The sequence below is a fragment of the Rhinoraja longicauda genome, chromosome 1, assembly GCF_053455715.1.
Source record: "Rhinoraja longicauda isolate Sanriku21f chromosome 1, sRhiLon1.1, whole genome shotgun sequence".
Lineage (NCBI taxonomy): Eukaryota > Metazoa > Chordata > Chondrichthyes > Rajiformes > Arhynchobatidae > Rhinoraja > Rhinoraja longicauda.
In genome coordinates this window covers 108,817,475-108,951,073 of record NC_135953.1, presented here as the reverse complement: position 1 = coordinate 108,951,073, position 133,599 = coordinate 108,817,475, and the positions used below count along the sequence as shown (strand labels likewise).

The following is a 133,599-nucleotide window of genomic DNA, read 5'->3' as shown; positions in this document are numbered from 1 at the left end:
AGAAATCCTAAAGGGTGGAATATAGAGCCGACCACGGACAAGATGCCACATCTAGTGCATGGTCGTTCCTTTGCAACAATTCTGAACTTGAACACATCTGTTTCAACGCACCAGTGCTCTTTCCATTGGCAGATTGTCTATGTCCAAGTGCAACTCCTTGATCTCATTGGTTCTATTTTCTTGAGGAATGGATACCAATACAACATGGCCGTTGCTGATCCATTTTGACAGCATGAATCCTCCCATTTGGCAGATTGCAGTCGGGTCCTTTACCATCTGAACGGCTTCTTCCATAGATTTTAATCATCTTTACTGTGTCACCTCTGCTGGAAAGTGAGCTTTTTTTATCTTCAGCAGCTTTCCTTAATGCAAAGCATGCACAACTTGGTGATGACACGGCTCCAAAAAGATGTACCTTCATCCGGTATTCAACAAGATATTGCTGCACATCACCATCGGGCCACCACAGAAATCGCAGGAAGTCAACATGCTTTTCTGAAACCTTGACCTGATGAAACATTGCTTTGATGTCAGTCATCAAAGCAACCGTTTTTTGTCTGAATCTGATGAGAGCTCCAATGAGTGAGTTGGTTAGGTCTGGACCCTAGAGCAGTTGGCAGTTGTGATGTTCCTTTGAAGACTGCACCACAGTCAAAGCCCACCCTTAAAGTTCCTTTCTTTGAGTGATACACCCCGTGGTGAGGGATGTATCAGAGTTCTCCATCACTTCGATTCAGCTGGTCCACTGGTACCCTTTCAGCATAACCATTGTCAATCATTTCTGTGAGGAAAGTTGTATATTCATTGAAAAACTTCTAATTCTTGCCAAACTTGCGTTTCTGGCTCTGGATGTGCCGCTCAATAATGCAACGGTTATTTGGCATGCTAGTGTTTTCTTGCTTGGAAGGTAAGTCAAGACAATAGTGTCCATCTGTCATCCTTGCTGAGCGATTCATAATGTCCAAGAACTTTACTTCTTTTTCTGGACATTTCTTCTGTTTCCTTGCTGGTTCTTTCACTGAAGTCGTGATTGTATTGTTTGACCAGTAGCTTCTCTAGGTTTGCAATGGATATTCAATTGACATCAGCAGCATGGCAGCCATTTACATTCCTGCTCTCATGGACTCTTCTCAGGGGACCATAAATGACCCATCCCAATATGGTTTTCACAACGCATGGTCCATCCCCTTGGCTGTTGACCAGCTCCCAAGGATCCAATACCTTAGAAGCATTTGTCCCGATGAGTAGGTCAATGCAAGGGTCTATTTCAGGAATCTTATGCTTCAAGTAAGGGCATTGTATCAGGTCTTGTCTGGGAATGTTTAGCTGAGAAACAGGCATGGTCTTGTGTGTGAACACATCCAATAGTTGAATAAAATCGTTTTTGTCCAGACTCGGTATTTCCAAACCTGAGATAAGACGACTGGTCACGGGCTTCACTTGGTTCATGGTATGCAAGAGAATTTTAGTCTTTGGTCCTGCAATGTTCAGCCTTCTCATCAAGCTTTCTGTGCAGAAGGTAGATGAACTTCCATGATCCAAAAATGCGTATGTTTGCAACACTGTCTCCCCCTTGTGGCTCTTCACTTGTACTGGTACAATGGAGAAGATGTGGGTTTCATCACCGGTCCCAATATGCCCACACATTTGAGATGAGAGAACAGTATCACTCGCATTTGGCTTGTCATTCTGTTCTGTATGTTCTGGTTTCTTTTCTTTGTCCTTTTGATCAATGTTAAGTATTTCAGGATGATTTTGGTTGCACACATCACAAGCCAAACGGCTCACGCAGTCTTTGCTCGTGTGATCTATTTTCAAACATCCAAAACAGATTCCCTACTCCTTTAAGAAGTCTATCCTTTCTTTTTGCTCTTTTTTCTTGATCTGCCAACACAAATGTGTGACAAATGTGTGGCCACTTTTGTTACAGAACAAACACGAACCTTGTGGTTTGGCGGTAGGTACGTCGGCTTTCATTTCCTCTGTTGTCAGATTTTCTTGCACCTATGCTTCTACAGGTTTTGCAATTGTTGCAAAACTGCTTCCTCTTAGTCTCCTGATCTTTTCAAGGAAGAATTCTAAGCCTTTCAATTGTTCTGCTAGTCTCTTCTGTTCTTTCTTTCTTCTCAGTTGTTTTTTTTATTTTCAACTGTCTTCTCTTCTGTTCTTCTTCCTCAATCTCATGCTGGTCTTTCAGGGTGGCAACCCATTTCATGACAGCAGATAATGTTGAAGTTGCACATGATGAAGAAAAACCTTTTTCCTTTAAAGAATCCTTTCCGATATCGCCATCTTGTGGCTGAACATCAGATCGAATCACAGACATACTTGTATGTTGCTATTGTGGCGCGTCGAGAGAGGCCCGAAATAAAGGCAAGGAGCCGGGTATTTTGGGGGCGTTATGGTTTATTACACGGTTATCAGACGGGTCGAGTCTGCCGGAATGGCTTTGCGCCCAAAACCTTGTCCTTATATATGTAGTACCGGACCGCCCCCCTGGACTGGTCCATTTCCGTGCCGAGGGGTCGATAGTGGTATGGCCCGACCCTTGGGAGCCGCCACACTATCCCTTTAAGACATTGATGTAAAGTCCATGCGCCCGCCGAGGGCCCGGGTGTCTGCAAAGGAGGCGTCGGTAAGCTGCAGGCGAATGTCGGCCGGCAGCAGGTGCAGGTAAGTATACTCAAACATCAGGCACGGTCTGTGCCCGTCGAGCAACGCGACCATCTCCTTCAGGAGGCTAGATGGGCGCCGGTCACCGAGGCCTGGCATGTGGAGGAGCCTTTCGGCCCGCTCCATTCGGGTTAGCCCGTAGGTTTGGAGCAGCAGCTCCTTCAGGGCTGTATACTTATCGTGGGCCGGTGGGTCCTGGAGGAACTCCGTGACCTCTTCGGCCGTGTCCTGGTCAAGGGCTCCCACCAGGTGGAAGAAACGGGTGTCATCCGATGTGATGCCACGCAGCTGGAACTGGGCCTCCGCTTGGTAAAACCAAACGCGAGCCCGGGTGGTCCAGAAAGTCGGGAGCTTGATGCCTACCGCGTCGACAGCTGCGGCCTGGTCGGCCTGCGAGCCGGACGGACGGTCGGCTTTCGATCTTTTGTCCATCCTACTGTGAATGGACCGTCGAGGTCACCAATGTGGCGCGTCGAGAGAGGCCCGAAATAAAGGCAAGAAGCCGGGTATTTTGGGGGCGTTATGGTTTATTACACGGTTATCAGACGGGTCGAGTCCGCCGGAATGGCTTCGCGCTCAAAACCTTGTCCTTATATATGTAGTACCGGACCCCCCCCCTGGACTGGTCCATTTCCGTGCCGAGGGGTTGGTAGTCGTATGGCCCGACCCTTGGGAGCCGCCACACTATCCCTTAAAGACATTGATGTAAAGTCGAATCTTGCACATGAATTCAAAACAACTTGATATCTTGCGATGCTCGAGGTCACTTCTTTATTCTCAGCTTTCCAATTACAGCAGCCGTTTTCCAATACAGTCCAGTACCAACTTGGGATCCAGTACCAACCTGATTTTCCCAGTCTACCTGCATGTTGAAATCTCCCATAACCACCGCAGCATTACCTTTCTGACATGCCAATTTTAACTCTTGATTCAACTTGCACCTTATATCCAGGCTACTGTTTGGGGGCCTGTAGCTAACTCCCATTAGGGTCTTATTATCCTTACAATTCCTCAGTTCTATCCATACTGACTCTACATCTCCTGATTCTATGTCGCCCCTCACAAGGGACTGAATTTCATTCCTTACCAACAGAGTTACCCCACCCCCTCTGCTCACCTGTCTGTCTTTTCGATGGGACATGTACCCCTGAATATTCAGTTCCCTGCCCTGGACCTCTTGCAGCCATGGCTCTGTAATTCCCACAGCGTCATACTTACCAATATCTAACTGAGCCTCAAGCTCATCCACTTTATTTTTTATACTTTGCGTATTCATATACAACATTTTAACACGTACTTGAGTGTCATCTGCAAACTCAGTAATGCTAAATCATTGATATAAACCACAAACACCAATGAGTTCAGCACTACTCCCTGAGGCGCAGCATTCATTAGTCACAATGATCACTTAAATTCAATAGTAGAGAGGATGTGTTTTTATTTCACTCTTCACAATCCGAGATCTTTACAAAACACTTCATAGCCAATGCAGAAGTGATAATTTCCTTTAAACATCTGTCACAATTATTCCTCCAGGAGTAATTTTGATCATTATTTGGCAGGTGGGAGATTTATGGGAACACATTATCTGCATGTTTCACACTTCTAGAATGAAAAATTAAATATTAGATCGGCAGCCAATCCAGTTAATGTCACTTGTTATCCCTCCTGGATTGTATTTCACGGTATCTTTTTTTAATGAAGTCATTTTAAAATTTCTACCAGTTGAATTGAATATTTATTTAAAAAGAAACACCTCTTTGCCATCTGTCTCAAGTAAATAGACCATACCCAAGTATCAGTATTACTGATTGAGGGATTATTAGTGAGCACAATTCTAAAATTCATTGTGAACTGAATTATTTACGCCATTTAAAAAGGTAACATTTTCACATGGATTCAAATAGACAAAGAAAGATGAGTGTGAGTAATTTGAAGTGATTATCATGACCAGAACAGATGAACATCACAAAAACTGTCAACTATTTAGTAATAAAGACACAAAGTTCTAGAGTAACTCAGCAGGTACATAAATTTGTGTCAATAATCAATGGCAACGAAAGTGTTTTTTAAGTTAGGTTAGCAAATACATTTTATTTTTGAATGCTGTCTTTTCCCATTTTCAAGACTGATTGGATTTTATTTCTATCCTTAGCAAGGAAAGCCTTTTTTCCCCACAAACATCCCCATCTCTGATGCCCTAGTGTGAAACACCTCATCCCGGGCGCAGCTCTACTAAAGCTGACTCCCACAGCTATCTGGACTACACTTCTTCCCACCCTGTCTCTCCCCTACTCCCAAACTCCCAATTCCTCCGTCTATACCGCATCTGCGCCCCGGATGAGGTGTTTCACACCAGGGCATCATAGATGTCCTCATTCTTCAGGAAACAGGGCTTCCCCTCTTCCATTATAGATGAGGCTCTCACTAGGGCCTCCTCTATATCCCGCAATTCCGCTCTTTCTCCCCCTCCCCCCATTCGTAACAAGGACAGAATCCCCCTTGTCCTTACCTTCCACCCCATCAGACAGCGTATCCAACAAATCATCCTCCAACATTTCCATCACCTCCAACGGGACCCCACTACTGGCCACATCTTCCCATCTCCACCCCTTTCTGCATTCCGCAGAGACCGTTCCCTCTGAAACTCCCTGGTCCATTCGTCCCTTCCTCCCCAAACTACCCCCTCCCCAGGCATTTCCCCCTGCAACCGCAGGAGATGCAACACATGTCTCTTTACCTCCCCCCTCGACTCCATCCAAGGACCCAAGCAGTCTTTGCAGGTGAGGCAGAGGTTCACCTGCACCTCCTCTAACCTCATCTATCGTATCCGCTGCTCTAGATGTCAACTTCTCTACATCGGCGAGACCAAACGCAGGCTCGGCGATCGTTTCACTCAACACCTTTGCTCAGCCCGCCTTAACCAACCTGATCTGCTGGTGGCTGAGCACTTCAACTCCCCCTCCCACTCCCAGTCTGACATTTCAGTCATGGGCCTCCTCCAGTGCCATAGTGAAGCCCACCGGAAGTTGGAGGAACAGCACTTCATATTTCGCCTGGGCAGCCAACAGCCAAGCAGTATGAACATTGACTTCTCCAACTTTAGATAGTTCCTCTGTCCCTCTCTTCCCCCCTTCCCAGTTTTTCCACTGTCATCTTGTCTCCACCTACATCCTTTCTTTGTCCCGCCCCCCTGACATCAGTCTGAAGAAGGGTCTCGACACGAAACATCACCCATTCCCTCTCTCCTAGATGCTGCCTGACCTGCTGAATTACTCCAGCATTTTGTGATACTTCTTTTTTCATTTATCCTCTATTTTACAGCTCTTTAGTTTCAGAATGAATTTTTCATTCTTGGGGTAAGAGAATGCGAACAACTTTGATGTCCAGGTGTTTCACCCAAAGGTCATTGCTTCAGTGGATATTCAAACATATTTAAAGTGACCCAGCTGACACTCGCATTCACACCACTACCTGCGGATGAGGTCAGCTAATTCTGCCCACACCACTTACCACAACTGCTCCTCACACCATAAATCTGTCTGGCTCTTTTATTGCCATCACTCAATTTGCTTAAAGGTAACTTATCCTGGTTTATCATGCCCACCTGTCAACTACAACTATTTTCTGGTTAAACCTCAGGTTTATAGTGAGTAAGCCTCGGTTAAAGCCTCACCTTTAAACATAGGTTCAAGGTGAAGGGGAAAAGATTTAATAGGTATCTGAGGGGTAACCTTTTCACACAAAGGGTGGTGGGTGTATCGTACAAGCTGCCGGTTGAGGTAGTTGAGGTTGGGACTATCCCAACGTTTAAGAAACAGTTAGACAGATACATGGTTAGGACAGGTTTGGAGGGATATGGACCAAGCGCAGGCAGGTGAGACTAGTGTTGTTGGGACATGTTGGTCGGTGGGCTGAAGGGCCTGTTTCCACACTGTATCACTCTATGACTCTAGGTTTGTCCTTCAAGGAATGCACTGCTGCCTTCTGAGATTGTGCCAATGGACTGGGTTCTCCATCAGTCCATGTCTCTGCCGATTTTTAAGCTTCAGAGGTTCCAACACTTCTGCTGTTTCCTCCTCCAAGAGGGACTATTTAATTGCATCCATCTTTGAACTTGTTTACCGACGACTCTCCCATTGCCCACTCTTCCATTGGGAATTTTTCATCTGTTCTATTCCCGCTGATTCCTATCCTGATAATGCTCATTATTCCAAAGCCTTTTATTGAACTAGATTCGTCAATCAACATCCGTGTTCCTTTACCTGTTTTTTCTGGTCTGATCCCAAGAATTTACCAGTCACTACTCTTAGCCTTTTGCTTTTCTCTCACAGCCCTTCAAATAGCATATTTGATGCATGTGTGAATTAGTAACACCAGCCATTATTCATCTTTCACTCTCTCTGCTCCTTATCTGATACCTTTTACATTCTTTTCACCTCTAGCTTTTATCATTTATTCCACCCATCTACTAATCAAACCCCTCTCCAAATGAGGGTCCCGATGCAAACATCACTTGTCTATTCCCTCCCCAGATGCTGCCTAACCTGCTGAGTTCCTTTGACAGTTTGAGTTGCTCAAGATTCTAGCATCCGCAGTTTCATTCTCCACAATTTATCTTTATTGGCAAACAGTTGACTTTATGAAAAAGTATTGTTCCGAAACATTCTCCGTCATTATCTCTTGAACAGTCACAAACTCACTCACCCACTGCACCTTGACTATATTTCAATGACACTTCAAAATGGACTTTATCTGCATCATAGCAGATTTCAGATTTTAATTTCGGATTCTCTCCACTGTCCTTTATTTGCAATTGGGATTTGATTCTCCTGTTCTTTGCTATGGCAATGAAATTGAGGTAGTGCGTTCACTTCTAATTTCCCTGCTTGCCAAAGCTTACCTATAATTTAAACCCTTATCCACCCCTTTGATACCATCAGATTCAACTATTTTACTGTTATCCTAATTGGGCTTTCATATTTTATGAACTTCTGCTTCTTGTTGCCTCCCCCATCTTGTCAATAAGACCGTTTACATCCTGTTCTTTCCCACCATGGTAAGTTTCTCCAGCTCTGCGTCCCTCTGAGAATTCTGTCTTTATTAATTCTTCATTATCAATGGTCCCATCAGTTGTATGATGGCATTCCTTCATTCTCAGCGTCACACCTGTTTTGTTTTTCCCACCCATATTTAAGTGGTCAAAAGGAGAGTTGTTACCAGCTTCTGAAATTTGCCCCTTTGTCAGTATCTTTCTCCAAAGTATCATTCGATATATTCATGTTTTTACAGACAGATGATTCTGCCTTGGAAGTGACTTCTTTGACTTGAGGGAGATATGATGTCAGGAATGTTGTCCTGCTAAAAATATGAACCATTCCAGGTTATATTTATAAGGAAAAAAATCAGAATCATGTACAATGGAAGAAAGTACCTGCTGAATGAAGCTGCCAGTCCCAGAATGCCATGTTATTTATTTGGTTTCCTTTCCGCCACCCACACTTTGTATCTGCAAATATATATATTTTTATTTTAACTATTAATAGCTTTTAGAAAACGACCTTTGTGGTTTTGCTGTACCCACAGAGACACCCTTTGCTTCTATTCCAAGAAACCACCATGCATTCAAAATTTAGAGCCATTTTCCCCAACGATCTGAGTCTGGGAGTGAAGAGGCGTTGTAAAAACTAACAAAAACACAAACTCTCTCACGGCCTGACATTTGCAACATGGCTCTGTTATTGAAGCTGATGATTGCTGGCCTGTGTGACCCATGATCTAATTTGTGTGATGGAGGACTGGGGGTAGGCATTAGGAAGAGGTGATGGTAGTTTGTGATGGCTTCAATCTTTCAATGCACTTAATGGCAGAAATTATTAAAATTACTGTTAACAGCTTAGATAACACTCTATGTGCATTGTAAATTAACTTAAAAGCCACACAGCCATTGCCAGGTCAAATTACAAACAGAAGATCTGTAAGATGTTCTTTCGTAAGCCTATGTGAACATAGCACTTGGGAGCTCAATTACGAGAGCTCAATTGGAGTTCAGACTAAGTATTACACTGCCATCTTGTGGTATGTAATTCAAAGCACTGCAGAGGAAATCCTATTCCTTGACAAGCAGATGAGTATTATTTTAAAAAATGTTTAATTTGTTTCCCTCGCAACTGGTAGAGCTGCTGCCTCAAAGCGCCGGTGACATGGATTTGTTCCTGACCTTGGGTGCTGCCTGTATGGAGTTTGCATGTTTTCCGTGACTTCATGGGTTTATTCCAGGTGTGCCAGATTCTTCTTGCGTCCAAAAGACCTGCTGATTTGTGGGTTAATTGGCTATAAATTGCCTGGAGCGTGTAGGAAGTGGAAGCGAAAGTGGGATAATGTAGAACCACAGTGAACAGGTGATCAATGGTCTGCATGGACTAAGTGGGCCAAAGGGCCTGTTTCCTTTCTGTATTCTTTGAGCAAAATCTGTCCAAATATATCATGTCATATCATATATATACAGCCGGAAACAGGCGTGCAGACGCAGCAGCCCCACACTCTCCCGATTTTTCGAGTGTTTTTAATGTTTTATCAAGTTCGTCATGTTTGTCACTTCAACAACTCTGGACAGTCAGCAGGAGACAGTATAGTCGTGAGTTCTTGCTGGACAAGAAAACAACATCATCAACACTGGACGCTATGCTTGCAGAGGAACTTAGCGGCCTCAGAATACTCTGCCTGACCTCGACCTTGGCCTCGAGTGCTGCCCCCCGGCTGGAAAGGAGACACCGCAGGCGGTGTGAGAGGAAGCAGAAGAGGGGTAAGCGCGGAGGCATCCGGGCTAGGCTAGCGGCTAGCCCACACAGACCGGCTATTCCGAGCATGCTAATGGCTAATGTACGCTCACTGGACAATAAAATGGACACTATAAGACTTCTCCGGTCGACCCAGCGTGAGGTGAGGGAATGCTGTGTTTACGTTTTTACGGAAACATGGCTTAATGACAACATCCCGGACTCCGCTGTTCAGCTCGACCGGCTAACATGCTACCGATCGGACAGAGCTACGGTTAGCAGGGGGAAGACTCGCGGCGGCGGTGTGATTGTTTACATCAGTGATGCTTGGTGTCGGGACGCTGTGTTGGTCTACAAACACTGTTCACCGCTGGTGGAGTTTATGGTTGTGAAGTGCCGGCCTTTCTACCTCCCGAGGGAGCTAACAGCTATCCTGTTAGTCGCTGTTTACATCCCTCCCAGTTCCAACAACAAGGACAGAGAGGAGGCACTCTGCGAACTGTACCGGGCCATCTCTGAGCAGCAGACAGCACACCCAGATGGCTTTCTCATCGTAGCTGGGGACTTCAACCATGCTAACCTAAAAACTGTCATGCCCAAAGTATACCAGCATGTTGATTTCCCAACACGAGAAAACAACACCTTGGACCTTGTCTACACGACCATCAAAGGAGCATACAAGGCTTCCCCCCTCCCCCACATCGGCCTCTCTGATCACCTCACCGTTCTGCTGAAACCGGCATACAGACCCCGGGTGAAAGTCACCAAACCGGTTTCAAAAGAGGTACGTGTGTGGTCAGAGGACAGCACAGCTGCACTCCAAAACTGCTTTGAGACTACAGACTGGGACATGTTCAAGCAGGCAGCAACATACAACAACACAACCAACATTCAGGAATACACAGAGACAGTTACAGGCTACATCACCAAATGCATTGACGATGTGACCCACACCAGAGCCATCACCATCCGGGCTAACCAGAAGCCATGGCTGACAGGGGAGGTCCATGGGCTGCTGAGGGTCCGCAACGCTGCCTTCAGAGAGGGCAATCCAGCCGGTCTCAGAGCAGCCAGGGCCAACCTTTCCAGTGGCATCAGGAAAGCCAAACAACACTACACCCGGCGCATCACAGCCCACTTCAGTGACAGCAGAGACACACGGAGCCTGTGGAAGGGTATTAGGACTATCACGGACTACAAACCCTTACCACAGACCTGTGACAGTGACACCTCTCTCTTGAACGACCTCAACGGCTTCTTCGCACGCTTTGAAGCACAGAGCAACACACCTGCGCAGAAAACAACTCCCCCCCCCAACGACCAGGCTATTTGTCTGTCTCCAGGCAGTGTGAGGAGCACACTGTTAAGGATTAACACCCGGAAAGCTTCTGGACCTGACAACATTCCTGGTCGTGTGCTAAAAGACTGCGCAGCTGAGCTCACAGATGTCCTCACAGACATCTTCAACATCTCCCTGAGCCAGGCTGTTGTTCCCTTGTGCTTCAAAGAAACCACCATCATACCTGTGCCCAAGAAGTCTTCTCCATCCTGCTTCAACGACTACCGCCCTGTAGCGCTGACTTCAACCATCATGAAGTGCTTCGAGAGGCTGGTCATGATGCAGATCAGATCCAACCTCCCCCCCTCCCTGGACCTGTTTCAGTTTGCATATCGAGCTAAGCGGTCCACTGAGGATGCCATCTCCTCTGCTCTACACCCAGCCTTCACCCACTTGGACACTAAAAACTCATATGTTAGGATGCTGTTCATAGACTTTAGCTCAGCATTTAACACCATCATCCCCCAGCAGCTGGTTTGTAAACTAACAAATCTGGGCCTCAGCCCCCTTCTCTGCAACTGGCTGCTGGACTTCCTCACTGCCAGACCCCAGTCCGTACGGGTCGGCAGCAACACATCGGACACCATCACGCTGAGTACGGGTGCCCCACAAGGATGTGTGCTAAGCCCCCTGCTCTTCACCTTGCTGACCCACGACTGCACACCCACCTACAGCTCCAACCACTTCGTCAAGTTTGCGGATGACACAACAGTGGTGGGTCTCATCAGCAACAACGACGAGACCCACTACAGGAAGGAGGTGGACCAGCTGGCCGCGTGGTGCACAGACAACAATCTCTTCCTGAATGTGGAGAAAACAAAGGAGATTGTTGTCGACTTCAGGAGAACGCACACCCAACACCCCCACCCATTGACCATCAATGGTGCTGCTGTGGAGCAGGTGAGCAGCACCAAATTTCTGGGGGTGAACATCACCGAGGATCTCTCCTGGAGCAACAACATCACGTCCATCGCCAAGAAAGCCCAGCAGCGCCTCTACTTCCTCCGCAAACTGAAGAGAGCGGGAGCCCCCACACCCATCATGTACACTTTTTACCGAGGTGCCATCGAGAGCATCCTCAGCAGCTGCATCACTGTGTGGTTCGGAAGCTGCACAGCCTCCAGCCGTAAGACCCTGCAGCGCATAGTGAACACTGCTGAGAGGATCACTGGCGCCTCACTCCCAACACTCCTGGTCCTTTACACCACCCGCCTCACCCGCAAAGCATTGAGCATTGTGGGTGACCCCTCCCACCCGTCCAACAGCCTCTTCACCCTCCTGCCTTCAGGGAGAAGGTTTCGCAGCCTGAGGTCAAGCACCACCCGACTAAAGAACAGTTTTTTCCACCAGGCTGTCAGGATGCTGAACTCTCTCCCCTCCCTTCCTCCTCTCTCCCCTGCCCCTATGGGACCTGGACTTTAACACCCCACACACACGCACATCCAGCACCAGACACTTTTTTAAAAAAAAATTTGAAGTGACTATATTTTATATTTTATATTTTATGTTGATTGTTGTTTGCTGTGCCTTTTGTTTTATGCACTTTGTTCCTCGGGATTGTGGGAAACGGTATTTCGATTTTCTGTCTGTGTAAACTGGCTGAGGATTGACAATAAAATTGACTTTGACTTTGACTTTGACTTGACTTTTCGGCCCACCAAGTCCGTGCCGCCCAGTGATCCCCGTACATTAACACTACCCTACACCCACTAGGGACAATTTTTACATTTACCCAGCCAATTAACCTACATACCTGTACGTCTTTGGAGTGTGGGAGGAAACCGAAGATCTCGGAGAAAACCCACGCAGGTCATGGGGAGAACGTACAAACTCCTTACAGTGCAGCACCCGTAGTCAGGATCGAACCTGAGTCTCCGGCGCTGCATTCGCTGTAATGCAGCAACTCTACCGCTGCGCTACCGTGCCGCCCTAATTCTATGGCTTTGGGTGTCCAATTTGAGCTAATCAATGAAGCAGTTAATAAGTTAGGAAAATCAAATGTTACTTCAAAAACATTTGCTGGTTACTCGACAGGTCAGGTAGCATCTCAGGAGAATGTGGATATTTCATGTTTTGGGTGGGGACCCATCTTCAGATTGCTTGTGATGGTGGGGGAGAAGAAGCTGGAAGAAAGGAGGGAGATTATAAAACTATTGCAAAAATACCTCTTAATTCAAGTGAAACATGATTATTTATTGATCATGTTACTTTTTTATTACAAGTCTCTGGAAGGGTCCCGACCTGAAATGTTGGCTGTACATTCCCTCCACACATACTGCCTGACCCATTGAGTTCCTCCAGCATTTAGTGTCAAGATTCCAGTATCTGCAATCCACGAATGAATCTGCTGAATGTTTGCTGAACTCACTCAAAGATGATCAATTTTTCAAGGGAAGACAATCAAAATTCTACACAATTTTCTTGGTGCATTCTCACCAAACCACTAAGTAAGTGTTGTTAGACATGTTTATCCCCGATTGCAAACCTTTTTGTAAAAGGCCAATATTTAATTTGTTGTGTCTGCATCTGGGCTTATAGAAACCTTTGTCCAAACACACAGGTCCTCTTGAATAGAAACATTACCCAATGTCTGTTTTTAACAAAATGATGGCACAAGAGACTGCAATTGCTGGAATAATAATTCCTGAGTTATTCCACAATGCTGAGTTCCTCCAGCTGTTGTTTGTTTTAAAATAAAATGCATTGCTTGTTTGTGCACCAGAGGATACCTTTGTCACACAATATTGCATTTTAATTTTCTTGCCCACTTATGCAGCTTGTTTACCCTCTGAATCACTTTACATGCCCCCCCCCCCCCCCAGTATTTGCTGTCCTAGGAATGGCAAGATGGATTTTTTGCATCATTGAGACTAATACAATTGGAAAAAGACTTGATTATCCACAGGGGAGACCAATGCAGCTTCATGGGACCCACCATTAGTATTTCCTCCACCCATGTCCCTCTGAAGCAGAAGCATATCCAGGGTATGCTTGCGCAGATAAATTCTATTTGCAGGCCTGCAAATAACCAACAAATCTTTCTCCCCCATGGAGATACAAAAAGCTGGAGTAACTCAGCGGCGCAGGCAGCATCTCTGGAGAAAAGGAATGGATGACGTTTCAGGTGGAGACCCATCTTCAGCCTGAGGAAAGGGAAACAAGAGATGCTGCCTGACCTGCTGCTTTACTCCATCTTTTTGTGTCCATCTTTGGTTTAAACCAGCATCTGTAGTTCCTTCCTAAAATATATGTTTTTCCCTTTTGACAATCTCTTCCATTTTAGTTGCAGTAGGTTCTGACATTATGTGATGGGAAACTCCAAGAAAGTTGGGACTTTTATCTTAATTACAGACAGAAACACAGTTTTACACTGTTTGGGGTCTATCTCCATAATCTAAGCTCATGGTTAGGAAACAAATAGTGTGATGTAACATTCTACCCACGATGTGCCGGAAAACCTATTCAAATTGCTGGGGAGAGTATGTAATTTTAACCTAGAATTTCTTGTACCATGTTTGCAATGTGGCCAGAATAAAACACATATCAAACATTTCAGTAAACAGCTTTATTGAAGACATAAGAACTGAGTAAAGGAAGGTGAAGGTTTTTGGTAACAGCTTTAATACTGCATTTTAATACAGAGCCTATACACTTTTGGTACAGATGTTTCACAAGTTGAGATAATTAAACACTCATATCAAAGTAGATATCGAAATGAAACTTGATTAATAATAACCACCAAACAACTCCCATTGATCATGTAAGGCTTATGCAAATTCACAATATTTCAATTTAATACCAACTCCAGAGGCACTAAGCTTTATTTCTCAGGACCCTGGCAAGTTTCTTCACTTCTCAAAATGCACAATTCAACATTTTACTAAAAATGCACCATGTGTTTACCCACTCCAGTTTAAACCCATGAATATTACATTACGCCAGGAGTTATACAGCCACAGTGAGGGGGGTCATAGTCAGGCAGTTCAAAGTAGAAACTGATTACTCAATGAATAACTTAAGATCCATGATGAAAAAAAAATCAATTCTAGGTGTTGCATTTGACCATTTTGGGTTATTGTGAAGGGTCATGATCTGTTGCACTTGCTGAGAAACATTGTATACAATGGCTTTTAACTATGAATAATTTAAAACGATAGGTCGGTCTCTTAAAACAAATGCCAACAATATTCACAACAAAAGTACACTTTCATTACTGAAATGCATTAAAGAGCACTTTGATTAAAAAACTTGTTACTTCAAGTTCATTTTTACGAATTTGAGAATTTGTCATCCAATGTTTCCCTCAAATTGCACTGAATGCAGTGTCCAAGTCCTCATACAAGAAATATCATTCTCTTACTGTAAAATGTATTATTTGCTAACCCCATTACTTACAACCACCAGAATTAAAAGGTGTGGTAACAAAAGCAAAGTAGATTGTTTTATTGGGCTACTTAGCAGCTTCCGTAATCCAGAAACCATTACCTAGCATCTGTAGTTCCTTGTTTCTCCTAATGACTTCCCATTCTAGTTTAACTTTAACTCTTCCCCTCTTAATTGTACAACATGCTTTTCACAAATTGACTATCAATTGCTGATTAAGGAACCATGTGTAATGAAAAGCTAAAGTTCCCATTTGACTTCTGGTTTTATATTTAGAAACTGTACTAGATGAAGGATGGGACTAGTGCAGCTGGGATATTATTGGGCCGAAAGGCCTCTTTCCACACTAGCAGTCTATGACCAAGTGTCTTAACAACCTATTCCTGTCTGTTTTTAAAATTTCATTTAATCTTTTCAACATTTTATAATTGTTTACATAAGTTCTAAAAATTGTGATATTTGGTACCCAATGCACCAATCCGCACTCCAAGTGTCACTATTCCAATGCTCAATGAGATTAGTTTAGTGATAGGCTGGAACCAGGCCCTTCAGCCCACTGAGTCCATGCCAACCAGCCATCCCTGCACACTAACACTATCCTACACAAACGAGGGACAATTTACAATGATACCAAGCCAATTTGCCTACAAACCTGTATGTATTTGGAGTGGGGGAGGAAAACAAAGATCACAAAGAAAACCCACGCAGGTCATGGGGAGAATGTGCAAACTCCACACAGACAAGGACCCGCAGTGAGAATCGAACCTGGGTCTCTGACCAGTAAGGCATCAACTCTATCAGAGAGTGATCAGCCATGATCGCATTGAATGGCGGTGCTGGCTCGAAGGGCTGAATGGCCTACTCCTGCGTCTATTGTCTATTGTCTATTGCTGCGCTACCATGCTGGTAATAAGTAGCATCTTTTTGCACTACATTATACCTTTTAGTCAGATGTAAATAAAACAAGGTAGCATGAACTCAGAAGTCTGATAGGAAGTTTTTCCTCTCAAGAGTGATTAAAATACTCGTACAAATAAGATCCAATTAATAATTCTACAAAACCAAGCTGGCAGTAAACGAACAGTTTGTCAGACCACCAAATTATAAACTCCATTACAAAAGGCACAATCATGGTGAAGTTTCAGTCATTAGAGAATTAAAGTGCTATACCATCAACAAACCAATTTCTTGTCGATAACCTCTTCCCTTTGCTAACGATCATCTCTACCACCTACACTATTTTACATTGGCCTCTGAATCTGAAATTAACTAAACACCAAAACATAAGGTATGCAATGAGTCAACATTGCTGGCGATGAAAGTTACACAGTGAAATTCAAAGGATTTTTTTTACAACATTTCTTGTGCCGGTTACAGGCATGCACAAGATCATTATTCTGCCCCAAGTATAACACCATCACAGTGAATGTGTGGGGTGAACCAGAACATCACAGCTCATTTAAACTTCCGTATTTGATATATTTAAAAACAACTCAATCTACATATCCCAACAGTGATGAAATTAAATTTATGGGATTCAAGGTTTATAATGTTCTCTCAAATTAATCTTATAAAATAAATTTATAAGTCACCATCAGGTGTTTCGAGTAATGCAACACCACAGTTCAACCATACTTTTTAAAGTCTTCGACTAAAAATGTAGCAGTGATTAATAAAATTTGCAGATTTAAATATTCTTTGAATCTAGTGATCTCAAAATCATTGAAGTTCAGTTTCAGATGCAAAAAGTGATCTTTCAATGATAGTTAATCAAAAAAAAAAGAAAATGTGATTGAAGCTTTCCTCTGCATTTTACAATTAGGTGGCAGGACTGTGACAATATTTAATCTCAACTCAAAGTTCATTCATACAAAGGCAAAACCTGGGCAAGGCTAAAATATCATGAGCGAGGCTTCTTTTTACAATTATTTTTTCAAAGTACATTTCACCAATTCATGGTGCTGCAGCATTTACATCAAGTACATGATTCATCGTTTAGCATTAGCTTTTGTTTACCAACTCGGTACATAAGGGTTAATAGAGGCCTACTTGAAGGAATGCTTTATTGGTTAACACAGTTTTGAGTACCTTGTGAAAAATCATCAGCATTTAAGCAACTGTCTTATAATCTACCATTTAGTTAGCAAATGTGGACCAGGCTGAAAGCGTACCCAACACCCACATGTCTGTTTACGATCAAATGAAACCCAGAAAACCAGTGGTCACGCTTCCTTTCAAACATAAGCAGAATGGCTTGGTCCAGGTTACATAGGCGCACACTTCCACGTCCTTGGGTGTTCTCCATTCTACTCACTGGGTTCAGGCCCAGGTTTTGTTCCAAATAATATCGTGCAGTGTACCTCTTAGGAGAGAGAAGCAGTGCATCCAGCGATAGATTGAAAAGCAGAACCTATAGTTATACAGCACACAAGGCTGGATGAAAGAAAAAGTTGAAAGCAAATTTGAAAGCCTGCTTCATTGTGCCTCTCCAGTCATGTTCAATTTTAACCTGCCTTTCTGTTGCTGGTATTAACTTTGACATGCAGTTGAGACATCTGATGGCTTTCAGTTCAAAGACTGGCCATTTACTCCCCAACTTGCCCTCCAAAATAGTACTGAACTCTACCACATATCCTTGCACCAAGTTCAGCAGAACGCTCTTGAACTCATTACTGGCTCTCAGTACAATGTCTTTGGTTGCATCATCTTCTGGCGACTCATTTCCATGTGAATTAAATGGCATGCCAACAGTTATTTCAAATTTATAACGACAAAATCTTTTAAGGTGGCAGGTGTGCTTGCTGAGGACTTTGAGACGACAAAGATCATCCTCCACCAGTGACACATTTTTAGGATCACATGTTGGGTATGGCTCACCATATAAGCATCTCATCCAATCACCCATGACGTACGGGAGCATATTTATCGCCGACTCTGCACTGTTTTCAATCTCTACAATGCGGACATACTTGAACCGTCCAGTCCATGTGACCCGATGCCCCTCAAGATGGCCACAGAGCATTTGAACCTTGGCCATGTTGGACTCTTTCCAAGCACGAGGCCCACAAGCAAGGCTGTACTGCTGCCAAGTCAGGGTGGAATTATACACTTTCATTCCTTCCGATCTGTACACATATACCCAGCAGAACATCATTATTGCGGTGAGCCAAACCAGGATGAGTTTGACAATTGAGCTCCTTGTCAGGGTCTTGACTAGTCCTAATACGGTGCCAGTTGATTTTGTGAACATGTGGAGGACAATGGGAATAATGCACAAAACGAGGGTGACTATTATCTTGATCAGCTCCATGGAAATAAACCATTTTATTACCTGGATCACAAACATTAATGCGATTCCTAACAACAGGATGGGCAGGGCAAAGAGAAACAGGAAGTAGCCAACTGATGCCCGAATAAGACCTATTCCTGTGGATATCTTTAGTAAGTCTACTGCTAGTTCACACCACATAAAGCAGACAAGGTAAGGAACCAAGTAGCAGTAAGTACCTTTAAAGTTCCTCAATTGTGCCATTCTGAAGAACATATAGAACAAGAAACAGTACAAGAGACTGGGGAGGCCTATATTCAACACAAAGTTATTACCTATCGAGAAGGATGCAAAATCTTTCCCAAGAACCTTCAGATAGTACCAGCTATCAGGAAGAGTTCGAAAGAACCCCAATACTGACCACATAGCTTCTGTAATGAGTGCCCATCGTGTATATGGCTCTGCACATGAACTCAGGCTCATGTAAGATGTTATCATGAAGAATATTGCAATGACTGACAGCTCTGAGCAAGGAATCCATTCTTTGTCTGCTACGGGAAAGGAGAGAATCACAAAAAACACAGAGAGCATGAAATGTATGTGTGGTTCCAAGTGAGACCAACTAAAGTTCACCTCAGCCTGCTCCACATCTAGATCTGGCTCAAAGCGGAGCAACAGGTCAGTCATTGTCTTGAAACTGTCCCATGCCTTACTATCTTGAAAGACTTTCAAAGTGCAGATCACCATGGAAATGAAGGAAAGGTAAAAGATGATTAGAGGGATGACAAAAGCAAAAAAGTTAATTGTCAAGTTGCTGATTATGAAAAAAAAGATGAGGGCATTCACATGGTGGAGTGGAATAATTGTCTGTAGCCAATGCATTCCAGCTTTGGAGGCTATTTCAATTAGATGTTCTTTTATTTCCATCAGGACATGAAGTGGGTATTTCACGATCTGCAGATGACAGAAATTATTTTCATTATATTAAACTTGAATGCAATTACCAAAAAAAAGCTTGCCAATCAAACTTTCACATAGAGTTAATGAAAGCAGATATTAATTACAACAAGTCAAATTAATGGCACCATTGACAGATAATACAGTAAGCCGCAAATAGAACTGGAACCCATCGATGCAAATTTAAAATGTGGTCAATACAATGCACCCGTGAAATGCATTAAATCTCCATGCATTTATAAAATGTATGCAAATACTAACATTTAAAACAAATTGGTATATTTAAACCATTCACTGCTACTAATATTGAACAGAACCATTACTATTTTTTTCCCTCTTATAAAACCATAATTTTGATAGCTTAACAACTATTTTAATATGATTGCTTTTTGTAACAAAATCTAGGACATTGTAAAATGTCCAATTATGAATTTTACTTCCATTCTGAAATGCTGTTTGATTAAAATAAATCTATAGAATAAACTAGCCACATTCATAATTTTACCTTCTGCCGCAAAGGCATGTCTTCAAGTAGTTTCCCTTCAATAATGTCATCGTCATCCTGGGATAATAAGTTCGATGGGATAATGCCCGTGGTATATTTCTTTGTCAAGTCAATAAAATCTTCTACCTTCATGTCCTTGTTGCCTGAAATAGCAGGATCAATCTTGGTTAATGAATCAGAAATGCATCTAAAATGCTCCAGCAATGCAGAGTGGTAGGTTTGAAGCAAGTCCATGAACAGTGACGAATGGAACACACTGAGCTACTTGGTTTGCACTGATCACTGTGGCCAAGTACAAAGTGAACCTTACTCATGGCTTAAGCGTGTGGTTAGATCTCATCAAATTTGAATGAATGCAGTGGACATGTAAAATGCTCATTTAAATGCCCCAACACCTGTCATTTACTTTCCAAGTTATAACATATTTGTATTATTACAACTTTGCCACTTGAAAATCAGCCAGTGAAGTTTTGCAATTGTCCACAGTGGCAGTCTCTCACATCAACATTAACAGAATCAATATTGGCATGCATGTTTAGTTGAAAGGCTTCAATAGTGCCTTATTTGTCACATATGCAACTACACAGTGAAATGCCTTTTGCATATATTACAAATGCTGGAGCCACAAATGTTGGCACCTTTATTCAATTTTGGCTCCTTTACGCCAAAATAGGTCCATTATTTTATCTTAATTGGACTCCTTACATGAAGCTGTGGGTGGGTGGGTGCAGGAGGGTATTTACATAACTTGGGTTTGAATCTATTGCAGTCTTATAAACCCAGGCATAAAAAATAGTCAAATTTGTACCTTTGAGTTAATGGTGCCCTGACATATTAACAAACTAAAAAAAGAAACAAAGCGCTGAAGTAACTCAGCGGGTCAGGCATCATCTTTGGAGGACATGGATAGGCGATATTTCAGGATGGGACCCTTTTTTTCATCCCCCTACTGCAATCAGTCTGAAGAAGGGTCCTGATCCGAAACATCATCAACACATGTTCTCCAGACGTTCTGCCTTACCCGCTGAGTTACTCCAGCACTTTCTGTAAACCAGCATCTGTAGCTCCTTGCGTCTGTTTTAATAAACTCTAGTGCCCTAAATAGGCACAGGTAAATCTAATAAGGCACCTCAGATGTGTTTCAAACATTGCAAAGCATGTGTACCAACACAAGTGTCATTCTAAGCTGTAACACTGATATGGGGTGTTTGCAAGGTAGTATAATTTCTTTCTGATGCTTGAAACAATTCAGTTTGAGAATCGTTGAACATTGAGCTTTACTACATGGTAAGTTAGCACATGCTACATTTTCCATTAGTTTTTCAATGTTTCCACCTATGTGGGTTTCCATTGAAGCTTTAAGTTATTGGTGCCAATGTTTTTTCATATAACAAAGTAAACATCCACAAGTTATGTTGGGTGCAGTGAATAATCTAAAAATAACTATTTACTATTCACAAGCAATCTTTTTCATAAGTTATAGAAACATAAAAAATAGGTGTGAAGGCGTAGGCCATTCAGCCCTTCAGGCCAGCACTGTTATTCAATATGATCATTGCTGATCATCCAAAATCAGTACCCTGTTCCTGCTTTTTCCCCATATCCCGTGATTCCGTTATCCATAAGAGCTATATCTAACTCTCTCATGAAAACATCCAGGGAATTGGCCTGCACTGCCTTCTGTGGCAGAGAATTCCACAGATTCACAACTCTCTTGGTAAAAAATCTTTTGCTCATCTTAGTCCTAAATGGCCTACCTCTTATTCTTAAACTGTGACCGCTGTTTCTGGACTCCCCCAACATCGGGATTTTTTTTCCTGCATCCAGCCCGTCCAATTCCTTAAGAATCTATAAGATCCCATCTCATCCTTCTAAATTTCAGGGAATACAAGTCCAGTCCATCCATTCTTTCATCATATGTCAATCAAATTATTTTATAAACTCATGAAAAATGTTGTATAAACCATGGAAAATTCTGGTGAAGATTTGGTTTTACCATTCCTGGGTATTTCATAGGATGATATTGTACTGCTGAGGTAATGTTACTTCAACCAATGTGGAAAATGAGTTTAATAATGAAATTGTTTTTTAAAAAAAATAATGCATTACACAGAATGTTAAGGTTGTATTACAAAACAGAAGTAACTGGTAGATGATGCCCTTACTTTGAAAGCTGACCAGTCGTTCAAGCACTCGTCTCTCCTTTTGCAGCACTTTTGGGACAGGTCCTGGTTCAACCTTGTTCTCTGCATTATTACAAAGCAAATAAAATTAATTTATTATAGTCTGTCATCTTTTCTAGGTTGGACTAGGCACATCTGACATGATCCAGCCACCATTATTCGCTTTTATCCTACCTTCAGCATTGATCTGGCTGACATTTTCCAGGAGTTCAGAAACAGCCACCTGTTTCTTTCTGGTAGGATTAAGCTTCCCATACATAACATAGGTACCTCTTCGTACAATCCGCTCAAACTCGCTTTCATTCACAAGCTGTCCGACCTCTTGCTCATTTTCGGAAGTGATGCCTTCAGAGGGAGAAAAAACATTTAATCAATGGAAACCAACCATCTCATCTTGTACCAACCACATTTTCTTCATAAAGCTCATAAGACAGGAACTCCCATGTACAAAACCATGCTGACTATCCCCAATCAGCCCCTGCCTGTCCAAAAGCATACATATTGTTCAGAATCCTCTGTAGCAGCTTGCCTTAGAGAGTTAGACTATTGGCAAAATAGAAAAGAATTTGGAGAATTGATGATATGAAATAAGGTGACAGCAGATATCTGCATTGGAGTTCAATATAGAAAGGGGGTTGGGAGAAAGTGTGAGGGAGGGAGGAGGAAGATGGGAGGTTAGAATAATCAGGGAAGTGGTATGAGCAAGTCCCCAGGTCCTGATAGACTTCAAACTGGATCTTAACAGAAGTGATTAATGACACAGCTGATGCCTCAGGTTTAATTTTCCAAATTTCCCTAGATTTATGAAAGGTGCCTTGAGATTGGAAAATAAAATGCAAATCCTTTATTAAAAAAGAAAAAGTATTTCACAGCTCTCCATCCTTGTTATCCACTCATGTACATCCATGCCACATGTACATCCGTGTATGAAGTTGTGCCATCCCGACTCTTTCAAACAAGCCGAGGAACCAAATATATTGCCATATCAGAACGGTCCACAGTTTTCAGACCATTTGTATGCTGTGGCTTCCTGATGTGCACGGTTCCAATTGTACCTAGAGGCGTACGTTTTGTGGTTTTTGCATTGTTATCCACTTTGTTGTGCCCTTATTGATTGTAGATAACAAGGCCTTAATGTACTGACTAGTTATCTTAATGTTTTCAATGAGAAAAGGAGAATATTTACTTGTTTTATCCTGGTATCTGGTCTCCAGCATAGAACCATTTGTAATCTGATTAGCAAGAAGCAATTTACTACTTTCAATTAAGAAAACTTACCTTTCCTTTCTGTGTGACAACTTTTCAGGAGTTTTACAGCTTCTTTCTTGCCCTGTTTGGAAGCTTGGATCAACCATTCTACTGCTGTACAGTTATTCAATTCTTCATCCCTTTCATCAGCTAGCTTCAGATAATATTTGCCCATCTACTTGTAACAGAGAAATCAGTCTGAAAACCTGACATTCGTGATTTAAGAAATACAGATCAGATGGGCTGTATATGTAAACATAAAATGATCAAGTTTTGGCTTTTTAAATGGAGGCAGCATGTCAAATTAAGGGTGCAAGATTTGTTGGATCAAAATTTGTTTAATATTAATCTGATGTTGGTAATTTTATTACTTGCCTCAAGATACACTGCCTCGAGATACTTGCCTCAAGATACACAAGGTGCAAAGGGAATTTTTCACCCAAACAAATGGCAGCATATACTTGTGCTAGATTGAGAGGTTGATAACATGTTCAATTCTAACATTTGTGCAGCTTTCTAGGGGCAAGTGGGCAGGATAAAAAATGGGAAAACTGTTGATAGTACACTATTATGTTTTCAGATTAACCCATGTGAATTGCAAATTATTATTCTATTTTATATTTTATTTTACCATGCACATTGCCTCCTTTCACAAAACAGGAACAGCTGTAATATTCCTTTGGAGTGTGTTGGCATTCAGGAAGCAGATCACTGCAGTGTTACGTTACACTGATTTGCTTAGAGATATTTCTAGATTGCTGTGCTGCTTTGGGCATTTGCTTTCGTGAACATCTATCCCTTTACTGGAATAAAGGTACTTTGAAGTTTGCTGATGACACTAAATTAGAAAAACTCAGATCTAGAGAGTCCACAAAATGGTTACTCGAAAAAAAAATAATTCCATTAAGACAATTCAGTTTGGACCCAAGAAAAAACAGAAATATTTGGAAAGAGAACATTTGTCCAAAGACTAGAGTATTGCTTGGTACCAACAATATCATTCAACAATACCACCATCCAACAACATGAAAATTAAATTCTCTAATTTTAGATTAAACTCCCCCCATAACCCCCCCCCCTCCCTGTGCCCCACATGGGTGCACACTCATCTCTCTCACTGTTCCCCATTCCCTTCTATCTATATCCCTTCCTCAAGCTTCACATTTCACTCGTCGCACCCTTTTGATCTCTCGCCTTTGCCCACCTGTCAAACCCTTCTCCCCTCTATCCACCCATCACTTGCCTCACATCTAGCTTCCTCAGACTTAGCTTTCAGTAAGGACTCAGTACCGTTCTCTGAGATTTAATGCATAAAAATTCTGTTTTCAGAAGAAAGTGTGGCAGAATAACAGAATCACATGAGAATGAAGAGTCATAACTCAATTGTATGTTGGTCCACTTGAAAGATAGATAGCTCTTGGATATGGGCTATAGCTGTTTACAGTGATAGCAATTAACATTGCAAAAGCAAAAACTGCCAACCAAAAATTAAGTTCAGAAGAATGAATTATATGAGTAGAAATGGGTAAAAATGTGCCATTTCATCTTCTCTGGTCTTCCTTAACTAGATTAAGATGATTTACAGAGCTCAAGTTATTCCAAACAATGAATTAACTGAATAACCGGTTAATCTATCACCAAGAATAGCTTGGTCGCACCAAGTGACAAACTGCCCTGACTTAGAATCATATCACCATTCCTTTTCCATCGTTGATTCCACATCCTGTAACACCACTCAACAGCATTGTGGAATTAACGTCAACTGAAGAACTTCAGTGCTTTTCCGAGTGCCATTAGGAATGGACAATAAGTGCTTGTCTTGCCAGAGATGGTAATGTGCTGAAAGGCGCTTGATGAATTATTTACATTAGAAAAATAAAATGAAAATGCGGGAGATACTCAAATTCTGGCAACATCATTGCAGAGAGAAACAAAGTTAAGATTTCAGATCAATGGACTTACTTCAGCAATGGAAAAATGAGGGGAAGTAAAAAGATATTTAAGTTGCAGAGGAGGAACAGTGGCAGCTAAAACAAAGGGAATATCTAGGGGGAAGATAGATAAAGGCAAGGCAGTAGATGTCTATATGGACGTTAGTAAGGCATTTGACAAGGACTTGCATAACAGCTGGCACAGAAGGCTAAGACACACAGGATCCAAGATAGACAATAGATGCAGGAGTAGGCCATTCAGCCCTTCGAGCCAGCACCGCCATTCAATGCGATCATGGCTGATCACTCTCAATCAGTACCCCGTTCCTGCCTTCTCCCCATACCCCCTCACTCCGCTATCCTTAAGAGCTCTATCCAGCTCTCTCTTGAAAGCATCCAACGAACTGGCCTCCACTGCCTTCTGAGGCAGAGAATTCCACACCTTCACCACTCTCTGAGTGGGCTGTCTAATTGGATCCTGCTGTGGTCTTAAACAATTTTGCCTTGTTATATGAAATATCTGACCAACCTCTGTGTCATTTGAAAACTTATATATCATGTCTCCTACATTCACATCCAGATCATTAATATCCCAAGCAAAAGTGCCTCAGCAGCAATCCAGAGGTTTTGGGAAGAGTTCGTTTTCCCTGAGAAGTCATCTGGGTGACGACCTGATAGAGGGTTATAAAATTATAAAACAGAGTTGGGATAGTTGGTCAGAATCTTTTTCCCCCGGTGGAAGGGATGACAAAAACATGAGGCCACAGAGTTAAGATGGGGGAAAGAATTTTAAAGAGTACGAGAGGAATGCTAATATCTGGAACTCACTGCCAGAGGAGATAGTGGAATCAGATATAATCACGACATTTGTGACACATTCAGACAGGCACTTGAATTGGGCAAGGCGTAGAATAGAACTAATGCAAGCAAATTGGATTGGTAGAAATGGGCAAAAAGGTCAGCATGGATGCGGTTGGCCGAAGGGCCCATTTCTGTAATGTACAAATCTATGGCTATGGGCATGGGTGGTCACTCATCACATCAAATCTCTTCTTTACCTTCTCTCCCTTACTCTTCATCTATCAGACACTTCCAATAATTTTGCACTGTTAAGGTAAACCTGCTATTGTTCAGTTACACCAAAATCAAGATTGAACGCCCAAGTAATCAAATCAAAAATACCAAATTGAATGATTATTTAAAACGCGACTGAACCATGAAGCTCATGTTCACCTTGGAAAGAGCAGGGCACTACAGATATCTCAGAACTGGGAATAAAATTCCTCATTGGAATTAACTGTTGCTCAAAACATAAATTTCAACCTCCCAAGGCCGTCATCTCAATATCAATTGCTCGAGGTCTTACCAATTCAACAAACAAGGAATTTCCTTCAAATACAACTTTTGCCTGTTTGATTCTTAGGCCATCTACATTCTCATTTTGTTATAAAATGCTCTTTCAAATTATGTCTACTATGTTGAATAATAATTTTGTGATACTGAGAATAGAACAAATGAGAAAGGAAGTGCCATATTCTATCTCTACAAGGAAAGCAAGAAAGCCAAGAATAACATATATACAATAGCAGCTGAGCAATGCAATACAATCAGATTATGGTTCTAGTAAAATATTGTGCTGAAAAGGAACGTTGTGGCATGTGAGCCAAATTTTAAGAAATTAAACCAAGTTCAAAATTGATCTATAAAACAGACACAATGCACCTGACAATTTGTGTGCGTGGTTATGGAGTGGAGTTGGACTTGATGACAATGATGAAAAGTGAACCATGCACATCGAGAGTGTAGATGGCAAATCTCACGGATATCCCACAACAGAATTCTTAAACATTTGATTCCTTCCTATCAATTTCTTGTGTAAAATATGCCGAGATTATTTAAACATTATATCAATATTTACCGAGTACAGATAGTTCTATATTTCCAAAACATAAATTGGCTATACAGCGAATGATGAATTAGGGAGCACCATTAGTATTTAGTTTTAGTTTAGTTTTAGAGATATCGCGTGTGTAGGAGCCATTTTGCAGTTATTAGTTATTTTTGCTTATTGATATCATTACCTTGTATTCTGCTGTAGTTTGGACACTATAGAGTTAATGCAATGCTTACATAGGGGCTGGGCGGAGTACGGGCAGTTGGGTACGTGCTGGCAGAGTGTGTGAGCTGGGAGGTGGTGACAGAGGGTCAGCTAGAAGCTCCGCCAAAAGATTTATCAGCCATGATGTAATCGCCTGTAAGTTTTATTAACAAGAAGATTAATACAAACTGTGTCGGTTACATCTGGCAATTCGTAACGATCGCATAGACTGTGGTAAGATATGGAATTTTACCTAGCAATTAATAACCAGTCGATGACAAGAGATATGCCAATATGTTTATTGCACCTTCAAATAAAGAAGACTAACTATTAAACGTCAAGGAGGATTTCTGTTATTATTGTTTGAGTCGTTGCGCTTATCGCTATGCTTGGGAGCTAATTGAGATAGACGAGAAGCTGGCCGCTACAGCGTGGAAACAGGCCCTTCGGCCCACCGGGTCCGCGCTGACCAGCGATCGCCACATATTAACACTATCTTGCTTACACGAGGGACAATTTTTACATTTACCAAGACAATTAACCTACACACCTGTCAGTCTTTGGAGTATGGGAGGAAACCAAAGATCTCGGAGAAAACCCACACAGTCACGGGGAGAACGTACAAACTCCGTACAGACAGCACCTGTAGTCGGGGTCGAACCCGGATCTCCAGCACTGCAAGTACTGCAAGACAGCAACTCTACCGCTGCGTCACCCATGCACGCAATACGCGGGCTGATTGGTTATTTGGAGATTTTGATTGGGAACAAGAGAACCTCTTTATATTTTGTGCCCTATGCTGTTTAATCCTAGACAGCTTTGTTTCTGCTTGTCAATTTCCTACGTGACTTTTAAGTGGTTCTCACTGCTACTTTAATCACTGGTGGCCATTGAAGTTGACAAGCAATCGCTTCTATTGACACCAGTGCAACAATACTCTGTTAAATAATGTAACACACAGCTTTCAGTATTTTTAGTTTATGGTATCAAAATAAACTTATGGGTATTAAAAAGAACGGTTTTTGAAAATTATACAGGAAAAATAGCTTATTTAATAAATTATTTTCAGCCTGAAATTCTCTAGCCCCTAACCCTCAATCCTGTTGACACAATTGTGTTTTTAACATGATTTTCTATAACACAAAGTTTCTTCGGAACACAAACTTTGCCTTATAACAGAACAACCTCTGCATTTGAATCACCAAATTTCTTTGCGAAATGTTCTAATTGTACCTCAGTCAGTGCCGTTGCATCACCATCTCTGGCTTTCTGTTTTTGTTCCTCTATTGATATCTCTTGTTCCTCATTTAGCGGTTGCACTGAAAAATTGGAGCAGACCAAAAGAAATCCATTAGTTTCTTAAATCATCTTTGCCTTTCTTTGGTGCAGTCTAACATAATTTCACTTACTTATTGCTAAAGTTAAGTAAATGCTAAAGTAAAATAAATGTTAAACAAACATACCATATTATAGAGCTCAGGATTTTGTAGGCATTTGAAAAATTAAGAAAATAGTGATATATTCTGCCACTACACAAGGCATCTGTTGAATTAGATGACACCAGCGGATTCTCGTAGGGTCAGCAGTGAATGAGGACAACCGAATAAATATTTTCCCTTTAAAGTTTAGTTAGCCTGATAAACTTTCTTGCCAGGCCTATTGAATCATTTTATAATTATACTGATAGTGTATTTCAAGAAAACCTATTTTATTTTATTGTCAAAAAATGAAGAAAAGCAGGCAAAAAACACAAGCAGACTAAAAATCTATAATCTGGGGCAGGCAGAGGAAATGACAAGCTGGCTGCAAGACAGGGTAAGTGGTTAAAAATAGTCACCTGAAGATCACGACAGGATCCACTTATGACATACAGAAAACATTTCACCTCAGGGATTGGAAGTGCAATTTAAAATTTTGCAAATTTGTGGTTACTACAGAGAACCAAGCCAACATATATTAATATGAATGTCTATTTAATTAGTAAATGAACTTCAAAATAGACAAGCAATACAATACAATATATCTTTATTGTCATTGTACAGGAGTACAACGAGATTGGGAATGCTCCTTCCATACGATGCAATAAATGAATGAGCTAATCAGTACAAATTTATACAACCCAGTGAAACAAAATTAGAAACAGTTTAAAAACAGTATAAAGTTCAAGTAGGTATGTGCCAGATCACTGTGCGATGTGACCATCCGACTCAGCAGGACCGGTTCATAACAGCTATGGCCCTGGGGATGAAGCTGTTCCTGAGCCTGGAGGTGCGGGCGTAGAAGGCCTTGTAGCGTCTGCCCGATGGTAGAATTTCGAACAGACTGTTGCAGGGGTGTGAGGAGTCTTTGTGACTCCTGGTGACTTTTCTGAGGCATCGTGTGTTGTAGATGCCCTCCAAGGCTGGTAGCTGTGTTCAGATAGTCTTCTGAGCTCGATGGACTACCCGCTGAAGAGCTCTCCTCTCTGCCTCCGTGCAGCTGCGATACCACACAGGGTTGCCATGTGTTAGGATGCTCTCTATGGTGCAGCGGTAGACGGTCATCAGCAGTTGTTGGGGTGGACCAGACTTTTTCAGTGTTCTCAGGTAGAACAGTCATTGCTGTGCCATCTTGACCAGCGCAACAGTGTTAGTGGACCATGTGAGATCCTCTGAAATGTGAGTGCCCAGAAACTTGAAGCTGGACACTCTCTCCACACTGTCCCCATTGATAAAGATCGGTGCGTATTGGTAGTATCTTTTGGGTAAAGAATAAAACCAGAGTTTTCCCTTGGAAAGTAAGTGTTTAAGTGGAGAAAATAATATTTCGTAATATGGGTGCATGGGTAAACAAATCGGGAAGGTGCTAACATAATCATCTTAGGCAATCCCTGAACATAGAGGATGAGTTGTTCATCTCTGGCTTTGTGGCTTATGAGATGACTGAGGAGACCAATGTGGGAACCACACAGACTCTTCCACTGGAAAGAATATTGAGCTTATAGTGCAGGAGATAACACATGACTGGCTGGCAAGCAAACAGAAAATGGCAACGTCCCATAAGTTTTAGTGATCTCGTACAGGCTGCACATTTGCCAAAATATTTAAAAAAAGATAAGTGTATTTTGAATCAGCCTCATGCAATTGCGCAATATATACAGCTGCAGTTGGAAGTGCTTGCAAAAGTCAAGTGCAACTCTCTCTTACCACATAAGTCCATAAGATCCAACAATAATAATTATATATAATTGCTACACAGAATCAAAAGTCAAGAGTGTGGAAACAAGGAACATCAGATGCTGGATTACAAAACTAGACAAAATGCCGGGGTAACTCAGCACGTCAGGTAGCAACTCTGGAAATCATGGATAGGTGATATTTTGGGTCAGGACCCTTCTTCAGTGCCAACCCGAAATGTTCTCCAGAGAATCTGAGTTACTCCAGCACTGTCTTTCCATTGTACATTAGTAGAAGTTCGATAGAGTCTTCAGTGACATGCTGAATCTCCTCAAATTTAAGGAAGTAGAGACATTGGTGAGTTTTCTTTGTAATTGCATCAATATGCTGGACCCAGATCAGATCTTCAGAGATGTACACGTCCACGAACACAAAGCTGTTGACTCTCTCAATGAAGACAGGTCCATGGTACCTCAATCAACAATCAACTCCATGATCTTGCTGATGTTCCGAGAAGGATTACATTTAATAACTAGGAACTGCAGATGCTGGTTTATACCAAAGTTAGACACAAAATGCTGGAATAACTCAGCAGGTCAGGCAGCATCTCCAGAGAAAATGGATCGGTGATGTTTCGGGTCGGGACCCTTCTTCAGACTGATGCTGGGGATGGGGGAGATAATCGAGAAGGGGCCGGAAAAATCACGGCCAGCAACAGATTACCTCAATCTGCCCTGTCTGGGAACCCCTTCACCCGGGATCATCTGTTCCTGGGCTTGATTAGTCCAGCCTCTTCTCACTTTCAGTTTGTTCCCCGCTCCCCTTTGCAATCAGTCTGAAGAAGGGGTCCTGACCCGATATGTCACATATCCATTTTCTCCAGATACTGCCTGACCCACTGAGTTACTCCCAACATTTTGTGTCTATCTTCGAGAGAAAGATTGTTTGTTCTGGCACCAATCCACCAGATTACCAGTCTTGATGCTGTACTCAGACCAATCATCATCTATTATTTGTGCAACAGCAACAGAATCATTGGCAAATTTGAAGATGGCATTGAAGCAGTGTCTGGCTACACGGCCATGGTTTTATGAAATAGAGCAGGGACTGAGTGTGCAGCCTTGAGGTGCCTGTGCTGATGGTCAGTGAGGTGGTCGTGTCATTCGTACACAAGTCCTGTACTCAAGGCCTGCTGACAAGGAAGTCGAGGATCCAGTTGCATAAAGAGGAGCCAGATCCCCCAAGATTGAAAGGGAATATAATGTTGAATGCTGAACTATAGTCGATGAACAACAGCCTGACTTACCCATTCTTAGTGTCAGTGACCCAGCACAAAATGAAAATCCAGCACAATGAAACCCTAACAGCATTAAAGCCATCCACTGTCGATCTGTTGTGATGGTAGGTGACTTGAATTGTGTCTATATCATTACTACAGCAGGACTTGATTTGTATCATAACCCATTCTTATTGTACCTCTCAAAGTGCTTCATCACATGTTAGACCAACCCAGTACCCCCTCCCTCCCTGTGCTTAAACCCCTCTGTCATTGGATCACCATCTTCCTGGCAAACAGGAAGCAGTATGCGAGGCTGGGGAAGCACATCTTGGACCCGTAGACCCTCAGCATAGGAGTACCACAAGGCTACGTACTCTCCCCTCTCCTTTACTCTCTCTACACCAACGACTGCACCTCCACAGATTCCTCTGTCAAGCTTCTCAAGTTTGCGGATGACACTACCCTGATTGGACTGTTCCAGGATGGGGAGGAATCTGCTTGCAGACAGGAAGTGGCACAGCTGGCATCCTGGTGCCTTTGCAACAACCTGGAGCTCAATGCTCTTAAGTCAGTGGAATTGAATGTAGACTTTAGGAGAGCTCCCCCTCCCATCCCCCCCACTCACCATCAACAACACCACAATCACATCTGTGGAGTCATTTAAGTTCCTTGGAACCATCATCTCCAGGGACCTTAAATGGGGAGCCACCATCGACTCCACGGTCAAAAAGGCCCAACAGAGGATGTACTTCCTGCGGCAGCTGATAACACACACTCTGCCACAGGTAATGATGGTCCAATTCTATACTGCTATCATTGAGTCCATCCTCACCTTCTCCATCATGGTCTGGTTTGGCTCAGCCACCAAGCATGAAATCCGGAAGCTGCAGCGCATCGTTCGATCAGCCGAGAAGGTTGTTGGCTGCAACCTTCACCCCATTGACGAACCGTACACTGCAAGGCCCAGGATGCGAGCAGGCAAGATCATCTCTGACCCCTCTCACCCTGGCCACAAACTCTTTGAAGCACCCCTCTGGAAGGCGACTCTGGACTGTCAAAGCAGCCACAGCCAGACATGAAAACAGCTTTTTTTCCACGTGCAGTAGCTCTGCTCAACAACCAAAAGTCTGTAGCCTCTTTTTGCTCTGGTATTTTATTTAATTCTTCACATGTGTAAATTATAATGTTTTCTTCTAAATTGTTTTCTGTATGTCATGTTGTCACTTGCGAGCAAAGCAAGTGACAACACGAGGCAAATTCCTTGTATGTATATATACTTGGCTAATAAAATGTATTCAATTCAATTCAATCACAACAAACACGTGCTATCAGTTGGGCGTTTGTGGAGGCATGTCATCTTCTCTTCTTGGGCACCAGTGTTATGGTTGTCCTTTTAAAACAAGTAAGGACCTTGGACCTGTAGTAGTGAAAGTTGAAGATTCAACCGCGAAAACTCCAGCCTCTGGGTCAGCACAGGTTTGAAGATCAAAGGCCAGATATATCAAAAGGGCCTTACACTTTCCAAGGCTCATCCTCATGAAGGAACAGATAATATTCTCATTCTCTTGCATGCGAGGTGGTGAGCAGTCAAGTCGATCCAGCAGACAAAATGTGTAGGAAGGAAATGCAGATGCTGGTTTAAACCGAAGATGGACACAAAATGCTGGAGAAAATCAGTGGGACTGGCAGCATCTCTGGAGAGAAGGAATGGGACCCGAAACGTCACCCATTCCTTCTCTCCAGAGCTGCTGCCTGTCCCGCTGATTTACTCCAGCATTTTGTGTCTAAGTAGATTCAGCATAGCTCAAATGGAAACGATGAGATTCAAGTGGACAAATTGTGATTCGTTTCGCTGCTGATGTGTCATGCCATTGGAATCTCCACAAAACATGAGCAGAGACAAATACTGTAAAGGCATGCAGCAGTTTAGTCTGGGCCTTGCCAAGAACTGATCTGCAGCCACCTTGATCTCTGCAGAACTTAACAAGCAAATTAATATTACAAAAATCCAAACTTACAAGATTAGAAAGCAAATATGTTTAAAGAATCATCAATAAGTTGAACAGGGTAATTAGTGGGAAGATGCAGTTTGAGTGGGATATGCAGCAATGACTAAGGCTTTGTTCTTAGTGGCTCATTAATAAACCAAGTGACTGGAAATGTTTGGCAATTTTTGTTTGACTGTTCAAATGTCCTTAACCCTGCAAAGCAGTTCTTCACTCTGATCAGGTTTGAAATTGTTTACCCCCACCCAACTATTTTCTCGTCACCATTCATCCAAAATCCGTGGTTACCCTTAATTCATTTGATGGAAAGCACTGCTGCATGCCAATTAATGTCAGTAAACATTTATACAATAGAATCTGATTACAGAACAGGAACAGGCTCATCGATCCACAATGTCTGCCAAACATGATGCCAAGTTAAACTCCCCTCTGCCTGAATATGGTCCATTATCCCTCCTTATACATGTGCCCATCTAAAAGCCTCTTAAATACCACCATCATATCAGCTTCCACCACCATCTGCAGCAGTGTGTTCCAGAGGCCCACCACTCTCTGTGTAAATACCTTTAATCATCTCCTTTAAAAACTTTCCCCCTCTGACCTTAAAGTAATGCACTCAGTATTTGAAAGTTCCATCATGTGAAAAAAATGTTCTGATATCTACCCTATCTATGCCTCTCATAATTTTATACATTTTTTATTCCTTTGAAACCATTGGGGCATTTTTTGATGATGTAACATTTTTCACAATCTATGAGAAATGTTGGTCTGTCTCAAATCATCAGCGTCTTACTTTTCCAGAGTTATTTCACATTTTCTGATATGTATCATTGAAAGGGGACAGGGGAGACGAGGGTGAAACGCCCAGTGCAAATTACAACTGCACATCTGCAAGGTATAATAAATAACCCTTTTAATTTCTCAGTTGTTCTGAGGAAGTGCCACTAACTCAAACCTTGTTATTGTTTCTCCTTCTCACGATACCGATATACTGGATGGGTTCTACCAACATTTGTTTTTGTTTCAGAATTCAGTACCTGCAGTTTTGTTGTCCTTTTAACTCTTTGACTGACTCATGTGTCAAAAGACATTTAGGCACACATATAGATAGGGGGCTGAGGGTCACGGGTCAAATGCAAACAAATGGAACATCACAGAGACAAGGTGAGCCAAAGTGTGCTGTACTATGATTTACTCCGACTCTGATTTACTCTGAATATATTGTTTTCTCAAATGAATAATACAAAATGTAACTAATCAATAAAACAAGTATTAACAACATTTGAAAAAAAGCTTTAAATTCGTTCATTAAATGTCCAGATTATTTAGTGCTTAAATTGAAAATGCTGCATAAAATTTGTCTTTAAAAAGTTTAAAGAACACCACACCTTTCTCATGTCAAGGTCTTTCCTACCCATAAACAATAAAGATTTGTCAAGCAAACATTGCTTCTATGATTAATAAACAGAAAATATTCTGGTTGTGCAGAAGAATATGTTGCACTTGCTATGACTAATGATGATACGGACTAATCACATGCACAGATTTCTCTCCGGCCAACTGTTGACCAAGCAGTTAGTGATAGGTAGGGTGCAAATACTGACCACCCTCTGCTGCCGCTTGCGGAAGGTTCACAGGCTCCTCTGACCCATCCCGGTGAACGTCTTCGGCAGTGGCATTGAGCTGTGACTTGCCGTGCAGCGGGCCTACCGGCTGCTCGGGCTCCATCGCTGAAAGAGCCGCCGCCCAGGGCTGCAACTGCTGCTGCAGTCGGTCTGATCCTGATCTCGGACCTAGACCCAGCCCCGGACCGCGCGCCGCCGACCCGCAGTCAGCGACGTCACCACGGCCCGCCCCCGCCCACAGCTCCAGCCAATCAGCGGGAGAGATCTGCCAGCCCCTTCTCACGGTGGGAGAGGGTGACTGAGATTCTTCATCAGGGCCGCGCCATCACGTGTGTGTTTGTGTCTTTAAAGTCAGGAGCTGACAACGCTATGATAGTGGGTGCGCCACGTTTAATGTCAGACGACGGCGTCAGTCAGTGGGGCGGCCGGGGTTCATGCGGATGAGGGGCAATGCCGTCGCCTTGCGTCAGGTTGCCAGCTGGCGCGCATGCTCCGACCTGCAGCTCCCCCCCCCCCCCCCCCCGCCCCGCCCCCGCCTCTGTGCGCTCCCGAGCATTGGGCGCCCACGATCATTGCGCGCTCCCGCTCCCCCGCCTCTGCGTGCTCCCGATCATTGCGCGCTCTCGCCCCCACCTCTGCGCGCTCCCGCTCATTGCGCGCTCCCGCTCATTGCGCGCTCCCGCCTATGCGCGCTCCCGACCATTGCGCGCTCCCGATCATTGATCGCCCCCGCCCCGCGCGTTCCCGCTCCCAGCCCACTGCGCGCTCCCGGCCTCGGCCTCCCTCTGCGCGCTCCCGGCCTCCGCCTCCCTCTGCGCGCTGCGCCAACATGGAGCTGGAGGCGAGTGGCGGCAGCGGCGGCTCCGTCACCCGCGTCTCGCAGGCGCCATCCCGGGCCGATTTCACGGTGTCTCCCTTAGCGGCGCAGCTGTGCAGGAAAGCGGCGGCGGCTGTCAGGACGGGCCCGGGTCCCGGCGCCAGGGCAGCGAGAGGCCGAGGCGCTGCTGTGTCGGCCTACAGCCGCAGCGCTGCCGCCGGGGACGCGGCCTCCTTCATGGAGACCGTACCGGTCACCGTCTCCCTGGAGAACGTGGACGGTCAGCACAGGTACAGCACAGGCATCGTTGACGGCCACCGTGTAGATGTCGTGTCTTTGCTGGTGTTCTTGTTCCATAGTGGCCTCCTCCCGTTCCCTGTACTCTCGGCAGATCTTCCTGTTCCTTGAGTGCAGGATCCATCTCATTTATCACCAAGGCATGGGCCTGCGTGAATTGCTAAGTACCGGGGTCAATTTCTGCTCAAGGAAGTTGAGCTCAGGGATCTGACTGGCATCCTGATGGACTGCTGCAAGGTTGGAGGTTGACAGCTCACACTGTTCTTATCCACTCTCGCAGGTGGGCATGAAATGTTACAATATCAATATTATAAAGAGAAGGGGTGGCCAATTTTATGATTTATGTTTAGGTTTAATATCCAATTATTTTAGTTCTCGGCCTGAAATGGTGCTCTGCTATGATAGCTTGAGAACAAAGTCATTTTCATTTCACTATCCTGAATGACACCTGGCAGATAGGTGATGGCCTGTGCAAAGACCAAGATGGCAGGTGCACCATGGAATAGGAAAACACCTTGATATGTTTGTTATCATGAGTGGGGTAATCTGATGTCTAGGTATAGTACTTTGGTATACAGAGATATCTCATGACATGCCAACCCACTAAATTAAGTAACCAACATTATTTACCAACATCTACTACAGAGACAGACGATGGACTGACATCTACTACAAACCCACTGACACCCATAGCTATCCAGATTACACTTCTTCCAACCCTGCTTCCTGTAAAGACTCTATGCCCTACCAATTCCTCCGTCTACGTCGCATATCCGCTCAGGATGAGGTTTTCCATACCAGGGCATCGGAGATGTACTCGTTCTTTTGGAAACGGGGTTCCCATCTTCCATTATAGATGAGGCTGTGGGATCAACTGAAAATTCTTTTGCTCGACGCCGAGGTACATAGCCAAAAGTTCTCACCCGAACAGACTGTACCTCATTTGAGTGGGTGATAATTTTGCCAAAAAGAATGCCAGAGGTTCCTACCTGCCATTGACTCGCTGCTCCACGATGGCTCCCACGGCATAGACAGAGGCATCAGTGGTGTGTGAAAATAAGGCATTGGGTCTCTGATGGACCAGCATAGTTACGTCGGCGAGAGTCCTCATAGCGGCGCTGAAGGCTTGCACTGCATCCTCGGGTAAACACAACGGTTTCTTTGGAGATGATTTGTCCGAACCTTTGAGTAAGTTGGTCAAGGTTAATAGGAAACCTGCGCCATTTGGTAAAAAGCGGCGGTAGAAATTCATCATCCACAAAAATCGCCGTAATTGGTTTAACGAATTTGGCACTGGTAGTTTCGGATTTCCTGCATGTTTGCTTCGCCGGGCAGGATGCCGTTCTCCATCACGCGATGCCCGAGGAAAGTGAGTTCGCGAGCGCCAAACACGCATTTGTTCATGTTAATGACAATGCCATATTCGTCGAGCCGCTGGAACAGTAATCTGATGTGTTTCTTGTGTTCGTCTTCGCTGGAACTCGCTACCAATGCGTCGTCGATGTATGTGTAGACAAAATCGAGGCCAGAGAGTACGTAGTCTATGAAACGCTGGAACGATTGTGCTGCGTTCCGTAAACCAAACGGCATCCGTAGAAATCCAAATGTCCCGAGCGGAGTGACCACGGCTGTCTTGGGAATATCGGCAGGCTCGACCGGAATTTGATAATACGCGCGCACGAGATCGGTGCTTGCGAATACCCGCTTACCCTGTAGGCTTGCAGAGAAATCCTGCAAATATGGGATGCTATATCGATCTGGAATAGTGGCATTGTTTAGTCACTGCAGGGTCGCCAATCTCCGGGAGACTTCTTCGGGACAATGTGGTGATACCCAGCAGCTCTTAGACCTGCGGATGATCCCGAGCTCCAACATATGGTCAAATTCGGCCTTTGCAACTTGGAGGTGATCTACGGGTAACCTGCGCGCTCTTGCCGAAACTGGACGGCCGCGGGTCTGAATATGATGCGTGACAGAGTGTTTGATATCGTTGTGTCGGTAAGACTGAGTTATTAGTCGTGGAAACTGTTTAAGTAACTCCTGATATGGGGCAGTGCTGGATTGGAGGCTGGTAAGGTGAGAGATAGTCATTGCCGGAGAGCAGATGCAGTTCACCTGTGCGTGGCATGTGCAGTAATCGCTTAAGCGGCGATTTTAAAAATCCACCAGCAAAGAGAAGTGTGAAAGAAAATCCGCTCCGATAATGGATTTTGATACGTCGGCGATTGTGAAAATCCAGCGAAGCGTTCTCCGAGGACCTTAGATCGAGCGTGGGAGGAACGACCGATACCTCGGCGCCGGAGTCAATGAGATATGACACACCCGAAAGGCGGTCGCTGAGAAAAAGGCGGTGGCTAGTTTGCCCACAGGCAGCCGTAGCCTCTACTGCCGGGCCTCGTTGTTTCCGACTCCCAAGGTTTGCATTGAACCTGAAACGGGGATAGTTCGGCTGGGCTGTCAAAGCCTCGACTTGCGCAGTGAGCGCTGCAATTTGCTGTTCCCGTTGTGCATTTTCCGGCTTTACTGTTGTTGCATTAACCACAGTCACCTGCAACGCAGTGGTTGTCTCCATGACAGTGTCGGCCTGTTTTGCGAGCTTGTCAATGCTGACAAGATTGAAACATACCTATCAGGTGCCCCTGCACCAGAGTAGGCATGCAGCGGAGAAACCTCTGTTTCCAGACATCGGCGTCAATCTTTTTGTCTCCCGCCAGCCAGCGCCATCTCCGCAGCATTTGTGTATACAGTATTACAGTATAGCAAAGGGGATTACAGAGGCATGAGGCAGGAGCTGGCCAAAATTGACTGGAAGGAGGCCCTAGCAGGGAAGACGGTAGAACAGCAATGGCAGGTATTCCTGGGAATAATGCAGAGGTTGCAGGATCAATTTATTCCAAAGAGGTGGAAAGACTCTAAGGGGAGTAAGAGACACCTGTGGCTGACAAGGGAAGTCAGGGACAGCATAAAAATTAAGGAGAGGAAGTATAACATAGCAAAGAAGAGTGGGAAGACAGAGGATTGGGACTCTTTTAAAGAGCAACAAAAGTTAACTAAAAAGGCAATACGGGGAGAAAAGATGAGGTACGAGGGTAAACTAGCCAATAATATAAAGGAGGATAGCAAAAGTTTTTTTAGGTACGTGAAGAGGAAAAAAATAGTCAAGGCAAATGTGGGTCCCTTGAAGACAGAAGCAGGGGAATTTATTATGGGGAACAAAGAAATGGCAGACGAGTTAAACCGTTACTTTGGATCTGTCTTCACTGAGGAAGATACACACAATCTCCCAAATGTTCTAGGGGCCGGAGAACCTAGGGTGATGGAGGAACTGAAGGAAATCCACATTAGGCAGGAAATGGTTTTGGGTAGACTGATGGGACTGAAGGCTGATAAATCCCCAGGGCCTGATGGTCTGCATCCCAGAGTACTTAAGGAGGTGGCTCTAGAAATAGTGGAAGCATTGGAGATCATTTTTCAATGTTCTATAGATTCAGGATCAGTTCCTGTGGATTGGAGGATAGCAAATGTTATCCCACTTTTTAAGAAAGGAGGGAGAGAGAAAACGGGTAATTATAGACCAGTTAGTCTGACATCAGTGGTGGGGAAGATGCTGGAGTCAATTATAAAAGACGAAATTGCTGAGCATTTGGATAGCAGTAACGGGATCATTCCGAGTCAGCATGGATTTACGAAGGGGAAATCATGCTTGACAAATCTACTGGAATTTTTTGAGGATGTAACTAGGAAAATTGACAAGGGAGAGTCAGTAGATGTGGTGTACCTCGACTTTCAGAAAGCCTTCGACAAGGTCCCACATAGGAGATTAGTGGGCAAAATTAGGGCACATGGTATTGGGGGTAGGGTACTGACATGGATAGAAAATTGGTTGACAGACAGAAAGCAAAGAGTGGGGATAAATGGGTCCCTTTCGGAATGGCAGGCAGTGACCAGTGGGGTACCGCAAGGTTCGGTGCTGGGACCCCAGCTATTTACGATATACATTAATGACTTAGACGAAGGGATTAAAAGTACCATTAGCAAATTTGCAGATGATACTAAGTTGGGGGGTAGTGTGAATTGTGAGGAAGATGCAATAAGGCTGCAGGGTGACTTGGACAGGTTGTGTGAGTGGGCGGGTACATGGCAGATGCAGTTTAATGTAGATAAGTGTGAGGTTATTCACTTTGGAAGTAAGAATAGAAAGGCAGATTATTATCTGAATGGTGTCAAGTTAGGAGGAGGGGGAGTTCAACGAGATCTGGGTGTCCTAGTGCATCAGTCAATGAAAGGAAGCATGCAGGTACAGCAGGCAGTGAAGAAAGCCAATGGAATGTTGGCCTTCGTAACAAGAGGAGTTGAGTATAGGAGCAAAGAGGTCCTTCTACAGTTGTACCGGGCCCTGGTGAGACCGCACCTGGAGTACTGTGTGCAGTTTTGGTCTCCAAATTTGAGGAAGGATATTCTTGCTATGGAGGGCGTGCAGCGTAGGTTCACTAGGTTAATTCCCGGAATGGCGGGACTGTCGTATGTTGAAAGGCTGGAGCGATTGGGCTTGTATACACTGGAATTTAGAAGGATGAGGGGGGATCTTATTGAAACATATAAGATAATTAGGGGATTGGACACATTAGAGGCAGATAACATGTTCCCAATGTTGGGGGAGTCCAGAACAAGGGGCCACAGTTTAAGAATAAGGGGTAGGCCATTTAGAACGGAGATGAGGAAGAACTTTTTCAGTCAGAGGGTGGTGAAGGTGTGGAATTCTCTGCCTCAGAAGGCAGTGGAGGCCAGTTCGTTGGATGCTTTCAAGAGAGAGCTGGATAGAGCTCTTAAGGATAGCGGAGTGAGGGGGTATGGGGAGAAGGCAGGAACGGGGTACTGATTGAGAGTGATCAGCTATGATCGCATTGAATGGCGGTGCTGGCTCGAAGGGCTGAATGGCCTACTCCTGCACCTATTGTCTATTGTCTATTGTGATGGCCGAAATGCGGGCTTGCTTCGCGGGCTGCGTTCGCTCCAAGATAGCGTATTTAAGCACGTCGTATGACGTCATTTCTTCAGGATTAAGAGCCTCCTGGAGCACGGCTTCTACTTCACCTGTGATCTGCTCCGGAAGACGTGCTGCTAGGGATCCGAATTTTGTCCGTTGGCTTGTGACCTTGAGGGAGTGAAATCGAGCTTCTAGTATAGAAAACCACTCTTGAAAGAGTTAATGGCTATTAACTTTGCATGATGGGATGCTTGGCCATTGCCTGCAAACCTGTTTGTATGCTTGTGGAACTTCTATATTGTTGAAGGTGAAGGAATGCTAATTGCGCATAAGGATGTGTCTGGTAGCTGAAACTTACAATCCCTGGAAACCACAGGAATAATAAAATGGTAGAATGAATGAACAGGATGAGCCTGAACTTTGGGTCCTGAATAGCTGATGTTTGCAAAATTGCACCAGACTACAATTCTTAAAGTCTCCAGAGCAGTGCATCCTGTTATCCCTAGGAAAGATGTCCGAGAAAGACGATGGACAAAGCTCTCGTTAAGAATTGGATGTGGTTAACTGTTGACTATTTGTGGGAGTGTGAAAACAGGACCTTCTGTGGTATGATAAGGGTCCTTACCTTCGACTAATGACTTATTGTGTAAAATAGTTTATGACTTTAGGGTGACAAGTATATTGTGTTCTAATACAATGTGATTGATTTGAAGGAAATGTTGAGTTAAACATTTTTGCTGCAAATTCTGTATAAAAATGCTGCGAAAATGCTGTATCTTTGAGTGGAAGCAAGGGGAGTGCTGAGTATGGTCTTACACCCTAAGCACTGGTCCCCCCCACTCCCGTCTGACGATAATTAAAGCTATGCTTGGTTTACCTTTAACTGTTTATGTTGTTGTCCGTTTTAAGAAACGAACTTTAACACTCTCTGGCATTGGTTGTAATAAACGTTAGGACGTCGAGTTTTCCTTCGTCGACTGACACAATGTCCCTCCTATCGTCATACATTTCGTGAGTAAGTAAGGTTGCATGTAGCAACGGGGTCACCAATTAGGGATCAACTGAATCCCACGACAGAAAGCAAAGAACAAACGACACTTAGCCGAGCCAGACACCTTGTGTCCCATTTATTCCAGAAGCCTCTTTTACCTACATTCTCACCAATCATAACTCGTGTGCAGATAAGGCCAATTTGTGCGTCTGACGTTGTTATTGATCTCTTGTGGCTGGACCTTCTCGTGAGGCTGCTGGCAAGTCACCAGCGGTGACAGGCTGTATGCAAAACCAACGCTCTCACTAGGGTCTCCTGGATATCCCGCAGATCCGCTCTTGCTCCCCCTCCCCGCATTCGTAACAAGGACAGAGTCCCCCTTATCCTAACCTTCCACCCCATCAGCCTTCACAGACAGCTTATAATCCTCCAACATTTTGGCCACCTCCAACAGGATGCCACTACTGGCCGCATTTTCCCATCTCCACTCCTTTCTGCTTTCCGCAGAGACCGTATCTCTCCGCAACTCCCTGGTCAACTCGTCACTTCACACCCAAACAACCCCCTCCCAGGTACTTTCCCCTGCAATCGCAGGAGATGCAACACCTGTCCCTTTACCTCCCCCCTTGACTCCATCCAAGGACCCTGACAGTCTTTTCAGGTGAGGCACTTGCACCTCCTCCAACCTCATCTACTGCATCCGCTGTTCCAGGTGTCAACTCCCATATATCGGCGACACCAATCACAGGCTTGGTGATCGTTTCGCTGATCACCTCCGCTCAGTCCACCTTAACCTACTTGATCTCCCGGTTGCTCAGCACTTTAACTCCCCCTCCCATTCCCAATCTGACCTTTCTGTCCCGGGCCTCCTGCATTGTCAGAGTGAGGCCCAGCACAAATTAGAGGAACAGCACCTCATATTTCGCTTGGGTAACTTACACCCCAGCAGTATGAACATTGACTTCTCTAACTTCAAATAACCCTTGATTTCCATCTCTCTCCATCCTGTCCCCCTTCCCAGTTCTCCCACCAGTCTTATTGTCTCCGACTACATTCTATCTCTGTCTGGCCCACTCCCCTGACATCAGTCTGAAGAAGGGTCTCGATCTGAAACTCCTTCTCTCCAGGGATGCTGCCTGTCCCACTGAGTTACTCCAGCATTTTGTGTCTGTCTACAGAATGTTTTAGTTTGGTTTGAGAGTTGGAGTTGGACTTGGCATCATGTACAGAACAGCAATTGTGGGCCAAAGGACCTATCCCTGTGCTGCATTGTACATCAAATTTTAGAAGGGCTCACCATCCCCATCCCCTGCCTGAAATAACTCATTGAGTCTGAAGAAGAGTCTCAACCCGAAACATCACCCATTCCTTCTCTCCAGAGATTCTGCCTGTCCCGCTGAATTACTCCAACATTTTGTGTCAACCAACAATATTCATGTTCGCCAGAGATGCTGCCTGACCTGCTGACTTACTCCACCTCTTTGTGTCCTTTTCTGCAGTCATCACTGAATACAACTCAACCTGAAACATGTAGATGCAACCAAGGAGTTGTCTACTCTGGCTTTCATTATGAGAACAACCAATAATCTGTTTCACTTGGGACATGAGCACACAAAATCAGGACAATTGACCTAGGGATCGGCACCTGTTAGGTTATGAAATTGTCTGAGCGACAAGCTGTATTACCTGGGCTGTGACAATGAACAACAGCTCTTGGGTGGACGATCACCTTATAAGCTCTATTAACTCAATTAACGGCGCCAAAATATGATCAGGAACTTTGATGGAAGAAAATTATTGTTTACGGTCTGTCTTCCCCACAAAAGAGAGCCCTTCGGACAACATAATTATAATCTTTAATCCTGACTTTGGTGTGTATGTGATATAATTGAACCTGTCTTTCAGGTTGAGATTTAATTGTGCAAGCCAGTCTTTGTCACTTAGAATCAGTTTGGCATATTCACTTTAATTAGTAGTCACTGTGAACTTGTCATAACATGCCAAGGATTGTGTTTACCCGCACACTTAAAACATTTTCTGAATGAGTATTAAGACTGATAATGCTCATTTTTTGAGGAAAGTGGCTGAATTGCTACTATCCCCATAAAGTCACGACTTTGCACATGGAAAATCATATACATGGCTTTGTGTTTAAGGTGAAAGGGGGGAAATTTAAAAGGGATCTGAGGGACAACGTTTTCATGTGGAGTGTCGTTGATAATGAAACATGTTGCCGGAGGAAGTTATAGAAGTGGGTACAATTACAACATTTAAAAGACACTGGGCCAGATGCATGGATAGAAAAGATTTGGAGGGAAATGGGTCAGTCACAGGCAAGTGTGACTCAATTGGTTTGGCAACTTCATTGGCGTGGAGAGTTGGGCCAATGGGCCTGTGTGTGCTATATAGCTCTATGATTCCAATGGACCAATCTGCAAATGTACCAATCTGTATTACTAATAACTTTATTAATTAGTTTTGAACTTAAAATTGTTCTGCACTATGGATGCTTGTACTTAAATACTATGAAATTTGACAGCAGCTATAATAATATTAAGATTTGCACTTTCTGTCTAAAGGTAAACCCTTTATCTCTGTGTTAAGTCTTGGGTAAGAAAAAAGTGCCTGTATTTGTTTCCTTTTGTTTAGACGTGCAGGTTATTGCTATTTTTTGTTTCTGCAGTGAGTAGCATTTAAATTCTTAAAAAGAACAACTGTATTCCAGCATTTCCTTTAATAATAATAATAATAATAATATAATAATATTCATTTATTGTCATTGCAACGAGTACAACGAAATTAAAAAATAGCCAATCCTGACGGTGCGTACAAACATATATGCAATAAATGCAAAAACACATAAATACATAAATACAATTAAATACAATTATATTAAGTACAAGATTTTTTAACGGTGTTGCCTAGTGCAAAGGTAGTGTTCAGTTCTCGTATGGCCCTGGGGTAAAAACTGTTCTTAAGTCTGCCATTGTTTTTATTGGATATGATTGCTGGCATATCTTAAATGCTGCCTTGTGCCACTTAGTCAATCATTGCCATCCCAGTTTCTGCATTTGTCCCTTGGAGGTCACCATTACGTTTGTGACTTGCAAAGAACTGGATTCTTGGTGTGTTGGTCTGCATCTTCAAGAAGCCACAGTATGGCAAGCCAAATCAAATGTGAGTTTTTTTTGTGCTGCATGGCTTTGACTGGATTCTTTCCTCATTAGATCATACACAAACTTGTCATGGTGTGTAATCTAAAACCATGCAAAGTTGTAACACTTTGCTTATGACAGTATAATCACATTGTTAACTTAATTTTCTCTTTGCACTTGCTCCTCACTCCTTCAAAAGGGAGTTGATACATTTTCTAATTTCTAAACTGCCTCTGCAAGCAGGCTGACTGTGGAGTTGATAACTTAGTGAGTGGGCATGTGCATAGGAATTTATTTCAGAGAACAATTGACTTGAGTTCCCTCACTCTTGCATTCACTGCATTCACATTATTTGAACTCTTCTACCTCAATAAGACTGGCAGTGTCCTCAGCGGTAGCTGCGATGGGAGCCTCGGCGGCGGCAGCGGGAGACTCGGCGGTGGTAGCGGGTGCCTCGGCAGCAGCGGGAGACTCGACGGCGGTCTCGACGGCAGCGGGAGCTTTGGCGGCAGTGGGGCCTTGGCAGCGGGGGGAGCCTCGGCGGCAACATGGGCCTCTGCAGCAACTGGAGCCTCGGTGGCGGTGGGGCCTCGTGGTCAATGAGCGTGAGGGGAGGGAGGGGAAGTCAATGGAGGACCCGGTGTGGGGGGACCGCCGTGAAGAACAATGGAGGACCCGGCGTGGGGGGGACGGCAGTGAGGGACGGTGGGAAAACCAAAGGGGACCCGGTATGGGGGAGAGGGGGGGAGGGCACTCTAGTTTAGTATCCTCTGCTCAGGGGATACATCTGCGTTCATTTGTTTGTTCGTTCATTTGTTCCGGTGAAGGTGCTGTGCACATGGCAACCAGCCAACAGTCGCTTGTCTTTTTCTTTTTGTTTTCACTTTTAATTTCAAGTTTTTGTGTACCTTGTGTGTTGTGACTGTCAGCAGACCAATTTCCCTCGGAGGATGAATAAAGCTTTTATCGTATCGTATTTTAAAAAAATGTCTTCATAAGCCTTGTTTTTCAACTTCAGGCTGTCAATGACGCCTGTTTGCGCTTCAACTTCTGTCCTCTTTGATTTTCCTACAAATGGTGGCCGTCTACTCTGGAGGTCCATGATTGCACAGCCTGTAAGGCCTGGTATGAGTGTTCCAGAGTAACATTGCCTTGCATTAATTCCTCTAAAATTTAATGAATGACTTTTTTTCTCCCAGATACATCCCAACACATTTCACTGTATAGAAAATCTTGGTGGGGGGGGGGTTGGAATTCATGTAGTTATTAATTCATTATTGTAAGATATTACGGTAGTGACATGTAGATAGAAACAGACATAAGTTTCAGTCAAGCAACGGCCAGCATGGGTCTTTATTTTACAAAAGTACACTGCATTCTTACACACAAGACTGATAGGATATTAATATATCAAGACTCGAATCACACTATCTGGTACTCCGTTCTTAAAGGTACAGTTACCATTAGATACAGTACAATAATATATGGATCCTGCTGCATAACGTATGAATTTGATACTTGTTTTAAGAGGATGAACAAAGAGAAGGTGTATTTCAAATATGACCATAAATCTAAATATTATAGAGTAGGTATATCCAACTACATAGCCACATATACAGAACTTTTATTGCTGGAGTTCGAAGCAACCAAGAATAGCAATTTATCCAGTTTGGGGATTATAGAGTCATATTAGCATGGAAACAGGCCCTTCAGTCCAACGCCCATGTCAACCAAGATTCGCCATCCACACTACTCCCACCTACCTGTGTTTGACCCATATCTTTCTGAATCTTTCCTATCCATTGTACCTTATGATTTGTTGAAACTGAATAATTTAGCCAAGCATCAGCTGAAAGTGCAAAGTAAGACAATTTTTTTTTTTTGCAGGGAAGAGGGCCAAATGCACAAGTACTATAAAATGAAGGATAATTATTTATGATTATTTGATTTCATTGCACTTTTATGTCACCCCTATTGCAAAATGTCATTTTGTTGTTTTTAACGTGAAAAAGTTATTATTGGACTAAATCAATAACTTTTTCATTTAAATGTAAAGATTTTAATTTTCCACTTTCGTTTCTAAGATTTCATTTAACTGCATTTTTATTATTTCAGGATAGTGTGTTTGGCGACAGATGCTAATGGAGGCACATTGTCCTATGTTGGGCAGCTGAATTCCGATGTGAATTTGGAACTGCAGGCTACAGGTAAGGTACTTGTACGTTGTGACAGGAGATGTATATTGCATTAGACTGGTTTCAGCCTGTGTCCCCTATTTAAGAGGTTAATTACACAGTTGAGAATCATGGTAACTTAAAAACAGGGGCTTTCAGACATATCTATACTTTATTTACTGCTCTTCAGATCACAGCTTACATTTCCTGTGTTAGTATGAAAGCTGATGATGTAATGACAGGTGGTACAGGAAGAAAGAGCAGAGCAGTTCAGGTCTTTGCATCAAATTGTGAATGTTGCAAAGTACATAATATATTTTTTTGTTTTCTTCAGTATCTCCACAGCCGTTGATGCAGCAAGATGATTTGAGTGCTATTTCAGCAGCCAACCCACTTCTTGAGATCCGCCCTCTTGATGCAGGCTCACAACAACGACAACATGTTCTTGAAGGACAAGGAGAAGGTAGCAGTTGCACAAAAGAACTGGACAATGATGAACCAAAGGTATTTATGTGTTAGAAATCGGGGAGTTTGATTCCTGATTATAGATTAACATAAAACACTTTTGTGATAACGGATCAAAGTTTTATTTTATGGTCTGTTCATTTCTATAACTAAATAGATTGTCACATTTTAGATAACAATTGGTTCCACGTCAAGATTAAAGATGGAACGGCAATATTTCTATTGTCAGTTGTACCTGTCCATAAAATTAATTTGTTTATCAAGAGAGTAACATTTAAAAGAATGTCTGATGGAACATCTTATGATATGGTGCAGTGCCCAGCAATTTGATTAAACTGGGTCGGAAGCTAATTGGAGGTTTGCAGTAAATAAAATGCAATGTTTCTGATTTTTTAGCTGTTCCGCCCATCAACATTCCTTAAACTTCTTGTTACCTTTAGAATAGTTCCACAGTAGTAATTGGTGTCATCAAGAGCACAGTAAAGACATTATTTGGCAGACTTTTCATATTTCAGTTTATTATTTTTCAGGCATTCTTGGAAAGGCTGGCTTTTTTTACCTGTTGCTAGTGGGCCTTGAAGGTGGTGGGGAGCCAGCTTGAACAACTGCACTTCTCCTGGGTGAAGATGGGAAATTTGGTGGGAAATTTGAGGAATGAAGGAAAGACATGATGATGTGTGACTCGGAGGGGAATGTGTGGATGGTGACGCCCTTGTCCTTGGTAGTGGTAAGCATGAGTTAAAGGGATGTATCGGAGTAGCCTTGGTGACTAGAGTATATGTTCAAGATACATTCTGCAGCCATTTTGTGCTGGTGATTCAGGAAGTGTGTTAAGTTTAGTTAACGGTGTACCAATCAAATGGGCTACTTTGTCCAGAGTGATGAATTGTTAGAGCTGCACTCCTCCAAACAAATGGACACTATTCCATTATACTCCGGACCTCTATTTTGTTGATGTTAGAAAATGTTTACCCCATTCGGAAGTGAATGCTCATCATAGATGCCCAGTTTCTGACCTGCTCCTGTGTCCACAGTATTTACGTGGTTGGTAATACCGATGAATGCCAAGGATTATCATTGTTTGACACTTTTACATTATCAATTTCCACATATTTGTTTGTGTCTAAATGTTTTATTTATTTTTATATGCATAGTGTGAACTGCATTTCTGAGGAGTAATCATCAGTGAACAGTCCTGCTTCTAACCAGGTACTGGAGGAAAGATCATTCAACAGCTGAAAATGGTTGTGGCTAGGACACTGCTGAGGGAGCTTTAGGGACTGGCATAATTGACCTCTAGCAATCATTTTTCTTTTATCAAAGTATGACTCCACCCATTGGTGCTTTTTCTCTTTGATCCCCATTGATGCCACAGTTTGTCAAATGCTGCTTTAATGTGAAAGTAATCATTCTCACCATACCCTTGGAACTCATTCGTCTATGCTTAAACAAAGGCTGTGGAGTGCGTAACCAAGTGGTTCTGGTAGAACTTAAACTGTACAAGCGTGAGCAGTGAAGGCTTGTGAATTGCACTATCACCATTTGCTCATCAGCAGCAGGACGACACCCTATCACAAACAATTCTATGTTTTTTCTCCAACCGCCACCCCCTCTCCCTCCCAGCACTCTTTCCTGTAGCGGAAAACATTTTCTGATCTTTAATATTTCCTTATTTATGAATCTGAAAAATTAACTTTCTTTAGCTGTGCAGATCCTGCAAAAACCGCTGAGTATTTTCAACATTTGCTGTCTCTATATCAGATTTGCAGATTTTGCTTTATGATCAGTGAACAGGATTTAGGAATAAATGTTAGTTGATAGCATTGTCTCTAATACATTTGCGGATGATTGGGGAAGTACTGGGCAATAATAACTAAGTATGGATTAGCCTTGCTGCTGGAGAGCAGTGTATATTTGGTCACTTTTTCACATTTTCCAATGGAACTCAGTGTCGCACTTAACTACTGAGGTGGCTAGTACTGGAGCACATGTCTTTAATATGATAGTCGAATGTTCAGTGTCATAGATTTTGCTATATCTAATACATTGAGCTCTTTTTTGATACCATGTGGAATGAATTGAATTGGATGAAAGTTGACTGCAGGAATCTCAAAACGAAGCCAAGACATTATTTACTCGGCGCTTATGACAGTATAGACTTTTCTTTAGTACTTGCATGTGAAGCCCTAGTGTCATTAAGAATGGGATGTTCTTCAGGCTACCACCTCCATTTAGCTGTTTATTGTCCATCACCCATTACAATCAGATGAATGGCATACATTGGGATTTTAATCTGATCCATCAGTTGTCTACAAGGTGCTTTGTCTGATTTTAGCACTTAGTCAATGATTTCCTGTTCAGTTTTATTACTTATGAACTTGTCCGAAGATTATGTATTTGCATTGAACTTATTTTACCCAACATTTTGACTGATAAAAGGGATCCTCAGTACCTGCTTTTAAAAGAAAATGTTTCATTCTGTGGAATTTATTTTTTTAATAGTTCCACTTTTTGCTTCTCCTCCCGACATCTTGTATTTCTCATTTCCAGCCACCATCAGGCAGCATCTCTGGGGAAAAAAAGGATGAGTCAATAGACAATAGACAATAGGTGCAGGAGTAGGCCATTCAGCCCTTCGAGCCAGCACCGCCATTCAATGCGATCATGGCTGATCACTCTCAATCAGTACCCCGTTCCTGCCTTCTCCCCATACCCCCTCACTCCGCTATCCTTAAGAGCTCTATCCATCTCTCTCTTGAAAGCATCCAACGAACTGGCCTCCACTGCCTTCTGAGGCAGAGAATTCCACACCTTCACCACTCTCTGACTGAAAAAGTTCTTCCTCATCTCCGTTCTAAATGGCCTACCCCTTATTCTTAAACTGTGGCCCCTTGTTCTGGACTCCCCCAACATTGGGAACATGTTTCCTGCCTCTAATGTGTCCAATCCCCTAATTATCTTATATGTTTCAATAAGATCCCCCCTCATCCTTCTAAATTCCAGTGTATACAAGCCTATTTGCTCCAGCCTTTCAACATACGACAGTCCCGCCATTCCGGGAATCAACCTAGTGAACCTACGCTGCACGCCCTCAATAGCAAGAATATCCTTCCTCAAATTTGGAGACCAAAACTGCACACAGTACTCCAGGTGCGGTCTCACCAGGGCCCGGTACAACTGTAGAAGGACCTCTCTGCTCCTATACTCAACTCCTCTTGTTACGAAGGCCAACATTCCATTGGCTTTCTTCACTGCCTGCTGTACCTGCATGCTTCCTTTCAGTGACTGATGCACTAGGACACCCAGATCTCGTTGAACATCCCCTCTTCCTAACTTGACACCATTCAGATAATAATCTGCCTTTCTATTCTTACTTCCAAAGTGAATAACCTCACACTTATCTACATTAAACTGCATCTGCCATGTATCCACCCACTCACACAACCTGTCCAAGTCACCCTGCAGCCTTATTGCATCTTCCTCACAATTCACACTACCCCCCAGCTTAGTATCATCTGCAAATTTGCTAATGGTACTTTTAATCCCTTCATCTAAGTCATTAATGTATATCGTAAATAGCTGGGGTCCCAGCACCGAACCTTGCGGTACCCCACTGGTCACTGCCTGCCATTCCGAAAGGGACCCATTTATCCCCACTCTTTGCTTTCTGTCTGTCAACCAATTTTCTATCCATGTCAGTACCCTACCCCCAATACCATGTGCTCTAATTTTGCCCACTAATCTCCTATGTGGGACCTTGTCGAAGGCTTTCTGAAAGTCGAGGTACACCACATCCACTGACTCTCCCCTGTCAATTTTCCTAGTTACATCCTCAAAAAATTCCAGTAGATTTGTCAAGCATGATTTCCCCTTCTTCAGACTGAAAGTAGGAGGTGGGGGGTGAAGAGCTGCAGGTAGAATTTACTTAAAATTAGAGAATTCAACATTCATACCGCTGGGGTTGTAAGCTACCCAATCAAAATATGAGATGTTGTTCCTCTAATATGCGTGTGGTGGCCCAGAATGGTGGAGGCCCAGAAAGGTCAGTGTGGGAATAGCAGTTGGAATGGTGATATGGAGTAACTCAGCGGGTCGGGCTGTATCTCACTGGAGAAAAAGGATGGGTGACTTTTCGGGTCGGGACCCTTATCATTTACCATTTTGGCAAACCACCTCTGCAATTTATCCAAAGCCTCCATATCCTTCTTGTATTAGGGTGACCAAGCCTGCATTCAATATACCAAATATGGTCTAACCAAAGTCCTATGAAGCTGCATCATGACACTCTGACATCCATACCACATGCTGCCTTTACCACACTATCTACCTGTGTTGCCTGTTTCAGGGAGCTATGGACTTAGACCCCAATATCCCTCTACATCAATGCTGTTGAGAGGCATGCCATTAATTGCACATTTTCCCTTTACATCTGGAGTCCAAAACCCGGGGCCACAGTTTAAGAATAAGGGGTAGGTCATTTAGAACGGAGATGAGGAAAAACTTTTTCAGTCAGAGAGTTGTAAATCTGTGGAATTCTCTGCCTCAGAAGGCAGTGGAGGCCAATTCTCTGGATGCTTTCAAGAGAGTGCTAGATAGAGCTATTAAAGATAGCGAAGTCAGAGGGTATGGGGAGAAGGCAGGAACGGGGTACTGATTGTGAATGATCAGCCATGAACACATTGAATGGCCGTGCTGGCTCGAAGGTCTGCCTACTCCTGCACCTATTGCCTATTGTCGACATTTGACCTCACAAAGTGCAAAACATCACACTTCCTTGGATTTTTTGCAAGAGAGTATTCCTTTTGTATAAGTATAATGCAAGTTTTTTTTGTATTCACCTGAGGAGTTGATGACCTCAGTTATATAATTGTGCAGTCTGACTTTGATAATTGAGCTTGGTATCTTGCATTGCTACCATTTTTTAAAATAACTGCGAAATATTACATTCTGTGACGGAGTATTTTTTGCAGTAAATATTGTCAAGCTGTGCTGAAAAACAGGCTACATTTTTTTGTTATACAAAAACTAGGTAGATTCAAAGCAGTAAGGTTGTAAAGTATAAGCGTAATAATAATTATAAGCATAATAATAATTAGAAAACATTAGGCCTTTTTAACATTCTGAGAATGTTATAAAGGCCTAATGTTTTCTAATTATAATTATGCTTATACTTTACAACCATATTGCTTTGAATCTACCTAATTTTTTGAAAACAAAAAATATGTAGCCTGTTCAAGCTTGCTTAATCATTTACTACATCAAGTATAATTAATCTCAGATGTGAAGTTTTAAGTTTTCTTAAGGCATTATTATCTTGTACTGCGTGTAATCATGATTACATGAAGTTTTCCAAATGTAATCAAGAACTATGAGATGGTCTCAAACCTATCTAACCTCATGTCAACCCCTTTTAAACACAGAAGCGCAAAGGTGGTTGGCCCAAAGGAAAGAAGAGAAAACCGCCTAAAGACTTCGCTCCTCCACGTGCTCCCACCACAGGGTAAGGAGAGGGCGTCCTGGTGAATTTCAATTGCTGATGATGCTATGTTGGTACATATGTAGTAGTAACTTTTAATGGTGGATAACCTGCCGCCTGTCTCATAAAAATGACGCAAAATGCTGGAGTAACTCAGTGGGACAGGCAGGCAGCATCTCTGAAGAGAAAGAATGGCAATAAAAACGACAATGTTAGAATAATCTTGCTGCATATTAACAAATCTGTTTGTTTCTTATCCAAAACTATATGGATTTCTCTCAGAGATTTCCTGTTTTGTTTTGGATAGCTCACCAGTATATTTATAAATAAACTGAATATAGGTCCACCACCGATTTAACAGCATCCTTGGTTCCAGAGTCTTTCTGGATTATCCGTTTTGCTGGACAAACAGAAGTCACAGTCTTGGGGGGGCCATGGAAGTCAGTTGTGGGAACGGATCTGCTAGCTACGGCCAGGCTCTACAGTTCCAGAACTCTGGCCACAGGGAGCAAATTCGACCCGCCGATCGGCATGGAAATCCCGATGAGGTCGCAGTCGGCCACCTCACTGCCTAGGCGCTACAGGAGGGGAGGATTTCATCTGGAATAAAGGAGCGGCCAGACCACCAGTTGCCGGAATATCAATGGTGGATGTTGTATAGATGAGCCTACTACAGTAAGAGGCCCCCACTCCCTCATCTTTACCATGGATATCCAGTCACTCTACACCTCCATTCCCCACCGGGATGGTCTTGAAGCCCTCCGCTTCTTCCTCGACTGCAGAACCAGCCAATCTCCATCTACCAATACTCTCCTCCGTCTAGCAGAGCTGGTTCTTAACCTCAGCAACTTCTCCTTTTACTCCTCCAACTTCCCCCAAATCTGAGGCGTAGCTATGGGCACTCGCATGGGCCCTAGCTATGCCTGCCTCTTTGTAGGGTACGTCGAACAATCCTTGTTCCAGGCGTACACTGGCCCCATCCCTGAACTCTACCTCCGCAACATTGACAACTGCATTGGTGCTACCTCTTGTACCCATGCAGAACTCACTGACTTCATAAATTTCACCACTAATTTCCATCCTCTCTTAAATATACTTGGACCATCTCCGACATCTCCCTACCGTTTCTGGATTTCACCATCTTCATCACAGGAGACAGACTGGTGACCGACATCTACTACAAACCTACTGACTCCCACAGCTATCTTGACTGCACTCCCAACCTGTTTCCTGTAAAAACTCTATCCCCTACTCCCAATTCCTTCGTCTACGCCGCATCTCATCCAGGATGAGGCGTTTCATGCTCGGGCATCAGAGATGTCCTCGTTCTTTAGGAAATGAGGGTTCCCCTCTTCCATTATAGACGAGGCTCTCACTAAGGTCTCCTCTATATCCCGCTGCTCCGCTCTTGCTCCCCCTCTCCCCATTCGTAACAAGGATAGAGTCCCCCTTGTCCTCACCTTCCACCCCAGCAGCCGTCAACAAATTATCCTTCAACATTTCCGTCACCTCCAATGGGATCCCACTACTGGCCACATCTTCCCATCTCCACCCCTTTCTGCTTTCCGCGGAGACCGTTCCCTCCATAACTCCCTGGTCCACTCGTCCCTTCCCACCCAAACCACCCCCTTCCCAGGTACTTTCCCCTGCAACCGCAGGAGATGCAACACCTGTCCTTTTACCCCCCCCCCCTCGACTCCATCCAAGGACCCAAACAGTCTTTCCAGGTGAGGCAGAGGTTCACCTGCACCTCCTCCAACCTCATCTATGGGGATGGATAGATCCCGCTGTTCCAGATGTCAACTTCTCTACATCGGCGAGACCAAACGCAGACTCGGCGATCGTTTCGCTCAACACCTTTGCTCAGTCTGCGTTAACCAACCTGATCTCCCGGTGGCCCAGCACGTCAACTCCCCTTCCCACTCCTAGTCTCTCCTTTCTGTCATGGGCCTCCTCCATTGTCATAGTGAGGCCCAGCGCAAATTGGAGGAACAGCGTCTCATATTTCGCTTGGGCAGTTTACACCCGAGCGGTATGAACATTGACTTCTCCAACTTCAGATAGTTCCTCTGTCCCTCTCTGTCCCCTCCCCCTTCCCAGTTCTCCCACTGTCTTCCTGTCTCCTACTACATCCTATCTTTATCCTGCCCCTCGCCTGACATCAGGCTGAAGAAGGGTCTCGACCCGAAACGTCACCCATTGCTTCTCTCCTGAGATGCTGCCTGAACCGCAGTTTCTGGAATCTTCAGTTAATCCAGCATTTTGTGTCTACCTTCAATTTGAACCAGCATCTGCAGTTATTTTCCTACTACAGTAATTTAGTGCATTATCGTCATAACATGTAAAATCATCACAAATGGTGTGTTATGCCTGCGAATAATTAATTCTGAATATGGATATTTCTATATATATGAAAATGCACATTATTAAATATGATGTATTCACATTACTGTCTCCTTTTACCAATATCATTACATGTAGTTAAAATGTTACAAGATCTATTCCCTTGAACATTTTTTATTTAAAAAAATGTTTCATTAACTTTGGCACTGGTTTTGAATAGTAATCTCTTGTAACTGCCTGACAGGTATGTGTTATTCCTGAATGAACAAAGATCCAAGTTGAAAATTGAACATCCGGAACTTCCTTTTACAGAGATTACAAAGTTGCTGGGCACTCAGTGGTCACAGCTCTCTCAGGAGGGGAAACATGTGAGAAATTCCATATGATTCTTTTTTTTAGTTTAACAGAAATCAGTATTTAGGTTATTAATCTCAAATGTTATGTCCAGTTGCCTTCCCCTCTTCCCCCATAACACTTTGGGAGAAAAATAGATAGGGAGAGAAGAAGAGTTGGTTGCTAAGTTTTTCTTCACATAGGTGTATTACTTAGAGCTTTAAATGCTGCTCCTGCTTGTAATGTTTTTCACTGTGATTCCATTAACTAACATATCTTGCTCACAAATCTTGGTGTCCTGATTTTAGGAATTATCCACTGATGTAACAGCGGCAGAAAGAGAAGCAGGTTAATCTTTTCCAATGTGCTCTTTCCCTGTACTAACCCCTTGATTCAATTAAAATCTTTAAAAAAGCTCCGGTATTGATACTCTTTTGTTGTGAATTTTCTGTTTTTCGAGCAATAGTCCCGAAAAAGATATTTACTGATTTACTCTGTTTAAATTCTGTAATGGCGTGGCCTTTCCTTACTAGATGGAAACTGCCACAGCTGTTAATAAAGATCATGCCTTCAGTAATCTCTCAAAGGCAGGTTATAACCAGCCAAAGGTCTGTTTATTACCATCTGAAAGTTGAAGATAGGCCATCCATCAGTTGTAAGCATAAATTTCAATTATCTCTTCAACTCTAATTGACAATCATGATCTAGGCCATGGTGCAATTTTTACTGGAAATGGACTGAATTACATAATGGGATTGCAACGCACCGGTTGAGATTTCTGATGTTATGATTGTAACAACATTTTTAATACCAACCTTGGCCCTCAACTTGGCTGTATGTGTATAAATGAACTTTGCTGTGACTTACACTTTCTGTTTTCTGGGCAGAAATATATTGATGAAGCAGAAAAGGATAAGCGCCGGTATATTGAGGAGCTGAAGGCATATCAAAATTCAGAGGCTTATCAAGCTTTTCTAAAAAGAAGAGCAATGAACAAAATTAAAAAACTGTGTGGTAAGAGAGAAAATATTTCCCTTATATTGTTTTACTCAGATAAAGAGATAAAGTCTTTTTCTAAAAGGTGATGTAAGTGGAACTCACTTTAACAGCAGACAACTTTGCTGATAAGGGTGTGGGTAGAGGGGAAAAAAATTAACAATCCAAAAGCAAAATACTGTAGATGCATAAAGTAAAACCAAAAAATGCTGGTAATGCTAATCAGAAACATTGTTACCATCTCAGGTCTATACAATGTGGATTGTCACCAAACTAAATCTTTATTTCAACTTTTTTTTTACCAGATACAGACTATTCAGAGATTAATTGATATTTGTTTGTGGAAATTCAAACATACTTGTCAGTATACAGTTCAAGTAGATTAGATTTGTTTATTATTTATCCATGCAATGTATTCAAGAGCAGACATGCCACTGATGTTATAATTAAAAATATTCTGTAATTGTGGTGTTATGGTGTAAAACAGATTAAAATTTATGGGCAAATTTCAGCTCGAAATTTTGGATTTTAGTTAGGGGTGGAATTCTATTTTGAAGGCACCTTAACAGACTGACAGGTGTAAGTATTTTCACTGCTAGCGTAGAAAATGAAGCTACAATGTCAGCAGTGGAGATTATTGTGCTTAACTTGTTGAGGAGATGTTATCCTGCTGCTTGTGAGGCATTAGGATATTGGTAATTCAAATTGTATTTAATGTAACATTCATCTCCAATTAGGTGTTGAATCACTGGAGACGGAATACGAAGGTGAAGCTGTTACAATGTCAGAAATAGGTGTAAGTAAATATTTTATTTCATAGCATTTAATCTATTTAACCTTAACATACATATATATATATGTGTATAAATATGATACTGGGACATAGAAGCGTGACATAGACGCCCAGAAATTAATTGTTGTAAAAACCAATGCAAACACATTTATTTACAAGTTTGACAACCGTCTGACTCTATCAAAAAGAAAGAAAGATAGTTCCACAACCGCAAGTAGTTTTTTCAGGTAATTTAAAATTTACCATAAAAGTGTTAACGTACGTAACATGATGTCTCAATGGCATTTTATTGCAATGGTAGAACTTCTTTTTTCTAATTCATTAAAGTGTAGTTATACATCCTATCCGTGGCGGTCCATAATGAAATTGGACAGTAAACCAATTTATTTAGCGTCATGCCATTTGACAGGTAGATTGGAGGCAACAGTTTGACAGCGTGGGAATTTTTGCGATGTTTTTGGCCTCCGCCATTACATGTAAAGTGGGCTCCAAACCCAAATATTCAACCCACAAACCAGATATGCATCTCCCTTACATTTTCAAAGAATGCCCACACACTTTTCGCAAAAATCCACGTAACTACTTAAATATATATATTTTTTAATACAGCTCTTAGTAAACTGGAAGTAAATCCGGTTTATTCCTTGTTACAGTGAAGCTTGGTTTTCAAGTAACCCATACAAGGTGTTATAGTTCAAAACTCTCAAGTACTTACTGACTTGTCAGTGATTTCAGCGAAAATTAGGACGCCGGAGAAGCATTGACAGCGTGGGAATTTTCGCGATGTTTCAGAAGGGTGTAATCTCAACCTGACTCGGCTAGTATTTCCCCCAAAATACATTTAAAATACAAACAAAATCTTACCTTTCAAAACGCAAACAAGATGGCGTCCGATGGGCAGCTTTCATTAGGAAGATAACGCTGGACAATTGAACGACTCCTGTATTTAACCAGCAGACGCTCCGAAGACACAAAGGGTCATCAGGCTGCAGCACCGTCAGCAGAAAACTGACAAACTACACTTACACTTACTTATAAAATGTTTTTTATAAAACTTATAAAATGTTTAAATGTTTTTATAAGTTGACAAATCCACCAGACATGAAAACAGCGGGTTAATGATGCCTGCTTATGTACGTAACGATTTGGACACGGAGAATAAAGTAAGCATATTATGTCTCGTTTGCTTTAAAGTATGTTGAGTTAAGAATTTTTGGACATATATATTTTTTACTTGGCTTGAGCATCATAGAAACAAATGAATATCGATCTGAAAAATATTCATTTTTCATGATTTCCAACGGCATCTTACGTACTTAACTCTCAGGACACGATGAGTTACGTACATGAGCATGATATTTTTTACTCTCCCAAATGAATATGTGCAACTAATTTCTCCAAGCAAAGTCGGGTTCGGTAAGGCATATCAAAGGTCCTCAAAAAAATTTTGTTTAGACAAAAGTAGGCCATTACGATACGTATATATTTTCACATAAGTTATGATGTGTAAAAAATGTCACATTTTTGTGTCCAATTATGGGTCAAAATCAAAATCAGATTTTAATTTTACAACAGTTGAAGAAAGTCTGGAACCATAAGTTTATATTATGTATTACATGGCTATATGAAGTACCGCATACAAGCAAAACTTTCCCATCAAGTAAACAGAATATACTTTTGCAGACAAATGAAAATAACATTAAAAAATCTCTCCAGTATCATATTTTTATACATATATATATGTATATATGTAATGATGAAATACTATAGAAATATATTGGTGAAATTGTTTGCATTGTGAAAGAAAGTAAGTCCTCCACACGTGGTCTTATAACTACATGTGTCCTGAGAGAAAATTAATATTATTGAACTATGCATACATGACATTACTGAACACAAATTGTCTGGTGTAAAACCGCACCAAGACACGAGACAAAGATTATTTCCACAGCTGTTAGAATATTATTGCAAGTCAAGATGGTAGATAAACATCTCTGCTTTTCAACAATAGTGCTGTACATTCTTTTATATCCACCTAGATAGGCAGGTGGTACATCTGTCAAAGTCACATTCACACCTTCCGTCAGGACTGAATTCGCAGTACTACATAAATGTGTGTTTGGATTATGCAATAATGACTCAAACATATAGTTTAGTGATCCTGAGCTGCTCAGCCAAAGATTATCCCAAAGTGAGACACAAATTGCTGGAGTAACTTAGCAGGTCAGGCATCATCTCTGCAGAAGATAGATGGATAACTTTTTGTGTCGGGACTTCAGACCCAAAACGTAACCTATCCACATACTCCAGAAAAGCTGCCTGACCCACTGAGTTATTCCAGCACGTTGTCTATTTTTACATACACCAGCATCTGCAGTTCCTTCTGTCTACATTATCCCCAAGGTGCTCTTCCATCTCGAGATAAAACTATCAACTGGTGTGATTTAGTTCTCCTCTCTACAAATGCAAGAGGCCTCTGTTGGATGGGTATTCTTGTGTTACAACCAGTAGTCATCATTATTCTAAAAACCATGGCAGGTCTTTCAGGAATGAAGTTAGGAAATACCTCTGCATGTAGAAGGTTAAACAGTTAATGCCATATTAGTTTTCTGAAATTGATTGGACTTTTGTTGCCCGTGGATATTTGACAAAGCTGGAGCAGCTGTGAAGTTAGCCCACAGTTCAGCCATTGAAGAATGAAACAGACTCAAGGGACAAATTGCTTATTCAATGTTCCTATATTCCAGTATGTTCCTTGTAACCCTGTATAATTGTTGAAGTTGGTAGAAGTTAGTATTTTAAAAAATATTGCTTCTCATTGGCTTGCACATTCACTCTTTCATATTACATATGTGAAATGTCATATGATATTTTACCCACTTGCACAAATCATTACAAACTGCTTCCAGATGAATGTTTCATGTTCTTTAAACAGATGCTAATCGATTGGCCCTGTGTGACTTTGTTTTAAATGCAGATAATATCAATGAAAATGACTCAACAATTTGGTTCAATTTGTATTTTGGATCTATAGTTCTGCCTTTAAGATGAAAGTAATTTATCAAGAATAATGTGCATCAGCAATACGTTTTGTTGGTTGATTCAGTAACTGGATGTGTTTGTTAAGCAGGATGAGGGAAACAATGATCTGTACTGCAAAACATGTAATCAGTATTTTAGTTCACTACATAACAAAAAGGAACATCTTTTTGGAAGACAGCATCTTCAGAATTTAACAGGTAAAGATTTCTACATTTCATGGCCTTTAGCAATCAGAAAATATTTCATTGAAATAACCATCAGTCTACGAGTGATTTTAAACACAGAGTTAAACAAGATTTTTTTTAAGCAAGGCGTTAAAATTTGTGTGGTAACTACATGTGACAGCTTCCTTTAAAAAACACTTGCGACCAATGCAGGCTACATGATGTATCCAGATTTCAATTAACGTTACTAATCTTTAAAAGCATCAATGGTAAAGCGTAGAAATGTTCGAATAAAGTTACATTTATTGGTGTATTGCAAAAATGCTTCTAAAATCTGCATGGTACTTGCTGTGTAGCATGTGGCACTGTGTGGATTTGGAAGTTGAGAGATAGAAAGTATGTGAAAATGGGGTTTGTAAATGATAGGTAAACCAATAAGTCTTTGCGTTTGGAGGATCTGGGTATCCATGGAGGCGATGTACAAACATTGACTTTCAAGTGGAGAAATTGGTTAGCACAGCAATACAATATACCTGTGTAGTTTAAGCAGGCTGCACTACAAAACTATGAACATTTTGTTGCATTTGTACAGGTTCTGCAAAAACACACCTGGAGTCCTGCATCTGTACCTGAGGAATAAAAGTGTTAACTTGCCTAAGGGAGGAGTGCAGTGTCACTTCATTTAATTGGTTCTTGCGATAAGAGAGCTCTCCCAAGAGGAGAGATTAATTACACTATGTTCATGCTCAAGTTTCGGAAGAATGAGACTGCTGAAAAGTCTTGACATGATAGATACTCGAGGCTGTTTCCTCTGGCAGGATAGTCTGCAACCAGGACCAGTAGGATAAGTTCTTGTTCATTTAGGATTGAGTTGAGAAAATGTTTATAGTTTGTTGTCCGTGTGGAGTTTGTATGTTTTCCTTGGATGTTAGAGTTATATATAGATACAGTGCATTCAGAAAGTATTCAGACCCATTCACTTTTTGCACATTTTGTTACGTTACAGCCTTATTTTAAAATGGATTAAAAAAATTTTTTTATCATCAACCTACACCCAATATCCCAGAATGAAGAAGCGAAAACAGGTGTTTAGAAATTTTTGCAAAGTAATTAAAAATAAATAACTGAAATAGCACATTTACATAAGTAATCAGACCCTTTGCTATGACACTCAAAATTGAGCTTAGGTTCATCCGGTTTCTATTGATTATCCTTGAGATGTTTCTACAACTTGATTGGAATCCACCAGTGGTAAATTAACTTGATTGGACATGATTTGGAAAGGCACACACCTGTCGGAATAAGGTCCCACAGTTGACAGTGCATGTCAGAGCAAAAACCAAGCCATGAAGACGAAGGAATTGTCAGTAGACCTCTGAGACAGGATTGTGTCGAGACACAGATCTGGGGAAGGGTATAAAACAATTTCTGCAGCATTGCAGGTCCCGAAGAGCACAGTGGCCTCCGTCATTCTTAAATGGAAGAACTTTGGAGCCATCAGAACTCTTCATAAAGCTGGCCGCCCGGTCAAACTGAGCAATCGGGGAGAAGGGCCTTGGTCAGGGAGGTGACCAATAACCCGATGGTCACTCTGACAGAGCTCCAGAGTTCCTCTGTGAAGATGGGAGAACCTTCCAGAAGGACAACTATATCTGCAGCACTCCACCAATCAGGTCTTTATGGTAGAGTGGCCAGACGGAAGCCACTGCTCAGTAAAAGGCACATGACAGCCCACTTGGAGTTTGCCAAAAGGCACCTAAAGGACTCTCAGTCCATGAGCAACAAGATTCTCTGGTCTGATGAAACCAAGATTGAACTCTTTGGCCTGAATGCCAAGCGTCACGTCTGGAGGAAACCAGGCACCGCTCATCACCTGGCCAATACCATACCTACAGTGAAGCATGTTGGTGGCAGCATCATGCTGTGGGGATGTTTTTCAGTGGAAGGAACTGGGAGACTAGTCAGGATCGAGGGAAAGATGAATGGAGCAAAGTACAGAGAGATCCTTGATGAAAACCTGCTCCAGAGCGTTCTGGACCTGAGACTGGGGTGGAGGTTCACCTTCCAACAGGACAACGACCCTAAGCATACAGCCAAGACAACACAGGAGTGGTTTCGTGACAAGTCTGAATGTCCTTGAGTGGCCCAGCCAGAGCCCGGACTTGAACCTGATCGAACATCTCTGGAGGGACCTGAAAATAGCTGTCTATCGGTGCTCCCCATCCAACCTGACAAAGCTTGAGAGGGTCTGCAGAGAAGAATGGGAGAAATTACCCAAATACAGGTGTGCCAAGCTTGTATTATCATACCCAAGAAGACTTGAGGTGTAATCGCTTCCAAAGGTGCCTCAACAAAGCACCGAGTAAAGGGTCTGAGTACTTATGTAAATGTGATATTTCAGTTATTTCTTTTTAATTACTTTGCAAAAATTTCTAAACACCTGTTTTCACTTTTTTATTAGATTGATGATTTAAAAAAAATGAATTTAATCCATTTTAAAATAAGGCTGTAACATAACAAAATGTGGGAAAAGTGAAGGGGTCTGAATATTTTCTGAATACATTGTAAATAGATATAGATATATACATACACATATACACATCTTTATCATTGTTTATTATGATGTTTACAGAGCGCTATGTTTACGTATCTTTTGTGCTGCTGCAAGTAAAAATATCATTGTTCTGTTTTGGGACATATGACAATAAAACACTCTTGACTCTTTTGAATCCCAAAGATATGCTTGCAAATTGATTAGCTAGTATGATTTATCCCCAGTATATATGGGTGGCTGGAGAAATAAGGGCACTTGATGGCCATGAGAAAGAGAATTGAGTTACAGGGAGGAATGGGACTGATGAGAGTGCTCTGACAGCTGGCTAGGACTGAAACGGTCAAAAGGCTTGTATTATAAAGAAATATGTGAAATGGAAGAATTCACTGGCTATAGAGCTATGGAAACTCACTCAGATATATTGAATTTAATGGGTTGATAGAAGATTTGTGTTTATAATATCACCTTACCGTATTGAAAAGTGTCATGAGAAACTGTTTATATTCTATGTGTTCACCTACCCACAGAAACATTAGAAATCCTCAAACATTTTTTTGTTATGGCAAAACATACAAGATCTTGTGTGTTGGAAGTAAGCCAGGCTACTTTTGCAAAAGGCCAGAAAATTTTATATTTTCTGTTGGCTCCAATGTAGAAGTACTGGACTGGAGCTTGTGAGTAAATGTCAGCAGTTGACCACAGTGAACTGCTGGCATTTATTCTTGCCAGTGTTAGGAAACTCAAGATTCCAAAAAGGGGTTTGCTGAATTCCTGGTATTTGTGCTGAGGGCCCTATCTGCTGAACCGCTGCTGAGTTAACATGGAACAGAGAGCCCAATTTATATAAATGGAGTAGTTTAAGGGAGAACGCTGGGCATAAGGTAATGTAGTCGTTTTAATCAATTGTTTACTTTTATCTCTTTAGGTGATTGACCTTTTATTTTTTAATCTTTCAAATGCTTCAAATGATTTTTTTTTAAATGTTCTGAATATCACCCGAGGTTATAAATTTGGTCAAAGAGAAAAAGGGAGCACAAGCAAGATCTAAGAGGCCTTTGAGAAATATAAAGAATGGAGGAAAGAACTCAAGCGGGCAAATAGAAGGGGCCACGAAACGGCTTTTGCGAGTTGGGTTAATGAAAATCCCAAAGCTCTTTATACCTATATGAAAAACAAGAAGGTAACCAGGGAGAAAGTAGGACCACTCAAGGATCAAGAAGAAATTAGTACTTTGAGTCTGGGATGTAGGAGAGCTACTAAATAAGTACTTTGCATCTCTTTTCACCAAGGATAAGGACATGGAAGACAGTGACAGAAAACTAACATGCAAGGGCAGTTTGAGATTAAGGAGAGGAGTTAGAGCTTTTGAAGAGCATTAAGGTGGATAAATCCCCAGGACCTGATGAGATTTATCCCAGGTTACTTACTGAGTGCGACGAGATCGCAGGAGCCTTGACGAAGATGTATGTGACTTCACTAGCCACAGGCGAGGTACTGGAGGACTGGAGAGTAGCTAAAGTTGTTTCTTTATTTAAGAAGGGAGTTAGAGAGAATCCAGGGAATTTCAGGCCGATGAGCATCATGTCAGTGGTAGGGAAGCTATTGGAAAGGATACTTTGGGGTAGGATTTACTCTCATTTGGAGGAGAATGGGTTAATTAGGGGTAATCAACATGGCTTTGTACACAAGATAGACAAAAAATGCTGGAGTAACTCGGCGGGATGGGCAGCATCTCTGGAGAGAAGGAATGGGTGACGTTTCGGATTGAGACCCTTCGTCAGACCCGGCTTTGTACACAGCAGGTCGTGACTTATTAACATGTTTGATTTTTGAGGTTGACAAAGGTGATCACTGAGGGTAGGGCAGTGGGTGTTGTCTATATGTATTTTAGAAAGACACTAGACACTGGGCCCAAACCTCTCCTGGGAGTGCAGCACCCTCTCCTCCCCCTCCCCTCTCCCCCCCTCCCCCATCCCAAGGAGATCGATTTAAACTTTAAAATGTGAATAATTAAAAAAATATAACACCGATTTCAATGAAGGGTCGAATGGCCTACTCCTGCACCTATTGTCTATTGAAACTTCTTCCATTAGCACCAAAGGGACGGCGGTGAGTAAGGTGGGCCTAAAATTGTCGCGCTATCGTGTACCGTTTTGGCTGTAGTTCAGGAACAAACAAACAAACAAACAAACAAGAGTTTTAGTAAAAAGATGTGTCAAGGGGCCCAATGGAAAGTTGATCCTGATGATTCAGATGCATGGGATTAACAGTGGCTAGGTAGTATAGATTTGGAATTGCCTTACAGACAGAAGACGGGATTGTGGTGGAAGGACAATATTCAGACTAGAGGTCTGTGACCAGTGCAGTTCTGCAGGGATCTGTGCTGGGACCTCGGATGTTTGTGATATATATAAATGACTTGGACCGAAGTGTAGATAGGTTGGTTAGTAAGTTTGCAGATGACACCAAGATCGCTGGGTCACAGACTGTGAGGAAGGCTTTCAAGGTGTACAGCGGGATATAGATCTGCTACAGAAATGGGTGGAGAAATGGCAGATGGAGTTTAATCTGAGCAATTGCAAGCTGTTGCTCTTTGGGAGGTTAAATGTAAGGGGAAAAATATATAATTAACTGGACCAAGTGGACCCGTTGGGCCCAAACCTCTCCTGCATTAGTTCAGCACCCTCTCTTCTCCACCCCCTCTCCCCCTCCCCTCCCTGGGAGATAGATTTAAACTTTAAAATATGAATAACTTTAAAAATATAACAGATTTCAATGAAACTTCTTCAATTAGCACAAAAAGGACGATGGTGAGTAAGGTGGGCCTAAAATTGTCATGCTATTGTGTACCGTTTTAGCTGTAGTTCAGGAACAAACAAACAAACGAGAGTTTTAGTATATAGATGGCATGACCCTCAACAACATTGATGTATCGCACTTTCAGGGAGTTATGGAATAGGACCCCAAGATCCCTCCAAGTAGATACAGTGGCAAAAAAGGCAAATGTCATGCCTGTCTTCATAAGTCGGGGCATTGAGTATAAGAGTCAGGACGTCAACTTGATAGGACTTTAGTTAGGCCACATTTAGAGTATTGCATGCAGTTCTGGTCGCCGCATTACACCTCGGATGTGGAGGCTTTGGAAAGGGCTCAGAACAAATTTATCAGAATAATGCATGGATTAGGGGATATTAGCAACAGGTAGAAGTTGGACAGACTTGGAGTTTTTTCTCTGGAACACCAGAGGCCAAGGGAAAACCTGATAGAAATATATAAAATTCTGACAGGCATGAGTAGACAGTCAGAACCTTTTTCCCAGGATGCAAAATTCAAATACTAGAAGGCAGAGCTTTGTGGTATGAGGGGCATGGTTCAAAGGACATGTACAACCTTGCACAGAGGCTGGTGAATGCCGGAACATGCTGCCAGGATTGGTGGTTTGAGACAGATATGATGGTGGCATTTAAGAGACTTTTGGATAGGTATATGGATATGCTGGGAATGGAGGGAAATGGATTCTGCGTAGTTAGGAAAGAGATGGTCTTGGCATCATGTTTGGCATGAACATTGTGGGCTGAAGGGCCTGTTCTTGTGCTGTGCTGTTCTGTGTTCCACCAGGGAAAGCTGGAGGCACGGTCTTCTCAACTGTTAGTCTATTTTTTCCAGTTATTTAGTATGCTGGGGCCTTGACCCAGAGCAACCACTGCTGGTCACTATGCATTGCCAAAACTTGGGCAGTAAACATAATGATGTACGCAAATGATGTAGACTGTAATATTTATTCAGAGGGTGGCAGCCAGACAAGCACATGTACCTGTCTCAATATATCCTGTCACCAGCAGTATTTGATCAGGCTGAATGAACAACTTGCACATAATTCTCAACTTAGAATTCTCGCAGTGTCTTTTGGTCCTTGGTTCACATTGAAAGACACCTTGTGACCCCTGTTTACATACCATTGTTAGTTCTTTGTTCATTCATAATTACCAGCTTTGTGCTCACAAGTGTTGTAGTATTAGTCAAGCTTACACATTGCCATTATCAATTTTAGTTTATTTTCTGCAAATTTTTCAGGCATCTCCTTCAAAGTTTGAATCGTGAGATATTTACTCCTTCCTAATTCATATGCCTCTTGACATGTTCGTTTTTTTGTTTATACATTAGATGTTTCCAGTATTGGTTTAAATCATCATCTCGGCCTCCTTTTTTCATTGCTCATCCTCAGTGTGACCTTTACACTTTGCTTAAGTTCCTTCTATAAATTATGGCTACTGTATCTAATTAGTGTTTGGCCCACTTGACAAGTTTAAATGTATTTCAAAATGAGGTACATTTTCATGGGATGGACTGAATTCCTCAGCTAAAGCTCTACTTGTTGTGATTGCACTTGCCATTCATAGAAACATAGAAAATAGATGCAGGAGTAGGCCATTCGGCCCTTTGAGCCTGCACCGCCATTCAATATGATCATGGCTGATCATTCAGCTCAGTAGCCTGTACCTGCCTTCTCTCCATACCCCCTGATCCCTTTAGCAAAAAGGGCCACATCTAACTCCCTCTTAAATATAGCCAATGAACTGGCCTCAACTACCTTCTGTGGCAGAGAATTCCACAGACTCACCACTCTCTGTGTGAAGAAATGTTTTCTCATCTCGGTCCTAATAGACTTCCCCCTTATCCTTAATCTGTGACCCCTGGTTCTGGACTCCCCCAACATCGGGAACAATCTTCCCGCATCTAGCCTCTCCAACCCCTTAAGAATTTTATATGTTTCTATAAGATCCCCCCTCAGTCTTCTAAATTCCAGCGAGTACAAGCTCAGTCTATCCAGTCTTTCCTCATATGTAAGTCCCGCCATCCCAGGGATCAATCTGGTGAACCTTCTCTGTACTCCCTCTAAGGCAAGAACGTTTTTCCTCAGGTTAGGAGACCAAAACTGCACACAATACTCCAGGTGCGGTCTCACCAAGGCCCTGTACAACTGCAGCAGAACCTCCCTGCTCCTAAACTCAAATCCTCTTGCTATGAATGCCAGCATACCATTCGCTTTCTTCACTGCCTGCTGCACCTGCATGCTTGCTTTCAATGACTGGTGCACCATGACACCCAGGTCACGTTGCATCTCCCCTTCTCCCAATCGGTCACCATTCAGGTAATACTCTGCTTTTCTGTTCTTGCCGCCAAAGTCTAGGGTCTAGGGTCTACTCCCGAGTCATGCACCTCACCACTGAGTGGCTGCTTCACTTTCTCCAGCAACAGAGATTTATACTGGATTCCCGGCACTAAAATGCACTAGCTGAGAATTTTTCTTTTCAAATTATGGGTTAGCGTTTCCTATTAAGAAGAAAGATATTCCAGATTAGTTAAAGTGTAAATAGTTTGATGGATACAAACATATTTAGCTCATTGTGACAATCCCTGTGTACAGCTAGGATTTCCATAGCACTTTTCAAATTCTCTTCAACACCATGCGCACACCTCATAGTCATAAACCCCAGACTACTGCAGGTAAAATCCTCCAGAGGATCTCTTTTGGACTGGTCAGGTTTCAAATTGTGTGTCAGGGTACAAATATAGAGTGTGTGCAAAATGTTTAAGATGTTAATACTGCAATAGCAAAGCTTCAAATTATTTTAGTTGTCATCACAAACAAATTTATGAAAAAGTTCTATCCATCACATCAGTCCCTTCCCTCTCAAACTGCATGCTCAGAAGTAACAACTGTGACTTTAAATTTAAACAGGAGACTTTGAGAAGGAGTCGGCTGAGCTCTCTAAGCAGCAGCAAGAACAGCAACAGGGTTATGAAGATTCAGCCGATGATGCTGATATGGCAGAATCCTCCCACTTTTGTGGCCAGATCTCAAGGCATAACTATACATCACTTAATCTAAGTTTCTTGGAGGAATATATTTTCAAGCAGGTAAAATGTAAGTAAATGGTATTATTATTTTTGTTGTTATTTCAAAATTTATAGGGAAGGTATAACTGACTTTTATTAGATGCTGTAATTTAGCCAACAAAGGACAGGTGGGTGGTGGTGCTTGTATTTTGTAGGGATTTAGCTTAATGTTCTCAATCTATGCAGAGAAGTTCCTGCCTGAAAACTATTCCCAGTCTTGATTGCAATCTTATAGGTACATCAACTACCTATAGTTTCATACATATGGCATAATTGTGTGATGAATTGCTGAATTTGATGTGGCAGTTTGCATCCTTGGTTCAAGTACTTTATTCATTTAGGGTGATGGAAGCCCTATTCTTCATTTGATCTGGTAAGTACTTGATTTGGGAGTACAAAATGACACCTGATGCTGCCTCCCCTCTGTTATCAGACTTCTGAGCTGACCTTCTATAAACTAGGGTACTATCTGATTCAACTATACCCCATTGTGGAGATTGGAGTTTCTCTATAGAACTGATACGCTACAATGCTGAGAACTATATTCTGCAATCTGTGCCTTCCCCTTCGTTCTACCTGGTGTACGTCAGTTTGACGATTGTATTTATGTATGGTATATCTGATCTGTTTGGGTAGCATACAAACAGCTTTTCACTGTATCTCGGTACATACAGGTATGACAATAATAAACCTAAAACTAAGATGTTGCTATTCTGTGTCCTTGTATTTTCTTGTGGTTGGTGCTGTTGGGGTCTGGTCATTTTACCTCTATCTCTCCGAGGTCAAGCATTAACTCTGATACATCCCTCTGGACTGTCATCGCCACCAATCATCAGGCCATTGCCTCCCAAGCAGTCACAAATCTAATTTCCTTGTAAGATATTCTCTCCAAATCGTCCAGCCTTGTTTTGACCCACCCCTGCACTACCTGTCCTTTCTTTCATGTTAGATTCACAAACAGGGCTATGTGGACAGACCCATGGTTTTTATCCTGCTCCTGAACACCAAACATATTTCTTCCTACCTTGACTGCATCCTTCTGCCGGTCCAGTACATTCCAAACATACATCCATGATACCTTTGATGTCTTCTGCTATTTTGACAATTCCCTTGTTCCAATTGCTTCATCCTTACTATGAATTTAAAATCCTTCTGTACCTGTATCCTCATTAGGAGTGTCTGAGAGCTCACCACTTCTTCCTTGAACAGATGTCTTACCAGTACCCCTTCCAACACACTAATTTGCTTGTCTGAACTTGTTCTCACGTTGAACAGCTGCTTCAACATTGACCTATTCTTGATCAAAGGTGTACCTATGGAATTTGGACATACCCAAGATATAGCTACCTCTTTGTAGGATATGTGCAACAGTCTTTGTTTCAATCCGCACCCTTTCTTAACTGTTTGTCCAGTAAAATGATGACTGCATTAGTGCAGCTTACTGCAACAGTGGGGAAGTCAAATTTTATTACTTTTGCTGTCAGTTTCCAAACTATTCTCACCTTCACAAGGTCCATCTCTGATTATTTTCTTCTCTCTTCAGGTCAGAAGATAGGCTCGTCATTAAATCCATTTAACTTTGACTCTCACAACTATCTTGACTATATTTCTTCCCACCCTACCTCCTATAAGTAGTGTAAGAAAATAACTGCAGATGCAGTAACCTCTGTTTTGTGGAGAACATCCACCTCTGATCTTTCCCCATTACCTAATTTTCTCAATTCTGATACCAATCTGCAAATTTTTCACTGCGATATCTTACCTAAATTAAGCTGTCCTGTATTAAAGATCAACCAATGACGTACAATGGTTTACTGAGTTTTGTAGAAACAAGGAACTACTGATGCTGATTTACAAAAAAAGACACAAAGTGCTGGAGTGCTTCAGGTGCTCAAATGTTTCAGACTGTCTGAAGAAAGGTTCCAATCCAAAATATCACAGATGCAGGTTCTCCAGAAATGCTGCCTGACCCGCTGAGTTACTCAAGCACTTTGTGTCTTTTCTTAAGTTTTGTATGTTTTGCCTTTTTATGCAGCAAAGGATTGTGCATATTATTTTACTAGCTTTGACAACTTGCCTGGAAACTTTGATGCTTTGACTTTTGTAGCTTGAGGCTTGTCTGTCGTTTATCCCTATCTTGAAACTTGTAGCATTTTTGTTGTCTCATCCTTCCTTCCAACTGCATGACATCATTGCCAGATCCTATCCACTTCATTAGTCAATCCATTTCTTCCCTCGGTTAGCTTCAAACCATTAAGGACAGTATCAAAGAGTAGAGGGCATAGCTTAAAGAAGAGAGGGATAAAGTTTAAAGGAGATGTGCAGGGCAAGTATTTATTTAGACGGAGAGCAAGAGAGTAATGGGTGCCTGGTACACACTGCCAGGGTGGTGGAGGCAGATACATTAGTGGCTTTTACAAAGCTTTTGAATGGTCACTTGGATATGCAGGGAATGGAGGAGTGTAGACCACAAGGAGATCAATTTAATTTGGTATCATGCTCAACATGGACATTGTGGACTGAAGCGCATGTTCCGGTGCTGCACTGTTCTATGGTCTATGTTTATTTATAACCATTGGGTCATCTGAAAATTTATGAAAGTATGTTGGAGATGAAAATATGTTGCCTGAACCCAAGTTCAGATAACCATTGAAGGAGAGCCAAATCCTAAGGGGCACTTTTACACTATAGTCTAAAAAAACAAAGGTTCACCCAAATTGTTGGCTTACCACCTTAGTTCTGGATCCATGCTGCCAGAGTCCCTTTAATACTTTGCATTTTAACCCTGTTATATAACAGTTCATCAAAGGGACGGCACTGTGGCACAGAGGGAGAGCTGCTGCCTAACAGCGTTAGAGACCCAAGTTCGATCCTGACTCGGGGTGCTGTCTGAGCAGCACATACGTTCTTCCTGTGACTGCATGGGTTTTCAATGGGTGCTCTGGTTTCCTCCCACATTGGCCTTAATTGACACACCTCTGCTCAAACACAAACTTTGTAAATACAAAGTTAATCAATATACAAAGATGACGTCGTCATTTCCAAGAATTCTAATTGGTAGCAAATGTGTAGTCCAGGCATGATTTGAGATTTATTGATTTAAATAATGTTTTCTTTGATTCGTAGTAAGAGAGTTTGAACTTGGTGAACTTGAAAATTCTTTGGAGCACGTACAAGATAAGCATAAAAAATTAAATAAACAGTTGGACGGATTGAAGGTAATTTGTATTGTCTCTTTAATGTTCAGTCTTTCCTTTTATGCAATTGTCCTGAAGGGCTTATTCAGAGGATTTTGCAAATTTAGCAGTATTTTTTTTAAAGAATAAAAGAACAGTTGTGCAGCATATGCCAAGTCAATGGCATTAAATATAACCTTGAATTTACGATGATCTGGTGAGAAGGCTGCAAAACTAACACCTATTTATAAGCTGACTTTGGAAGTCACCATTCATGGTGTCAAATAGATTTATAAATCATGGAAACAAGCCCTTCGGCTCAATTTGTGCATGCCGACCAAATTGCCCAACTGAGCTGGTCCCACTTGCCTGTACCTGGGCCATGTCCCTCCAAGCCTGTGCTGTACCTGTCCAAGTGTCTTTTAAATGTTGCAATTGTACCCCACCACTTTCACTGGAGGCTCGTTCCATTCACTCACCATCCTCTGTGTAAAAAAAAAGTTGCCCTCATTTAAATCTTTTCCATCTCACCTAATACCAATGTCCTCTAGTTTTATGCTCTTCTACCCTGGGGACAAGACAGTAGCTATTCATCTCTTCTGTGACCTCAGGATTTTACAAACCTCCATAAGTAGGTCTCCAAAATAGTCCTTGTCTATTCAGCCTCTCCTTATAACATAAACCCTCTTGACCAGGCAACATTATCATAAATATTTGTTGCATCCTTTCCAGTTTAATGACATTCCTCTTGTGGCAGGGTGATCAGACCTGTACTTAGTACTGCAAATATGGACTGATCAACAGCCGTGACTTGACATCCCAACTCCTGTACCCTGACCAATGATGGCAAAAGCACCAAATGCCTACTTCACCACTAAGTAAGCTTTAGTTCATTTCTCTACTTCAAATCCACATTTCTGACAATCTGCCTTCATGCCACAAAGGTATTCATCTCAACCTTAAATATACCCAGAATCTGAACATCTACAGTTCTTGTTGATAAAAGAGTTCCAAAGATTCCCGCTGTCTAAATATGGAACATTCTCCTCATATCAAACCAAACTGGCCAATCCCTTATCCATTAGATAGTCTGAAGAAGGGTCTCAACCCGAAACATCACACATTCCTTCTCTCCAGAGATGCTGCCTGACCTGCTGAGTTTCTACAGCAGTTCACCAAAGGTAAACACATCAAGCCCCTATATAATTGCAGTGAGATTCTATTATATTGGACTTCAAGCCCTCGCCAAAAAACTCATAATCATATTCGGTATCATCATTGCTTGATATGCTTGCATGCTAACATTCTGATTATTGTAATCATGTCTGGATTCCTCTGAACACACTCATGTTAATTCATAATGTTAACATATAACTCATAGTTAAACGATATTTTTCATTTTTCCACTTGCCTCACTGGTGGGCTAGAAGTGTTTGGAGAAGCGTGTACTCCTCCATCTGGAATTATCATGACCACGCAAATGACCTCTTTCTGTATTCCTTTGCTGACTTTTGAATCGTTTCATCTTGCTTACTATAACATTTAAATTATCATCAAGCTTGGACATACTTTGCTCTTTCATCTCAGTCTTAACATTCAGATCAGTTTAATACAGATTGTAGAAAGCTGAGTCCCAATCACTCATTATTATGACGTTTTACCTGCTAACGTGAAACTGATCTCTTTATTTCTCCACTACCTTCCACTATCCTTCTTAAAATGTTGAATCATTATGGTTAATTCTGTTTTTGTATGATTGTTTTTGTACTTGTGCGTATGACAATAAACTCAACTTTGATGACCTTTTCGCTGTATCTGCGATCCCCATATATGAAAATCAAATGTGTATATTACATCATGAATGTATTCGAATTATTGTATAACTAACTTAGTTCTTAATTACCTGGCCCCAATATGATTTGTTATTTAGCATGATTTATCAGACTGATTTAAAAATTACAAATGTCTTCTATCTTAGAATCAGAAAATAAAATTGGAAACTGACCTTGCAAACTTGAAAGCCTGTGGAGTAACATTGGATGCACAATTAGAAAGTTTAAAAATGGTTCCATTACTCTTTCAGTTCCACATCCAAATAATGGATAACGGTGAGTTATAAATTACACTGATCATCACTTTTATCATTACACCTCCTTCTAATTGTATAGTGAAAGTAATTCCTGATTTATAGTTTGGTTTAGAGATACAGTGTGGAAACAGGCTCTTCAGCCCACCGAGTGCATGCCAACCATCGATCACAGGTTCACACTCGTTTTATGTTTTTTCACTTATTCATCGACTCCCTACACATTAGGAACAATTTTTACAGAGGCCAATTAACCTTGTTTTGTCTGTTGGGGAGCATTTATTTAGTACCCTGCAATTTTTAACCTTAGACACAAAATGCTGGAGTAGCTCAATGGGTGAGACAGCATCTCTGGAAAGAATGGGTTGGTGACGTTTCAGGTAGGACCCTTCTTCAGACTGATTGTAGGGGGGGGGGGGGTGGGGTACAGGAAACAAGAAAAGACCACGACAAATCAGGACAAACCTACCCACTCCTATAGTTATCAATTATTAACACTTCTTCCGACCCTGCCTCTTGCAAAGATGCTATCCCCTAATCTCAATTCCTTCATCCTCGCCACATCTGCTCGCACGGTAGCGCAGCGGTAGAGTTGCTGCTTTACAGCGAATGCAGCGCCGGAGACTCAGGTTCGATCCTGACTACGGTTGCTGCACTGTAAGAAGTTTGTACGTTCTCCCCGTGACCTGCGTGGGTTTTCTCCGAGATCTTCGGTTTCCTCCCACACTCCAAAGACGTACAGGTATGTAGGTTAATTGGCTGGGTAAATGTAAAAATTGTCCCTAGTGGGTATAGGATAGTGTTAATGTACGGGGATCACTGGGCGGCACGGACTTGGAGGGCCGAAAAAGGCCTGTTTCCGGCTGTATATATATGATATATATGATATATGATATATATGATATATGATATGTCCTCATTATTCTGTGAACACGGTTTTCCCCCTTCTGTCAGATGGGCCCCTCACACGTGTCTTCTCTGTGTACCGTAATTCTGCTCTCGCTCCCCCTGCCCCCAGATACAACAAGGGCAGAGTTCCCCTGGTTCTCACCTGACCAGCCTCCACATCCAACACATCATCCTCCGACATTTATGTCACCTCCAACAAGATCCAACCACTAATCATATTTTTCCCATCTTCATACCTTTTCACCTTCTACAGAGAACGTTCCCTCTGCAACTCCTAGGTCCAATCATCCCAAACCGCCCCATCCCCAGGTACATTCCTCTGCAACCGCAGGAGCTGCAACACCTGCCCTTGTACCTCCTCCCTCAACCCAATCCAGGGACTCATAATTTTAGGTAACCTCGACAAACATTCACTTCTCCCCCTTCACGAAAAGTCAGTTAACCAATTCCATAACCTGCAATGATATATCCCTCTTGGGATCACACCATTCCTCGCAAACAATTGGCCTATCAGGGAACCTCCCTGCTGTGGTCATCTGTTGCCAGCCCTGATTTGGCCTGGTCTTTTTTTTTGCGTCCAGTTCCCCCTGCCACTCTCCCACCCACAATCAGTCTGAAGAAGTCCTAACCCAAAAAGTCACCATTTCCTCCAGAGATGCCATCTGACCAACTGTGTTACCCCGGTATTATGTGTCTATCTTTGGTATAAGCCAGCATCTGTAGTTCTCTTTTATTACAATTTAACTTTTAGCCTTGATTTATATTAGTTGTACATAGCAGGACTACTCAGCTATGATGAATTTTTATGACTTTAATAAGGACAGGGTGTGGGTTGGGATGGCTTGCAGCCTTCAGTTCATTGGTCTCTGAAAACTGCATAGATTGGGTCCCTGCAAAGCTAATTATGTAATTCCAGATCTTTGCATGGCCTCCTCCAATATCCTGGAGATTAAAAGATAAAAACAATATCCAACATTGAGCAAACTCCACTAAATTAAATTATAATTATGAATCCAGTTTATATACCAGCAACAAGCAGAGAAAAGGAGACGCCAACCCTCAGGGTCTACACCTGTTCAGACATGTTCAGCAACTCCTGCTACTTAGCAGATTTGTCGAGAAACTGGCTTTTACAAAATGGAACCCGTTGGCAGAAAATAGATTCCTTCCTTTACCCTTTATGCTAATAATAATAGCAGTTAGAGGAAGGGTCCTGACCCAAAACAATGTCTCTGTCATGTTTTCCAGAGATGCTGCCTGACCTGCTGAGTTACTCCAGCACTTTGTGTCTTTGCAGCACTAATAAATTAATTGCTTTGTTTATTTTTCTCTTCTGTCAATATTGTAGATTGTTCCTTCAAAGTGTTGCATCTATAAGTCTCCTGCATGTGCTCAGTGACTGGGTACCTAAACCTCTTGACAACTGTGAAAGAGATTGTGAGATCATTTTTTGTTAGTTTGCAGTCGGTGGGTACACCATACAACAGATGCAGAGATCATGTCACTTATGTACTACGTCTATTCTTGCCTTCTTCCCTTTGTTCCATTCTGCAGAGCATACAAAGATATTGGATATTTATTATGCAGGAAAGATTGTCTTTGTAGCTCCAGGCCCATCGTTGTTGGAGTGTCAGCACAATTGTGTGATGTACCTTTGTTGCTTTGATGAGACTTGTAGTTCACAAATCTAAACTTATTAATGAATCCACTCATCCTGTCGGCATGCCTGTAATCTCTATATTTTGTGTATGTGGGATTCTGTATTTTTACAGTCACGTGTAAACTTATGACGTGGAGCTATGACTCTTGGAGCTGTGTAGGCTCTAACCTCCTTGCGGAACTCCAGAAGCATTGAAGCAGGCAATACGGGATTAGGTACTGTGAATATCTGCATTTAGGAAATCTGACCAGCTTACTATGTAACCATTTTAGGGTATCTATCCCTCAGCATCAATAATGTATTGCATTAAACAGGTTGGTCAAGTCTTTTGCTTTATAAATTTGTGCTTTATTCTATACATCCTGTCATGCAGGTCACTAAAGGGCATACCTGCCAGTGCTCATTTGGCTACTGGTGATTGGTTGTCCAACACAAAAGGACTTTGCTAGCCAGAGGTGTTTGAAAGATTATCTAAAATTAGTTTCATTTAGTTTATTGTCACATGTACCGAGGTACAATGAAAAGCTTTTTGTTGCGTGCTAATAAGTCAGCAGAAAGATTGTACAGTGAAAAGCTTTTTGCTGCGTGCAAACCACTCAGCTGAAAGACTATACCTGATTGCAATTGAGCCATGCGCAGTGTACAGATACATGATAAAGGGAATAACATTTAGTGCAAGATAAAGTCCAGTAAAGTCTGATTAAAGATAGTCCAAGTGTCTTCCATGAGGTAGATTGTTGCTCAGGACTGCCCTCTAGTTGTTGGTAGGATGGTTCACAAACTATCTCTGAATCTGGAGGAATGTGTTTTCACACTGCCTGATGGAAGAGGGAGTGACCGGGGCGAGACTCGTCATTGATTATGCTGGTGGCCTTGCCGACACAGTGTGAAATGCAAATGGAGTCAATGGAAGGGACATTGGTTTGTGTGATGGTCTGGGCTACAACCACAATTCTCTGCAATTTCTTGCGGTCTTGGATGGAGCTGTTCCCAAACCATGCTGTGATGCATCCCGATAAAATTCTTTCTACGGCGCATCTGTCGAAGTTATTGGGGACAAGCCGAACTTCCTAATCCTTCTAAGGAAGCAGAAGGGATTGCTGGGCGGCACGGACTTGGTGGGCCGAAAAGGCCTGTTTCCGGCTGTATTGATATGATATATATAAGCATATTGTGCTTTCTTATTCTCTGAATTGGCAGAAAAAGTGCAAAGCTGAGTCCAAGGTCATTTTTTTTTTGTGTCTTATAAATAAATAGATAAAATGTTGGTCCTTTTGAAAGAGAAATTACAACATTATGATTAGTTTGCTGCATTACATGGGGCTGGTTATGAGTCTCCGGGAAGCTGTATGCCAATCTTGCAGTCTGCCTACATTGAATTGGTGCAATGAAGTATCTTATCGCAGCATAAACATAACTCCCTTTTTTTTTATCAGTTAATGTTGATTAACTTGAAATTACCAAAACATTTATGAAGATCTTGTGCAGTTAGCCCACTTTCTCTTTAATTAATTTTCCTTCCAGTTTTCTCCCATCTTTTTTTACTTGAAGAGACTTGTTCAACTGTGGTTCCATTAATGATGGAATGGTGAAGTCACACCTATATGAGGGAATATATATATGTAAACTTGCTCAATAACTTCCTCATATCACTACAGTACTCCAATTCTAGCCTTTTGCACATCCATGATTTTCATTGCACAGCTATTATTGGTTATTTCCATAGCCGTCAGGTGTCATGCTTTGTAATATCCTCCCTGAAACTCCTGTACTCCCTACTTCTCCAGTGGGCTGTGAACTCACCAAGCCTACCAATTTTGTTTGCATTAAATTATATTTGGTAATATGCCTTTGAGGGGACTGAAGCTGTATACTAATTTAACTAGTAATGGTCTAAACATCTGTTTCCGACTGGTTTTCTCAGTTTTAATGTCATTAAATGACAATTTTACTCCACAGAGCCTGTCATTTGGCTTGAATTTTGAGAGTCTGGTGATAAAACAAAATATCACTGGTACTTGTGACCTTCCAGCATTCATTTGTTTTGATCAATCATTAAGTAAGGATAAATTTGAAATAATCTTTTACTTTATTACTCAGGAAATTGCATTGTGCAGAAACATTATCATTGGATACATTAAAGAAATAAAGGTGAATATTTCAACACATTTTAATACAATTGGTAATTCAGTGCCACATTGGTTAAGCTTGTAGGAAAATAGCAAACCTCCACTTAGCACCATTTTAGAATGCTGTTTGAAATTTAGTTTGGAAAATTGTCATTTTATTATTGCTGCAGATTAGATCAATGCCAAGCCAGATCTTGTTATTTTTCCTATACAAAATGAGTAGCATAGATGGGGAAAAGGTGCAGGTTTTCACCAGTAAAATTTGCTAATTTTAATCATAGAGTAAACCTGGGAAATAGTTGGTTTTCACAAAAGTACAATGCAGATTGGAATACACTGCAGGATAATAACAAGAATTTTGATGTGAATCGTGTTCTGTTCGAATTGGCTTTTAGCTTTTCAACTAAGACTAATCACTCATCCATTCTTATCACGAAGATCTCTGATTCAAACCTTGCTCCATATTGAATTAGTTGATCTTAGTTGCAAATGGTTTAATTTGCCTCGTTTAAGGAGTAAATTAGCTTGGGTTCCTTCTACAGCTCCCGAGTATTATTCATTGGGTGAGAAAGGATCATGTTTAACTGTGACATTTTTTCCCCTGACACCATCAATAATTAAAACTGAAAATGCTGAAAACACTCAGCAAGTCGGACAGCACCTGTGAAGAAAGGAAACAGAATTAGCATTTTGAGTCACTGATCTGAAATATCAAAGTTATTTCTTCAGAGAAGATCCCCGCCTTGTCAAGTTTTTCATGTGTTTTCTATTTTTATTTTAGATTTCCAGCTTCTACAGTTTTGTTTTTGCTTTTCTGCTGTTATTAATGCCAAGCCAAGCATGATACTTGCTTGCACATGAAACATTAATGCTTGCACATTGAACATAGCCATGCGAGTACAAACCTATAAATGCTGCAAGATGCTCTGCTGCATTAATCAAGAGCAGAGAAATTAAACAGCTAAACACATTTTGCAATTATGCACAACTTGACCAAGTAAAATAATTTGGTTGTAAATATTTTTGCTTGATTTTACAGGAGCACTTCCATTTGCAAAAATTCTTTGTTAAAATATGAAGAATAGAGAAAGTGAGTGATGAAGAATAAGAATGGTTTGAAGCTGCAACTCAGGTCAGATGTGAACATTGAATTTTGCTGGATTTCTATCTGTTAGGCGAGATTTTATCTGTTGAATTTGACTTTTATGGATCAGAACCATTGTTTTTTGTTGTAATGCATTGCTTTTTTTCAATGTTAAGTATGTTTTTATTGTGCTTTGTATCTGGTTCTAAAAGCATGCTGAAGAAAATATGTTCACAGTGTGATCCAGATTATATTTGATTTTTGCACATTACTGATGGAGTTACTGAACAGAACATTTTTTGCCACTATTATTGTGCTTTAATATGTAATGGTTTATTGGATAGTTTAAATACTGTAGTAAAAGATATTTGGTGTGGTTATGTAATACCTTGGCTTAGTTCAAATTAATGTTTTTTTTCTCCTTCCCCCATTTTGTTTCCTTTTGGAATACCAGTTATGTGGTTAAAATTATTGTATTCTGCGTGTACCAATTATCACATCAATTTTTACATGTAAAGATGTAAATAACTAAGAGAAAATGGTCTCCAATGGGTTTTCCATAATTTTTTGCCTGCAAATTTTTGCCTACAATTTTAACAAAATTATGTACTTTAATGGATAACTCCATTACTGTGCTTTTATTTTTTGAAGTAGCATATGTGATTTTCACTGTTTGTGTTATTTGTTTCTGGCATTCAACACATCACAACTTTATGTATAAAATGTACATGTGTATCATACTAGCTTTTTTAAAGGACAAATTAGATCGTGGTTTTTAAAAGGTATATTTTGCTGAATAATATTATTTTCAATTGCTGCCAATCCAATGAAGGCAAGATTTCCAGTAAATGGCTCTTGTCTTAACATCCATCATTGGTGCTATGGTAACAAAACTTCTTAATTGCACTTTCATATATGAATCATATTGTAGAATGCGTATTTTTTAAATGACACTATAGAAATCTCTGAACTGTTTTATAGATATAAGAATTTTTTTTGTTTTGGTATTCTAAGTGTTTACTAAATCATTGAGAACAGTGTTTTCTATATAGTATTGCTACATTTGGACAAATAAAGTACTGTATATTTATTTTTTGTGAAACTGTCAAATACAATAAACAATTTTTTAAATCACATTTTTATTTACAATTTATTTGTTGGGGAAAATTATAAAATTTGTTTCTCTATTGCCTTCTATATTCCAGTGATGTACAGATTTCCAATGCTTGTTACTAGATCATTTAATAATAATGAGGAGTGCCAATACTAACTGGCACAAAAGGAAGAGTATATGTCAAAACGGGGAATGAATGGCAAAATGAATCAAGGGTGAACAGTCCTTAATTCATTTCCATATTAAATTTATTTTACTGCAATGATTTGCTCATTAGAGTTGAATGATCTCCTGCAGAGTAGAACAGTTTTCCCATTTAGATTATCGAATACAGTGCAGAAAGTTCTTCATATCTATAATTTGAACTAGCAAACATTGCAATTGGTTAGTTGACAACAGTCAACACAAATTTTATGAAGGTAGTCTTTGGTAATTGGAATTGTTTTATAAAACAAACCCATTGATTTGATAGAAGGATATAGAGACACTCCCCGACTTGGGTAAGGGTTACGTTTCATGAACCCGTGCGTGAGTCAGATTTTAAGTAAGTTGGAATCGCCATCCCCTGCCTGAAATAACTTACCAAGTCTGAAGAAGGCCCAAAATGTCACTTGTCCATGTTCTCCAGAGATGCTGCCTGACCTGCTGAGTTATTCTAGCACTTTGTGTCAGTCACTGATGGTATAGACTGTCTCAGCAGCATCTGGCTGCATCCAGGGCACTTTCTGCAGCGTGCGATCTTCTGCGCAAGTACTGCCACCATTGCTGACTTGTTTCCGATGTAAACTTGAGTGATCGTACAGTTTTGTGAAAATTACAAACTGCCTTAATTGCACTAGGGACCGAGTACAGAATTGTTTACGTAAGTGTGAGTTTACGTAAGTCACTTATTGTGTAGGTTGGGGATTGTCTATAATAAATATTGTGTATAATGATTTTCAAGAGTTCGAAGTGTTTCACAGTAGGAACTTGTTAGAATACTTCAGGTATATGATACAAGAGAAAATGTTGCAGCACAGGTGGAGAATTATTTTGGAATATAAAAGCCATTGTTTCATTTCAAGGGTGTAATCTTTGGATGCAAACTTAACCAAACCTTGTGTGTGTGTTGCAATCAAGTATTAATCGAATGAGATAGCAATTTGTTGTAATTTTTTAATGAAGGAAATGTTATGCCTTTAATATTCATTGATGGTAATGAATGGCAGTGAAATGTGTCATCTTCATTTCTACATGTTTACTTTTCATTTAAAATTTGTAATCCAGATGAAGCTCTGTAAAATTGACCTTTTTTTATGATGGCATAATTAATGCAGAACTAATGATGTATGAATTCATTAACATTGGGTTGTGCTTTTACTGTTTGTGCATGTGGTAAGATTCCACTTTAGCAGTGCCAAATCTGGAACATCATTGAGATGCAATTGGCAATTCTTTATCTCATTGTGTCACACTCTTGATTAGTTTTGATTTTTTTCTTAAATACTTTTGGGTCAAACTTGAGTCTCAAACATATCTGAAACTTGAGAGAATGGAACAGTCTCAGTGTCATAATCAATGGCAATATCAAATCTTTATGGATGAGCTCAAATTTTTAGATTTCTAGCAAAGCTTCTGTTGCCTTGATTTGCAGCTCAACAATTGCATTAACCTTCACCATTCTTGTAGTTACTTGAGTACGATTCCTGTGCATTGACAGTGAATAATTAAGTGATATTGATGCGGTTAGAATTGATCATAACATTTCCTGAGAGGTACCAGTTGTTGAAGGTCAGGGTGGAGGAAATGTTATAGAAACATAGAAAATAGGTGCAAGAGTAGGCCATTCGGCCCTTCGAGCCTGCACCGCCATTCAATATGATCATGGCTGATCATCCAGCTCAGTAACCTGTACCTGCCTTCTCTCCATACCCCCTGATCCCTTTAGCCACAAGGGCCACATCTAACTCCCTCTTAAATATAGCCAATGAACTGGCCTCAACTACCTTCTGTGGCAGAGAATTCCACAGACTCACCACTCTCTGTGTGAAGAAATGTTTTCTCATCTCGGTCCTAAAAGACTTCCCCCTTATCCTTAAGCTGTGACCCCTGGTTCTGGACTTCCCCAACATCGGGAACAATCTTCCCGCATCTAGCCTCTCCAACCCCTTAAGAATTTTATATGTTTCAATAAGATCCCCCCTCAGTCTTCTAAATTCCAGCGAGTATAAGCCTAGTCTATCCAGTCTTTCTTCATATGAAAGTCCTACCATCCCAGGGATCAATCTGGTGAACCTTCTCTGTACTCCCTCTACATGTGAATTATGACCAATTCTAACTGACAGGTCTGCTGTTCATTAAGCCCCGAAGCCAGTTGCTGATGGTGGCAGTAAGACCAAGGTCCTGACGTTTAGGGACGACCTTATTCAGTATTATGGTGTTGAAGGCCGTGCTGTAATCAATGAATCGTATCCTGACAGAAATATTCTTATTGTCCAACTGTTTCGGGGCTGAATGCACTGCAAAAGAGACGATGTCTTCCATGGACTAATTTATTCTGTTTGTGAATTGCAGGGGGTCGGAATTGTCTGAAAGACTGGTGCAAATGTGAGCCATTCCCAATAGTCATACAGCCATAGAGTGATACAATGTGGAAATGGGCCCTTCGGCCCAACTTTCCCACACCGGCCAACAATGTCCCAGCTATACTAGTCCCACCTGCCAGCATTTGGTCCATATCCCTCCAAACCTGTCCTATCCATGTACCTGCCTAATTGTTTCTTAAATGTTGGGATAGTACCTGCCTCAACTACCTCCTCTGGCAGCTTGTTCCATGTATCCTTTGTGTGAAAAAGTTACCTCTCAGATTCCTATTAAATCTTTTCCCCTTCACCTTAAATCTATATCATCTGGACCTCAATTCACCTACACTGGGCAAGAGACTGTGCATCTACCTGATCTATTCCTCTCATGATCTTATACACCTCTATAAGATCACCCCTCATCCTCCTGTGCTCCAAGGAATAGAGTCCCAGCCTGTTCAACCTCTGCCTTTCGCTTAGACCCTCTAGTCCTGGTAACATCTTCGTAAAATCCTTCAGAACACTTCCGCGACATAAATTCATTGACTGCCAGTAAATTCTCCGAGGCTCTCACAGCTGCCCCCAACATCTGCACTATTGAGGCCTCTCCCCCCCATCTCAGCACTGAGGATCTCGCCTCTTTATTTAATATCACTTGCTCTTCCATCCTGGATTCTATCGCTCCCCTTAAAATGAAAAAGCCTAAGCCCAAAGGTCGGCCGTGGCTCAATGACACCACCAAAGCCCTAAGAAGGGAGTGCAGAAAATCAGAAAGGAGATGGAAATGTGACAAGCTTCAAATTTCCTTCGAAATTCTGAGAAACAATCTTCTCAAATACCAGGAAGCAGTAAAGTCTGCTAGAGCACAATACTTCTCCGACCTTATTTCGAAAAACTCTCATAACTCCAAGGTCCTATTTAGAACAATTACCTCTGTCATATGTCCCGCCCCCAGTACCAGCTTAGTTGGGTCCCCTGCTAAGTGCGAAGAATTCGCTAAATTTTTCACCAACAAAGTTGAGAATATTAGACTGAACATTTCCCCTCCCACCCGTGACCTAGCTGTCTCACTAGTCTGTTCATCTAAATTGGACTGCTTCCAACCCGTCACTCTATCCTCCCTTGCAAAGCTTGTCTCCACTATGAAACCTGCAACCTGCCCCCTTGATCCTGCCCCCACTGCCCTTCTGAAGGATGTCATTGCAATAGCTGGTCCCAGCATCCTCTCTATTATCAACAGTTCTCTGGCCACTGGCACTGTTCCAACCAGTTTCAAGCACGCGGTGGTCCAGCCCCTACTGAAAAAACCTAACCTAGACCCCACCTTGCCTAGCAACTACAGACCCATTTCCAAACTGCCATTCCTGTCAAAAGTCCTTGAAAAGGCAATCCTTAACCAATTAGTGCCCTACCTGCACCAAAACACCATCCTGGAAAGTTTCCAGTCAGGTTTCAGAGCCCACCACAGCACAGAGTCTGCCTTGTTGAAGGTACACAATGACCTGCTTCTCGCCATCGACACCGGCGACTGTGCAATCCTGCTCCTTCTCGACCTCAGCGCAGCATTCGATACAGTGGACCACACCATCCTTATTGACCGTCTCCGGTACGCGGTTGGCATTGATGGCACTGCCCTGAGCTGGTTCGCTTCGTACCTCAAAGATAGGAGTTTCGCCATCAACATAGGCAGTTATTCCTCTGCTCCAGCTAGCCTCTCCTGCGGAGTTCCACAAGGCTCCATCCTAGGCCCCATTCTCTTCTCTCTATACATGCTCCCCCTTGGCCAAATCATTCAAAGGCACGGCATTTCTTTCCACTGCTATGCCGATGACACTCAGCTTTACCTCCCCCTGAAACCCAACAACCAGTCAAATTTAAACAGCCTCTCACACTGCCTTGAGGACATAAAATGTTGGATGGCACAGAACTTCCTCCAATTAAATGAGAGCAAGTCTGAGGTCATCCTATTCGGCCCCCCCGACTCCATCAAATTGATAACAGGCAGTCTTGGAAGCCTATCCTGCCTAGTCAAACCGCATGTCAAAAACCTCGGCATGATATTTGACTCTGCATTAAAATTTGATAAGCAAGTCAACGCTGTGGTAAAAGCCAGCTTCTTCCAACTTCGAACCATAGCTAAAATCAAACCTTTCCTCAAATTCGACGACACAGAAAAAATCATTCACGCTTTCATTTCCTCCCGCCTAGACTACTGCAACTCCCTATACACTGGGATCAGCCAATCTTCCCTGTCCCGCCTGCAACTGGTCCAAAACGCCGCAGCGAGACTCCTGACGGGTACCCGTAAAAGGGACCACATCACCCCGATTCTGGCCTCTCTCCACTGGCTCCCTGTACGGTACAGAATCAACTTCAAGCTCCTCCTATTCACGTATAAAGCCCTAAATGGACACTCCCCCCCCTACATCAAAAATCTTCTAACCCCCCTCTCTAACTCCAGGTCCCTCAGATCGGCCGACTTGGGGCTATTCACTATCCCGCGGTCTAGGCTTAAACTCAGGGGTGACCGCGCTTATGCGGTTGCAGCTCCTAGACTGTGGAACAGCATCCCTCTCCCGATCAGAACTGCCCCCTCCATCGACTCCTTTAAGTCCAGGCTTGTAGATCAGTGCATGTTCCTTTAACATAGTGACCTCACCACTACTAACCACTCCCCATTGTCTCTGGTATAATTGTAACTTCCCCACCTCCAGCTCGCTCTCTAGTGCCAGTGATGACCACGGACAGCTAGGGCATAATGTATGTGTAGTGTCATTAATAAACTTATATAGTAAAAGACTCTGCCTACGAGTGGCATCCTTTTACATGGTGTCAGATCGGTAGACTTGCGTCTCCTGTTTATCGGTTTTTAGTTTATCATTTGTTTCTCCCAATTGTGTCCCCTCCTTCCACTTTGCCATGTCTTCCTCGTGTCGTCGTCCGGACACGCTCGTTTTCGATGAGGACATAGTGCACCGCTGGACTGTCTTCCAGCGGGACTACGAACACTATATAGCGATTGCCTATCCTGATGCAACTGCTGCGATAAAAGCTCACCTGCTCCTCAACCTGGCTGGTCCGGAGGCAATGGAACGCTATGCGTCGTTCCAATTCGTCCCTCCGGAGGACCGCAACGACCCGGTATGTCTCATGGCTAAGTTCACTGCCCTGTGCGATATACCCACCAATAACATTATCGAACGTTTCAAATTTTTCTCGCGGCGTCAGACTCCAGGGGAGCACGTTGACGCCTTCATTGCATCTTTACGACATATGGCTCGGCGGTGCCGCCTTCAAACGATTACACCCGACGAGATGATCAGGGACGTCCTGGTCAACGGTCTCCTAAACTCTAAGCAGCGGGATGAGCTCCTGATGAAGCCTGACCTGTCGCTGACGGACGCCATACATGCCGCACGCATGGCCTCTGCTGTTGGCTCAGTATCTCGGCCGGCGCCCCAGGACATAAATTTCACCGGCCGCCGGCGATTGAATGACCCGCAGACCCGGGTCGCCCCCTCCGCGCCCGCTATGGTCACCCCTCGCAGATGCCCAAACTGCAACTTCTCGTCACACAGGTATAACGTTTGCCCAGCGCAGGGCAAAACTTGTAATTCCTGCGGGAAGCAGAACCATTTTTCTGCAGCTTGTCGTTCTCGTGGGAGACCTGTCCCTGCTCCTAGAGGGAGTCTAAACAACCTTGCCAACGATGATAGCGCAACCGGTTCCCGGTACCAACATGAGGTACTCCATGGCTCAGATACGACTTCCTCCCATGGAGACTCTCTGGTGTTTTCGCTCTTGGGAGCACCTGCATTGATAACGGATCCATCCGTGCATGTTACAGTCAATGGACACTCCTTCCCTGCCAAGGTCGATACTGGGGCGTTTGCAAATGTTATGTCTGTGGGCCTCTTCGAGCAGATAAGTTCGGGGGAGAGGGTTACTCCTGACAACTCCCGCCTCCATGCCTATGGGGGAGGCGTTCTGATTGCCGTGGGAAAGGCAACGGTTGTCTGTACTGTTCTGGAGACCTCTCGGCCCCTCACGTTCCTCCTGCTAGCATCTGAAAACGTCACCCTGCTGGGCGCCCGTGCATGCCAGGACTTTGGTTTGGTCTCATTTCACCGCGACATCCACCTGGTGCAGGCCCCCATGGACCCCCTGATCGAGTACCCTGACCGATTTGATGACGTCCTGGGGAAGCTGCCCTGTGCCTACAAGATCGTTGTGGACCCGGGGGTCGACCCAGTGGTCAGACCGGCCCACCGTGTGTCTTTTGCCATGAAGGGCCGCGTGGAGTCCACACTACGTGGCATGGTGGACATGGGCATCCTCAAGGAGGTGAGTGCCCCCACCCAGTGGGTCTCCACCATGGTGGTCGCTGCCAAGAAGGACGCGAGCGAGATCAGGATCTGCATCAACCCCAAGGACCTGAACCTGGCTATTAAACGCCCGCACTACCCCATGCGGACGGTGGAGGACGTCGCGGCACAGGTCGGTCCAGCCACGGTTTTCTCGGTCCTGGATGCCAAGAGCTCCTTTTGGCAGATACCGCTGGATGCACGTTCCTCCTTCCTGACCACCTTCAGCACACCGTTCGGCAGGTTCCGTTTCCTCCGCATGCCTTTTGGGATCAACTCGGCAAGCGAGGTTTTTCAGCGTACGATGGAGCAGCTGTTTGCTGGGTTGCCGTGCGCCATCATCGTGGATGACATCCTGGTGTACGGGAGGGACGTCGCTGAGCATGACCGACACCTCCGCCAGGTCCTGGACAAGGCTCGTGAGATCAACCTCAAGCTTAATCGAAGGAAGTGTCGGTTCCGCGTTGAGGAAGTCACCTACGTCGGCCACGTTTTCACGGCGGGGGGCCTGAAGCCAGACCCCGCGAAGACGGCGGCGATCACCGAAATGCCCGCTCCCACTGACGTGCCCGGCCTGCAGCGCTTCCTGGGCATGGTCAACTACTTGGGTAAGTTCATACCCGACCTCAGCGAACTGAGTGCCCCCCTGAGGGAGCTGACCAAGAAGGACAATGCCTGGGTCTGGCTCCCGCACCACCAATCGGCCTTCGTGGCCCTGAGGTCCAGACTCGCACGGACCCCGACTTTGCAGTTTTTCGACCTGAACAGGCCAATTGTCCTCACCTGCGATGCATCTCGGTTCGGCCTTGGTGCTGCCTGCCTGCAGCTCTACGACGACCGACAGCTGCCCGTCTCCTATGCCTCTCGCACAATGACCCCTGCTGAACAGCGCTACGCGCAGATTGAAAAGGAGCTCCTTGCCGTGGTGTTCGCGTGCTCCAAATTCAGAGACTACGTTCTGGGAAAAACTTTCACCATCGAAACAGACCACCAGCCGCTGGTCTCTATTTTAAACAAGCCCATCCACGCAGCCTCGTCCCGCTTGCAGCGAATGATGCTGCAGCTGCAGCGTTTTACATTCGAAATCGTGTACCGCAAAGGCAAGGAGATGTTCGTGGCAGACACTTTGTCCCGTGCCCCACTACCTTCCATTTCCCGCCATCCGTACGAATCGGCTGACCTGATGGTGTTGAACGTCAACATCGTTCCATCTTGGCAGATGCAGTCCCTGGTCACACACACTGCCGCTGATCCGAACCTTCAACAGCTTGAGGGCGTCATCCGCCGTGGCTGGCCTGAACGACGGTCTTCCCTGCCGTGCCCTACTTCCTGGTTCGGGATGAACTGGTGCTGCACGCGGGCGTGGTGGTGAAGGGTCACAAGGTTGTGGTGCCGGCTGCGCTGCGAGATCACTACTTCCACACTGCCCACAACGGACACCCAGGGGTGGAGGCCACGTTATCCCAGGCCCAAGCACAGTTTTACTGGCCTGGCATGGTCAAGGAGATCCGGGACAGGGTCTCTGCCTGCGCTGCCTGCAACAGCCTATTACCTCATCAGCAGCGCCAGCCTCTCCTGCAGCAGCCGGCTCCTGAGTTGCCATGGATGGCTGTTGCCGCCGATATTTTCGAGTGGCGTGGCAAACACTACCTGGTCTTGGTGGACTCCTACTCCAGCTGGTTCGAGGTGGACCTGCTGCCGTCCCTCACGTCTGCTGCCGTCATCGGGAAGCTTCGCCGCCACTTCTCTACCTTTGGTTCCCCGGCATCTCTCCAGTCCGACAACGGCAGCCAGTTTACCAGCGCCGAGTTTGCTGTTTTCGCAAATCGGTGGAACTTCCGCCACATCACCAGCAGCCCCGAGTACCCGCAAAGCAATGGACTTGCAGAGCGCGCTGTCCGCAGCGCTAAGGAACTGATGGAACGTTGCCGGCTTGACAGTTCGGACTTGTACCTTGCCCTCCTCAACCTCCGCAACATCTCCCGGGACCCCGCGCTCGGTTCCCCTGCCCAGCGCCTCATGTCCCGCACCACTAGACCCCCTATCCCCATCTCCCAGCAATCCCTGCAACCCACGGCTCGGAGCCCTGCCGCTGTCAGGGAGCGCATCACTGAAAAGCAGCTCATTCAGAAGCGCTCCTTTGACAAGTCGTCCCGTCCCCTTCCACCTTTGTTCGCTGGCCAGGTTGTCCGGATGGAGTCGACCTCCGGTCACCACCGGCTGGCCGTGGTCGTCGGCAATGCTGACTCTCCACGGTCGTACCTGGTCAACTACGAGGGCACCGTGTACCGTCGTACCCGCCAGCACCTGATGCTGGTAAACGAGCCTGCACCGCCTCCCGCGATCCCGTATTCACCTCCCGTCCAGTCCGCGGTGCCTGATGTGCCTCCTGCTCCGGTACATCCGCAGTCGCCCCAGCCACCTTCCCCTCCCTCGCCTGCGCGTGCATCGCTTCCCAGTCCTCCTCCTTCCCCTGGTTCCCCAGCCTCTGTACCCGCACCCGTTCATGCTGCTCCTTCGACCGGAGGGGATGGTGGGTTGCGCACCCGCTCTGGGAGAGTGGTCAGGCCGCCTGTCCGGTACGGTGTGTACGAGTAGTCTGCTTGTAGTTTGAGCCTAGCGCATGAGCCGTGGTCACTTTGTTTCCAAGAGGAAGGATGTAGATCAGTGCATGTTCCTTTAACATAGTGACCTCACCACTACTAACCACTCCCCATTGTCTCTGGTATAATTGTAACTTCCCCACCTCCAGCTCGCTCTCTAGTGCCAGTGATGACCACGGACAGCTAGGGCATAATGTATGTGTAGTGTCATTAATAAACTTATATAGTAAAAGACTCTGCCTACGAGTGGCATCCTTTTACAAGGCTCAAAACATATTTCTACTCCCTAGCGTTTGAGGCTCATTGAGGAGGCGCTGTGAACTGTTTGCGTGCTACTGTATGGTTTCATTTTTTTTCTATTGGAACCTAATCAAATGTACAGCACTTTGGTCAACGTGGGTTGTTTTTAAATGTGCTATACAAATAAAATTGACTTGACTTGACTTGACTTCATTATGGTTGACTTTGGAGCTACTGGATGGTAACAATTGAGGCGGGTCACTTTGATTTTCTTGGGGTCTGGAATTATGGAGTTTTCTTATTTTATATTTAGTTAAATAATATGCAAAGTTATATACATGCACATGCTCTTTTAACTATCTACTGAATCACCTACCTTTTGCAAAAACTTGGATACTTTCACATTTACTAAGCATACTTTTTCTATTCCATACCAGTCTGTAGCACAGCTTTGAACAAAAACTGGAGCACTACATTTGGATCGGTCATCTAATGGCATCAGGATTTTGCATGGAGTGGAAACAAGATTCTAGAATTAGCTCTGAGGAAGTATTAAACCTCAAAACAATTTGGCATGTTCTTTGGTTATCCATAAGTGTGTAAAAAATCTCTGCTTTAACTAAACCTAGGTCTTGTTTGTGAAAGCTGATTTCAGCATACAAGCCAGGGGGAGTACTGAAGTAATCATAATTATGGTGAGGTCCAGATGCTCTGACCAGAATTTTTTATTCAACTGGTAAATGTTGGTTTCTATTTAGCCAGTTCGGCACTGCTCTATAGTTTAAAAATGGTCTATCGATGATTCCAGAAGAAAATAAGATATATTTAATGTAAAAGCTTATTTATTTTGTAAGAAATTAGGACTAATAATAAGGCTAACAGTGCACCTGGAATGATGTGTGATGAAACATGATTACAGAAGAGACTGAAAGATAGACACAAAGTGCTGGAGTAACTCAGTGGGTTAGGCAGCACCTCTGAAGAAAAAAGAATAGGTGACGTTTCAGACTCGATCTTTCTTTGGCATAAACCAGTATCTGCAGTTCCTTTCAATACAGAAGAGAATCGGCAGCTAAAAGGAAGGTATTAGGCATGCTCAGTTGCATGCAGCAGGCCTTGGTGGACAGAGCGCAAGTGTTCACATACGGTCAAAACAGTTGCCTAAACTATGCTTGGTCTTGCAGATGTTAAAGAGGCCACATTGAGAACATCAAATGCAATAGATAAGGTTAGAAGAGGTGCACATGAACCTCTGCTTCACCTGGAAGAACCGCTATGGTCCTTGGATGGAAGTGAGAGAGGTGTAGGGACAGGTATTTTCATCTCCTGCAGTTGCAGCAGGAGAAAGTGCCTTGGGAGGGAGGGGCATGTCAGTGGGAAGTGATGCACAAATTAACGAGTTGTGGAGGAAGCGGTCTCTGGAAAGCGGATGGGGACGGGAAGATGTGACTGCTGGTGAGTTCATGTTGAAGGTGGCAGGAATGTTTGAGAATGGTGTGTTGGATGCGGAGGCTGGTAGAGTAAAAGATGAGGACCAAGGATACTTCTTGTTCCGTGTGGGAAGGGGGAGTGAGAGCAGTACTGCAGGACACAGAGGAGACATGGGTGAGAACTCCATCATAACAGCAGGGAGGAACCCATACTTACTGAAGAAAGAGGACATCTTGGATATCCTTGTCATCTTGGGAGAAGATCTGACAAAGACGGAGCAATTGAGTTATGGATTGCGTACCTAAAATCGTGATGCCCAATATTAGACACACTTCTGCAGATGAGGCCTGATTAGTAATGTACAAAGATTTGAGATTAAGTTACTTATTTTCCAACTGCATGCAGGAAGGAAGGTTGACTGGTCTGATGTGGATTTTCAGCCCTTCTGGTTATAACTTTGCCTAAGGCCCCCCTCGGTCATGGCTGACCATGGGTGATGCATCCCGGTTGTTGGCTGCTTGCTCTAAACCTCGGCTAGAGCAGTGTCGATGTGTGGTCAGATGCAAGCCTGAGTGATGTCATATGAAGGACAGGCTGTTGCCCATGCAGTACGTCCCCCCTCTCCACGTCGCTGATCGGTCCAAAGGAACAGCAGAGCCGTTACAGTTTGGCACCAGCGCCGTCGCAGGAGCTGCCAGAACAAGGTTGTAGACAACGACGAACTGCCTTCGGGACTCCAACTCCGGATTTTTCTTGATGTTTACTCTTGGAGCCTTTTCCATGACTGGATATGGCCACAAGGCAGTGGAGGTTTTAGATCAGTTTTCCTTCTCCCAGATGGACTGCCTTCCCAGGCTGACGAGCCTCATCTGCCCGAGACTTGTGGGGGCGGGAGCGTCTCCATTCCCGTCTATAGCACCTGCCCACTGCAGCCTTCATCCACCTTCCCAGCCGTTGTGACGCTCCACTAAAGTCAGCCATCATCCTCCGCCTGTTTCACCGTTGAGGTCTTGGTTGGATTGCTCTTTGTCAGGGACCTCCCCCTCGACCTTACCGCCATGGGTGACCCTACCAGGAGCACAGCTCCGGACAGCATCGCTCTCAGGATCTCAGGACCACACAAGCTTCTCCACCACGACAAGGTGACAATCCATGGAGAACTTTGCCTAGAGTTTTGGAAATGACATACTCAAATTGAACAGTAGATGGCAATGCTTTATAACCACAAAACTGATCAGAATGAAGTTGTGACGTAATTGTTAATGAAAGTAGTTGAGCACTAGCTGAACTTTGCTTCAGGAGTCCCCTCTCAAAATGAGCATGAGAACTGTTAAAATGGTGTTGGAGAATATTTTCACGGGTTTCAGATTTCTTCTTGCTCCAGGTACTTAAATTGATTGCACCGTCCTTTTTATAATATTACACAATCTATATTTTTTTCAGAATAAATATATTGAGATATATCTACACTTTATACACAATTTTAATTGTTTGCACATATGTTCACATAAATGCTGGTAACATTTAAAACAGAAAATAAATATAGTTTAAGAATATCATTGAATATAATGTGTGAACATATTGTTCTTAATGCAGTCACATATTAGTGCTTTGGAATTATTCATAATTACAGGGCTGATATTTTAAAGGCATTGAATTTAACAGATTTTATTTGTTAATAGTATTCCAAGTTGCGTCATAATAGTGTTCCGCACATTAATGCATATTGAAATCTACCAAGAGTTCAGTGAAACTAGATTTGCAATTGTTTTCCAATTAGTAAATGTCACGTTTTTTTTACTTTCCTCATGTCAGTTGATTCCCTCAGTATTCAGACCTCTTTGAACAAACTCAATGATTGAGGCTCCATAACCCATTAGGGTAGAGAATTCCAAAAATTCATGAGGGAGTTCTTCTTCATCTCAGTGCTAACCAGCCTAATCCTTATTCTGACATTGCGATCCCAGCTTTAACATGCTTCAACCCGAGAAACATCTTTCCTATAAACAGCTTGTCAAGCCTTCTAAAAAATGTTAGTTTCCAGAAGGTTTTTTTTAAAACTCTAGAGAAGACAAACATAGTTGACTGAATATTTCCTAGCGCAGTCTCCCAAAACAATAAACTTGCCAGCCCTAGAAATGATGGATCTATTTACTTTCAGTTTCTCTCTTAAACACCTCTGTAATATCCGCTTCCACCACCATCCCTGGCAGCGTGTTACGGGCACTCCCAGTGTAAAAATAAACTTTGCCCCTCTCACCTTAAAACTGTGCCCTCTACTCTTTGACAATTCCAACTTAGGAGAAAGGTTCTCACAGTCAGGTCTCCCCTCAACCTCGAGAGAAAATAATCCAAGTTTGTCCAATCCCTCCTTAACCTCTCCCTCAACCTCGAGAGAAAATAATCCAAGTTTGTCCAATCCCTCCTTAACCTCTAATTCTGCCAGCATTCTAGTAAGCTTCGTCTGCACCCTTTCCAAAACCTCCACATTCTTATTGCAATGGACTGTTCAGAATTGCACGCAATACTCCAATGTGGCCAAACCAATTTTTAATTAAGCTGCAACATGACTTCTGACTCTTCCACTCAAAGCACCGACTAATGAAGGCAAGCATATCACATACCTTCGGTACTATTCCAACTACATGTGCTGTCATTTTCAGGAGCTGTGGACTTGGGCCCCAAGATCCCTCTGTACATCAATGTTGTTCACTCATCGGCATTAACTTTCTTTCCCCTTGCATTCAACCTCCCAAAGTGCAACACCTCACCCTTGCTCAAATTAAGCTACATCTGCCATTTCACTGCCATGTCACTAACTGATTGATATTTCCCCTGTCGAGAGACACAAAATGCTGGAGTAACTGGGACAGGCAGCATCTCTGGATAGAAGGAGTGGGTAACGTTTCAGGTCGAGACACTTCTTCAGACTGTGTCAGGGGAGAGGAAGACACAGAGATAAGGAAGGGAGGGTGTGAAAGTGAGTAATCAAAGGGGATGTATGTTTAAGGATCATTATTAGTTAGGAGAAGGTGACAACTAAGCAAACATAAAATGTAATCGGAGGGGAGTCAGACTAGTCAGAGAACTTGGAGGGGAGGGGGTGATGGAAAGAGAGAGAAAGCAAGGGTTACTTGAAGTTAGAGAAGTCAATATTCATATCCAGGTCATTTATACAGTGTTTACCACAAACAACGGGAGGTCCCAGCACAGATCCCTGCGGAATACCACTGGTCACATACCTCCAGCCAGAATAACACCCTTATTCCACTGAATCTGTCTTCTGTTGGTAAGCCAGTTCTAAATCTAAACTATCATGTCACCAGGGATCCCATGCATTTTAAATTTCTGAATCAGCCTGTCATGAGGGACTTTGTCAAATATGTTACTAAAATCTAGATAACGTCCATTACCCTCATCAATCTCCTTCGTCACCTCCTCAAAAAAGTTGGATCAAGTTAGCAGGACATGTATGTAGGTTAATTGGCTGGGTAAAATGTAAAAATGTAAAATGTAAAAATTGTCCCTAGTGGGTGTTAATGTACGGGATCGCTGGGCGGCACGGACTTGGAGGGCCGAAAAGGCCTGTTTCCGGCTGTATATATATGATGATGATGATGATGATGACATGGCCTAAGGAACGGACAATTTAAGCTGATATGGATCAGGTGCAGGTACTTAGTTTGAGTTGGTATCCTGTTCCAAAGGACCTGGTGCTATGTTGTACTGTTCTATATTCTATGTTCTATCGTAGGATAGGAATCAGGAATCAAACCTCTGGTTAATTAGCTGTATGGCATCGCAAGGTACTCAAGGTAATTACAGCATCCCATGTATTCTAACCAAAGGGCCTGTTCCTGTGCTGTACTGTTCCATGTTCTATGATTCAGCAAAGAAACATAATCAAAATTAAAATTACTAATCTCTACTTTTCACATTGTCAACCAACCAAACCATTGGATGTAATTTTGTCATTTCAAAATTCGTGTGGATATTATTACTGTAGCATCAAATCAGTTCCAATATGAATGTTTAATGGTCATTAATTTTGGGGTTTATTATTTTTATGACACAATATGTTTCACAGTCACACATGTAACAGACACCTACAGACACATTACATCTGTCACAGTAATTAACCTTCAGTATAATGTGAATTCATTGAGCAATCAAGGTAAATGTAACGTGCTTTTTAATGACCTGCTTATTTTAAAGACTAATTAACTTAATTCCATTCATGGTTACGGTGCAAAAGGCATTATTAAGAGAAAGTGTATGATTATCCCAAGGTCATTAAAAACTGAATATTGCTTATATTTTGAAATTTAAATGGCGGTTGAAGGTAGACTACATATATTTGGATTTTTGAATAGGATTTGATAAGACGATATGGAATATGTTTCTTTACAACTTAGTTTTCTGGATTGGATTGAAGTGTGACTTTATTCCCCTGTAGTGGGTGGTTATTAATTGTAACTAATGATCAGATATGTGCCACAGAAATTGTTGTTGAGGCCATGGGTTTTTACGAACTTTGTCAATGACAATTAGGATAACTGTCTGGAAGTTGTAGAGTATATCAAGCTCCATTTGACAAAGGCATTTAACAACGTACTAGTACTAAAATGTACTAGTGTATGCCCACAGGATACATAAGTAAAGTCGGCTGGAAAATATGATGATTTTTGTGTCAGTACTTAATTTTAACGATGGTAGCCAATGTTGTGAAACCACAGAGCTATTAGATTGCTAGGAAGATTCATTATGAATCAAAAAATCTCCACCATCCCCTTCTATAATATATAGGTTTAGGCTCCATTTAGAATACCATGTCCAGTTTTCGTAGCCCCACACGAACAAAGTTAATGTTCAGGAAAGGTTCAGATGAAGCCCATAAAAATATTGGAGTTTATCCTGGTTTCCCCTCAGGATTAAACCTTGAGTGTAATTGGTCAACGGAATTAATGTAATGGAATGTGATGATGCATAAAAAAATGTGAAGTCTAAAGACCTGGTATTTCAGTTAGGTGGATTAGGGAACCAAAAGGCTACATGTAAATGTTTTCACTTCCCCCTCAGAGGAGGTGCTGGAAGCAGATGCAATGATAACATTTAAGAGCCATTTCGAACGATGCTTAAATAGGAAAGACGTAGAATAATATGGTCTTAAAGCAGATAAATGGAATTAATGTTGATGGACAGGATGGTTGGTATTGACATGTTGGTCTCAAGAGCTCTTTTCTGTGTTATATAACTCTATGATGGTATAAATCAAAAGAGCTACAATCATTTTCTGAAATTGCTTCTTTAGAGTAATTTCTAATATTTTGGTTTTAAATTTAATTTCACTGTCAGGCCACCTAAAACGCAAATTTCTTGCTGGAATTTTTTTTCAATACGTTGCTAATACCTGCATTAAATAATGCAAGAATATTTCAGTGTAGATCTCATACTGCAGGCTACAAATTTTCTCAAAATTATACCTCCATCATATCAGATTTATTCACAAAATGCTGGAGTAACTCAGCAGGTCAGGCAGCATCTCGGGAGAGAAGGAATGGGTGACGTTTCGGGTCGAGACCCTTCTTCAGATTTATTGTTTTGGATGACAACAATGGACAAACCAATAAGATATTTAAAGTTAGTGGAAATGAAAGTAGAAATTTGAAATCATTTTTAAAAATCACATAAAAACTTAGAGGTACCGTGGCAAAGTTGCAGGTCAGCATTGTTATTGAATCAATCTACTCACATAGTAATGTCAATTTATGCATAAGGATGAGAAACGTATTAAATTCCTCATTATAAATGAGCTTAGTGGTAAAGCAGCATTTGAAATGCAGATTAATAAATGAGTCAGTGACCTAGTTACCAGGACTGTCAGCTAAACAAAGTGCATTGGTCTTAAAGGTTGTTAAAGAGCCGATAGGGGATCATCAACAAAGAATAGGTATAGCACCATAATGATTAGAAACATTGGCAGGAATTGTGTACAGAGTGAAATAAGATGGCCAAGGCTCTTAATGTGCCATAAAGTCACTGTGTGATGACTGTCAGGCATATTTAGAAAATATTCATTCTTTCCAAAATGCTCTTCTGTTTCTCATTGATGATTTTTTTTTTCATTTTGATAATGGAGTTGCGGCAGTAAAGAGATCTTTGGTGCAAAAGGAGAAGATTTTTGAAATTGTTGAATTATTGAATACACTACACATCTATTAAAATTCCAAGTCCATATTTTTTGCATTTTTTTCCAATTTTGCTCAACCATTGTAAAACACATGTTGAAGTGATATCAGCTTCAAGAGAAGGTGTAAGAAAATAACTGCAGATGCTGGTACAAATCGAAGGTATTTATTCACAATATGCTGGAGTAACTCAGCAGGTGAGGCAGCATCTCAGGAGAGAAGGAATGGGTGACGTTTCGGGTCGAGACCCGAATGCCTGACCTGCTGAGTTGCTCCAGCATTTTGTGAATAAATCAGCATTAAGAGATGTCTATCCCTTGGTATAGATTACATGACTCTCAGTAATGAATTCAGCCAGAGTTCTAGTTACTGATCCTGCTTAATGAAGATTGTATTTTTTGTTATCATCTGATACACAATGAGGTGGTCTTGGAGGGGAGGATGCTTCTCAATGACCACCAATCATCTATTCACACTAGTTCTACGTTATCCCACTTTTACACCCACTCCCTACGTACGCAGTAGGAGCAATTAACTAACAAACCCACACATTTTTTGGGATGCGGGAGGAGAACAGAGCACCCAGAGGAAATCAACACTGTCACTGCGAGAACGTGCAAACTCAACGCAGACAGCACCCGAGATCAGGATCAATCCCGTGTCTCTGGCACTGAGGCAGATCTACCGAATGTTATGAAAATCTCTGAAAACAAATTGCAACATCTTTAAACAAGGGATTTGACATATTAGTGTCAGCCCATACATGCCATGGATTTTTTTAAAGTACCCTTTTGTAAATGTAGAAATAAAAATGTTCCCAAAACGTTTCTTATTATCAGTGCTTTGGCTCATAAATTGATGCACATAAATGTGTCTTTAATTTTCTCCTGCATTGTCTGTTTCTGGATGTAAACTGTATCTCAGGGGAGATGTATTTTTATACTATTATGTGACGTCAAGGTTGCCTCTGTTTTACAGTATGTTATGCAGCATTTCTGTAACACCTGAGCATTCCTGAATAACACAGAAAGGGGCGGCACAGTGGCGCAACTGGCAGAACTGCTGCCTCACAGGGCCAGAGTCCCGCGTTCAATCCTGACCTTGGGTGCTGTCTTTGTGGAGTCTGCACGCATTCTCCCTATGACCATGTGGGATTCCTCCAGGTACTCCAATTCATAAGTTCATAAATCATAGGAGCAGAATTAGGCCATTCGACCCATTGAGTCTACGCCACCATTCAATCATAGCTGATCTATCTTTCTCTTTCAACCCCATTCTCCTGCTTTCTCATCATAACTTTTGACACCCATACGAATCAAGAATCTGGTAATCTCTGTTTTAAAAATACTTAAAGACTTGGCCGCCACAGTCGTCTGTGGCAATGAATTTCACAGATTCACCACCCTTTGGCTAAAGAAATTCCTCCTCATTTCCTTTCTAAAGTTATGCCTTTTTTTTCTGAGGCTATGTCCTCTGGTCCTAGATTCCCACAAATGGAAACATCCTCTCACATCCACTCTTTCCAGGCCTTTCACTATTCGGTAAATTTCAATGAGATCCTCCCATCTCCTAAACTCCAGTGAGTACAGGCCCTATGACATAAAACGCTCATCATACGTTAAACCAATCACCCCCAGGATCATGCTTGTAAGCCTTATCTGGACCCTCTCCAATGCTAGCACATCCCTCCTCAGATATGGGGCCCAAAAATGCTCACAATACTCCAAATGCACTCTGATCAGTCCCTTGTAAAACCTCAGCATTTATCCCTGCTTTTATAATCTAGTCCTCTCGAAATGAATACTAACATTACAATTGCTTTCCTTACTACCGATTCAACCTACAAATTAACCTTTTGGGAATCCTGTACACATCCCAGTTTTGTACGTGATTTGGCCTTTTAAATTATCCCTGGTGTGTAGGGAGTGTAAGGTGGACACAAAATGCTGGAGTAACTCAGTGGGTCAGACAGCATCTCGGGAGAGAAGGAATGGATGACGTTTTGGATCGAGTTCCTTCTTCAGACTGATGAAGGCTGACTTCGGACTAGGGAGTGTATATGAAAATGGGATAACAGAACTAGTGTGGATGGATGATTGATGGTCGGCATGGTCTTGGTAGGCCGAAAGGCCTGTTTCCATGCTGTATCTAAACTAAACTAAAAGTCTGAGAAGTTCCATATTTAATTTTTCCTTCCATAATTTTGTTTTAACTATTAATTTTTTAACAACATAACTATCAAACTTGGACTACCTATATTGTTCTTAATATTGTTAAAAGGGAAATGATATATCGTTATGCAAGTATTTTTTCCTATCACTCTTAGTTATCTGCCTGTCACATTTGTGTGCCATTCTCAGATGATCCGCTTTGTACTGTGCTTTGATCTCCCGCTGATTCCTCTCGCCATATCTTCAGGGCTTTTGCCTCCAGACTCCACATAAATTGATTTGCTATCTATTCAAATCTCTCCCATCTCTCATTTATTCGGAAGATAGACACAACATCCTACTCACTTTTTAACTTTGCCTTCGTTAAGTTGCTGTTTTAAAATTGTCTCAGATTTCCAGAATATTATTAAAATCTGCCACACTAAGGCAATAATAGATCATTTGTTTTTGCTATACATTATGACAACTGATTGGAGCAAGCTGGGAAGATGTTAAGATGTTTCTTGACGCCTTTCTGTCTGGTTGTTGGAACTTATTATTTAGTTTATTTGTCATTCCACTCCTTACAGATCATGCAACGAATGGGACGAAACAGAGTGCCTCCGGGGGCCATAGTACAATATAAATGCAATACATATAGACAGGGGATGACAGTGCAGTACAATACGATACAGTACAATACAATTAGACAGTACAATACAACACATATAGACAGGGGATTAAAGCATATAAACGGTAAAAGGTAAAGCATTTAACCTAGAGTTTAAAGCATGTAAACAGTGAATTTAAAACCATCAATGAGAGCAGATAAATTATTGATTGCACATTAAAAGAGATTATAAAGTGCAGAGTGCTAGGTGAGGTGCAGCCACTGCCCCCCCCCGAGCCAGGCGGGGCCATTCAGTAGACGAACAGCCTGAGGGAAAAAGCTTGTGCTCGACTTATGTTTGGCTGTGTAGTTCCTAATGTATAAGTATATATCATAACCTGACTACGTTTTATTGTGTAAGAAGGAACTGCAGATGCTGGTTTGAACCGAAGATAGGCACAAAAAGCTGGAGTAACACAGCGGGACAAGCAGCATCTCTGGAGAGAAGGAATGGATGACGTTTCGGGTCGAGACCCTTCTTCAGTTTTCTTTTGATTTGTTGTTAAAATAAACAATGGGAACTGGATCCGATTATGGACCAAGTTATATGTGTCAATAATTTAACAAATTACACTCATAGAGAAGCAAAGCAATTTTAATGAGGATACAGCTCTTTTAAAATAGTAAAACAAAGCACTGTTTGAAGAAAAAAATGATGCAGGGTGATTTGGGGGATTAAGGCTGGAGACTAAAATCTGACGAACGGGGGGTTTCAAGAATGGTCGTGAAGGGAGTGAACTGGTGAAGTTGAAGTTGAAATGCCATTACTTCATGGTGAGAAATCCGAAGAGGTAGTTGGGACGGTTCTAATCTGAGATTCCAGGAAGGTTATGGAATGAGGAAGGTTCAAGACTATGAAATGTTTACAACACATTAATTTAAAACAGAGGCATGGATCTTTGTGAACATCAGCTTATTTTGTTTATTTTAGCATGGAAACAGGCTGGCACAATGGGCGACATGGTGGCGCAGCGGTAGAGTTGCTGCCTTCTGGCGCCAGAGACCCGGTTTCGAACCTGACCATGGGTGCTATCTATACGGAGTTTGTGCGTTCTCCCTGTGACCGCGTGGGTTTCACCAAGTGCCCCGATATTCTCCCACATCCGACACGCCGAAGGGCTTGTTTCCACAATCTGTCTCTAAACTAAACTAAACAGGCCCTTCCGTCCCACCCAGTACACACCGATCATTGATCACCCATTCACACCCGTTCTATGTTATCCTATTTTCGCATCCACTCCCTGCACATTGGGAACAATTTTACAGAGACCGATTAACTGACAAACATGTACGTCGTTGCGATGTGGGTGGAAACCGGACCACCCACGTGGAACTCACATGTAACCCACATGGAAACCCATGAGTTCACAGGGAGAACGTGCAAACTCCATACCGATAGCATTCAAAGTCAGGATCGAACCCAAGTCTTTAACGCTGTAACAGTAACGGTACCAGCTGATCTATAGTGTTGCCCATTATTGGGTGAATGGGAAGTGATGCAAGTTAGGATATGAGTAATAGATGTGCCAGGTTGATGGAATCTGAAAGGTGGGAGGCCAAGGCAGTGATCCTCTAGAATGGCCCACTCTAGAGGTTACACAAGCTAGTAAGTGCTCTTCAGCACTAGATAGGTTGAAACAGGCTAGATATGGACAATACTATGGAAATAATGGTCTAGGCCTAACGGAAATATAATAGGTGGTTCATACCTTTACGTTCATGAGGACTATAATATCCTAACATATATCCTTGTATACCCAGATCATTTTAGACTGATGCCTCAATTTTTGGGCTGAAAATAAGAAAACATTAATATCTCAATCATTTTTTTTTCTACATTTGTGCAGTTCTGCTCACCGTCAGATAATGTATTTTAATGACAGGCCCAAATGATCAAATTTACCTCTGATATACCATAACTGCCGATTGGAAGGATTATATTTTCCTTCGAGTTGTCTGTGAGGTTTGCTTTGTAAGAATTCCTCCTGCGTGGTGTCGTATCTGCTTTCCTGAAATGTTGGTTTGCGGAATCTGCCAACACAGGATTTCAAAGCTGATAAGTAGTTGTCAGCACTCCTTGAAAAGCATGCATCAACTCCTTTGCAGGAGGAGAAGTAAAAAGCAAAGCAAAGTCAATATTGTCTGCACATGATGGAGGGAAATGGTTTAATGTTATCTCGGCATAAAATAGTCATTTTTGACATCTGCTTCTTTGAAAAGGTGAAATCATATGAAATGTAAATAGATATTTCATTTTGAAATTTTTTACTAATTATGATTTTATATTTTGTGCAATTTACTGGGTGGTGCAACGTCTATCAACCCACATGCGTGGTCTTTGTTTTCCTTTTGCACATACACACCGATCAGCCAAAACATTATGACCTGATGAGCCAAAACCTAACATGCTGTTGGTCCTCCGTGTGCAGCCCCATAAGCAGCAGGGTGCGATGCACTGTGTATTGTGACACATTCCTCCTGTGACCACCATTAAAATTTTCTGTGACTTGTGCCACAGTAGACCCTCTGTCGGTTCGGACCGGACGGGATAGCTTTCGTTGCCCTCGCGCATCAATGAGCCTTGGGCGCCCAACACCCTGTCGCCTCTTTGTGTTTTGTCCCTCCTCGGACCACTGTCGGTAAGTACTCACCACTGCTGACCGGGAGCACCCCACAAGCCTTGCCGTTTCAGAGATGCTCTGACCCAGTTATCTGGCCATAATAATTTGTCCCTTGTCAAAGTCGCTCAGGTCTTTACTCCTGTCCATTTTGGTCCTGCATCCAACACATCAACTTCAAGAATTGACTGTTCACTTGCTGCCTAATCTATCCCACCCCTTGACATGTACCATTGTAACAAGATAATCAATGTTACTCACTCCGCCTGTCAGTGGTCATAATATTTTGGCTGATCGGTGTATATTTTGCATATGTTATTGCAAGTTATTAATTCCTGTCCTAATTTCCCTGTCCACCGACTCTGTCTGAAGAAGGGTCTCGACCCGAAACGTCACCCATTCTTTCTCTCCAAAGCCGCTGCCTTTCGCGCGATTTACTCCAGCCTTTTGTGTCTATCTGCGGTGTGAACGAGCATCTGCAGTTCCTTCCTACCCATTTAATATATTTCTACCTGGTGAATTACAAAAACATTTAGTTGTATCCCAATTAATATAATATTAGATTGGACAATTTGCAAGTATTTTCTGTTTTGTTAAACAGGTTGGAATTGAAGATCATCTTGTGAGAAGGAAAGATCTGCATTTACATGACAGTGTTATGTAATTTTACCTCATTTGACCACACTACTGTGGGCTGCACTCATAATAAAAGAAAATGAGTCGCTTTAATAGTAAGCTGCTCTAGTAGTCTGGAGGAGGTTGTTAACATTGCTTATTCATAGGAAGATACGAGCTCGTGCGTCAATCATGTAGCTTAAGTACAGCAGTCCATGAAAACCCAGTGATAATGAACAGGTTTTATTAATAAGCAAAAGTTGGAGTCAAATATGGGTATGACCGAAAAGGGACTGGAAATTTCATGACAAAATTATGAATCAAAACAAGATATTTGGAACTGTGTCTACAGAATAATTTATTTTTTAATTGGTAATTTACAGTACAGTGATTTTCTTTAAGGTAAATATTATGAAACAATATTAAATTGTTACACTTAAATATTTCTGCAGTGAAAAGTTTACATATGCCAAAATATGGAAAGCGCTTGTCTGAAATCCTGATCTATGGAATGATATTTCATAAATAGTTGATTACCTGTGATATTGCTCATACATAAATATTTAGAAGCTTTAAAAAAAAATCTATTATGGATTAAATTTTACCATCACCAATTTTCTGACTGTTACCCATTTTCTTGTCTCTGTATTTCTCTCTCATGCTATACTCATTAGAAATTTCTTCGCAGTGGCAGGCATGCCTCGACAATTCCTTCCCTAAATGTCTTCGCCCTCTCTTCCTCTAAGACTAACTTCAAGTCATCAGTCTGAAGAAGAGTCTCGACCCGAAAATGTCTCCACCCAAAACGTCACCCATTCTTTCTTTCCAGAGATGCTGCCTCTCCCGCTGAGTTACTCCAGCATTTTGTGTCCATCTTCAAGTCATCTCCATTGATCAAGCTTTTGATTACTGGTCAATGTGTATCCTTACATGGCTCAATATCAAACTCTGACCTACCATGAGGCTCTGCTGAACTTTGGGTCATTTTGCTATGATACGCTTTAAATGTTGGTTGTTTTGTTCGCTTTTCTCCCTCCCCTTTCTCATATTAATTGGCATCCTGAGGTCCCCATTCTTATCGTTCATATCCCAGGTGATCAAGATATCATTGGTTTGGCTGTTTTGTCTTTCAAGTCTGTGTGTTTGTTAACTCAGTTGAATAATTAAGAATGAAAATGGCACATCATCTGTTGTGAAAATGAGCTTCTTTTGATGCACTCATTGATTCCTGCTTTAATTTTCCCTTTTACCGATCCCACAGATGGCAGCCTCTGCTTTCGATCCCTGCTGTTCCTTGGGTGGATTCATTCTATTCCAAGTGCCATGTACATATATGAAAATATATACTGAGAAAGCTTAAAATACACGTTAATTTTGTGCATCATGAAGCTGGAGTTTATGCTAGGCAAGAAGAGCATACAAGTCTGTGAGTTTGTGAACTCGTACAGTGGGGTGGCACAGTGGTAGAGCTGCTGCTTCACAGTTTCAGGGACCTGGGTTCGACCCTGACTATGGGTGTGTTGTGCGGAGTTGGTACGTTCTCCAGTGACTGCGTGGGTTTCCTCCAGGTGCTCTGGTTTCCATTCACATTCTAAAGATATGCAGGTTTGTAGGTCAATTGGCTTCTGTAAGTGTGCAGGATGTGAAATTGGGATAACATAGAACTAGTGTATGGGTGATTAATGGTTAGCATGGACGGTGGGTTGAGGGGCTTGTTTCAACGCTGTATCTCTAAACTAAACAAAAGGTGACTGAGGGTTTGGTGACCAAACAATGCTGATTGTAATGAGGGAGTAATCCCTGTGAAATGTGTGACTGTTGTAGAACTATTGCTGATGATTGGACAGGAGTGGGATAGATGTTTGTGCAGTAATAACCCATTGGTCACTTGAGCCAAGGTATGGTGATGTGGAGCGAGAGGATAATATTGACGAGTGGTTCAGACCACTTAGCAGAGAATGAAATAAGATCAACATTACAATTGCCAATAACCCAAGCAACATTCAGGTTATCTGAAAGTAGGCAGTATCGTAGACAGTGAATATGGTTATCAAAAATTACAGTAGGATCTTGATCAACTGGGCAAGTCAAACAGGGCAGGACCACAGTGAATGGTGGGGCCCTGGGGAGTGTTGTAGAGCAGAAGGACCTAGGCGTACAGATGCACAGTTTCCGGAAAATAGCATCACATGGGGTGGTAAAGAAGGCTTTTGGTACATTGGCCTTCATCAGTCAGGGTATTAAGTACAGAAGTTGGAACATTATGTTACAGTTGTACAAGATGTTGATGAGGCTACCTTTGGAGTATTGTGTCAGTTTTGGTCTCCCTGCTTTAAGAAAGATGTCATTAAGCTGGAAAGAGTGCAGAAATGTTTACGTTGCCAAGACTTGAGGGACTGAGCTACAAGGAGAGATTGGCAGGCTAGGACTTTATTCCTTGAGCACAGGAGGCAGGAAGGTGATCTTACAGAGGTAAAATCATGAGGGGAATTGATAGGGTGAATGCACAGTCTTTTACCCAGAGTAGGGGAGTCAAGAACCAGAGGACATGGGTTTAAGGTGAGAAGGGAAAGATTTAATTTGAACCTCAGAGTCAACTTTTTCACCCAGAGTGTGGTGGGTGTATAGAATAAGCTGCCTGAGGAGGTAGTTGATGCAGCTACAATGACAACATTTAAAAGATAATTGGACATGTACTTGGGGAGGAAAGGGAGGAAGGACATGGGCCAAATGCAGGCAAATGGGACGAGCTTTGATGGGGCAACTTGCTCAGCATGGATGAGTTAGGCCGAAGGGCCTGTTTTCATGCTGTAGGCCTCTATAACTCTATGAAAGGAAAATTAGTATTTGTAAACAGCTCCACGAATAATTTGATTTAACTTTTAATATGAGATTTTTTAAAGTGAATGTTTCATAAAATGGTGCAAACATTTCTCACCCAGTTTACAATTAAATGGTGAGATACTTCTTCATTAAAATATCCGTGGCAGTCATTTAAAAAAATAATTGCAACTATTGATTGTAAAATCAAATAAATGGTTTGAAATCTGAATCGATTATAGTATATATCGAGAGCCCAAATTACATGTCAAATGAGTGCATTAACTTGCTTTATTCTGAAGAAAGGGTCTCGACCCAAAACGTCACCCATTCCTTCTCTCCAGAAACACTGCCTGTCCCACTGAGTTACTCCAGCTTTTTGTGTCTAATTGCTTTAGGACATCTGTTGGCCTAACAGCCTCTCTTTGTTTATTGCTGATGTCATTTTAATGAATGCTGTTGTCTGCTGACGTCAATTGATACCGTCTGGTTATAGATCTTTTTTCTCATTCCTGTTAATTCTTCAACCATTAAAGCCTAATGTTTAATTTAGAAAGAATAATTTGTTAATTAATTATTTTATTTCATAAGTTTATGTCATAAAAATTCTGATTTAATTTAAGCAGGACCCGAACATTTTAGTGTTTTGATGCGTTAACCAGGAACTGAGTATTTTGTGCTTATTGAATATTTGTACCAGTTCCAAGCATTAGTAATATTAAGATGTTTTTTAAAATATACAATGTAAATAGGAATACACATGATTGTATTTAAAGATGAGATGCCTTCACAAGGTCATAAGGAATAGGAGTAAAATTAGGCCATTCGGCCCCTCAAGTCTACTCCGCCATTCAATCATGACTAATCTATCACTCCCACCTCACCCCATTATCCTGCCTTCATAACCTCTGACACCAGTATTAATCAAGAATCTATCTATCTCTGCCTTAGAAATATCCACTGACTTGGCCTCCACAGACTTTTGTGGCAAAGAATTCCACAGATTCACCACCCTCTGACTAAATACATTTCTCCTCATCTCCTTCCCAAAAGAACGTCCTTTAATTCTGAGGCTATGACCTCTCGTCTTAGACTCTCCCACTAGTGGAAACATCCTCTCCACATCCACTCTATCCAGGCCTTTCACTATTCTGTATGTTTCAATGAGTTCCCCCCCTCATTCTTCTAAACTCCAGCGAGTACAGGCCCAGTGCTGACAAACGCTCATCATAGGTTAACCTACTCATTAACCTTCATGTCGTTTTGTATATGTGCATCATAAGTGTTGCTTAATGGTGCACTACTGAGGGACAATTCATGTTGGCAGCGGGCCTTCTAGCACAGAGCTGCAATGTTATGCCTGGTAGCATTTTCACTATCCATTCCTAAATTATTGTCAATATTTAAAAGGCAAATTATGGTTCTGCGTTTCTGACAGAGAATGTTTTATGTTCACTTTGCAATTAATTTTTTTTGTTGATTACATATTTTGCTTTTCAGGCTATAGAATACGTTTTACGAGTGGCAATTTTGTTTTCACAAAGTAAGATTGGATATGCCAGAGTGCACAGTTTTGTTTTAATCTGTTGCTTGACAATGTCCCCAATTCTATTTTTAATCAGTATTTTGATATGTGACTATAAAATGGTGATTCATAGAAATAACACAGCTTGCATATAAACCAAAATGAAGAATTATTGTTTGCATTGGGGTTGTTTGGGAATTTTAACATATATCCAGGAGTGACTAAATTGACAACCGCGATTGTATTTTGGAAATAAATTGCGCTTCTGTAATTAAAGCAATTAAATCAAAGGAAATATTTTGTTTGGATGATGTCAAAGTCATAGAAATGAATCTGAATTATTTCCTATCAACCTTTGGTGCTCTGATTTGTATAATATCCATGTGTCTATCATTTATAATATCTGCTATATTTAAAGTTTGCACAGCAGATGTGTCTGCAGCTGTATCTGAATGCTGATTTGCAGCCAATCTATGATGACACTGACCCACAACAATCGATAATTATGATGCCAAGGAAAATAAGGTGCAGCTGTTTGCTGAAGAAGTTTCCGTTTAGATTTTTTTTTAGATTTAGAGATACAGCGCAGAAACAGGCTCTTCGGCCCACCGGGTCCGCGCCGCCCAGCGATCCCCGCACATTAACACTATCCTACACCCACTAGGGACAATTTTTACATTTTGCCCAGCCAATTAACCTACAAACCTGTACGTCTTTGGAGTGTGGGAGGAAACCGAAGATCTCGGAGAAAACCCACGCAGGTCACGGGGAGAACGAACAAACTCCGTACAGACGGCGCCCGTAGTCAGGATCGAACCTGAGTCTCCGGCGCTGCATTCGCCGTAAGGCAGCAACTCTACCGCTGCGCCACCGTGCCGCCCGTTCAATATAGAAAGTAGTCAGTGAGGAATTGATCCCTGAAAGAGGTGCAGGATTCATTCAAGCTTGTCGTTGTCAGTCATGGGATAAATCACAATCTGTGTTCACAGATCTTGGCTACGTTTTGTTTCAGTTTCTTCAGTCCATGCGTCATACAGATTATATCTGATGTTCCAATCAAGCAGACAATTCAAACTGATCTGAGAAAAATATCCACGCATGTAATCAAAACTTATTTTTTATTTAAATTTTGATAAATGTGAGATGTAATCTGCTGGACAACTGATTTAACATTCACTTTGATGGTATTGGGAGGGTTAATGTGTAAGGAAATGGGATTCAATAAAGCAAATGCTTTTTACCGCCATGGTTTTTCCTTCACTTTAATTCCTTGATAAATTTAAAATAATTGTGATGTTATAGTGAAGGTCACTATAATCACATAATAGTCAAAAAGATGGAAAAAAACACAAAACAAAGCTATTGCTGTATGAACAGTTTTGAAAAGTTGTTTGATTATTCCTGTAAATTGCTCAAATTGGCAGACACTGTTGCAGTTATCGGTGAGAAAGTAATGGATTTTATCTTACCGAATTATTGCCATTTAAATATCTCTTATATCTCTAGGGTGTACTAGATACGTGGAATATCAAGAATAGAATTTCTCATTGGATCAGACAAATTCCTTTGGATTATTATAAAGCTTGCTTTCATGCCACTGGAAAAAAGGTATTCTCCTGCAGGCATCGATTGTTTATTGATGGAAGGTTCCACATGGCCTCCAGCCCTTCAGTAGCCAGCACAAAGAAGGGATGTCACAGTGGTAGAATTGCTGCCTTACAGCGCCAGAGACCCAGGTTCGATCCTGACTACAGGTGCTGTCTGTATGGGTGATCGATGGTCAGTTGGGGGATCGAAGTGCCTGTTATCATGCTGTATCTTTAAATCAATGCTGTATCAATAAATCGATCCTTAACTAATTATAAAATTCCATGATTTTTATTTTTTCTTAAAGTTTAAACTCTATAAAATGTAATGGTCAATGTGTGTTTTAATTTCCTGATTGGCGGCGTGTGAGAATCTTCACTGTGGTTGGCACAGCCAGCTGGATGTCGTCATCAGATCCATAGACACCCTACACCAGTACCCTGGCGTAATTGATGTCAGTGGTGTGTGCAACCATTGCCAATAATTGCAGAGTCAGTTAGTTATTGCACATTCGTCATTGGCAATAGAAGCGATTTAAGAAGATAAATTAAGTATCGCACATATGTTTGTATATCATTAGAATTAGATGGTGGACACAAAATGCTGGAGTAACTCAGCGGGACAGGCAGCATCTCTGGAGAGAAGGAATGGGTGAAGTTTTGGATCGAGACCCTTCTTCAGACTGAATTAGAATTAGATGGTTGAGAATAATAGTAGGTGGGTGGGTATTAGTGTTGGGATGTTTATACTCTGCCCATTCCTCCCTGGTCTTGCAATGTAGTTGTTGGTAACACTTGATTGTGCATTTTAAATTGGCCCATGGTTTTTGAAAGATGTGATGGAATACAACAGTAACCAGAGTTAATCATGTCCTCAAATATAAGTAATGAAACTTGTTTTGATATTTGCCTTGCCTTTCTAAATGTTCAAGTGGAATATTGAAGTGAAGCCACCAGTGGACTAATATCACTTAACCACTATTTGGACTTTGGGCTTGATCAGTTTGTCTGCTGTTCACTTTGTTGGGTTCTAGGAGTTAATTGGGTTTCTATTTGGATTTTAATGCACAATTTCTATTAAGAAAATAGATTTTATTTTTTTGCACTTTGGCAATTTTATACGCAAACATCCCTTGAGAAAAGTCCTGCCAATACCAGCACAAATTTTCTTGATTTGTATTGAAAACCAATAGGTTAAAGCTGCCTGCAAACAAGTGTTGCTTCAAAGGTAGGAATGCTAACTACTGAACTCCTTATATTCTGCTGACAACATGGGAAGTAAATGTTTTTTCTACATTTGAGTGTGCATTAGAGAATTTATTCAATTTTATGAGTGTAATAATCTGGGAATAAATTACAGAATACCTTGGGGAGGTTTTCAGATGACTAAAATCTTGAGAATAAATCTTTAAATGCATCAAAGTTGTTCATGAAATTATTAGCTGGCCAGTAGAATTCCAATCTTAGAGGTAATGATAATGCAAAAATTGCACCAATACTGTGTTGTGAAACAAATGTCACAATTTCATTTGTCTGACTGCCTTGATTGTGCTTCTAGGTCATTTTGGAGTCTCTCTGGTCTTTGAATGTAGTGGTTGGTAACACTTGACTGGATATTTCATTTGCTGGAGCCAAACAGGTTCTGGGCAGACTGTAGTGTTTCTTTCACCAACATAGGTTAGGTTTAAGGTGAGGTGGGAAAGATTTAGTAGGAACCTGACGGGTAACTTTTTCACATAAAGAGTGGTGTGTGTGGAACGAGCAGCTGGGGGAGGTAGTTGAGGCAGGTATTATTGTAACGTTTAAGAAACATTTAGACAGGTGCTTGGACAGGACAGGTTTAGAAGGATATGGGCCAAATACAGGCTAGTGTAGATGTGACATGGTGGCCGGTATGGGCCGAAGGGCCTGTTTCCATGCTGTAAGACTCTATGACTATGATCGAAGATCTTCCAGAAGCAAGTGATGCTTTCTTTTAGCTGGGGTTGTGACTGTAAAAAGGCATTTGCTCTGTTTGCACTTATTGTTCATAATATCAAGCACAGGGTGCAGTGTTGGGATGGATACCAATGCATCACTCTTTACAACTTTCTTGGGAGTGGGCTTTCTGCAGAAGGTTCCAGCTTACAGTTGTACGAATGCCCCTAGCAACTTGATATGACCACAGAAAGAAAGACGTCCCTGCCTTGCACGTACTGTGGATGCCTTTTAGCTAGTTCCAACACCTCAGAAAGCAGCCAACATAATCAATCCCGCTCACACCCCGGTCATCCTATCCTCTCCCATCGGGCAGAAGACACAAAAGCATGTCGCACCAGATTCTAAAACAGCTCCTTCCATGCTGTTATCGGAATTTTGAATGGACCTCTTGTATGCAACGGATGAACTCCGAATCTTGCAGCCGACCTCCTTGTGACCATAGCATTTTATATCTGCTGTACTAGTAGCTGGAACACTATTTTGCACTCTGTTTATTTTCCCTTTTACAGTACTTGTACTCCTGTATGATTTTCCCAGATAGCCTCAAACCAAAGTTTTCCCTGTATCTCTGTACACATGGCAATAACGTACTGACATACGGCTTTACAGGTGAAGGAATACAAGAAATGGGGGCAACAGTAGACGACCAGGCCCATCAAACTTGCCCTGCTATTCAATATAATTGCAAATTCAATGGGGGCCTTAACTCCTCTCATGCGCCAGTACCCATAACCTTTAATTCATAAATCTTTCAAATATTTATTCATCTCCACCTTAAATATATCAAATTGTCTGGCATTCACCACCCTCTGTGGCAGATAATTTAAGAGTTTCACTACCCTTAAGAGAATAACTATCTGCCTCTTAGTTTTAAATGACCAGTCCCTTATGTTCGCTCATGATTCTCCCACTCATGAAATCTTTTCAATATTTCCCCTGTTAAACTCCTTTCAAGTTTTGTGTGTTTAAAATAAGGTCACTTCTCACTCTTCTAACCTCGACAATAGCCCCTCTTGGTAGGACAAACCACTTATTCCAAGAGTTTAGTTTAGCTTAGAGATGCAGTGCGGATACAGGTCCTTCGGCCCACTGAGTTTGCACCGACCAGCGATCCCCGTACATTAACACAAGCCTACACACACGAGGGACAATTTACACTTGTACCAAGTATACAAACCCAAGCTAATTAACCTACAAACCTGTATACCTTTTGAGCGTGGGAGGAAACCGAAGATTTCGGTGAAAACCCACGCGATCACGGGGAGAACGTACAAACTCTGTACAGACAACACCCGTAGTTGGGATCGAACCCGGGTCTCTGGCGCTGCAAGCACTGTAAGGCAGCAACTCTACTGCTGAGCCACTGTGCCGCCCTTTAGCATGGTGAATCTCCTTTGGACCACCTCCTTCGCTATTTTTTTGGTAAAAGAACAGTATCCATTTTAGGCCTCGCAGCTGCCTGAGCCATTGTAACAAAACCTCTCTACTCTTATACTCCAGCCCCCTCACTATAATTGTAAATAGTTCGTGTTCATATGTCATAGAAGCGGAGTTAGGCCATTCAGCCCATTACGTCTACTCTGCCATTCAGTCGTGGCTGATCTCTCTTTCAAACCCATTCTGCTGCCTTTTCACCGTAACTTTTGACATCCTTACTAATCAAGAACCTATCAATCTCTGCATCAAAAATACTCAGACTTGGGCTCCACAGCCGACTGTGGCAAAGAAATACACAGATGCACTGCCCTCTGGCTAAAGAAATTCCTTCTCATTTCCTTTCTAAAGGTATTATCTTGAGGCTGTGTCCTCCGGTCCAAGACTCTCCCACTAGTGGAAACAACCGTTCCACACCCACTCTATCCAGGCTTTTCATTATTTAATAAGTTTCAACAAGGTCCCCCTTCCTCCTTCTAAACTTCAGCAAGTACAGGGCCAGAGCTGCCAAACGCTCATTATACATTAACACAATCATTTGTGGGATTATTCTCATAAACATCCTCTGGACACTCTCCAAAACAGCATATCCCTCCTCAGATATGGGGCCCAAAAATGCTCACAATATTCCAAATGTGGTCATATAAAGTGCTTTGTAAAGCCTTTACAGTGCATCCCAGCTTTTATATTTGAATTGCCTTGAAATGAACGCTAACATTGCATTTGCCTTCATAGAAACATAGAAAATAGGTGCAGGAGGAGGCCATTCGGCCCTTTGAGCCAGCACCGCCATTCATTGTGATCATGGCTGATCGTCCCCAATCAATACTCCCATATCCCTTGATTCCACTAGCCCCGAGAGCTCCATCTAACTCTCTCTGAAATCCATCCAGTGATTTGGCCTCCACTGCCCTCTGTGGCAGAGAATTCCACAAATTCACAACTCTCTGGGTGAAAAAGTTTTTTCTCACCTCAGTTTTAAATGGCTTCCCCTTTATTCTAAGACTGTGGCCCCTGGTTCTGGACTCGCCCAACACTGGGAACATTTTTCCTGCATCTAGCTTGTCCAGTCCTTTTATAATTTTATATGTTTCTATTAGATCCCCTCTCATCCTTCTAAACTCCAGTGAATACAAGCCAAGTCTTTTCAATCTTTCCTCATATGTCAGTCCCGCCATCCCAGGGATCAATCTCGTGAACCTACGCTGCACTGCCTCAATTACAAGGATGTCCTTCCTCAAATTAGGAGACCAAAACTGTACACAACACTCCAGATGTGGTCTTACCGGGGCCCTATACAACTGCAGAAGAACCTCTTTACTCCTATACTGAAATCCTCTTGTTATGAAGGTGAAATCTTCTTGTTATGAAGTATCCTCTTCCTTCCTGCTACTTCAACCTGCAAACCTTTTGGGAATCCTGCACCAGCACTCCCAAGTCCCTTTGGACTGCTGATTTCTGAATCGTCTTCCCATTTAGAAATTAGTCTACAGCTTTATTCCTACTACCAAATCCATGATTTTGTACAATTGAGGGCCAAGAATGCTCCCTCTTCTTCTCTTCAGGAACTTTTCCACTGGGGAAAGGTAAGTGTTAAGGTCAGTTCATAAGTGGCTAGAAATCTGGAAAATGGAATAAAATCTGGGAAAATGTGAAATTGCCCATTTTGGCAGAACAAATTTTTAAAAGCATGTTATCTAATTGGTGAGGAATTACACAACTCTGTGGTGCGAGGGAATCAGGATGCCCAAGTGGGTAATTCATAAAGGCTGCTGTACATCAAGTATAAATCTTATGTTTTCATAGAGGAATTGAATACATAAGTGGATAGGTAATGCATCAGTTACATCTCGCCATATCTGAAGTGAGGTGCACAAACAGCATTGGGCTCCCTAGTTGAAGTAGCATGACAACATGTTAGAAGCAATTAATGTGGGGTTTACTGCCTGGAATGGCTGGTTGATCTGTGAGGAAAGGTTGGACAAACTAGGTGTATTTCTGCTGGGGTTCAGAAGAGTGAGAGGTGAATTTACTGAGACAAAAGCTCTGGTGTAGATATGACAGCATTGGGTGCAGAGGACTTTCCCTTCTGTTCAATAATTTAGAACTAGACAAGAACTCTTTGAAAACGGGTTGCCCATTTAAGACCACATTTTATCTCAGAGGGTCATGAGTCTTTGGAATTCCCTTCCTCAAAGGGTAGTGGAAGCAACGCATTTGAATATTAGGGAGGTAGAAACTATTAAAAAAAAAGTGTAAGAGATTACCATGGGTGGACAGGGATGCAGAGCTGAGCTATAGTCTGATCACCCATAATCACATTAAATGGTGGTGCAGGCTGAATGGGCCAAGTGACCTGCTTTTGCTCCAAGTTTATATGTGTCAGAACATCCAAAATGTGGGCAGCAGAATAGAGGCAGTTAGAAAGTATGCATTTAGTCAACCTATATGGGTGGCACAATGGCGCAGCAGTAGTGTTGCTGCCTTGCAGCGCCAGATACCCCAGTTCGATCCTGACTATGGGTGCTGTCTGAATGGAGCTTGTACGTTCTCCCTGTGACTGCGTGGGTTTTCTCTGGGTGCTCTGATTTCCTCCCACACTCCAAAGACATACAGGTTTGTGGTTTAATTGGCTTCTGGTAATTGTAAATTGTCCCTTGTGCGTAGGTAGGATAGTGCTAGTGCATGGGTGATCACTGGTCGGCGTGGACTCAGTGGGCCGAAGGGCCTGTTTCCACACTGTATCTCTAAAGTCTACGGGTTGTATGCTCCAGCTCTTCAACAGCAGACAATAGACAATAGGTGCAGGAGGAGGCCATTCGGCCCTTTGAGCCAGCACCTCCATTCAATGTGATCATGGCTGATCATTCTCAATCAGTACCCCGTTCCTGCCTTCTCCCCATACCCCCTGACTCCGCTATCCTTAAGAGATCTATCTAGTTCTCTCTTGAATGCATTCAGAGAATTGGCCTCCACTGCCTTCTGAGGCAGAGAATTCCACAGATTCACAACTCTCTGACTGAAAAAGTTTTTCCTCATCTCCGTTCTAAATGGCCTACCCCTTATTCTTAAACTGTGGCCCCTTGTTCTGGACTCCCCCAACATTGGGAACATGTTTCCTGCCTCTAACGTGTCCAACCCCTTAATAATCATACATTTCGATAAGATTCCTCTCATCCTTCTAAATTCCAGTGTATACAAGCCTAGTCGCTCCAGTCTTTCAACATATGACAGTCCCGCCATTCCGTGAATAAACCTAGTAAACCTACGCTGCACGTCCTCAATAGCAAGAATATCCTTCCTCAAATTTGGAGACAGGTGCGTTCTCACTAGGGCCCTGTACAACTGCAGAAGGACCTCTTTGCTCCTATACTCAACTCCTCTTGTTATGAAGGCCAACATTCCATTGGCTTTCTTCACTGCCTGCTGTACCTGCATGCTTCCTTTCAGTTACTGATGCACTAGGACACCCAGATCTCGTTGTACGTCCCATTTTCCTAACTTGACACCATTCAGATAATACTCTGCCTTCCTATTCTTACCACCAAACATTAAACTGCATCTGCCATGCATCCGCCCACTCACACAACCTGTCCAAGTCACCCTGCAACCTCATAGCATCTCCCTCACAGTTCACACTACCACCCAGCTTTGTATCATCTGCAAATTTGCTAATGGTACTTTTAATCCCTTCATCCAAGTCATTAATGTATATTGTAAATAGCTGCGTTCCCAGCACTGAGCCTTGCGGTACCCCACTAGTCACTGCCTGCCATTCTGAAAGGGACCCATTTATCCCCACTCAGCAGGGAAACTGACCTGAAATCCAGAACTGCTTTCCTTGTGGTGTTGAGATTATGACAGGGCAGGAAAACCTGTGGAGTTCAACTTCCATAGGGCAGCGATGGTGGGCAATAAATATGGGCTTTGCCATTGTTATCCCGGGTACCTGGTTTTAAAAACATCTCCATCTTTGAACAAAATAGTAGTAATGGAAAATAAACAAAAACGTGAGCACAAGGTTTGGTATTTTGCGCTCTGTTTCGCATCTAAGAATCACGTTTTAAGATGGATGGAGTGTAGAGAAGATTTAAGAGGATGGTGCCAGGACTTAAGGGCCTGAGCTGTGGGGAGAGATTGGGCAGGTGAGGACTTTATTTCTAGGAGTGCAGTAGGATGACTGGTGATCGTATAGCAGTGCATAAGATCATGAGTTGAATGGATAGGGTAAATGCACAGTCTTTTACCCAGAGTAGGGGAATCAAGAACCTGGGAACATAGCTTTTAGGTGAGAGGGGAAAGATTTAATAGGAATCTGAGGGGCAACTTTTTCACACAAAGGGTGGTTGGGTATCTGGAATGAGCCACCAGAGGAGGTTATTGAGGCAGGTACTATAACAACATTTAAAAGACTTTTGGACACGTTTGTGAATGAGGAAGGCTTAGAGGGATATGGGCCTAATGCGGGCAGGTGGGACTAATGTTATTGGGCGTCTTAATCAGCATGGGTGAGTTGGGCCGAAGGGCCTGTTTCTGTGCTGTATGAGTCCTGCAGACCACCTGTTTAAAACCTTTAGTAATTATATGGGGACCCATATTTTAAAGCACAATTTTGCTTAAAGCTTTTTTCATGTGTGGAGCTTTAGTGCAATTTCAACCTATGTTGAAACATCCATACATGTTGGAGCCCATATTTCAAAGCATAACTATATGTCTTTTGTACCAGTTGATTGCGCATTTGCCTCTTGGCGATTAAAAAAAAACATAGTTGTGTGCCATGCAATGTTTTCTCATCTAAACCGTTAACTCGATGTGCAATGTAACGTAAAGAGGTGTGTGCCTGCACAGTGGTGTAGGTAGAACTGTTGCCTCTTTAAGGAGCGCAGCCTGACGCTGTGCGGATAGAGGAGTCAGTCAGATGGCTGTGCGCTGCGCTCTGTCTCTCTCTCTCGCAGCTGCACCGGGAGCTGTCCACACTGCAGGACCTGCTTGCACAGTAAGGGAGTGCTTAAAGAAGATCAGACACGAAAATCACCTTAATTGCAACGAGGGTGAGATAGAAGGCAACTGCAAGATAGCATATGAATGCATAGTTTCATACTGAAGGTGCAGTTGGATTTTCTCCCCCAGTCCGGAAGCTGGTGGCGACGTGAGGTTATTTTCTTGCAGTCTAAAGAAAATATTTAAGTAGCTGCCGGTGAGCAGTTTAATCGCTCAAATCGCGAAGGCAGCATGGCAAGTGAGTACAGAAATACCTGAGCACTATCAGCTCCCTCAATGTAGAGGAACAACAACAAAAAATCAGGCAGAAATTCTTCATCTTGTGCACTGTCTGCAGAACAGCAACACGTATTTCATTAAATCGCCTGGGTGTGTTTTTTTAATCGTCTTATTATTACTCAATCTTTATGCAATGCAAAAAATTAACTACTTGCGCCTGTTAGATTAAGATGACCGCTAGAGATTTGTCAGCATAACTGTCGTGAAGTAAATGTTATAAACATTGCATGAGGAAAGGCTGACTGTTTTTTCGGTTTTCCTGTGCCATGTAGGGTGGTTTTATCAATTGCAAAGAGGTCATTTAGAAGAATTTTCAGTGAACGTGGTCTGTCGCCCTGTGCTGCTCGCCAAGCCAGTGATGCTGTGGTCCGTACTGCAGAGGATGAGTCTTTAGCAGGCTGGCATGAAGGCAGGGTGGGGCAACTCCCAGCCACATCCTCTCTCAAGCAGCTGAAAATGCTTTGACATCCTGTTACTGATGTTGCATCTAACCCTTTCCCAGGTGTATTCTCTCTTTTTATGCAGTACTCGCACACTCTATTTATCAGTTGACAGTCAGCAGTGTGTCAAATCTTTGATCCAGTGCTAGTTTGAACATCTCTTTCGCACAGAAGTTTTAAAATTAATTGATGGTTTTGTTGATTCAAGCATAAAATCATTGGTTTAGAATCGCGACCAAAAAAAAGGCCATTGGTTTCAACAGTTGACATCACTGTTTGTTAATTGAGATTAAAATTCTGTTCATGAAACTTCTAAATTCAGTGCTGTTTATTCCCACTGTTGTAGCACCATGTTTTTGATTATTTTACCATGTTTGTATCTGCATAATTGTACATGAAGGGGCATCATTTTTAACTGGAAAGAAAAAAATGGAAATTGTTTATTATTATAATCTGGTTGCATGTTTTAATTTAGGGATGACATAGATTTCATTGCATTATTTGGTAAACATGGCACACAGCTAACAAATATGTCAAGTCATACATTGATCCAAATTATGATCTATTGATATTTTTTGTCAGAGAATGGAGTGTGCTCTTTCATTTGGTGAATGCTGATAAGCATACAACTGATACTTTTAGAAATTGCTTCCTACAGCACTGGCGAGTTAGTATAATTTCTGTTCTGGATATAAATATAATATAGCATGCCAATTACTTTTGATAAAAGGGCCCTGCAATGCTTGCTGCTGATAAATGATCAGTTAAGAGTTAATTGGATCCAACCTACTTATGGGAAAATTACAGAGGTTGAAAGCTTTTTGGATGAATACCAACATTGTTAGGTTAGCAAGTTTACAAAGGATAGGTTCAATACCAGCTATGAAACAATGTCACATCTAAATAAGAATCATTATTTTATCGTGACATATTTTTCTGTGGTAGTCTTCTCAGCATGACAAACTAATGTGCTATGAATACGATGGAACATCTGTTTGTATCATTGATAATAATACCCGTCATGCATGTTTTGAAGAAATATTTAGGTTAGAAGAATTGATTGGCACAACTATATGATTTTTCTTTTGATCCACAATGACGAATTTCAGTTTGATTTTTTAATCCCCCCCCCCCCCCCCCCCCCAAACATTATCCCAATTATCCCATTATCCCACCGGGACGGCACGGTGGCGCAGCGGTATAGTTGCTGCCTTACAGCGAATGCAGCGCCGGAGACTCAGGTTCGATCCTGACTATGGGTGCTGTCTGTACGGAGTTTGTACGTTCTCCGCGTGACCTGCGTGGGTTTTCTCCAAGATCTTCGGTTTCCTCCCACACTCCAAAGACGTACAGGTATGTAGGTTAATTGGCTGGGCACATGTAAAAATTGTCCCTAATGGGTGTAGGATAGTGTTAGTGAGCGGGGATCGCTGGGCGGCGCGGACCCGGTGGGCCCAAGGGCCTGTTTCTGCGCTGTATCTCTAAAAAGAAAATGTATTCAATCTTGTTTAGTCTTTGGAAGAGTTATTTCTTTTAAGCCAATGCTACTTTAGCCCATTCTTACCAAAGCATATTAATTAATGGTTTGAATAATGACTAAGAAAATGGCCCAGAGTTACCATAGCTGTCCTTGGTGTTGTTTCAGCTGACTTAGAGCCACCTTCATGTTCCATGCTGCCTTTGGCAACAATGCATTTGTTATTCAGGGACATGTTCTTTATGAGTATAAGTAGTTAGATATCTCGGAGCACTTACTCTGAAGAAAAGCTCTCCTGCAAACAATTTGAACAGTGCAATTAGAGCTATCAGTGAAATTAACAGATGCTTGAACTTGTGTAGTAGAGTCATAGACGTACAGCATAACAATGGGCCGTTTGGCCCACCAAGTCTGCGCTGACCACAGAGCATGCACCTGTGCTCATCTGTTTAAAAAATAATAATATTATTACTCTCCCCATATTATTGGCAACTCTCCCCAGGTTCTCCCATTCAACTGTACAGTATGGGCAACTTACAGTGAGTGGCCTGTTAATCTACCAAGCTACATATGTTTGAAATGTGGGATGGAAATGGAGCATCCAGAAGAAACCCACAATAAAATCGACAAAATATTGCACACTATTTTTGTGGTTGAATAGTGTATGTGCGCCATGAAATGAAACCACAGAAAATAAGAAAAGATAATGTTTATATGGACTATTACTAAAAAAAAATTGCTTTTATTTAAGGTATGTCGGTCCTTTCCTTTCGCTGATTAGATCAAGCATTCAAAATATTAATACCTATAAATTGGAATTAAGAGTGGATTTTGTGGATAAAATGTTTCTAAAAAGACATGTATAGCAAACAATTAAGAATATTGTATTTACTTTGGACATAAGGAGACAAGCCATAATTATGTTGGATTATGTTATTAATTCGCTTAAATATTGAGCAGTGACCCAGCTTCAATATTGCCTTATGGTAGGAATAAAATGCAATGTTTTTGTATTTTCCAAATAACAGTTTAAAAAAAAAAATCCCATGACATGACAAAAAACAATTAGACAGGTACATGGATAGGACAGGTTTGGAGGGATATGGACCAAGCGCAGGCAGGTGGGACTAGTGTAGCTGGGACATTGTTGGCCGGTGTGGGCAAGTTGGGCCGAAGGGCCTGTTTCCACACTGTATCACTCTATGACTATGACTCTATGAGTAAAATGCTATTCTAGTCCATTGAATGTCTTGAGGAATAAAACATGGACTGACAAAAGCACGGATACACCATAATTTGTTATCTCGGTGTTGCATGTTTCCCCAAAAGAATGTCATTAACAGATCATTTACAAAGAATGATGAACGTTCTATCTACGATGTGACTAGTTGAAAAGCTATTTGATAATAGGACTGAGTACTGTCATTTGATAATGGGATTTGTGGTATTTTTAGAATTATAAACTTCTGAAAAGCCTGTGAAAGGGCCATTATATATTGACATTACTTAAAATGGAGGGCACAGTGTAAATTTGGACATTAATGTGACCTGACTCGGTTTGGTTTGTTATGCAAGATAAGCATTGGGTGTGGGCGAGACATTTACAAGGAATTATTTGAATAATTTCCGCGTTATACAAATAAATTAACCACTGACATTTCTTAGAAACATAGAAGCGGAAGTAGGCACTTTGGCCCCCAGCCCTCACTTGACATTGAATATAGTCCTGGCTGATCACTTCTCCACATACCCATACTCTCCCTTAGAGGCTTTTGCATTTAGAAATGTTTCCATTGCCTTTGCAAATATTTAACAGCTTATGGGGTAGCAAAGTCTGAAGGTTCTTAACCTCTGAAGAAATGTCTCTACCTCAGGCCTAAAGGGCCTGTCCCACAGGCGATTTTTTAGGCGACTGCCGGCGACTGTCAAAGTCGTAGCAGATCGCCGAATTTTTCTTTTACCCTACGACAATGACCACGGCAATGCCGAGTCAGGTCGATACAAGTTACTTTTTTTGTGAAACTAGCACCTGGCTAAGAGATTACACCGTCTTCGGAAACATCGCAAAATTCCCACGCTTACCTGACCGTCAAACTGTCGCCTCCAATCTACCTGTCAAATGTCCTGACGGTAAATAAATTGGTTAAACAAAACTATCTTCTGGTGTCTTCAAATGCCTTTTCTTATTTTAATATTACGTGCTTCTAAATGCATCTGCAACAACCTAGCAAACCTGGGGACAGCATGCGACAGTGCCCGCAATAAGCTACGATACTTGGCGACAAGCCAGCTGTCGTCGAGAAATTTCTATCTGGAAAAATTTTCCGCGACGCGCCGAGATCCGCTATGATTCATTGAAGACTCCTCACAATCATGCCCACGACACCCCGGCGAACATTTGGCGACAGCCTAGTCGCCGGCAGTCGCCTTAAAACCGCTTAACTGGGACAGGCCCTTGCCTTTAGTCTGTAAATTAATACTGTTGCCTTTCATTCAGAGGTGATGAACCAGGGGTTCATCAACCAGACAGGGGCTGCATCCTCCCTGTGTCCAGTCCATTTAGCCCTGTTTATAATACTTTAAAGTTTCAATTGGATCCCTCCTCATCTTTCTGAGTTGACTTTGTCTCTTCCGTCATCTTGGGAATCAGTCTGGTGATCCTTTGTTCCAATGATTGCGTGGCAAGGTCTCCTTTCGTGGGTATGGGGACCAAAACTGCATAATACTCCAGAAATCCTGTTTAATTGTATTTCCCTGGGCTAAACTCTCCAATTATTTGAAATAACTAATGAGGTTCTAAAAAACATGCAAACTCTGTGCAATTCATTAATCTAAAATAGTGGTATGGTAGTATGATGATTAAGTTGCCGGGCAAGAGACATGCATTCAAATCCAACAAAGACAGTTTAGAAAATAAAATATAATATATCTTGAATTAAAAAACAAATGTGCAATGGTCTCCAGGCATAGAACAAAATATGCCATGCTTGTGACTCTAATCTGATTTTCCAGAATGGTTGCTCTTTAATTGTTTCCAAGTTCAGGAACAAGGGGGAAGAACAATAAATGACAGCGCATTCATTGACCTGCGAATGCAATGACATTAAAACCATTTAACTGTTTTCATTATTTGGTGCTGTCCATAACAAATATAATCTATGCGCATGCATACTCCCACATTTGCTATGTGCTCACATTCCAAAACCAATTTAAGAAGTTAATGCATTCCAAATATCTTTGATTAATGCTCACTGGTAGCTTTTTGTTTTTAATACTTGTATGGAAATATTTTGTGATATCGTAATGTGTCGGACGAAGAGTTCCGACCGAAAATGTCACCTATCATTTTTTTTCTCCAGGTGTAGATAAGTGTGAGGTTATTCACTTTGGAAGTAAGAATAGAAAGGCAGATTATTATCTGAATGGTGTCAAGTTAGGAGGAGGGGGAGTTCAACGAGATCTGGGTGTCCTAGTGCATCAGTCAATGAAAGGAAGCATGCAGGTTCAGCAGGCAGTGAAGAAAGCCAATGGAATGTTGGCCTTCGTAACAAGAGGAGTTGAGTATAGGAGCAAAGAGGTCCTTCTACAGTTGTACCGGGCCCTGGTGAGACCGCACCTGGAGTACTGTGTGCAGTTTTGGTCTCCAAATTTGAGGAAGGATATTCTTGCTATGGAGGGCGTGCAGCGTAGGTTCACTAGATTAATTCCCGGAATGGCGGGACTGTCGTATGTTGAAAGGCTGGAGCGATTGGGCTTGTATACACTGGAATTTAGAAGGATGAGGGGGGATCTTATTGAAACATATAAGATAATTAGGGGATTGGACACATTAGAGGCAGATAACATGTTCCCAATGTTGGGGGAGTCCAGAACAAGGGGCCACAGTTTGAGAATAAGGGGTAGGCCATTTAGAACGGAGATGAGGAAGAACTTTTTCAGTCAGAGGGTGGTGAAGGTGTGGAATTCTCTGCCTCAGAAGGCAGTGGAGGCCAGTTCGTTGGATGCTTTCAAGAGAGAGCTGGATAGAGCTCTTAAGGATAGCGGAGTGAGGGGGTATGGGGAGAAGGCAGGAACGGGGTACTGATTGATAGTGATCAGCCATGATCGCATTGAATGGCGGTGCTGGCTCGAAGGGCTGAATGGCCTACTCCTGCACCTATTGTTTATTGTCTATTGTCTATTGAGATGCTGCCAGACCAGCGTTTTGTGTCTTTCTTTGGTAATCTTCTCTCCTTTTTTTGAGAATGTTGTTTGGTGATCATTTATTGCACATGACATGGAGATCTATCTTTTCTTTCACCCCCCCCCCCCCCCCCCACCACCCATCCCGACTGTAAGCAGTAAATGAATATTGTGCTGAGATTTCTTGTGCACTCCTCCCCACCTCGTAGAGGTTTGTGGCTCAAAGGGACACTGTTTGTCCTTTTCATGCCTGTCATCTCTTGGTGAGAACTGACAAATCCTCCTGGTTTCTTCCCAAAGCCCCATGCCTTTCTCTGATACAATTTAGTGTCTTAAGATTCCTTGATCTTTGCCTCCAGATGCAGTACATTCCTCACGTTTTCTATTGTTTCCTCAATGGGTCCTCTGGATAAATAGTATTATTTTCTCTCTGCAACTAATCAACATCTTTTTTAAAAAAATATGTAAGTGTCTTTTTTAAACTTCATCTTAGAATTTCATCCCATGAAATGTTACCTCCAAACTCCCACTCAATTGTTTTTATGCTAATCTATGGCCACTGCTAAGAATACCTTTTAACATGGAAAAAGTGGATGCTCTATAGCAGCAGCTAATCCACTCAATATCCTAGGGGGAAGGAGTCATCTTGTTTTTAAATTATGTTTTTATTGTATTTTAAGAAAAGTGTAATAAGATGGGCAGATGGGTACTGTCCATGGATATATTCAGTGCACAATTTACTTGCTGTTCAATGAGTTTTCAATGTCGTGAATTTGAGATTGAGCTTCGTAAAGACAAGAAGGAAGATGGCAACTTGAAAGGGGTATTCCCCAGAGCTGAATCGTGCAGTTGCTGTTCTTTATATTACATCTATTATACGAGGACACCGTTGTGTGTTGTATATTCCCCTGGGTGCCCTTTGTTGCAATCTGAGCTCACTGTTCAAAGGTCTCCTTAATGAGCGATTTAAATTTCTCTGTGGTATTCTAAGATGGTAAACTTTGCAGTGGCTATTAATTTGTGACATAGTCTACAGATTTTTGAGAGTGCTCAATTTGAAGGTTTGTTGTATGCACTTAGTTTCATCAGGTGGAAGTGTGTTTCCTTCAGACTTCAATGCTGAAACTCTTTGTATCGAAGACTTACAACCCCTTTAAATATGTAGCAGTTCAGATTTGTGGTGTTATTGTCTGATGTAGATTTGAAGGAGTGCTCTGTTTTCTTTAGTGACACTTCCAACTGGGGCCACTTCTGCCAGCGTGATTAATGGCCAGACTTAATCCCCCATCTTCTGTTCAGTACTTCAGAGCACTTTCTGACGGTGATGTGTGAGAATGTATAATACATTTCTATGAATTTTAACAGATTTTTTTAGTTTAAAGAAAACATTTGCATTTGATTACCGTTTCGTACAGTTCAATGCTCAGTTCCATGCATAATTTGTAAATGATAAAATCAATTTATGCAGAATATTATGTCTCGTTTTTGCTTTATTAAAGCTGCAATAATCTAATGGAGTGAATACTTTTAAGACCAGTGCACATACCAGAAAATCTGTGTGTTTAATCTGAGTAATGGGATTGCATTACGTGGGGTCTTTTAAAGATCCCACCAGATGCTTCTGCAACTTTCTGTGGAAGAACTATGCAAGCCTTAAGGTGTGGATAAGGTGATTTGTCAAGGAAAAAGAGGGGAAAGGTAAGAGTTGTTAAGCACACAGACTCTGTATAACGCCGCTACTCTGGGGAAATATGGCTTGAGTGCAAGCTTCTTTGCACAACCTTCTTCTGAATTACCATGGGGCAGCCAGAGTGCACTAAGAATGCCCTGCCATGTATCAAGCTGTGTACACATGTACTTAAATTGGAGGTAGACTCAAAATGCTGGAGTAACTCAGCGGGTCAGGCAGCATCTCGGGAGAGAAGGAATGGGTGACTGGAGAAGGGTCTCGACCCGAAACGTCACCCATTCCTTCTCTCCCGAGATGCTGCCTGACCGCTGAGTTACTCCAGCATTTTGTGTCTACCTTCGATTTAAACCAGCATCTGCAGTTTTTTGGGGGGTTTTTTGCCTATCAAATTGGAGTCTTGGTATAATCACCTGAAAGTTACAATATTGTACATAAAGTTGAAATATTGGTGCTTAATGGGCCTTTTGTGAAGAAGAATTTTTGACTTGTTGGTCTCCAATTTGCTATTATTGGTAAACATTCAATCAAGGAAAAACAAAGTCAATAATTTCTTCAATGTTAGATTCATGGGCTTTTGATCCTGTCCTGTCTAAGGTTACCTACTCATTGTTGATAGCAATTAGCACCAGGAGACTATTGGCCCATGATGCTTGCATTCATTAAATCCATTCCCTTTAATAGACCTGCAGTTTCTCAAGAGGCTATCCAGTTCTTATTTGAAAGGTCTGCTTCAATCTACTTCCACCATCATTTCATGCAGTGACTTCCAAATCATGATTACTCATAATGTGAAAAGATTATTCTCATAAAGGGAACATAGTAACCATGTGATTATGGAGGTACAGCATTCCCAGAGAAGTGTTTGGATCATGATTTTCTTTTTTGTCTATAATTCAATCACCCCATGGTTCTTTTGTAGGTCTATGATAACTCGCCTTTGCCTAATCCAAACTGAAGTGTTCCACAGTAGTCAACCCCTGTCTTCAGGTTCTAGATCAAAAAAGGAGAGCGAAGTGAAGCCCTGTATTACCAGCTATCCAAGGTACCTGATATTGTAACCAGACTTGCTTAATACTACACGTCATCTGAGAAAAGCCATTGGTGTGGTACAGATGGAGAAGATATAGAACTGAGCCATCAGATACATTCCAGTGTAGATTTAAGAGCACTGATGAAGACAATATTGCAGATTTGACAGCATGAATAAGTACAATAATCAATTGTATGTCTGCCACTGACTGGGACTGCAGCTAATGTTTACAACTTTATGACATAAACAGCACAATATTTTTGCTGATACACAAGCCTGCTTTAGTCTCAGACAAACTATTAGAGATTTGAGTGCCGGGTAGTGCTGTTTGAATGAGAGATCAACTTGCAACTTTCACCCTCTTGTACACTGCACATGCTGCCTCATGTACTGTGTATTTCCTGAAATTTAATTCAGATTTCCAGCATATGCAATATTTGCCTTTTTTGGAATCTGTTTTATTGTCATTTGAAGTACTGGATGTGATGCATGTGTATTTTTGTGTGTTTCTGCAGGTGCTTGCTTCAGTGTTTGATACACTTTTTTGTCTTTAGAGATATAGCATGGAAATCGGCCCTTCGGCACCGACCATCGATCACCCCGTACACTAACCTACATGCACTGGGAACATTTTTTGCACCTTACTGAAGCCAATTAACCTACAAGCCTTCCTATTAGATTTATCCAGGCCACCGCATATCCAGGCCTGTGCATCATATGGCATAATTAAAGATTTTGCAGTGGGGTGGCAAGTGATGTGATTCTGGTAGCAAGCTAAGGGATGCGTCTTCATTAATGTTGGTTCCTTCTCTACCACTGTAAATTGACCATTCTCATCACTTAGCCTAATATGTGTCTGGCTGGACATCAGGCCAGAATCTGATTGTCTAACGTAATGTGTCCAGACTGGACATAATGAAGTGAATTGGAACCCAAAGCCAAGGATCATCTCGGTAGTTGCCAGTCTGTATTTGGGGAATTGTGACCGGTTGACTGTGGGGTTCCCATGGGAAGTTATTACATGTCCCTATTGCCATGCATCACTTGTATCTAAATCGTGGAATTTATATCTAAATCATAATTCAGAAATAGGAAACATTATGATATTTATTTTAGTACCTTTTGTGTTAAGTTAAGAGAACACAACCATTGCAAAGGTACTAAAATTCACATCACAGCTTCAGACTGATGCTTCATATGTGGTATGTTTGAAGCTATAATTACATAGGAGAACCAGGTGCCATTACGATGTGTGTATCTTTTTTTTGGCAAGGTTAGCTGCTACCAATTTATTGTGCAAATTCCTAATAAATAATAATTCCTAAATAATAATAATAATTCAGTTATATATGCAGCATGCTCTTCACACAGAGAGGTGGTGGGTATGTGGAACGAGTTGCCAGAGGAGGTAGTTGGACCAAATGCGGGTAGGTGGGACTGGTGTAGTCGGAGCTCCTGGAGAAAACCCATGCAGGTCATGGGGAAAACATCTAAACTCTGTACAGACGGCACCCATTGTCGGGATCGTACCCAGGTCTCTGGTGCTGTAAGGCAGCAACTCTACTGTTGCCTTGTCACCGTGCTGCCTTCACTCTCACTGATAAAAGCAAATCTATTTTATTCTATTCTTTAACCTGGTTCAATTTGACCTCTGGTTGTCTCTGTGTGGAGCTTGCACTTTCTCCCTGTGACAGCATGGGTTTCAAACGGGTGCTCCGGTTTCCTCATACATCACATCCCAAAGATGTGTGGGGTTGTAGGTCGATTGGCCTCTATACATTGACTCTTGTGTGCAGGGAGTGGATATAAAAGTAGGATAACATAGAACTAGTGTGAGGAGGTGAACAATAGCTGGTGTGGACTCATTGGGCTGAAGGACCTCTTTCCATGCTGCATCTCCCAATCTTAAACTTATCAATTTGAAGATGTGAAATTTAGCCAGACTTAGCTCAGTAGAAACATAGAAAATAGGTGCAAGAGTAGGCCATTCAGCCCTTCGAGCCTGCATCGCCATTCAATATGATCATGGCTGATCATCCAGCTCAGTAACCTGTACCTGCCTTCTCTCCATACCCCCTGATCCCTTTAGCCACAAGGGCCACATCTAACTCCCTCTTAAATATAGCCAATGAACTGGCCTCAACTACCCTCTGTGGCAGAGGATTCCACAGACTCATCACTCTCTGTGTGAAGAAATGTGAAGAAATGTTTTCTCATCTAGTAGACTGAGCATCTCACCAATACTATCAAGGAAAATGGTTGTATTCTCTCACAGTCGATTGTTACACATTGTATGTTGTCAACAATTTGATTACAAAATAGTTTTCTCTGGATTGTCGAACGCTGACGGGAAGACCTGATAGAAGTGTATCGAATGAGTCATGGATAGGGTGGACTGTCAGAGTGTAAATGTCAAAGACCAGAGGGCCTAGCAATAAAGTGAGAGGGGCAAAGTTTAAAGGAGATGTGCAGGGCAAATTTTTGTTTTATGCAGATTGGTGGGTGCCTAGAATGTGCTGCCAGAGGTGGTGGTGGAAGCAGATACAATTGTCATCTAAGAGGCTTTTAAATAGACATGTGGGTGGGTATGCAGGGATATGAATCATGTGCAGGCAGAGGAGATTAGTTTAACTATGCATCATGTTCGGCATGAATTTTATCGGCCGAAGGACTAGTTCATGTGCTGCAATGTTTTATGTTCTAGTGGAAAATGGTAACGACATTTTTGTAGCATATGAGTACTTAATTGTTCATTTTTATTTTGTGGATTACATTCTGAGGAAAGAAAATATTTTGATGTGCCAAGTTGCCAAAGACTGATCTCTGTAAAGACTGGAAAATGACTGTCTTCCACCAGTCCTCAATCCATTCTTCAGTGGTTGGCGAAATTAACTGGATTTTTTGAGTACTTGATATCATACTAGAATGCATGATTTTTTAACAGTTTTAAGTGCTGTTAATGGATAGCAGCATTAATATATTATAACCCTGGGTTAAATCAGTTTATTGTACTTTGCTGTGCTTCAGCCTATATATTTATTGGACGAAAGATTTCATTTGATCGCGTGTAATGTTTAAAATATTTTGAAGGAAATACTACTCAATATCATCACTATGTTGCAGCATGGTAAAGTTATTTTTTTGTCAAAAAACATACAGCAGTTGATATTAACGGTCAGAGGAGGCTGACCCATAGTGGGTTCTGCGATCCTAACTTGGACACCAATTTTCTGCCATTGATTCTCAGTTCAGTTTATTGTCAAACTTAAAGCACACGGTATTGTGGGTTCAGTATTGATGTGGATAGAGAACTGGCTGGCAGACAGGAAGCAAAGAGTAGGAATAAACGGGTTCTTTTCAAAATGGCAGGCAGTGACTAGTGGGGTACCGCAAGGCTCAGTGCTGGGACCCCATCTATTTACAATATATATTAATGATTTGGACGAGGGAATTGACTGCAACATCTCCAAGTTTGCAGATGACACGAAGCTGGGGGGCAGTGTTAGCTGTGAGGAGGATGCTAGGAGGCTGCAAGGTGACTTGGATAGGTTAGGTGAGTGGGCAAATGCATGGCAGATGCAGTATAATGTGGATAAATGTGAGGTTATCCACTTTGGTGGCAAGAACAGGAAAGCAGACTATTATCTGAATGGTGGCCGATTAGGAAAAGGGGAGATGCAACGAGACCTGGGTGTCATGGTACACCAGTCATTGAAAGTAGGCATGCAGGTGCAGCAGGCAGTGAAGAAAGCGAATGGTATGTTAGCATTCATAGCAAAAGGATTCGAGTATAGGAGCAGGGAGGTTCTACTGCAGTTGTACAGGGCATTGGTGAGACCACACCTGGAGTATTTGCGTAGTTTTGGTCTAAGGTACAGTGAAAAGCTTTTTGTGGTGTGCAAACCATTCAGCAGAAAGACAATATATGATTACAATCGATCCATTTACAGTGGATGATAAGGAAATAACGTTCAGTACAAAGTAAAGCCAGCAAAGTCCAGTCATGGATTGTCCGAGGGACATCAAAGTGATCGATAGGAGTTCAGGACATCTCTCTGGTTGCGGTAGTTGCCTGATAACAGCTGGGAAGAAACTGTGTGTCCTGAATCTGGAGGTGTGTGTTTTCACACTTCTGTACCTTTTGCCTGATGGGAGAGTGGAGAAGAGGGAGTGGGCAGGGTGCGACTACTTTGAGTACTCGGTGTGTTGGTACCAAATACTTTTCTGCTATTTTAATAGTACCATTAACATGGTTAAAATAGCGCAAAGGCCCAGTTAGACTCACAGACGAGGATGTTTAATAGAAGCCGATTAAGTATTTAGTATTTATACAATGATAGATCCAATCAGTACTATTCTTCAGCTAAAATGGTTTTCCCCATCACAGCAATAAAATAGTTAACGAAGAAGAAAAATCTGCAAATTTCTTTCAGTTTTCAATTCAAACTGATATCATTTGTTTATATGTTTGGGTCTTTTGTGGCATCTGGTGTCAGGCTATCCAACAACTCAGCACAATGATATCTGATATAGATGGAAAGGAGAATGAGGAAGCAAGTATCACTTTATCAAATCCATCACTTCCAGGATAAAGTGTTGAGATCCATTCCTACTTGTAATAGTGCATTGGTATTCTGAAT

The 133,599-nt window shown here is 42.2% G+C and overlaps 3 protein-coding genes across 10 annotated transcripts in view; 2 read left to right on the top strand and 1 right to left on the bottom strand.

Annotated features, from left to right (window-relative positions):
* Positions 1 to 14,377: 14,377 nt before the first annotated feature.
* Positions 14,378 to 35,600, bottom strand: wfs1b (Wolfram syndrome 1b (wolframin)). The gene is made up of 7 exons (XM_078404438.1): positions 35,409 to 35,600; positions 28,598 to 28,683; positions 23,366 to 23,510; positions 22,262 to 22,432; positions 22,070 to 22,150; positions 19,905 to 20,047; positions 14,378 to 19,396 (listed from the first exon to the last, which is right to left on the bottom strand). Exons 1-7 carry the CDS (start codon positions 35,530 to 35,532, stop codon positions 17,591 to 17,593), a joined length of 2,556 nt encoding a protein of 851 aa, XP_078260564.1. The 5' UTR covers positions 35,533 to 35,600; the 3' UTR covers positions 14,378 to 17,590.
* A 589-nt stretch (positions 35,601 to 36,189) lies between these two features.
* LOC144596206 (uncharacterized) lies at positions 36,190 to 82,025 on the top strand. Of its 3 annotated transcripts, none has more exons than XM_078404409.1 (13): positions 36,190 to 36,536; positions 47,792 to 47,883; positions 48,185 to 48,354; positions 53,736 to 53,815; positions 56,379 to 56,502; positions 57,355 to 57,481; positions 58,201 to 58,259; positions 61,384 to 61,495; positions 69,760 to 69,945; positions 73,044 to 73,135; positions 75,072 to 75,201; positions 79,849 to 79,899; positions 80,917 to 82,025. In XM_078404409.1, the coding sequence occupies exons 1-12, from the start codon at positions 36,259 to 36,261 to the stop codon at positions 79,887 to 79,889; spliced, it is 1,491 nt and encodes a 496-aa protein (XP_078260535.1). In that variant the 5' UTR covers positions 36,190 to 36,258; the 3' UTR covers positions 79,890 to 79,899; positions 80,917 to 82,025. The 3 variants fall into 3 exon arrangements, with proteins under 3 accessions (XP_078260535.1, XP_078260553.1, XP_078260543.1); XM_078404417.1 differs by having other exon boundaries at positions 36,191 to 36,536; positions 61,387 to 61,495; XM_078404427.1 differs by lacking the exon at positions 79,849 to 79,899.
* Positions 82,026 to 119,820: 37,795 nt separating this feature from the next.
* Positions 119,821 to 133,599, top strand: part of LOC144596164 (janus kinase and microtubule-interacting protein 1-like) — a 248,153-nt gene continuing 234,374 nt past the window's right edge. For 4 of the 6 annotated variants that reach the window (XM_078404370.1, XM_078404346.1, XM_078404386.1 and 1 more), the window contains exon 1: positions 119,821 to 120,099. The gene's annotated coding sequence lies outside the window, so the exon portion shown is untranslated. The other 2 variants (XM_078404362.1, XM_078404354.1) reach the window with 2 other exon arrangements.

Bases quoted from the DNA above. Each gene is read 5' to 3' on its own strand.
- wfs1b (XM_078404438.1), bottom strand. From the start codon at position 35,532: ATGGAGCCCGAGCAGCCGGTAGGCCCGCTGCACGGCAAGTCACAGCTC. The intron at 23,511-28,597 runs GTACAATTAGAA...TGTTACAAGTAG, and splicing joins ATGCAACGGCACTGACTGAG to ATGGGCAAATATTATCTGAA. The intron at 20,048-22,069 runs GTAAGGGCATCA...CTGCTATTTCAG, and splicing joins ACGACTGGTCAGCTTTCAAA to GCAACAAGGACATGAAGGTA.
- LOC144596206 (XM_078404409.1), top strand. From the start codon at position 36,259: ATGGAGCTGGAGGCGAGTGGCGGCAGCGGCGGCTCCGTCACCCGCGTC. The intron at 48,355-53,735 runs GTATTTATGTGT...TTTTAAACACAG, and splicing joins TGGACAATGATGAACCAAAG to AAGCGCAAAGGTGGTTGGCC. The intron at 53,816-56,378 runs GTAAGGAGAGGG...ACTGCCTGACAG, and splicing joins CCACGTGCTCCCACCACAGG to GTATGTGTTATTCCTGAATG.